General features: G+C 33.3%; 3 protein-coding genes across 6 annotated transcripts; 2 read left to right on the top strand and 1 right to left on the bottom strand.

Annotated features, from left to right (window-relative positions):
* The first annotated feature begins 78347 nt into the window (after positions 1-78347).
* On the top strand, positions 78348-99330 carry LOC143230969 (persulfide dioxygenase ETHE1, mitochondrial-like). 3 transcript variants are annotated; one of them, XM_076465324.1, is made up of 7 exons: positions 78355-78620; positions 86156-86300; positions 86574-86759; positions 91445-91537; positions 91909-91998; positions 93968-94084; positions 98959-99330. In XM_076465324.1, the coding sequence occupies exons 1-7, from the start codon at positions 78468-78470 to the stop codon at positions 99021-99023; spliced, it is 849 nt and encodes a 282-aa protein (XP_076321439.1). In that variant the 5' UTR covers positions 78355-78467; the 3' UTR covers positions 99024-99330. The 3 variants fall into 3 exon arrangements, with proteins under 3 accessions (XP_076321441.1, XP_076321439.1, XP_076321440.1); XM_076465325.1 differs by lacking the exon at positions 78355-78620 and adding an exon at positions 81318-81458; XM_076465326.1 differs by lacking the exon at positions 93968-94084 and having other exon boundaries at positions 78348-78620.
* Positions 95294-98952, top strand: LOC143230972 (uncharacterized). Its single transcript, XM_076465329.1, has 2 exons — positions 95294-98600; positions 98649-98952. The coding sequence occupies exon 1, from the start codon at positions 97095-97097 to the stop codon at positions 97587-97589; it is 495 nt and encodes a 164-aa protein (XP_076321444.1). The 5' UTR covers positions 95294-97094; the 3' UTR covers positions 97590-98600; positions 98649-98952.
* A 1100-nt stretch (positions 99331-100430) lies between the features above and the next one.
* Positions 100431-140049, bottom strand: LOC143230970 (splicing factor U2AF 26 kDa subunit-like). Of its 2 annotated transcripts, XM_076465327.1 has the most exons (9): positions 139894-140049; positions 133249-133336; positions 125200-125266; positions 117983-118071; positions 113931-114002; positions 104870-105003; positions 101325-101348; positions 101080-101175; positions 100431-100759 (listed from the first exon to the last, which is right to left on the bottom strand). In XM_076465327.1, exons 1-9 carry the CDS (start codon positions 139935-139937, stop codon positions 100600-100602), a joined length of 774 nt encoding a protein of 257 aa, XP_076321442.1. In that variant the 5' UTR covers positions 139938-140049; the 3' UTR covers positions 100431-100599. The 2 variants fall into 2 exon arrangements, with proteins under 2 accessions (XP_076321442.1, XP_076321443.1); XM_076465328.1 differs by lacking the exon at positions 101325-101348.
* Between the last annotated feature and the right edge of the window lie 4130 nt (positions 140050-144179).

Here is a 144179-nt window from a genome sequence, read left to right as displayed (position 1 = left end):
AATATCTGGGTGCAAATGATAATTACTATATTAAGCTCAATGTTTTGCTGCAAATGGAGATAAGAAATAATGATATATTTTGGTTACAAATTTCAAAAAATCAAATTATGAAGGAATGAGACAAGAATTATCTGTTTTCAATTGGATTAGTTGTTGGTTGGCTCACAAAGATTTTAAGATATAAAATTGAAGAAAAGCTGAAAAAATTTAAACTGATTGGTATGAGAGGATAATTAAAAGATTGTAAAAAGTAGAGAAAGTTGGTCACAGGAAATCGGGACATCAAAAATGATGTGTAAGAAAAGGTAGGTTGAAAATTTAAAAATTAACAGTAAGAATTTATTTAAATGTATGAAGAGTATACAAGTGTTAATATGGGGGTAGGATTCTTTAGGTACGGTAAAGGAAAGCTTGTATCTGATGGCTATGAAATAGCTGGGTTATTAAATTTTACTTTTTTTTTGGTTTTTACTAACGAAGGTTTAAGCAGTATTCATCAACAATTGCATTAATTCTGAGCTTGCCTGGCATAGCCAGGTGGGTTAAGGCGTTCAAGTCATAATCCAAGGGTCGCACCAAACATGCTCGCCCTTTCAGCCGTGGGGGCGCTATAATGTGACGGTCAATCCCACTATTCGTTGGTAAAAGAGTAGCCCAAGAGTCGGCGATGGGTGGTGATGACTTGCTGCCTTCATTCTAGACTTACACTGGAAAAGCAGGGACGGCTAATGCAGATAGTCCTCGTGTAGCTTTGCGCGAAATTCAAAAAAAAAATTCTGAGCTGGCTAGGAAAGATTTGGGAGGTTTAAAAAATGATAAGGCTCCTTGACCAAATAATATTTCCACAAAGGTTTTAAGGAGGTAAGTTACTTGTTCGTTTATAGTTAAGCACAAAACAACACATAGGGTTTGTGTTTTCTGCCCACCTTGCGTGTCAAAACCCAATTTATAGCGGTGTAGTTCCACAGACATACTGCTGTGCAACTAAAAGAATTGAAGGAGGTAAAAGATTAGATATTTGAGCCACTTACTACTATGTTTAATCAGTCCTTGAATAGTGGACAGGTACCAAAGGATTGGAAGATAGCTAATGTAGCTCCTATTTTTAAGTGAGGTGATAAAAATTATTTCGGTAGTTATAGACCAATTAGTCTTATATCAGTTATGGGAAACATTTTGGAAAAAAAATGTTAAAAGATACTTCGCAAAGTTATCTAGCAAACTTTACAATTTTATTAGATAATCAACATGGCTTCATTAACAAAAAATTTTGCCTTACAAATCTTTTGACTTTCTTTGAATAGGTCACTGCTCGTGCAGATGAATTTAAAAACGTAGATTTGGTGTATCTGGATTTTCTGAAAGCATCTGACAAGGCGCCACATAAAAGGCTTGTAAAACATTCTCTCTCTTTAAATGTAGAGTATAAGTTAGCATATTCGACAGAAGAATAGCTGGATAGAAGAAAGCAGAGGGTTGTTGCAAATGGAGTTCAGTCAAATGAATTAATGTCACAAGTGGGATACTTCAGGGCTCAGTCTTAGAACCTTTGCTCTTTATGATTTATATCAGTAATAGAGGTAGAAGAGTGATCAATAAATTACTTCAATTTGCAGATGATATTAAGGTCTTGAGTGTTGCTAGGTGTAAAGAGAATGTTGCTGAGTTACAAGGAATTTAGATCATTTAGTGAGTTGGGCAATTAAATGGCAAGTGAATTTCAATTAATGCAAGATAATGCATGTGAGTTATCATAATTTGAATTATAATCCGGATGTGAATAACTTTAACTGTGTCATGAAATAAAAGGTGTAATAGTTGATTGGTCTCTTAAGCCATCCAAACAGTACGCTGTTGCTAGAGGTAGGGCAAATAGAACTTTAGATTATACTTACAGAAATACTGAATACAAGTCTAAAACGGTCATAATTTCATTATATAGATCACTGGTTAGGCCACATTTGGAATATTGTGTTGAGTCTTGGGCTTTTTCCCTTAAGAAGGACCTTTAATTATTGGAAAGAGTTCGGTGGAGAGTTACAACATTGGTATCCGGGATGTAAGAGCTGTTGCAACTTTCAAGTTGCTTCTTCTTGAAAAACGAAGAGTTAAGTGGAGAGGAAGGGTCTGTTTGAGGTGTTTAAGATTGTAAAGGGAACTGATAGTGTTCATATATCATATGTTTTATTTTCATACTTCGCAGTAAGAATAGTAAGACCAAACGACACAGATATTACTTTAGGCAGGGTAGAAGTAATCTTCAGCTGAAATTTTCTTACAGGGTAGTTAACCTCTGAAATGAACTACCTATTACCTTCGATGTTGTAGAGACAGTAAATTTAAGTGAGTTTAAGAGTAAGTTTGATAAGCACATGAGTGATAAAGACTGAATTTTAAATTCTTTTTTTTACTAGTTTATTCATTACTGGTTTCAGTTTAGTGTAGAGGATGAAGTAGCCGATATGGACTAATAAGACCCATGTTGTCCCAAAACGTTATGAGTAGCCGATATGGACTAATAAGACCCATGTTGTCCCAAAACGTTATGAGTAGCCGATATGGACTAATAAGACCCATGTTGTCCCAAAACGTTATGAGTAGCCGATATGGACTAATAAGACCCATGTTGTCCCAAAACGTTATGAGTAGCCGATATGGACTAATAAGACCCATGTTGTCCCAAAACGTTATGAGTAGCCGATATGGACTAATAAGACCCATGTTGTCCCAAAACGTTATGAGTAGCCGATATGGACTAATAAGACCCATGTTGTTCCAAAACGTTATGAGTAGCCGATATGGACTAATAAGACCCATGTTGTCCCAAAACGTTATAAGTAGCCGATATGGACTAATAAGACCCATGTTGTCCCAAAACGTTATGAGTAGCCGATATGGACTAATAAGACCCATGTTGTCCCAAAACGTTATGAGTAGCCGATATGGACTAATAAGACCCATGTTGTCCCAAAATGTTATGAGTAGCCGATATGGACTAATAAGACCCATGTTGTCCCAAAATGTTATGTTATATTAATAAACAAGTTAACTCCTTATTCCACTAGAAACTTCTCACATAAAATACTCAAACTTAAATAATGCAAGAATATCTTAGAAACTGTATGATATCATTAATAATAATTCCTGACTTACATAAATCAGAACTAAAAATATGCATCTTGAGTAAAGAGCCTAGCTAATCAAACATATTGTACTAACTATTTCGCATATAATAATTATAATGTATTTTTTTACATTGTTCGTTGTTGACAGAAAGTATATACATAGACTTGATGACAATGTTGTATTCCTGTACTTCCACCTGCGTTATAAAATATACACAGTTGCATGAATCCAGGCATCAGTTAAACTGTGGAACTAAAATAAACGTCTAAATTACCCTAATTGAATGCTTTAGTTCATAATGTGTATAAATGTTAAACAGTGCTAATTTTATAAACACATGTACCAACCCTAATATTTCTTAGATTTTGTAAATTCTGATTACGTCCATGGTTTTACTGGTTAGTTTAGCGCTTTTCTTCCGTTTGTTTATGTAATTTCGTAGGGTAGGAAGTATTGGCAATTTTTATTGTGAATCTTTTAAAACTTTTTTTTGCTTTATATTTCTAACCCTTGATTTAACAGGATTGTAAGCTGTGACTTATGTGTTATGGAAATAAGACAAGTAACTATCGTAACATGTTCTAATAAGTTGCTTACGATTTTTTATATTTATCTGTAGACGTTGTACTGAAAAATGTTCAGGTGAGGTGAACGGGTTTTCCTATTTTAATAAATGAAACTAAGAGGAGAGAAGTGAATGATATTAAATTAAATAAATTTAATTTAAACAATAAAACTAGTCAAACTTACCTAAAATAATTACGATGCTGATTTCAACGACATAGGCAGCTGATAATATATATAACACAATGGTACGACAGTGACATCTGATAACACTCATGTCACACAATGGTAAAACCAATAAAGATAATGTACAATTAGTGGAAACACACTAATGGTACTGAGTAACAGAGTGATAATACATACACCAGTGATGGTAACGGAGTGGAAACACACTAATAGTACTGAGTAACAGAGTGATAAAACATACACCAGTGGTGGTAACAGAGTGGAAACACACTAATGGTACTGAGTAACAGAGTGATAAAACATACACCAGTGATGGTAACAGAGTGGAAACTCACTAATGGTACTGAGTAACAGAGTGATAATACATACACCAGTGATGGTAACAGAGTGGAAACACACTAATGGTACTGAGTAACAGAGTGATAATACATACACCAGTGATGGTAACAGAGTGGAAACACACTAATGGTACTCAGTAACAGAGTGATAATACATACACCAGTGATGATAACAGAGTGGAAACAAACAAATGGTACTGAGCAACAGAGTGATAATACATACACCAGTGATGGTAACAAAGTGAATGAAGAATGGTAAAAAGTAATCGCAATTCCATAACACAGCTTTATAAATCTTTGGTGAAATATTAGTACTATTGTAACGAAAAGTTGCAAAACAATACTGATACAGTGCTGTCTGCGTTACAAACAGTTGATATTTTAGTACTACATAACTTAAAATATAAGTTGGGTCTCAAGGTTTCAGTAATATTTTTATGTTTATTCAAGGAACTGATGCACTGATTCAGTTACTTTATTTTACTAATTTGTTTAAAATATCAACATTATGTTTATAATTTCAGCAATATATATCATGAAGTCAGGTGTGACTTATTATGAATAACATACCCAGAAGGTTTAAAATTCGAGGCCCGTTTCATAAAAATCTTGCTCTCTACTCCGGGGCCATGAGTATGCTATAACTGTGACTGGCTACTCCCATTATTCGATTAACGTAGCCCAAGGATTGGTAACTGTTTCTGATTACTAGATGTTTTACCTTAAGTATTTAAGTACAAAAAATACTTACAGCCCTTGACTAATACCATACAGTGTTCTTCAAATTATTCAAAAAATAGAAAAGTTAAGATTAATAATTTAAATTTTCTTCTTTAAGAAAGTAAACTTCATAAACTAATTCATGTTATACAGAAACAGTACTGAAGGACTCCTGAAGTGTTATAAAAAATTTTCTTTTCACTTTTTCATATAAAATCGTCCACAGAACAAAACCTATACATATTACTGACTACAAGGAAGGGCGGAACGAAACATAGACGATGGATTAAATGTATAGATTATACTATTTAATAACCAGGCCTATTATTATTTTAGGGAGTGTCGATGCTACGTGATCGATGGATTCAATATTCTTTATTTTGGAAGGAAAGATGCCGCCATATCGATGACAAATTACGGACTTTCTCAGGTTAAGGGTGGATTCTTGCTAAGGAACTAATACTGGGAATTAGAATCTCAGTAGTCTGTTTTAGTTAAAATATATAGATGATGTTATAAGTAACATGAAACTTTATCAGTGTTTGACTGTTTTTATGTCCCATTAGAATACACTACAACTCACAAAAGTAAATGATTTTTTTTTTGTGTTCAAGACATATAGTTTTAAAAACGGCCTATTTAGGTTTAATTGTTAAAGGTAGCCCTATTTCATATATTGTTTCGTATAATATAAATGCTTTGTCCAAAACCATATTCATTTTGAGTACATCTGACGTTTAAATACATTTGACATAGTTGCTTATTTTGGAGATAAGAAAGGAACATTTAGTTGTTGTTTTTTCACAAAGAATCAAATGCTTTATGAACAAACTTAAAACAAGGACTAAAATTGTTTGCTTCGATCAAGCAAGACACAGAAAATCATACATTTCACGATATTGTAATTTAATATTCCGTATCATTTATTATAAAGGAACTTGGAATTACATAAAACCAGAATTTTATAACAATAAACATCAGCTATAATATAAAAAAATGTCTGAGAGAAATCAAATCAACATTTCAAGAACATCATAGAAGATGTTATTTGACCATCTCTTTTCTTCTTACTCTTTGATATTAATATATTTTGAAAGTTTAATGTACTAACATAAACGTGAATTTATTTAATGAAACTTAAAAAGAAATTTTATATATCTGTTTTAACTAGTCACGTTTCTAACAATTACACCAAACAAGTTTTTAAACACGAGGACCAACATCAATCACGAGTTTTTACTTTGAGTTCTTTTGTTTCATCTACCATTATTCAGTATAAATAAAACAGAAACTCCCTTATCTGTCTGTCTTAACATAAAACAAATAGACAACTCTCTTATCCATCTTAATGTAAGCTAAGCATACACTCCTTTTATTAATTTTAATATAAACTAAACAGATACTTTCGTTATCCCTCTTAATAAAAATAAAACAGACATTCCAGTTATCCATATTAATATAAGCAAGATAAACGTTAAGATTATCCGTTTTAATATGTACGAAACAGACAATCTAGTTATCCCTAAATATAAACCAAATATTCTCGTTATCTTGATGTACACCAAACATACACTTCCTGTGTCCCTTTTAACATAAACCAAACAAACATTCTTTAATTAATTTAATGTACACCAAACATATACTTTCTGTGTCCCTTTTAACATAAACCAAACAAACATTCTTTAATTAATTTTAATGTACACCAAACATACACTTCCTGTGTCCCTTTTAACATAAACCAAACAAACATTCTTTAATTAATTTTAATGTACACCAAACATATACTTTCTGTGCCCCTCTTAACATAAACCAAACAAATATTCTGTTATTAATTTTAACGTAAACTAAGCATGCACTTCCTGTGTTCCTGTTAATACAAACCAGATGATTTTTTAAGCAGACAGTCTCAATAAGTATATTAATATAAACCATGCAGAAAATCCTTTTTCCAATGACATCTAAGCAACAAACACTTTGTTTTCCTACTTAATATAAAATAAACAAACACTCTCGATACCCATCTTAATATAAATTAATATGTTATCTATCATAATATACAAAAAACAAACGCCCACGATATCCAGATTAAAATAAACCAAACTGGCACTCCAGTTAACCCTATTAATATAATATTCCCGTTATCCATCTTAATATATAATAAAAAGAAACTCCTTTTGTTCGTATTAATTTAACTAAACCCAATCACCCTTTATCAATCTTAACATGTACTGAACAGATACTCTTTTTAGGCCCGACATGGCCAGGTAGCTAGGGCGCTCAACTCGAAATATGAGCGTCACAGGTTAGAATCCCCCATCAAACATCTTCGGCCTTTGAGCTGTGAAAGTTTTATACATAACGATCAACCCTACCATTTGTTACTACAGGAGTTACTACAAGAATTACTACAAGAGTTGCTACAAGAGTTACTACAAGAGTTGCTACAAGAGTTACTACAAGAGTTGCTACAAGAGTTACTACAAGAGTTGCTACAAGAGTTACTACAAGAGTTACTACAAGAGTTGCTACAAGAGTTACTACAAGAGTTACTACAAGAGTTGCTACAAGAGTTACTACAAGAGTTGCTACAAGAGTTACTACAAGAGTTACTACAAGAGTTGCTACAAGAGTTGCCCAAGTTTGTTACTACAAGAGTTACTACAAGAGTTACTACAAGAGTTATTACAAGAGTTGCCCAAGTTTGTTACTACAAGAGTTGCCTTCCCTTTAGTCTTTCACCACTAAATTAGGGACGGCTACCGTAAATAGCTCTCGTGTAGTTTTGCGCGAAATTCATAAGCAAACAAACACTTTTTTCATCCGTGTAAATACAAAACTAACAAACCCTCCTGTTATCTATCGTAATATATAACAAACAAACACTCCCGTTATCTATCGTAATATATAAGAACAAACATTCCCGTTATCTATCGTAATATATAACAAACAAACACTCCCGTTATCTATCGTAATATATACCGAACAAACATTCCCGTTATCTATCGTAATATATAAGAAACAAACATTCCCGTTATCTATCGTAATATATAAGAAACAAACATTTCCGTTATCTATCGTAATATATACCGAACAAACATTCCCGTTATCTATCGTAATATATACCGAACAAACATTCCCGTTATCTATTGTAATATATACCAAACAAACACTCCCGTTATCTAACATATAACAAACACTCCCGCTGATTTCTCAAAGTCCGTTCCCATGGCTGTGGTTTCGCTAGATAGTAGATAGGGACAGTGGGAATCTCGTTAATCCATTCATGCGCGTCACTAATTAGATGACGAGGCATTTGGCTACCTTAAGAGAGTCATAGTTACTCTAATAATATATAATATTATAATTATATATATAATTTGTAATATATAACAAACAAACACTCCCGTTATCTATCGTAATATATACCGAACAAACATTCCCGTTATCTATCGTAATATATAACAAACAAACACTCCCGTTATCTATCGTAATATATAACAAACACTCCCGTTATCTATCGTAATATATAACAAACAAACACTCCCGTTATCTATCGTAATATATACCAAACAAACACTCCTGTTATCAAACAAACACATTCCGTTATCTATCGTAATATATAAAACAAACACTCCGTTAATCGTAATATATACCAAACAAACACTCCCGTTATCTATCGTAATATATAACAAACAAACACTCCCGTTATCTATCGTAATATATAACAAACAAACACTCCCGTTATCTATCGTAATATATAACAAACAAACACTCCCGTCATTCCTTTTAACATAAACGAAACAGTCGCTCAAGTTATTTATCCAGACGTAAACCAAACAGAAACTCTCGATCTCTATATTAATATGTCGCAAACAGACACTCTCACTGACAATATTAATACAAACAACACTCCCATAATCCATCCTAATATAAACCAAACATACATTCCCGTTACCTTTCTTAATATAAACCAGACACTACTATTGGCCATCAGACTATATATCAAACAGACACTCCTGTTGTCCATCTTATTACACATCAAACAGAAAATCAGATCATCCCTCTTAATATAAACCAAAAAAACATTCTCTTTATCCATCTTAATATTATCAAACAAACTTTCTCGTTGTCAATCAGTCTTAACATATAACAAAAACTCCTTTTATCTATATTAATATAAACCAAATAAATTTTCCTGTTACCTACCTTGATACATATCCAACAGACACTCCATTTAACCATATCAATACAAAGCAAAAATTCTCATTTTCAATCTTAATATACGATAAAAAGATACTCCCATTATCCATCTGGATATATACCAAACTGAAATTTTCATTATCCTTCTCAATACAAACTAAACAGAAACTCCCCTTGAAGTGGTTTCCTGTACAGAGAAGGTTCAATTTATTTCTTCTGGGATCTAAACATCCACCCATGTGTTTGCCATGCGTGAAGTCTCGAGAAAGAGAAGAGAGGATCCTGGTGGTTGAGGAGTCCAACCCTAACACTCCACTTTGACCTTGAATTCCTGTAAACGGGTGACCTTAGGGTGGCCCCCAGTGTCTATCCGATGGTCCTCTTGGGCTATAGTGAACTGAGTATCAGTACTGGACGTTATAAACAGGTATTGTGGACACTGTGTCTGACGCTGGTGTTTGGAGATAGTGCTCACAAAACTCTGGCTTTGCTGCAGTGTCTTTGTTTGGCATTACAGTACGACCCTTCGTAGGGCTCCGTGGTGGGTGTAACCAGTAGGCTCTGAATCTTTCTTCTTTTATTAGGGATCCCCCAAGTCCAAATAGAAATAAAATAATAAAAGACAGCCCATTGGTAAACGACCACTTCTTGAAGATTCTGATAAGTAGTCTTCACTTTCTTCCACATCTTCACCCCACTTTTTCATACTACGTCCTTTGTCACATAAATTTTTAGGACAGATGTCTCCCTTTTTATTCATAAGGGACTTGCTGACTCTTCTAAAGGGACTTGCTGGCTCTCTTACAGGGGCTTATTGGCTCTTCTACAGGGGCTTACTGGCTCTCCTAGATGGACTTGCTGGCTCCTAAGTCAGTCAAAAAACTTCGTCCTGGGAACATCTTGGCAAAAATATCTGTCTCAAAATACGGGGATCTCCTCTTGCATTCGAAGATCATTGGGGAGATACCCATTGAGGTTACTCCCCATGCTACTGTGACTATGAAGAACATCCCAGAGTCTGAGATTCTCACTGGCTTCTCCACCCAATGAGTTTCTGCAGTGAAACGTATCTCCAATCGGAAGGAAGGAATTATACTGCCTACCAATGTTTTAATTTTGGCGTTTACATCACCACGTACTCCTGCCACTGTCAAGGAAGATTATCTGAACTGTAAGGTACAACATATATTCCCAGTCCTCTAAGATTTTACCAATGTCAGTGATTTGGTCACTCAAAAACATCACATCGTGGTTCTTTGATATGTGATTATTGCAGTGATAAGGTCATGAGGCCTACGAGTGTAAACTGGACCCTCACTGTGTTAATTCTAGTGGCTCTCATCTCTCTTGCTTCCATTCTTGCACTGGGTGGGTGTAAGAGAAGTGGTTACAATGTTTGAGAAAGTTCACAACATTTCTTATCCCGAGGTTTCAAAGTTATTGTTCCAACCTCCATCTCGGACATATACTGCTGTACTTTGTTTCACTGCTTCAGTGGAAGGGTAAAAAGATTTTTCCGTGTCCCCAACAGAACAGTTTTTACGCTATGTGTAGAGTCTTTTACCCTTGTTGGATAAAGATGTTGACAATTACTCGTCTTTCCCTGTCTCTGTTCCTACCATACCTTCCAGTGGTACAGCGGTATGTCTGCGGACTCACACCGCTAGAAAACGGGTTTCGATACCCATGGTGGGCAGAGCACAGACAGCTCATTTTGTAGCTTTGTCCTCAATCCCCCAAAAAAACAAAATCCTTCCAGTGACAACTTGGGTCCATCTTCTTTGGCCTCAAAATGTCGAACGATTATTCATTATTGCTCTCAGACACTGGAATCCAAATATATTGACAAATACCTGCCCAATCGAACCAGAGCAGAATCGATGAATCTCGATTCGTCTACTGAAGAAAAATACGTGATCGAAAGTAGAATGACTCTTCGCCCAGTTCGTCTCCATCTAAGTAAAAATGGCCACTTTTACTCGAAATCTTACGGTCGCTGGTTCGAATCCCTGTCCCACCAAACATGCTCTGTCAATCCTATTATTAGTTGGTAAAAATGTAGTCCATCAGTTGGGGAGGGTGGCGATGCCTAGCTATCTTTTCTCCAGTCTTACATTGGTAAACTAAGGGACGGCTACCGTAGATAACCCTCCTGTAGTTTTCGAGAAATTCAACACAAACAAACACGTTATCAATCTTAAACGAAACAGACACTCCCCTCACCTTTCTTAATATTAACCAAAGAAACACTTATGTTAAGAATCTTAATATAAAACAAACAGACACTCCAGTTATCTCTATTAATACTAGCTGAACGTAATATCCCACTTGTCATCTTAACGTTGGCATAGACAAACCTGGTATTCATATAAGCATATCGCAAGCGAAAGCTTTTGCCTTCCATATTAATATAAACAAACAGACACTCCCATTCTCTCTCTTACTAAATACTAGACAAACACTCCATTTTCTCCTCTTAATATACTCCAAACACACATTTCTCTTATTCATATCGTTGTCAACCAAAATAACACACTGTTATCCGTCTTAATATTTAACAAATATTAACTAACATTAGCCATCATAAAATAAACCAGATAGACACTCTTAATGTCCCTCCTAATATAAACCAGATAAAAACACTTCCGTTATCCTTCTTAATATAAATCAAACAAATACTCCCCTTTTTCATATTAATATAAACTAAACATACCCTTTTTTATCCATATTAATATAAATTGACCGTATATTCCCTTTACCAAGTAGGCAGTTAGTGATATCATCTTTTAATGTAATTCTTACTTTCGCACTTATATTCAATGGTTCGCTTCAATTGCAAACAGAATGTAAAAATCATATCTCTTCAAACGAAACAATAGAATATTAATTGTTAAATCTAACGCACAATTAATTTGTATGGAATATATAAGATTTCTATTTTCCACGATGCCAAACGTAATAAATTCACTTTTGAAAGAGAAGAAGCAAGACGAAAAGATATAGACGTTCTATTTTCAAAACACATAAAAAAAAGCACTAAGCCTCCTAAGATTGTGGAAAACTACGTTGCTTTTAAAACTGGATCAATTATAACAGTTGGATTGTTGTATTCACAAACAAGTAGAACGTCTCATTTCTGACAAGCGTATTCCAAATTACTTAAGACATGAAAATTAACTGACAAGAATACTAAACCAGAACGATAGGCTGTGGTTTATTTCACGCCTCACTGAGTTTCATGCTACAGTTGTCTTCAGTATTTAATTATGGAATATTTTTGTAAAACGCGTTTAATTTCCTAAATGCGTGCCAGCTCGCAACGTAAGTTTTTTGTGTAACGCTGGAAGCTGTCTGAGGACATAATGATATTAGAAGCAGCGTAAAATGGAATGTATAATGTTGGTTGTGGTATTAATGTACATCTCATCCTTAGGATTTCAACATTCTTGGAAAGAGCTAAGGAAATGAGAGAGTTTAACGTGCAGCTTTCAGCCGTTTCTGTTGAATATTATATGATAATATAACACAAAGAAATTCCTTTCCTGTGAATAGACTCGTGGTATAAATTGACTTTGAGCGAAAGATCGACAAATATTTACGATCATTATATTTTTTCTTTAATTGTTTCAGAAACCTTCAATAAAGATAGTGTTAGAATCTGATTGTTTGTGTAAAGTTTATCGTGCAAAGTTACACAGGGATTATAAGCGAATCTGGAAAAATAACAGCTAGTGAACAACCAATCTTTGGGCCGAGCTTATCGGACCAAACAGTGGAATTTAACTGTTACTATTCCTACGTCATCTACATTTTGTGTGAAGCATATTTATGCAGCAACGGAATGTGAATAATGAACACCCGGATACACTAAGTCTTTCCGGACTCAGTTGTTATAAATGTTTATATACATATCTGCCAGCAAACATGAATCTATTAAAAATATGTACAAATTTCAGTAACACTCGGTGAAGGAATGAATATCTCTCATCACAACTTCTATTGTTATATTTAAACATATGTCAGTGATACCCAGTGTAAGACTGAACATCTTTCACCACAACTTTTACGGTTATGTTTAAATTAAATAAACTTGCAGTTAAGACAGCAGGTTCAACGAGAATTACATATACTGTTAAATCCGTACAAACTAGCTTTGTAGTTAAGATGGCATGGCAAATGGAATTGTTACAGGCATTGCTGTATCTAAAAAAATAATCTTATAGTTGAAAATAATAGGTCACCTCAGTGGCACAGCTGCAAGTCTATATGATGAAAGTCGGGTTTCGTTACCCATTATGGGCACAGCACAGACAACCCACTGTGTAGTTTTTGCTAAATAACAAAATAATAGCAGGTCCAAGAAGGATTAGAAACATTGTTATATTAATGAATAAAATGATCCTATAATACTATTAATAAAAAATAAAAGAATAAAAAAGGAATTTAATAGCCCATCCATCGCCTAATCACCATTTATAAGCCTTCCTCTGTCATCCATAAAAAGCCCTAACATTTTTATTACCCTTAATGTAAAGACATCCTTGATATTAATTGTTAGATTTTCTGCAACAGTTTTATCTTTTTTTTTTTTTCGATTTCCTAATTTCCGTTTGAACAACTCTCTTGATCTTCTATAAACCTCCAAATCCCTGATCATAACATTAGCAATGAGTTTACGGTTGAATATGCTCTTCTTTAATTTATGAGCAAACCTAATTTTTTTACTTGAAGCCACATTTCTTTGTATGGATATACCTCTCTTCAGTATGTAATCACTATGTTTACAACATTTCCACATATGTGCAGGCTCTCTCCCCGCTAGTACAGCGGTATGTGTACGGATTGACAATGGGGTTCGATTCTCTTCGGTGGACTCAGCAGATAGCCCGATGTGGCTTTGCTATAAAAAAGCACACATACACACATGTTCGGGATCTCCATTTAGCATTGATACAAAATTTACATTAGTTATATCTTGACATATATTTTTCTCTAACTTATTTTTTTTTAATTTCGAGTTAATATTGTTATATCTAGAAAAACACCAATCCTAATTAAGCAATAATAATTTTCACCCAGGTATTTCCTAATCTTCACATTTCAACCATTCTTTTATATGAGTTGACAATCAATCTGAAACAATGTTATTCCTACTACCTTCCCTGATCCATTGGGAAACATTTTGTTTATTTATAATTGATTTTAGTGTAAAGCCACTGAAGGTCTACCTGCGCTATAACTTCTTATCAGTTATAGAGTAGAGGAAATTAGCTAGCGAGCACCACCCATCGAAACTGCAACAGGATTTGAGCTCGCAACACTAATTATGTAACCTATAAACCGGTATTTCGAAGAAATTAAACCACTTACACATTTGTGGTACTCAATTCACATCATAAAAGTTGACTAAAAAGAAAGTGAATCACTACAGAGATAGTAACAGTAAAACAGGATGTTTGTACAATTAACTAAAGAGAAAGCGAATCACTATGGAAATTGTAGCAGAAAAAAACGTTTGTACAGTTGACTAAAAAGAAATCTAATCATTACAGTGAGAGTAACAGTACAACATGATGTTTGTACAGCTGACTAAAAAGAAAGCGAATCACTACAGAGATAGTAACAGTAAAACAGGATATTTGAATAGTTGTTTAAAAAGAAAGTAAATCACTATAGAGATAATAACAGTAAAACGGGATGTTTGAATAGTTGTTTAAAAAGAAAGTAAATCACTATAGAGATAGTAACAGTAAAACAGGATGTTTGAATAGTTGTTTAAAAAGAAAGTAAATCACTATAGAGATAGTAACTGTAAAACAGGATGTTTGAATAGTTGTTTAAAGAGAAAATAAATCACTACAGAGATAGTAACAGTAAAACAGGATGTTTGAATAGTTGTTTAAAGAGAAAATAAATCACTACAGAGATAGTAACAGTAAAACAGGATGTTTGAATAGTTGTTTAAAAAGAAAGTAAATCACTATAGAGATAGTAACAGTAAAACAGGATGTTTGAATAGTTGTTTGAAAAGAAAGTAAATCACTATAGAGATAGTAACTGTAAAACAGGATGTTTGAATAGTTGTTTAAAGAGAAAATAAATCACTATAGAGATAGTAACAGTAAAACAGGATGTTTGAATAGTTGTTTAAAAAGAAAGTAAATCACTATAGAGATAGTAACTGTAAAACAGGATGTTTGAATAGTTGTTTAAAAAGAAAGTAAATAGTAACAGTAAAACAGGATGTTTGAATAGTTGTTTAAAAAGAAAGTAAATCACTATAGAGATAGTAACAGTAAAACAGGATGTTTGAATAGTTGTTTAAAAAGAAAGTAAATCACTATAGAGATAGTAACAGTAAAACAGGATGTTTGAATAGTTGTTTGAAAAGAAAGTAAATCACTATAGAGATAGTAACTGTAAAACAGGATGTTTGAATAGTTGTTTAAAGAGAAAATAAATCACTATAGAGATAGTAACAGTAAAACAGGATGTTTGAATAGTTGTTTAAAAAGAAAGTAAATCACTATAGAGATAGTAACAGTAAAACAGGATGTTTGAATAGTTGTTTGAAAAGAAAGTAAATCACTATAGAGATAGTAACTGTAAAACAGGATGTTTGAATAGTTGTTTAAAGAGAAAATAAATCACTATAGAGATAGTAACAGTAAAACAGGATGTTTGAATAGTTGTTTAAAAAGAAAGTAAATCACTATAGAGATAGTAACTGTAAAACAGGATGTTTGAATAGTTGTTTAAAAAGAAAGTAAATCACTATAGAGATAGTAACAGTAAAACAGGATGTTTGAATAGTTGTTTAAAAAGAAAGTAAATCACTATAGAGATAGTAACTGTAAAACAGGATGTTTGAATAGTTGTTTAAAGAGAAAATAAATCACTATAGAGATAGTAACAGTAAAACAGGATGTTTGAATAGTTGTTTAAAAAGAAAGTAAATCACTATAGAGATAGTAACTGTAAAACAGGATGTTTGAATAGTTGTTTAAAAGAAAGTAAATCACTATAGAGATAGTAACAGTAAAACAGGATGTTTGAATAGTTGTTTAAAAAGAAAGTAAATCACTATAGAGATAGTAACTGTAAAACAGGATGTTTGAATAGTTGTTTAAAGAGAAAATAAATCACTACAGAGATAGTAACAGTAAAACAGGATGTTTGAATAGTTGTTTAAAAAGAAAGTAAATCACTATAGAGATAGTAACAGTAAAACAGGATGTTTGAATAGTTGTTTAAAAAGAAAGTAAATCACTATAGAGATAGTAACTGCAAAACAGGATGTTTGAATAGTTGTTTAAAGAGAAAATAAATCACTACAGAGATAGTAACAGTAAAACAGGATGTTTGAATAGTTGTTTAAAAAGAAAGTAAATCACTATAGAGATAGTAACAGTAAAACAGGACGTTTGGACAATGTTAAGTAAAAAGGCAAACAAAAACTAGTAAAATTCAAATTAATTTTCACTTTAAAAGAAAACATTTTGTTTTTTTATTCATTTATCTTAATTCTCCTTAAAATAAAACTAACAATGTGCAAACGGAAAAGAAACTATAGAGTAACGTTATAATAATCACAAATCAATAATCAAAACAATAATCATCCGTTCACAAAAAAACTTTAACATTTATATGCCTGGACACACTCTTTGAGACATTATACTTATGGGTGTAGAAACAAGTTTTACACCTAACAGGAACAGGGAAATTAAAAAAGTTTATTGGATAGCACTGTTAAATACTGTAACACCAATCTCTATCCAGGGGTTGTTGACCTTCGCAAGTTTCTGGAAAGATTTCCAAAACTAAACTAATCATTAAACTTATTTGTTCGTATTATTTTTATTGAAAATTATCTTTGTTTATTTGCTATTTACTTTGTTAAATATTTTTACTATTTCCTACCATCTTTCGCCGTTATTTTATTTTTATTGTTTACTTTGTTTTACAGAAATTTGTTTACTATTCATATAACTACTACCCCACTTAAGTTGTACTGTACACCTCTCTTTGGAACAAACTAAAACTTATACAAAGAACTTGTAAGTTATGATTGTCTATTTCTCACGGCCAACTCGTATTGAGCGTCTAGTTTGCGTGACGTCGAAACCTGTGCCTATATATTTCATCACACTCATTAAACATAACCTTTTATTCTTCTGAAGAAAAACAGTGAACTTTTCGAACGTGCACAAGATTTAGGTTTAGTTTGAAAACACCCACTAAAATAAATTATTTCTTACTTCTTAAAGCAGTTAGTATTTTCTAGAAAGCTCAAACAGTAATCACGTCACATTATAAAATGTTCTTACGTGCCTTGCTTAAGGTACTCTCTCAGTGCGAAAATCATGAATTCCTAATAAGAGGTGAAGTGCACAAAAACAACTGACAAAATTTTCGAACAACTATTTACATTGTATTTTGTCTCCATAATGCACAAATAGAAACTCATTACCTGTCATGATTCACAGAAAACCCACTAGCTGATAAAAGTGATAACATATTTGATTACTCTTGTTTGTTTTTTAAAAAGGTTTGTAAAATGAACATTGATTTGTAGCACACACATTTGTCTGAGTAAATTTCTCTCTTGATTTAAAATAATAAACTAATTGTGTTTTTCTTTTCAACAAATAAGATCTCTGTACTAATACTTTTTAATACAGTCATGGTATCTTCATGATTAAACCATCACGTCCACCAAGGAAAACTCACTACTAAGTTTTATTATTGCTTCAAATATTTACTAAGGATAAAGTATTTCAATACATTAAATTTTGAACGATCACTAAAAGTCAACAAGTGAGGTTTGTGAGGTCTCAGTGTGAACATTTATGTCTTTGTTGTCTCACAGCACCATCTGCTGGACTTAAGGCATTTCTTTAGCATTTTAAACTACTGTATTACCACATTCCTCCTCTCTCATAATCAAAACAAGTCCCTAGGCCTAATCTCAGTGTCTCTGGTCCACACGATATTCAACTTCAATTTGTCTTAAAGTATTCCGTGGTCATATGACGAGTTCAAATATTCAGATATCAAAGACAAAAGGTGAGCCCTGTAAAAAGACGTATTGATACTCTTTAAATAAATACTGAATGGTTTTGTGCTTCATAAGTTACGGAAGTAACTATTCCAAGGTGCTTTCTACCGTATGTATACTCAAACTTAATTAGTAAGTTTATTTAAAAAGGTAAATTTACTAATTGTGCATATCGTCAAATAATACTTTATACACCCTTGTGCAAATTAATTGAAACAAGATGGAAAATTACGATTTTTTTCAATTTTTTGCGTTTTATTTCTGAGAATTCAAAATTACTCACCAGTCAATACATGAAATGACCGCCTTTATTTTTCAGAAGATCATTAATCCGCTTTGGCATCGAGTCCACGAGTTGACTGCAATCTTTACTAATTTTTGGGTCGCGGTACCACACCTCAATTATGACCTCAATTAGCTTATCTTTCGTAGTACAGTACTTTCCTCGAAGTCTTTCTTTACAAATCGCCCAAAAACTTTCAATAGGATTTAAGTCCGAAGAGTTTCCAGGCCAGTCCAGCACCTTTATTCGCGTTGTAGTCATAAAATTCTTCACAAATTTTGATGTGTGGCAAGGAGCCAAATCTTGCTGAAAAATGACAGATCCATCTGGAAATCTCTTTTTCAATTCTGGAACGACTCTTCTCTGCAAAACTTCGATGTACTGTGGTCCTCGCATCATACCTTCTACGATATGTAAGCCCTCCGACGCCATAGTAGCTGAAAATCCCCAAAACATCTTCTTCAAGGGATGTTTCACGAATTGATTGATGTGAGATTCTCGAAGTTTCTCACCTGGAGATCTGCGAACATGCAGTCTTCTTTGACCCTGTACGAAGAAATGAGTCTCGTCACTGAATAACGCCTTCCTCCATTGTTCTTGCGTCCAGTTCTTGTATTTCAGACCCAATTGATACCGTTTCTGCTTCATTGAGTTGGTAAGAAGTTGTTTTTTGACTGGTCTTCTTACCTTCTAACGTAATTTCGAATAACGTATTTATCCCCAAAATTTGGTTATATATCCCAAAAATAGATCGATCTAACTGCAAAACACAGCTAATGACGCCGTCTGTGTAAAAAAATGACTATTAAAGGAAATCAGCGGGTCCAGCGAACCTACACCGGCCGCCATGCTGAAAATATTGTAAAATGACCATTTGTTTCAATTAATTTGCACAAGGGTGTATAATACGTTTTCAACGGACAGTTTCAGTTACAAGAACGATATTTTAAAATTTGCAAGTTATCAAATCGTATGTAATAACAGGAAGTAAAAATAAACTCTCTGTTGATAGTCACTCACTCGTCTAGGCCACAGACTCGTGGTAAACATCACGATCACATGCTTACTGCACGTTGAAGAACAACCTCGTTTTATATTCAGAAAAATTTCGTTCTAAATAATAGATAACGATAAAAGTTAAAGAGGAATTCATAAAAGATTATGAACATTTTTTTTTTATAAAATAAGAAAATTAGAAAAGGTCAAGAACAATAATCGACGAACAAATATATATTGAAAAGTATAAAAAAAAGAATCATCGTCCGACAATCCAAAACTATATCTAATCAGATAGTTAAAATTTGTTAAAACAAATGCATTCTAGCAAAGCTACAGTTCTTATTTAAGTAAGAAAGATATACTTTATTGGAAGTTCTTAGTCCCTGTGGATTAAAACTCGAACTTTAAAACCTAGTGATCATAATGCACAAGTAGCAGATCGACTGAGTGGACAGTAAAAACGCAGAATTGTTTGTTTGTTTTGAATTTCTCGCAAAGCTACACGAGGGCTGTCTGCGCGAGCCGTTCTTAATTTAGTAGTGTAAGGCTAGATGGAAAGCAGCTAGCCATCACCACCCACCGCCAACTTTTGGGCTACTACAACGAAAAATGGGATTGAACGTCACATTATAATGCCACCACGGGTGAAAGAGTAAGCATGTTTGGTGTTACGGGGATTCGAACCCGCGACCCTTGGATTGCGAGTCGAATGCCTCAACCACCTGGCCACGCCAGGCCAAATATAAGGAAGGGAGACGTGGTTGGTCAGTGCTGAGGAGATTCCTCTGTGTGAACATTTGAAGTTAAAAGTTTGCTTTTGCCAGTGTAGGCAGTTTTACAGCTACAAAATGTGCGACTAGAACATCCATGAATGAACTCGAATTGTGTGCTGGGGTAAAAGGGTTTGTTTGTTTGTTTCCTTTTATATTAAGCACAAAGCTATACAATGCGCTATCTGTGCTCGGCCCACCAAGGGTACCGAAACCCGGTTTCTAGCATTGTAAGTCCGAAGACGTACCGCTGTGCCCCTGGGGAGCAGGGAATAAGGGGATTAATATGAGATCCTTCTGATGTTGTAAAAACAAGTCCCAATCAAAATGAAGAATTGTGTTTTGGTAACAATTTAATCGGCTATTCTTCTAGTTATTAATCGCCACTACCTAAGTGGAGAATTAGTAAGTCTTTATAGCTATGTTACTATTGACAAAGTGAAATTTTAGGTTTCGAAATTATAGTTTCCAAAAAAAACAAAAAATCATGCTACCTGACTTCTCAGAATTAAATGCGTATGCGCGTGTGTGTGCTTGTACGTAAGTGTTGGTATAGTGAAATAAACTTAACAACAATGCGATCAAGTTGTATTTCTAAACTTAAGCAGATATAAATTAACATATCAAAAATACATGTGATTTATCAAATAAAAGAAAACATTTCATTAAGTACTTACATAACATGCTCAATAAACAGGTCTGATCAGAAATCAACAGAACAGAAATATAACATAAATAAAGAAAAAGAAATATGGAAAATACTACCAAATATAAATGAAGAGATGAATGATATATAACACAACACTAACAGTAAATAATATTAACATTGTGGAACACAATGAAAACTTTACACAGGATAATGTCAATAACAGGAGTATACAGCGAAAAGGTTACACTAGATGATGTCATCATCATTAGTATAGAGCGAAAAACATACAGTTGATAATGTTAACATCCTTAGTATGTTTCTCACTGTATGCAGTAAGAAACTTACAGTAGATAATGTTAACATCCTCAGTATGCAGTGAGAAACATACAGTTGATAATGTTAACATCCTTAGTATGCAGTGAGAAACTTACAGTTGATAATGTTAACATCCTCAGTATGCAGTGAGAAACATACAGTTGATAATGTTAACATCCTCAGTATGCAGTGAGAAACATACAGTTGATAATGTTAACATCCTCAGTATGCAGTGAGAAACATACAGTTGATAATGTTAACATCCTTAGTATGCAGTGAGAAACTTACAGTTGATAATGTTAACATCCTCAGTATGCAGTGAGAAACATACAGTTGATAATGTTAACATCCTCAGTATGCAGTGAGAAACATACAGTTGATAATGTTAACATCCTCAGTATGCAGTGAGAAACATACAGTTGATAATGTTAACATCCTTAGTATGCAGTGAGAAACTTACAGTTGATAATGTTAACATCCTCAGTATGCAGTGGGAAACATACAGTTGATAATGTTAACATCCTCAGTATGCAGTGAGAAACATACAGTTGATAATGTTAACATCCTCAGTATGCAGTGAGAAACATACAGTTGATAATGTTAACATCCTCAGTATCCAGTGAGAAACATACAGTTGATAATGTTAGCATCCTCAGTATGCAGTGAGAAACATACAGTTGATAATGTTAACATCCGTAGCATACAGAGATAACATTACAGTACATAATGTCAACATCGTTAGCATACAGAGAGAAACTTACAGTACATAATGTCAACATCGTTAGCATACAGAGATAACATTACAGTACATAATGTCAACATCGTTAGCATACAGAGAGAAACTTACAGTACATAATGTCAACATCGTTAGCATACAGAGATAACATTACAGTACATAATGTCAACATCGTTAGCATACAGAGATAACATTACAGTACATAATGTCAACATCTTTACTATACAGAGATAACATTACAGTACATAATGTCAACATCGTTAGCATACAGAGATAACATTACAGTACATAATGTCAACATCGTTAGCATACAGAGATAACATTACAGTACATAATGTCAACATCGTTACTATACAGTGAGAAACTTACAGTACATAATGTCAACATCGTTAGCATACAGAGATAACATTACAGTACATAATGTCAACATCCTTACTATACAGTGAGAAATTTACAGTACATAATGTCAACATCGTTAGCATACAGAGATAACATTACAGTACATAATGTCAACATCCTTACTATACAGTGAGAAACTTACAGTACATAATGTCAACATCGTTAGCATACAGAGATAACATTACAGTACATAATGTCAACATCCTTACTATACAGTGAGAAACTTACAGTACATAATGTCAACATCGTTAGCATACAGAGATAACATTACAGTACATAATGTCAACATCGTTAGCATACAGAGATAACATTACAGTACATAATGTCAACATCGTTAGCATACAGAGATAACATTACAGTACATAATGTCAACATCGTTAGCATACAGAGATAACATTACAGTACATAATGTCAACATCGTTACTATACAGTGAGAAACTTACAGTACATAATGTCAACATCGTTAGCATACAGAGATAACATTACAGTACATAATGTCAACATCGTTACTATACAGTGAGAAACTTACAGTACATAATGTCAACATCGTTAGCATACAGAGATAACATTACAGTACATAATGTCAACATCCTTACTATACAGTGAGAAACTTACAGTACATAATGTCAACATCGTTAGCATACAGAGATAACATTACAGTACATAATGTCAACATCCTTACTATACAGTGAGAAACTTACAGTACATAATGTCAACATCGTTAGCATACAGAGATAACATTACAGTACATAATGTCAACATCCTTACTATACAGTGAGAAACTTACAGTACATAATGTCAACATCGTTAGCATACAGAGATAACATTACAGTACATAATGTCAACATCCTTACTATACAGTGAGAAACTTACAGTACATAATGTCAACATCGTTAGCATACAGAGATAACATTACAGTACATAATGTCAACATCGTTAGCATACAGAGATAACATTACAGTACATAATGTCAACATCGTTAGCATACAGAGATAACATTACAGTACATAATGTCAACATCGTTAGCATACAGAGATAACATTACAGTACATAATGTCAACATCGTTAGCATACAGAGATAACATTACGGTACATAATGTCAACATCCTTACTATACAGTGAGAAACTTACAGTACATAATGTCAACATCCTTACTATACAGTGAGAAACTTACAGTACATAATGTCAACATCCTTACTATACAGTGAGAAACTTACAGTACATAATGTCAACATCCTTACTATACAGTGAGAAACTTACAGTAGATAATGTCAACATCTTAGTATACAGTAAGAAACTTACAGTACATAATGTCAACATCCCTAATATACAATGATAAACCTACTGTAGATAATATCAACATCTTTGGTATACAGTGAGAGACATACAGTAGATAATGTCAACATCTTTTGTATGCAGTGAGAAACTTACAGTAGGTAATGTCAACATCTTTGGTATACAGTGATAAACTTACAGTAGGTAATGTCAACATCTTTCGTATATAGCGAAAACCTCTCAGTAGATAATGTTATGATTTCATCGTCCAAACAAAAATTCTGTACATTTTGCCACTAGACTTGTTTTAGTTATTTTTTCAAAAAACAACAACAAATTAACGGAATAAATCGATTATTAATATTAATTAATTAAAATAAACAAATAATGACAACTACATAACGAGCTGAAAAAATAACTGGTATAAAAACTTTATTCAACAAAAGTAGTTTAGGCTTAAAATATATCAAGGTATAATTTGTGGAAATGTTTGGCTACTTCCATTTGTTAGTTATCAAATCGAAATTAATTATGTCTGATACAATGATTATAGATTTTTAATATTTTCAAGTAAAATACTGTACATGTGATTGGCAATTAAATAATTAAACTTAAGTGTCCAATTTAAATCATAAGTCCATCGAAAAACGAGTGAGTTCAAAGTATTCTGTTATTTGTTTTTATTACACAGTACATGTTTTTGTGTTTTTCTTATAGTAAAACCACACCTGGCTATCTGTTGTGTCGAGTGAGGGAAATCAAACCCCTGATTTTAGTGTTGTAATTCCGAAGATTTACCGCTGTCCTACTATGTTCACGTAACAATGTGCGACAAGGAATATTTTACACAATAATACATTTCCACAGCGATTTCCTATGTGCAATTCGTCTAAGCTGAACACTAGGTAACGCTACCCACAGACTGTTGATTATACTTCAGGGAAGTTTAAGGCAGTCATAAAGAACAGATCAGATATCCTGTTTCGCAATTGCTGGACCTACCTACAGTTGATAATTTCACGCTGGATTTACCCTACGTTACGCCATATGCAGCGGAGAAACTCTAACAGTTTGACATTGTCAATAGCACCTTCGCTGACGTTAGTATATACATCTATATACAGGAAAACTGTACTTAAATCGGACGGTTAAAAAATGAATATTTTATTTATTTTTAAGCACAAGATGACCACTTGAATGGATGAAACTTTTCTTTATAGTACTGGTTTTATAACTCCTGGCAACATTTCACTCTTTAAAGGTGCACAAAAGTATCAGATCCCAATGTTAAAGACAATTGTCCACCTCTATTATGATCCTTAAACCTTCATTTAATTGAGCGTTATCGCTAACATCCTTAGAACACCATCAACCAAAGGTTATTATCCTTTAACCATATTCTTAAACAATCATTTTAATTAAGGTTTAAGACCATTCTTAAGTTCCTTGTATTATTGTTTTAATGAAAGTTAACTGCTTTTGGTTCGAGCTTCAGACCTCCATTTGAACAAGGTTATCAACCTTGAGTTATATCCAAAGACTACAACATGATCTGTGAACTAACATTTTAATAACTGCTGTCATTCTTCAGAGTGACATTTATTAGCCTGTTATTTCAGTGATAATTATAAGGCTTTAGTAAGTTTTTGGACTAACATTTTAATAAAGGCTATCATTCATTAGTGCGATAATTATTAGCCTGTCATTTTAATGAACGTTTTATTTCTTAATAAGATCCTTAAACTGGCTTTCAAAGAATATTAAAGGTTTTCAGTAATGACATTAGATTAACATTTAAGTCTGGATTATCGCCATTTATTAAAATACTTAAACTATCATTTGAAATAAGATTAACAGCTTATAGTAAGATCTATACATTACCATTTTAAAAACTGACTTCCAACGCAATGAAGGTTATCATGTGTGTATAAAGTCCAAACACTGCCATTTTATGTAGAGGTATTACATACAATTTAACATAACACGATATTCTGGGACAATATGTAACCTCTTGGTCCATCTCCGCTCTCCCATTCTCTAAAATAAACCAAACTATTAATAAATTTTTTGTTAAAGAATCTTAAAGCTAGCTCATGTCATTCGTATAGTTGTCAAGCTTTTTGTTAAACTTGCTTAAATTTACTTCCTTTATAAAATCCAAAGACAACTTATTTGTACGGCTAACAAAACTGTCTTAACTGAATATGACTCCTATCTTATTAAAATTTATACTTCTGTCTTCTAATCCAACTATTATGAGTGTTAAGTGCGAAAAAATTTAAGCATCAACACAATCCACTCCTTTACAATATTCAACACCTCAACCAGATCCTCTGTAACTCTTTTGTATTCAATAAGATGTTCATTTTAATAAGATGTCCATTTTAATAAGATGTTAAGTTCGCATGACTTTATGTTGTGAACAACACGTGGGAATTTAGAAACGCTGAACGATTTTATGGTGTAGTAAAACGTTAAAAAATATAAAATCTTAAAATTGGAACGTACTCAGCTTAAACCTACATCATCAAACATGAGATTCAGTTACCAGAAAGAAATATTACTCCCTCTGATCACATATGTCAGATTCAGGTTCTGTTGCCCAAGTGTAGTGTTACGTTCTCTCGTCACAAATATCAGGTTCAGTTTCAGCCGTCAGTTAACACTGTTACGTGCTCTTCACAAATTTTACTTTGAAATCAGTTTATGCAGTGAGTGAAGGACTTTTAAGTTCCGATCCAGCTGCTAACTCGTAGATGAACAATTAAATTAATATATTCAACCGTCACATCGTACACTAGTAAAAAAAAAAATCAAATATTAAATTGCTTTTGTAATACCCTAATTATCACAAATTAAAACCACTGTAAAAAATACAATAGTGTCAATCGCCTCTCAGTTTGTTTTTAAGCACCCAAGGCATATATAAAGATCATTCATGTGCCAAAAAATTTAAACTGTTTCCCTAGTGATTTTCCCTTCACGAATTTCCCGTTCTCACAAAAAACACACTGAAGAAACACGCCTGAAGCGTCTGGCTCGAGTTAAGTACTTAGATGATCCTATCTTTCTTTTAGCTATAACATTTTGTTCGGATACGAAAACTCTAGCCTCACAAAACGCATCTCTATATCTGAAAGTAGTTTTGCCAATCTAAGTAGAAGACTACTTGGTCTATTTTCCTGAATAATACAGAGAGAACGTCAGTAGGATTTCATTGCAAACCACGCTCTGTTCGGAGTTGTTTAATTCATCAAAATAGAATGGAGATTCACTATCTCTAGGGCTCATTCCCTCGGGATGTTAGCCCATCAGGTCACCAGAAGTTAGCAAACATGGATAGTTCTGTAATTCTGGACTAGAAAAAACAATCAGTCATCTACCAGTGTTATCTTTAGTCCAAATTAAACGGAGCTAGAAATTACCTGAGCTCGTGTTTTTATCTTAAGTCTCTAAATCTCTTCACCTGCCCTTACTAGCTGTAAGTCCCTGGATCTCTTCCCTTGTCCGCACTATCTCTAAGTTCCTATATCTCTTCCTTGTCCTTACTGTTTAATTCGTAGCAACGTATAATACGTTGAGTTTCTTCTGTAATTGCGAAAGTTTGTAATTTTAAACAAAAATATCAACTTCTGTTTGAATAATCATTCGTAATTATATTTTAAGGAAATTGTTAATTAGATAAACTGTATTTATCAGTAAAATGTGTCTTTATTTTATTTAGTCACTTTCTGCTAAAGACCCTACAAATCCATCGTGTACCTTATTATTAAACTGTTTTTAAATTTCCATTAAATACGTTAATCCTAAAGTTCATTCTTCTCTGAACAACTAATCATCGAATAGGATTGAGCTAATAGAAAAGATGTCATAGTTAATTAACATAGCTAGTGTCTTTCACTCAACTATTTGTTTTGTTTGTTTTTTGTTTTTCTAATTTCGCGCAAAGCTACGCGAGGGCTGTCTGAGCTAGCCGTCCCTAATTTAGCAGTGTAAGACTAGAAGGAAGGCAGCTAGTCATCACCACCCACTGCTAACTCTTGGGCTACTCTTTTACCAACGAATAGTAGGATTGATCGCAATTATAACGCCCCTATGACCGAAATAGCGAGCACGATTGGTGTGACAGGGATTCGAACCCGCCACTCGCAGATTACGAGTCGAACGCCTTAACCAACGTGGCCATGCCGGGCCTCTCCTTGTTGTCATGCAAAGTCCAACGTCTAGTGTACTAATTTTTTTAAAGTACACAAAGATTTCCTGGTTATCCAATGTAAAACTATTTAAGACTATCCTGACCTGACATCCATTTGTTTGCACAAAGTCAGTTTTCAATATGCACTGATTTTCAATGCTAATCACCTATACATCATACGAAATAGGTAAGTTTTTTTCCAGTAAGAGAAAAATTTTTCTCTGTTTCGTAAGGTCTTTATCCACCTGGTGTTAACATCACTCCTACTTCTCTCTTTATCTCTAGATGTAATTTCCCAACCTTTATTACCATACCAGTAGAACCAGTGTCGGTCAATGTTCTTCAAAACTTCCCATAAATAAGTCTGCTAATTTGTAAACTATTTCTTTATGTAATAAATTCCTTCTTTCATTTGTTACGAATGAGATATTTTCAGTTAACTTTTTTTTCAGGTAATTACTGTTTCATGATGTCTTATTGACCCTTTATTGTTCTTATGTTCTGATTCAGTTCGAAGACTTGTTATTGAGGTATTGTCTGGTTGATAAATTATCAGCTTTTTATTCCTCAGAGTATATAATGTAACAGCCAGGTGCCCTACATCTATAATAGTTCCCTCTTTTTGGTATCCCTTAGTAGGACTTCTTATTCCCTACAAATTTTATAAATATTTATAAACTTTAAATATGTCCTCTCACTTTACACTTGAAACTCTCATTATCTTTTATTACTTTCATTCTGTGTAACCAATCTTTTAATTTATTCTGGACTATCCTAAGCAGAAATTGATGTTTTAATACAACTCGTTCTGACTACCCCAATACTTTCGTATGATGTCTTTAGTTGTTTATCCGTGACTTTAATGGATCCTAGGTCCAACCATCAACTGCAGAGCTTCCTTAAGGCATGAGAAGCTGGCTGAGGTGTAAATATGTCTTCTACGACTTAGTAATCTGTCAACAAATCTGAGTAAGATAGGTGGGCAAACCTTTTTAAATATTTTGCAATTTTGGCTAAGCCCTCTTCTTTCCTTCTTATCCTGTTCCAAAGTTTTCCCCTGAATAAATCCTTCTGGTATGTCATTCCAAACCAGTTCGAATAGCTGTTATCAACATTAGGTGATTGTTACAACTCTCAACTGTAAGGTTACTCAGACGTCAAAGCTGGTCCTTTTATATAAGTAGCAAAAGTAATCGCTTTTTGTTCACTATTTAACCTGTTCACTTTGGAAAGAAGTTCGAAATGGGCCTGATATGTCTCTTTTGGTATTTTTTATCTTATCTGTTAGTTTTATGATTGGCCAGTGTTGTAGTGATCAGCTACATTCTTGAAATTGATTTGTTAATGTCGTGGCTGAAGTGCTCCAGGAAAGTCTTGCAAGCACAAATGGCTTATCAAGAAATATAATCTTATATTTTATAATTTGTAATACATTCTAATTGAGATTGAATTAATTGTAAAGGCGAAGACAAAATGGTGGTTGGTTTACTCCTTTGCATTTACCATTTACCATTTACCATTTCGTTTTCCAAATGGTTTGTTCTGTCGTTGATATTCTGTTGTACTTAAATGATCTTATCATCTCATTTCATAAATGTATTTCTGTAATCCATTTCGGACTTCGTCTGTGTCCTTTTGTACTTCAGTTTTGTCATCACAGCCTTTCTTTACCATTTATGTTTCTCTGTACCGTTTTTTTTCATTATGGCATTTTTGTAATTTTTTAAGTATTGTCTTCAATCAGAGTGACTGAAACATTCTTCTTTTATTCGCCTGTTTTTTAATTATTTGTTGTAAATAAATCCAAGTTATTAATTTTAATTCCTTTTTAACATCCAGCAATCTGTTTTCACTTGTATACTGTTGTAACTTATAGGCCCAAATTAACCAATGATGTTCCAACGCAGATACCTCCAGAATTGAACTAGGACTAATGAAAAATAATCTCATTGACACAATTTCATTGCTAATCGATCGAGTAACTGAATGTGCCAGATAAGCAATACTGATCCAAATATATCACTGAAACTAAATACATCAATGGCACTCTTTTACAGAAAACGAAACAAACACACTGCTAGGTTACCAGTTGATTGACCACTAGTGTTTATATGTAATGCCTCACTTCTTAATGTTTTCAGAACTGACTACATTTTTCACTTCAAATTTAGAACATTAAAGTATTTTAGACGTAATTTTATAATTTTTTCGAACTAACGACATCTTTCCCGAGCTAATATCTAAATTAAACCATTGAAATTACACCTTACAACACTATGATGTAATACAATAGCTTCTACAAGTAGTTTATCAGGTATTGTAGTGACTTCTACAGGTTATATTTAATACAATGTATTGATATCTCTAGGTAGTGAGATAATACAAAAAGTTTCTATAAAAGTCACGAAGATCAGTCCAGATTTGGTGATTGTGTTTAATATAATTTACAACAACCAGAATTTTTTTTAAGCTATCTGACCATTGAACTCTGGTGTTTAAGCTCAGAAAATATTTTTCTCCACTAAAACAGTTCCGTGTAATAACTATCTTCTCTTCTTTACGTCTAAAACAGAGAACTCCAAGCAAACATCTATAAAAATATGGGAAATGTAGGACCAAATGGAAAAAAAAAAAACAACGTTCACTCAACGTTCTTTTCATGGATCAAGATTTTTGTTTCTGTCCTGTTTTCTATCATTAAAGAGTTCGCAGGTTCTGTGAAGAGAAACTTATTTTGCTGACAAGAATCGAGGTATAAACTCTGAACTGAATGCACGCTAAGATGAAATACGTGATGAATGAGTTTTATTTCCAGAAGATAAATGACTAGTGAGAGTTATCTGTTTTCCAAATATTGAAGTGATATTTCAAATTTATGTTGATTGTGTTAAAAGAAAAGATTTGAAATTACACACTTTTGAATATAAAGAAAGATTTTGTTTCCAGTCTAAATAAGAAAAATAATACACATGTTTCAATTGATATCCAAGGCAGAACACTTGTAAACACTTAAACTGGTACTTAACACAAGAAAAGACGCATGTACATAAGTTAGTATCTAAATATAAAAAAGAATAAAACGAAAATAAATTGGTATTTGATAGGGCGTAATATATACACGTTTAAGTTCCTGTCTAATACACACTAATATATTATATATGCATTTAAATTAGTGTCCAATACAATAAAAAAGTATATACACACATTCAAGTTGATGCATAGTAAAGAAAAAAAGATAAAATATACGCATTTAAGTTGGTATCTAATACAAGATAACACACAACGTTTAACTCGGTATCTAATACTAGATAATACACAACATTTAATTCAGCGTCTAATACAAGATAATATACAACGTTTAATTCGGTATATAATACTAGATAATACACAACGTTTAATTCGGCATCTAATACAGGATAATACAAAACGTTTAATTTGGCATCTAATACGGGATAATATTTACACATTTATCTAGATGTAAATTTGTTGTTTCTTGATTATAAAGTTTGTTTGCATATATATAACTATAATCTCTATACTCAACACTTTTAGTCAGACGTTTCAAAAATCAATATACTGTTTTCCAAGAGTTTCTAAGCTCGCTAACACAGATTTCTGAAATGAAAATTTGTCTTTGTACAAGCATGTTGTACAAACATGTATGCGTTTTAATATAAATTTATCAACATAGTATTTATTTTTATTTTGGGCACAAGTTATAAAAGTTTTATCTCTTTCTTTCCTGGAAACCGTTCCAGAGATTTTTATCACAGTATATTAAAATACACTCACTGATGTACAATTGCATAAAAATATTTTGTAAGAGGAGCTATCCAGAATAATCAACATTAACCTTTTTCCTAGAGTTGAGTTTATGTTTTTAATCCATATTTAGCTGGATCAGTATGAAACTCTTGACATTTATTATAGTTTTCTGAATCCTCTTTATTACGTTAGAGCAAGCGCTGATTCAGCAGTAAACATATAATACTAAAAATTCGAGGTTCGATACGTCTGGTAGGTACGACACAAATAGTCCATTGTAGAGCTATCTAATTAAAAACAAAACATCAACAAATATTACGCTTTGAAGAAAAGTTTAGCAAAAATAAATAGCTTTAATTTTTTATAGTTTGGAAAATTATAAAATGTATGTTTTCTTAGTTTAAATATCTATTATTTATCAACACAATAATTTTATGTAAACTTTTTAGTGGACTTCTTTTTTAGAACTAACTACAAATTTTTTTCTAAGTGGCACATCCAGAAACACTAATGTTTGCTATCTGCAGGAAACCATCTTCTATTCAAGTATTTATTACTCAAATTTTTAAGTTACTCTTCATTACTGTATTTCTTGTTTAAATCATGTTACGTAATTTGAATATTTGCTTTTTAAAGCATAGTTTACTTTAGCGATTATTTGTTCTTGTTTTAACGTATCGAATTCATTAATAACAAAGCCTATAATTATTTATTTTATTAACTGTATACATTATTATAATTATATACATTTACTTACTTATTAATTCTACCACATCTATTTCGGTAGCTCTTTGTGCCATAATGAAAGTGTTTTATTTTTGTCTTTAAATCACCAGTTCTGAGCTTTTGAACCATGTTTACTTTACCTGATTGTCTGCAGTTTCTTAACTCAGCTTACATTTTGTTTATGTTTGATTGTGTTGTACATTTTAGTAGCTATGTGTTTCTACTCTGAATGGAGCTGATCTCCAAGCTACAATTAGGAAAAACAGTGCAAGAAACAAGGAGTAAAGTATTTTGGACAACCACTGTCCTTCAACTTCAGAACAAAAGAGCATCACGATGGTTTAATCGAAGAGTTCAATAGGTTTTTTTTTATCATGTACATATTTTGTCATTTATGTTGTTATTTACTTTATCAGTAGTCGTAATGGAAGTCTATAGGACTGATTTGTGTTGTGTTAATAGGTAATATTAATAACTTGAAATGGACCATGGTTCTGTGTTTCTTAACTAGCCTTGCATTAGTTTATTTAAACGTTTATTTTTTGTTAAGTGATTGAATAATGAAGACAATTTTATAAGTGATTTAGAACTCGTGTATTGTTTAACTTCTCCTGTACACTTTTAACAACATTATACAAAAAATGTCGATACTGATTATATATAGACCGACAGTCTCACATGGCGCAAAAAGAAAATTTTACATACTTGTATCAGTAAGCTGAGACGTTCTTAGGGAAATACTGGCACGTTCTTGTTATCTTCATTGCTACTGTAAAATTTACTCAGACTGCCAGTAATCTCACAGTTTCTCTGCACAGAACAACATGCAACGTTTCGAAAAGTACTTCGGATATTTTGAAATAAGTGAAATAAGAAATTATCGTGTTTTCAAGTGTTTCATCAGTTCCTATAAAACTATAAATTCGAACACATGTATTAAAGGTTACTGTAACCTGCTTGAATGTTGTCGCCTAGACTTCGTAACATAATTCAGAGGTTTGGGTAACCAGTAGAGTTAATACTAATGTTCTTCGAGTCTGATTTTGCACCTGTCTTCTTCATGTTTTATGCATTAACTTAGAAAATATGCCCGGGGAATACAAGCGCTTGGATTTAGTCGTTGAGGATGACCCGTACAACAGAGGCGAACAGTGTCGTGTTGAAAACCATGATCTGTAGAAACTAAAGTGAATTTGTTTCTCGAACAACGGAATTAAAGTAAACCAATTGTAGACAGGAGAGGAAATTGTTTCTTTCACGGTGAAAAGCTAAGCCTTGATCTTTCCACATAATTCAATCTAACCTTAGTCAGTGCAAGAAACAATACATACAGATACACACAGTCTTGTCTTCTATTCTTCACAAATTTACGTGTTTGGAGAAATTTCAGAAGAAAAACTAGCTCTTCTGGGATCTTCTCAATTAAAGCAACAGCTAAAAATAAAACAAAGGGACGAACTAGCACCATAACCAGTTTAAACTAGTTCTCAATCGTTTAGTTCTTCCCGGTGGATCAGCGGTGTAAGTTCACGGGCTTAGAATGCTAAAATACTTGGTTCGATTCCTAATGATGGCTAGAGGGCAGATAAAGGAAATGACTGTGATTTTATTTCTGCTTTGAGAAAGATGATTCACAATACACTTTTCTACTTTTGTTTAGTCCTAAAAAGTAGCAAACAACAAACAACTTACTTTTATATAGACTTATGACTCTAAACATCAGGTTTCTATACCCATTTTGGGAGGAGTATAAATAACTCATTGTGTAGTTTTGTATTTATAAAAACCAACCAACCACTTTGCTGTCGTGGAATAGTGGTATAAAGTTGGTTCACGACTTAAACAAGTCGACTCTCAGCCCACTGTTATATGACATAACTAGAATAATAATATTTATCTATTCTACTCACAAATAAACCTATGAACCTCGAGTTTTGTGGAGAGAATATAACTTTAAAAATAATATATTTTTCTCCATTGGTTTATTATCAGTTTACCTTATATTAATTTCATTTAATTTCTATACCCATGGCGGGCAGAGCACAGGTAGCCCGTTGTGTAGTTTTGTGCTTAATTCTAAACAAACAAACAAAAATGTCACATTTATTCCCCTGGCGGCATTCCTTTTGTTATTATTATTTCTAAGACATTATCCAGGTAGTCATGTTCATGTTCTTGTAATTGGTGATCTTTAGTTACGTAACAATAGAAACTTTAGTGAACTTTCGGTTTGTCCACCGAAGAGTAAATCTTCTTATGTTTACACTTTATTTTTGCTGATTTCGGAAATACTTTATCCATATTTAGCCTTTCAGTTGCTTCGAATCCCCCAATGAAATCTGAAGGCAGAATAAGGACTGAAAAATATACTTTGATGACATCAGTCGCGTACGCACGTATCTGCTGCAATAATTGCGTCTTATAAGAAAAATATTTACTGCTTGCATTCGTTAAAATAAGATGGAAATCGGAAATGTCGTGATTAATGACGGTGGGAGAAACAGAGGAGCTCCAAACAGTGTAGTGTTATTTTATCTTTATCGATTTTTTAACGATCAACTTTAACTTTATTCTTATATGACTACATGAAATATTTACTAACTGATACCATCATCTCAAGAAAACATAAATTTCATCAGAAAGTCACTGAATTGTCCCGCTGTTATTGTGTTTACAAAAAATAAGATCAAACCAGTAACTATTCAGCTCGTATGACCACTAAAGATATGATAAACACAGTCTTCAAATAAATATTCAAAATAAATGTTTAAAATATTCTTTTCCTTTGTGATATTGTACAATAACGTTACTGTGAAAACGTTTCTTCTATCCCGAAAATGATATATGTTCAAAGTCCAACTTAAAAATCTTTCAGTCTTCCGCTGAAAACAAAGAGCTAACCCCCCACATCAAACAATATTGTTTCTGTATAGTAATAACCAGACCTGGCGAGAATGGATCGATCTTTCTAGAAGACAATCAGCTCTAGAACCGAGCCACAACTTCAGTAAGTCTCATGGATGAAAAATTGCTACTTTACTGTGTTGATGCTTTCCATGAGGTTTAGTAATATTGTTTCCGAGAACTTTCCATGAGGTTTAGGAATATTGTTTCCGAGAACTCGAACGACCGACCACTTTATTCGATGTGAAACTGTGCGTTAAACGTAAAGAACTGAACTAAATATTATTCAAGATTTTTGGATTCCTTTGAAATTTTGTGTTACACAATAGCCCAATTCAGCATATTCTTTGGAAATTTGGAAGAGGTAACACTCTAGTTATAAAAAGAAATACTTCACTTGCTGTGAGAAACGACATTTTTATTTTACAAACAATTAAATTATGATGATGTAATGTGTTGCTTCGCCAGGAATATTTTGAAGGGTATTAACCCTGGAGAGAGTTTGGGGGCAGTTTTACCGGACACAATGCTTTTATATATATATATATTGTGTGCTTTTTTCCTGATTTCTGTTTGAAAATTTTCCTGTAAGTGGTGGGTAGTGAGGGATTGGCTAGATACGTATATGCGTATTGTGCGTAAAGGGAGCGATACATTTGTAATCTCTAATTTAAATGGGAAAATTGTTTTCCCATGTTTTAAAATTCCAATTTTAAACATAAGCGAGACTTTTTTCTTTTGCAATTTCGCGCAAAACTACACAAGAGCTATCCGAGTTTGCCGTCCCTAGTTCGGCAGTGTAAAATAAAGGGAAGGCAGCTAGCCATCACCACCCACTGGCAGTTTTTAGGCTACTCTTTTACCAACAAATAGTGGGATTTGAGATTTGACCTATCATTATAACGCCACCACTCCTGAAGGCGCGAGCATATTTGGTGTAACATGGTTTCGAACTCGTGACACTCAGATTCCAAATTGCGAGCCCTAACTACTTGCAATGCCAGACCCAGCCGAGACGATAAAACGTAAAATAGTAGAAAGTACTATTTTGTAGTTTGTGGAACAGTGAAAAGTTGAAAAAAAATTACACTACGAATGCTTATACGCGCCTTTTATACATAAGTGTAACTCCTTATTTTAAGCCTCCTACATACAAAATATTGAAACATTATAAACTGGCTGTTCAAAGTGCGTATTTTTCTCTATTGAAAGTTATTTGTTCGCTTATTAAAATTGCGCTAAAGATTAAAAACAACTATGTCTAGCACTCTAAAAATCCTAAATTTTTTAATCACTTGATAAAAGTAATAACATAATAATAATTTTATAATTACTTTTAACTTTAAATACAGAAGTCTTCAAAACTTTCGAAATTGGGCTTTTATAACAGTAAAACAATTATATCGTATTATAGAAATCAACACTTTGTGGAAACTTGTCGTTCCCTGGCTACATGCTATCACTTCTTTCGCTCTGCACAATTTGTTCATTTCTTGGATGAACTGACGTTTCTTGGCTTCTTGCCAAACGTTTTATCCATAACGATCGTATTAGATTTATAAAAACAATTCATGTGGCTTTATAACAGACACAGTTGCATCGCAAAGTGTGTTTCTATAATTATAAGTAGGTACATTTTACTGGCATTCTTTCCCCCTCCAAAAAAAAAGCAAAAGCAGCAGACATTTGTATGTAAAACTATTCACGGGTTACATGACTTTAATATCGATTTCTTTTATCTTAATGTGAAAATCAAGCTTATGACATCACATAGTTTCAGCTCGACAAGACCTGCCAAGCGGCTATGACGTGTTCACTACAGGAATCAAAACTTAAATTTTAAAGTAACAAGTCGTTATCTGTATCGCTGAGTCATGAGAGGATCTTAAATATTTAAGATTTTTGTTGTTCTTTAGATCTCGCATTTCGTCGAAATAAACCAATTAATCATCTTAATTACATCTACAATAAAATAGACCAGCCAAAAAAAAATAACAAATACGATTACACGAACTATTACCAAATTAAATGAAGACAAGTGCCTCGTGAGCATATAAATGGACGAATAATGATAAATTATAGCTGAGCGTATTAAAAAACGACAATATCTGTCACACACAAAATGCGAACAAAACACTGGAACATATACATGGAAATCACGTACAGATATAATGGATATGATCAATGAAAGGTATTATACATTAACACAAAAACTGGGGACTCTTTGTGTTACAAACTAAATCAAACAGTTAAACACAAAAACTGGGGACTCATTGTGTTACAAACTAAATCAAACAGTTAAACACAAAAACTGGGGACTCTTTGTGTTACAAACTAAATCAAACAGTTAAACACAAAACCTGGGAACTCTTTGTGTTACAAACTAAATCAAACAGTTAAACACAAAAACTGGGGACTCTTTGTGTTACAAACTAAATCAAACAGTTAAACACAAAAACTGGAAACTCTTTGTGTTACAAACTAAATCAAACAGTTAAACACAAAAACTGGGGACTCTTTGTGTTACAAACTAAATCAAACAGTTAAACACATAAAAATGGGGACTCATTGTGTTACAAACTAAATCAAACAGTTAAACACAAAAACTGGGGACTAATTGTGTTACAAACTAAATCAACCAGTTAAACACAAAACCTGGGGACTCATTGTGTTACAAACTAAATCAAACAGTTAAACACAAAAACTGGAAACTCTTTGTGTTACAAACTAAATCAAACAGTTAAACACAAAAACTGGGGACTCTTTGTGTTACAAACTAAATCAAACAATTAAACACAAAAATTCGGGACTCTTTGTGTTACAAACTAAATCAAACAATTAAACACAAAAACTGGGGACTCTTTGTGTTACAAACTAAATCAAACAGTAAAACACAAAAACTGGGGACACTTTGTGTTACAAACTAAATGCACAAAACAACCCGAAACACTTCTGGAAACACTACAAAAGATACGCACAAAACCGTAAACAATTCAAAACATTTCAAACGGAAATATGAAACAACAAAAGCGCGTGAACAAATATTTAAAAACCAGAAGTTTTCGAAGAACACCTTCTTAACATTTTTAAAGTCAAAAGTTTCAAAAAACACCAACGTAATATCTTTAACACTAAAATGTTGAATGAACACCTACATAACATCTTGCGGCCCGGCATGGCCAGGTGTGTTAAAGCGTTCGACTCGTAATCCGAGGGCGGTGGGTTCGAATCACCGTTGCACCAAACATGCTCGCTCTTTCAGCCGTGGGGGCGTTATAATGTGACAGTTAATCCCACTAATCGTTGATAAAAGAGTAGCCCAAGAGTTGGCGGTGGGTGGTGATGACTAGCTGCCATCCCTCTAGTCTTACACTGCTAAATTAGGGATGGCTAGAGCAGATAGCCCTCGAGTAGCTTTGCGCGAAATTCTAAAAACAAAACAAACAAACATATCATCTTTAAAATGCAAAATTTTCAAAAAACATTTATGTAACGTTTTTAAAACAAAAACTTTTTAAATAACACCAACATGACATCTTTAAAAATAGAAGTGTCCAAAAACCACATACATAACATCAAAACAAGTAGTTTTCAAAGAACACCTACATTATAGATGATCAACATCAATATCTGATAAATAAATTTGTTGAATAAAACAAAAAATGTTCACACCAACATTTCTAGTAACAATATTAAGCCAAATAACCGAATCAACAACGACAATAATACAAGACGAACACATTACAAACGAAATAAAAATCTCAAAAGCGATAAAACAAACTTAAAAGCTAAAGACAAGCCATTTTACCCCCAAAAAAGCACGAAGCTATTACTTGAACAACTCTCCTACAGAATTTCGTCTCTTGGAAGCAAGCGAATATTCTCATGTTTTTGAAGGAAGGAAAAACAAGAACTAAATCACAGAGTTAAAGACACATCATCCTGACCATTGCGTAGAAAAAAAATTTTTAGACAGAACAGTAGGTAACATGTTGTATATATATATATAAAGCAATTTAAAATTAACAGATATACAAAACGATTTCGAGAACTTTCGACAAACAACTGATCAGATAGTTAGATGAACTAAAACTGTAATAGATAGTTTTAATAAAAAAACAATGTACGGTCGCGTGACTTACTGGATCTAGAAAAGATATTCGATACAATCTGGCACTTAGGCCTAAGTTCCGAATGGTGGAGATGGAACTGCCACGAGGTATTATTATTCGCTGGTTATCAAACTTCCTAGATAGTAGAAATTGTCTTGTAAATGCAAAGAGCTCCTACTCAGAGTATTTTATTCCCGAGGCAGGTGCACCTCAAGAAGGGGTAGTTAGCCCTATAATCTTCATCATTTATGTAAGCGACATGCCACTAACCGGTAAAAAATTCTTTTATATCTCTTAATCCGATCATGATGTAGCAATTTGGAAGAATTCCAATATATTCTCCACAAACTTACAATCCGCATTACGTGAGATTATTGAATAATATCAAAAGAAGAGAATAAAAGTTATTATAAGAAAATCGCAAGAACTAGTACTTATAAAATTAAATAAACCTCTCACGAAAAATGCCGAAATATATCTCCATGGAACCCTTCCTTAGGTCTCACCTGCGACTCAAAATTAACGTGACATAAGCACACAACTGACATTAGAAACAAAATCTGGAGACGAGTGAAATAGGCTAGAGATCTCTTTGGGAAGAATATAGGAGCATCAACCAAAATTATACTGATAATCTGCAAACAGTACATACGGCCGGTAATCGAGTGCTTCAGCACCTTCAGCAAGTTAAGTACATGTTAGCACAGAGTTGCCAATATGTATGATATGTAATACAACAATACAAACTTCTATTCAGCACCTTCAGCAAGTTAAGTACATGTTAGCACAGAGTTGCCAGTATGTATGATATGTAATACAACAATACAAACTTCTATTCAGCACCTTCAGCAAGTTAAGTACATGTTAGCACAGAGTTGCCAATATGTATGATATGTAATACAACAATACAAACTTCTATTCAGCACCTTCAGCAAGTTAAGTACATGTTAGCACAGAGTTGCCAGTATGTATGATATGTAATACAACAATACAAACTTCTATTCAGCACCTTCAGCAAGTTAAGTACATGTTAGCACAGAGTTGCCAATATGTATGATATGTAATACAACAATACAAACTTCTATTCAGCACCTTCAGCAAGTTAAGTACATGTTAGCACAGAGTTGCCAATATGTATGATATGTAATACAACAATACAAACTTCTATTCAGCACCTTCAGCAAGTTAAGTACATGTTAGCACAGAGTTGCCAATATGTATGATATGTAATACAACAATACAAACTTCTATTCAGCACCTTCAGCAAGTTAAGTACATGTTAGCACAGAGTTGCCAAACAATACAAACTTCTATTCAGCACCTATGTATGATATGTAATACAACAATACAAACTTCTATTCAGCACCTTCAGCAAGTTAAGTACATGTTAGCACAGAGTTGCCAGTATGTATGATATGTAATACAACAATACAAACTTCTATTCAGCACCTTCAGCAAGTTAAGTACATGTTAGCACAGAGTTGCCAGTATGTATGATATGTAATACAACAATACAAACTTCTATTCAGCACCTTCAGCAAGTTAAGTACATGTTAGCACAGAGTTGCCAGTATGTATGATATGTAATACAACAATACAAACTTCTATTCAGCACCTTCAGCAAGTTAAGTACATGTTAGCACAGAGTTGCCAGTATGTATGATATGTAATACAACAATACAAACTTCTATTCAGCACCTTCAGCAAGTTAAGTACATGTTAGCACAGAGTTGCCAGTATGTATGATATGTAATACAACAATACAAACTTCTATTCAGCACCTTCAGCAAGTTAAGTACATGTTAGCACAGAGTTGCCAGTATGTATGATATGTAATACAACAATACAAACTTCTATTCAGCACCTTCAGCAAGTTAAGTACATGTTAGCACAGAGTTGCCAGTATGTATGATATGTAATACAACAATACAAACTTCTATTCAGCACCTTCAGCAAGTTAAGTACATGTTAGCACAGAGTTGCCAGTATGTATGATATGTAATACAACAATACAAACTTCTATTCAGCACCTTCAGCAAGTTAAGTACATGTTAGCACAGAGTTGCCAGTATGTATGATATGTAATACAACAATACAAACTTCTATTCAGCACCTTCAGCAAGTTAAGTACATGTTAGCACAGAGTTGCCAGTATGTATGATATGTAATACAACAATACAAACTTCTATTCAGCACCTTCAGCAAGTTAAGTACATGTTAGCACAGAGTTGCCAGTATGTATGATATGTAATACAACAATACAAACTTCTATTCAGCACCTTCAGCAAGTTAAGTACATGTTAGCACAGAGTTGCCAATATGTATGATATGTAATACAACAATACAAACTTCTATTCAGCACCTTCAGCAAGTTAAGTACATGTTAGCACAGAGTTGCCAATATGTATGATATGTAATACAACAATACAAACTTCTATTCAGCACCTTCAGCAAGTTAAGTACATGTTAGCACAGAGTTGCCAGTATGTATGATATGTAATACAACAATACAAACTTCTATTCAGCACCTTCAGCAAGTTAAGTACATGTTAGCACAGAGTTGCCAGTATGTATGATATGTAATACAACAATACAAACTTCTATTCAGCACCTTCAGCAAGTTAAGTACATGTTAGCACAGAGTTGCCAGTATGTATGATATGTAATACAACAATACAAACTTCTATTCAGCACCTTCAGCAAGTTAAGTACATGTTAGCACAGAGTTGCCAGTATGTATGATATGTAATACAACAATACAAACTTCTATTCAGCACCTTCAGCAAGTTAAGTACATGTTAGCACAGAGTTGCCAGTATGTATGATATGTAATACAACAATACAAACTTCTATTCAGCACCTTCAGCAAGTTAAGTACATGTTAGCACAGAGTTGCCAGTATGTATGATATGTAATACAACAATACAAACTTCTATTCAGCACCTTCAGCAAGTTAAGTACATGTTAGCACAGAGTTGCCAGTATGTATGATATGTAATACAACAATACAAACTTCTATTCAGCACCTTCAGCAAGTTAAGTACATGTTAGCACAGAGTTGCCAGTATGTATGATATGTAATACAACAATACAAACTTCTATTCAGCACCTTCAGCAAGTTAAGTACATGTTAGCACAGAGTTGCCAGTATGTATGATATGTAATACAACAATAGAAACTTCTATTCAGCACCTTCAGCAAGTTAAGTACATGTTAGCACAGAGTTGCCAGTATGTATGATATGTAATACAACAATACAAACTTCTATTCAGCACCTTCAGCAAGTTAAGTACATGTTAGCACAGAGTTGCCAGTATGTATGATATGTAATACAACAATACAAACTTCTATTCAGCACCTTCAGCAAGTTAAGTACATGTTAGCACAGAGTTGCCAGTATGTATGATATGTAATACAACAATACAAACTTCTATTCAGCACCTTCAGCAAGTTAAGTACATGTTAGCACAGAGTTGCCAATATGTATGATATGTAATACAACAATAGAAACTTCTATTCAGCACCTTCAGCAAGTTAAGTACATGTTAGCACAGAGTTGCCAGTATGTATGATATGTAATACAACAATACAAACTTCTATTCAGCACCTTCAGCAAGTTAAGTACATGTTAGCACAGAGTTGCCAGTATGTATGATATGTAATACAACAATACAAACTTCTATTCAGCACCTTCAGCAAGTTAAGTACATGTTAGCACAGAGTTGCCAGTATGCATGATATGTAATACAACAATACAAACTTCTATTCAGCACCTTCAGCAAGTTAAGTACATGTTAGCACAGAGTTGCCAGTATGTATGATATGTAATACAACAATACAAACTCTATTCAGCACCTTCAGCAAGTTAAGTACATGTTAGCACAGAGTTGCCAGTATGCATGATATGTAATACAACAATACAAACTTCTATTCAGCATCTTCAGCAAGTTAAGTACATGTTAGCACAGAGTTGCCAGTATGTATGATATGTAATACAACAATACAAACTTCTATTCAGCACCTTCAGCAAGTTAAGTACATGTTAGCACAGAGTTGCCAGTATGTATGATATGTAATACAACAATACAAACTTCTATTCAGCACCTTCAGCAAGTTAAGTACATGTTAGCACAGAGTTGCCAGTATGTATGATATGTAATACAACAATACAAACTTCTATTCAGCACCTTCAGCAAGTTAAGTACATGTTAGCACAGAGTTGCCAGTATGTATGATATGTAATACAACAATACAAACTTCTATTCAGCACCTTCAGCAAGTTAAGTACATGTTAGCACAGAGTTGCCAGTATGTATGATATGTAATACAACAATAGAAACTCCTACTCATCACATTCAACAGGATTAGGTGAATATTAAAATTAAGATTCATTTGATACATTCGTACGATACTAGATTAAAACAAACAAAGACTTGTTATCACTTATTATGTGTTAACCTAAGTTACTTGTATTCAGTGCCTGAAGTTTAATAATGTACTGTTTTTACTCCACATGAAATGACTTAATTATCGGCTGCCCAATTGGAGGTTTGATGAACAAACTGCTACAGTTGGTTTGATAAACATACTGCTACAGTTGCTGAGAAATCTTTATTAGCATACTGGATAAAGTCATTATTTAAAAATTCCCACATACCTTAAATAACATAGTCGATAAACTTACTGATAAAGATGCCCTAATCATTTTATTATTATATTTGATACATTCATTGTTTAAAAACATACCTTTATTAATGTACTCAATTAGCTCATTGGTTTAAGATTCCCGTTTTACCTGTATTAACAGAATCAATAAACTCATTATAAAAACACTGTTATACCTGTATTAACAGAATCAATAAACTCATTACAAAAACACAGTTATACCTGTATTAACAGAATCAATAAACTTTTTGTAAAAAACACTGTTATACCTGTATTAACTAAATCAATAAACTCATTATAAAACAATGTTATAACTGTATTAACTGAATCAATAAACTCTATACAAAACTCTGCTATATCTGTATTAACTGAATAAATAAACTCTATACAAAACTCTGCTATACCTGTATTAACAGAATCAATAAACTCATTATAAAACAATGTTATACCTGTATTAACTGAATCAATAAACTCTCTATAAAAATGGTTTTATACTTCTCTTGACAAAATCAATTAATTCATTATTGAAGATTCTGTTAAACCTGTATTAAGAAAATAGATAAACTCATTATTAGAGATGTTTTTTACTTGCATTAAGATAATTGATTAATTAATTATTAAAAATCACCTTAAATCTCCATTAACAGAATTAATAAACTCATTATTATAGATCACCTTATACCTGTATTAACACAGCGGATATAAAAACTTAGGATTCTCCTCTCCTTCCTCTCACTAGCTTTCTCACCAGTTGTAACTCTGTACTATGATTTTAAATAACGTGAGTTCTATGACTACATAACAGGATTAAATAAATAGAAGTGAGAATAGTAAAAGAGTATGAATGTAACAAACTATGTTTCGATAGTTTAAAATTGTTACGTAATGTGTTACTGATGGTAATAGTAAATAATCGTTTATAACAATTAGGAAAAATTCATTAAATTACTTTGATAAAACTAATTATGTTTGTTTTCTAAATAAAATATTCATAGTAAAACATTTACAGTTTTGAAATATATGAGTAATTATAAATTTTATAACACATTAAACAGAAAAGAAGGATTGTTACTACGATTTGAATGAATCCTATAGATATGAAATTTTTAAATTACCATAATTATCGATATCAAATTAGTCTTTTTATTATTTAGTTTTTCTCTAAGTCTGAAAATGAGTCTACTTATTAATTAAATTATTGGAAAACACAGTTTCAAGTAACCTTTATAATAGAATTATTAACGTATTGTGAATTTCAGACTAGGAAATAAAAAGTGTAGTTATTAATATTTTGATAGTGACATATAGTTGTGAGGAAGGTAATGGGCCTTATAATAAAGATTTTTACTAATATTTCCATAAAAGAGAAGCTGTGAATATTAGAATTAACATTCTTTTTGGGAGTATCTTAGAGTATAACTTTTTGGTGTGCAACACGAATTTTTCTTTTACCTAATGAAATAAGTTATAATTCTGTAATTTGATCTTTAGTGTATATTGAATAAATATGGTTCTTGAATAAAAATGAATTACGTTATGAATCAGTCAGCATACTTATTGTTAAACATTTAATTTATCGGAAGTACTTTATATTTACAAATCTTTGATACCTCAGTCTGCAAGCTGGTGAATGCACATAAAGGTTTACAAGACTCTTCTTGCTGCTCTATTGAACCCGCTTTGTTTGAAACATTTTGAAAAGATGTGTAGCTCAGCTGATGAAGAAATTCCGAGAACCCCTAGAGACTAGTAAAGATAACCATAGAAAAATTGTAACTTCACCTAGAACGTCAATATAGTTCGGTCCAATTCTGCTGTCAGATACTTTTATTTTTGGATTGTTCTAGCAAATAATCAAAACTATTTCTTGTTAATAAAAACTGTTCTTTTTGAACTGATTTTTTTAAAGATTAACAATAATGTCAAATCAATGTGTCACAAAACTCCAGTTGCTTTACAGTTACTCAAGAATTTCATACAAGTAAGTAACCAAACTAAATGTCTTTATTGTTTCACCACTAAACTAACGCTAAAAGAAAAATGAATCATTTAATATTTTTATATTATCAATAATTTGTAACTCGATCAAAATAAAACAAAAAAATCTTTAAAGTGTTTTAATAAAAGCGATTTTAGTTCATCATTTCATATATAATACAACTGAAACAAAAGCTAATCAAAGTATGTAAACCATTGAATTATTAACATGTCAATTATTCCACTATGAAAACTAAAGTTAATCAAAGTATGTAAACCGATGTGTTATTTACATTTCAGTTATTCCACTATGAAAACTAAAGCTAATCAAAGTATGTAAACCATTGTGTTATTAGCATGCCAATTATTCCACAATTCAACCATAATGAAACAAAAATTGTTAACAATTTTTAAAACTGCTTAACAACTAAACACAGAACAATATTACAGTACACAGTACGTAAGATGTAGAAATAGAAATTATTATGCAATATAATAGGCTTGCATTTTTTATAATTGTGATAGTTTAAAATAGAGTATTTTTCAAGAAACTTTTTGATTTGTTTTACATAAAAACTTAAGACAAATATTTTCCTACCATTCAAAGCTTTACATTATAAAATGCATAAATCATACTAAAAAAACTGATTTTTTTTTGGTTTATAAATGAGTTTAGTATACCTCGCTAGTACAGCGGTACGTCTCCGGATTTACAACGCTGAAATCAGAGGTTCGATTCCCCTGGGTGGGCTCAGCAGATAACCCGATGTGGCTTTGCTATAAGAAAACATACTTAGTTTTGTATTTTTCAGGTTTTTTTTTCTTTTAAATAATTCTTGGTATATAAGATAGAATAGAAAGGTTTTATTTGGCAAAGACTTCAGCATAGTATGTTAATAGCTATAAAATATTAACCACTAAAGTTATACATATTAAGTTAATACGTAAAAACGATGTTATTAGTAAACCAATGCTAAACATCATCTACACCAAAGATTATTTAGTTTCGTTTCATAAAGTAAGGGTGTAGTACAAAAGTCTCATCGATATTTAAAAGAACATGAATGTTCAAACTTCCTTTAGACAAGATATTGTGGGATAACATCACAATAAAAATGCAAATAATTTTCCATCTTAATCATGTTTTCCATGAATATTTTTGCTTTCCTGACGTGTTTTGTCTCGTGACTTTCACACGTTCTTCTTTTCTTTTATTTCCTTTTTTTATTTTCTAGCTTTCTAGGTTTTTCTTTCTGCAATATTTAACTAAAGTTAAATTTACGTGGTAAGCCTGCAAGGTTACGATACTAAAATTCGGGTTTCGATACCTGTTATGTGCAGCTTTGTGCTTCACAACAACCATCTACTCTTCTTTCCTCACTAATCTTCACAATCTCGTTATAAAATCTTCACTGTACAAGTTTCATTCTTCTGTCTTCCTATATATTACATAAATCAGGTGACGCTTGACTCGTAATTTGAAGTTCCCGAGTTCGAATTCTCGTCACACCAAACATGCTCGCCCTTTCAGCCGTGGAGGCGTTATAATGTATCGGTCAATCCCACTATTTGTTAGTAAAAGAGTAGCTCAACAGATGGCGGTGGGTGGCGATGACTAGCTGTCTTACACTGCTAAATTAGGAACATCTAGTGCAGATAGACTTTGTGTAGCTTTGCGCGAAATTCAAAAAGAAAACAGACATACATACTATACATTAAACAACCTCCGTCAATCTTTTTACCCTCACAATTACGTTTTATTTTTTCTTAACTTCCTAAAGGATCATTTATCTGTTCTTCTGTTTTATTTTTCATTTCTGAAACCACAAGTGACCTCTTCCTATCAATTAGTCTCACAACTTCTGTCTACGTTAATTCATATCAGCTAATTTCTTACTCTCTGTATAATTTTTTAGAACTATTATCATGTATTAATTCGTCGTTCTCAAAATTTCCGTTCATCTTTGTCAACCAGAACAAAGTTGTTTGTATTTTTACAAACTTGCAAGATGTGAGTTCCACAGATTACTGAAGTGTTCTCACCAATGACCGGAGGTTTAGGGGCTAAATTGCAAAATCGTTCACGATTTGGGAGCATGAAAACTACATCACTTTTACCTGTTATTGGTAAAATTATTCCATATGCTTCCATATTATTGTATATTCGGTACCAACTATGAAAGATAAGAAAAACTTAGCAGAACGTATGTTTACAAGAAATCTTATATAAGCATTTATAACACTTGCAGGATCTACAAAATCGCCAAAAAATATACAACTCTTCAGGAAACTTGATATGACACAATATTTTTGGACATGATTCAAAGCATCCTTATCTTTATTGTCATTTTGTCTTCACTCTTGAGGTATCTTGAGCTACGTTTCAAAAGGAAACTGCCAAACTTAAGTAGAACAACAGGAAACTGTGCCCCGGAGTGCGATTTTCTTGATAGAATTCCGCAGTCCTCTGCTCACGTGACTTTCGGCTTTTCTTCACACCAGGATCTTCTATAGCAATATGTGTGGTAACGTGCCCACTAGAGATGCTGGTACAAAGATATATATTCAAGACATGTTTTCAACTCTCACACATCAAGATTTAGGATAATGAAAGTGCATTTCTTGCTGCTTTTTTCTTCCTTTCTATGTTCATTATTACAGATTGCTTTTAACCAGCAAGATAATAGAAATTAGTAAATACCTCTACTGTACATAAACAGAACTTCAAAAAGTTTATGAGTGTCTGTTTCCTAATTATTTTAAGCTTTTGTCTGATATGCTTGTTTATATTTTCATCTTACGCAAAGCTACACGACGGCTATCTGCGCTAGCTTTCCATAATTTAGCAGTGTAAGACTAGAGGGAAAGCAGCTCGTCTTCGCTACCCACTGCCAACTCTTGGGCTACTCTTTTATTACAGAATAGTGGGATTGACCGTCTCATTATAACCCCCCACGGCTTGGTGTGACGGATAGTCAAACCCACGATTACGAGTCGAGCGTCCAAACCACCTGACCATGGCGGACTTTGTCTGATGTGAGCTAAACGTGCTAGAATTAGAGCAAATGGGTAAATGATTTTTTTCTGACAGATGTGTTATAATTATAGTGAAAGGCCAACTGATATGTATTTTATTCAACAGATCGTAATTTTAAGTCCGTTAAGTGATGTTTATTTTGCCAAAAGTGTTACTACTAGAGCAGATACCTGATATTCGTTTTACCACAAACTTTACAAATACAATTAGTAGACACTCAGCTGATTGATATTTATTTTCTTTAAAACAGTTAAACAGAAGAATACTAAAGTTAAGTTTTATAACCCATGTTGGTCGAACCATCGCGGTATAACGCGTTTTTTTCCCTAGAATTACACATTACATCTCCCAGTGATCAAGAACATATCATAACAATAAAAGATAAATATTTGTTTACGATGGTAAAGTCGAACGATAAGCAAAGTTATGAGAACTTTTTCTCTTCCAAATGTTCTGCTTTGTTTGTTGTTGTTTTCTATTTCCAGTGTTGCTGAAATTTCTTTATCGCATGTTCAAGTTTCTCTTGCTGTTTTCAGGTTAAATTCTCTGTTGTGAAATGTGTTTCGATTTTAAGAGTTTATCTATTTATATTTTACTTAAAATGTCAAGGTATCGTTCATATTTGTTTAATTTATTTGGCTTTTATAGCACGTTTTGCATTTCTGACGTTTACTGTTAAATATTTCTACACCTCTTTTTTTCTGGCTTTAACTTTTTAATTTATCAATTGCAAAAGTGATGTTTGTTTATTTAATCTGAAACACGAACATTCACCTAAACGCAAATATTAAAGCGAAAATATTCTTAACCCAAAGGAAAGAAAAAATCCAGAAATAAGTGAAAGGTAAAATACAATTCAGATGCAAGTTCGTGCATTTAATGAAGAAAATACAGATTATTTATACACCAACGCACATAACAACACAGTTTACAATAAACACCAACACAAATTATTACACTTCTAATTACGACAAAACTCTGAACCCCTTGCAACCGCTCATGACAACATGAGGACAAAATTTTAATAGCACATGTAACAGTGCTGGAAATGGTAAGATAATTACAGCATATATGTTCCAAATCATAACGATATGAACAAGAATAAAGCCCTATTTTATAATGTAAAAAATAATCATAACACAAACACAGAGGTGTTCATATTATTAACAACCTGGATGCTACTACAACATGAAATTATTGACAACCTAGATGCTACTTCAACATGAAATTATTAACAAACTGGATGTTACTACAACATGAAATTATTGACAACCTAGATGCTACTTCAACATGAAATTATTAACAAACTGGATGCTACTACAACATGAAATTAGTGACAAACTGGATGCTACTTCAACACGAAATTATTGACAAACTGGATGCTACTGAAACATATAATTATTGACAACCTGAAAGATACTACAACATGAAATTATTGACAACCTGGAGGATACTACAACATGAAATTATTGACAGTCTGGATGCTACTGCAACATGAAATTATCAACAAACTGGATGCTACTACAACACGAAATTATTAACAAACTGGATGCTACTACAACATGAAATTAGTGACAAACTGGATGCTACTTCAACACGAGATTATTGACAAACTGGATGCTACTGAAACATATAATTATTGACAACCTGAAAGATACTACAACATGAAATTATTGACAACCTGGAGGATACTACAACATGAAATTATTGACAGTCTGGATGCTACTGCAACATGAAATTATCAACAAACTGGATGCTACTACAACATGAAATTATTGACAACCTAGATGCTACTTCAACATGAAATTATTAACAAACTGGATGTTACTACAACATGAAATTATTGACAACCTAGATGCTACTACAACACGAAATTATTAACAAACTGGATGCTACTACAACATGAAATTAGTGACAAACTGGATGCTACTTCAACACGAGATTATTGACAAACTGGATGCTACTGAAACATATAATTATTGACAACCTGAAAGATACTACAACATGAAATTATTGACAACCTGGAGGATACTACAACATGAAATTATTGACAGTCTGGATGCTACTGCAACATGAAATTATCAACAAACTGGATGCTACTACAACATGAAATTATTGACAATCTAGATGCTACTGCAACATGAAATTATTAACAAACTGGATGCTACTACAACACGAAATTATTGACAAACTGGATGCTACTGAAACATAAAATTATTGACAACCTGGAGGATACTACAACATGAAATTATTGACAGTCTGGATGCTAATACAACATGAAATTATCAACAAATTGGATGCTACTACAACATGAAATTATTGACAACCTAGATGCCACTGCAACATGAAATTATTAACAAACTGGATGCTACTACAACACGAAATTATTGACAAACTAGATGCTACTGAAACATGAAATTATTGACAACCTGGAGGATACTACAACATGAAATTATTGACAGTCTGGATGCTACTGCAAAATGAAATTATTGACAATCTGGATGCTACTTCAACATGAAATTATTGACAACCTAGATGCTACTGCAACATGAAATTATTGACAACCTAGATGCTACTGCAACATGAAATTATTAACAAACTGAATGCTATTACAACACAAAATTATTGACAAACTGGATGTTACTGCAACATGAAACTATTGACAACCTGGAAGATGCTACAACATGAAATTATTGACACTCTGGATGCTAGTGCAGCATGAACTGATCAACATGAATGCTACTATAACATCAAATTAATGAGCCACAAATATATGTCCCCACCTACAAAGTGCTGTTCCGTGTAAATATATGAAACACACTGCCTAAAATTACTTCAACTTTGAATAATGGATATTAAGTAGAATTTTTTCATTAATAGGTGTACAATAAAATCAATAATTTTGGAAATTTGGGAAATAAATGCTATTATAGTTATTTTACTTGGTATTTCTTACAATCTGAGAACATAATCATCTGTGGAACATTTTAAGCAGTTACCTCTGAAAACAAGTAATTAGCAAGATATAAGTAATTATACACCATCATGTGTTCCTGAAAATAAGCCCTGAACTGGATGAGCTTCCATGTCTATAAGTGTGGTAGTGAAAGAATAAAAGTTGAAGCAATAACTACTAACGAACGTAAGGAAAAGGTTTACAGTAACTGAAGGAGTCATTTATTTCAAAATCTCATGACGTCCACAGACGATATAAAGTATAAGAACTATACTTCAGCATTATTCGACGCGCTATAGATAACGCGTGTACCACTGAAAATAGATCTGTTTTGAAAAAGGTATGCAAAGCCATTTTCGATACAAAACATTTACAGACTCAGGTCATAAAGATGCGTTTAAATCAAGTGTTTATAATTTATAAGTTAGTTGTGTCCTTGTTTTTAATAGAATTGTATAAAAGAAATATATAAATAAATTTATAACTTTGAAGTACCAAAATTTTCTAGAAAAGAAGACCTGACTTAAGTGTATCACAACCGTCGTAATCAAACCACGGCGTTTCTTAACAGGAGAGAATCCATGAACACAAATATTAGAAGGAAAAGCCGTTCACTTACCCCAGGTATCAATGCGCAAAATGCTCAAGAATAATCTCCATTTTCAAATGACTTTAACAAAGATATAGATAACTTCCAGTCATAACTTTGGTTCGAACTTCGTGTAAAACAAGTAAATGGAGAATAAAATATGCATTTGCGCTATTCCGTACGAATAATATCAGTCAAGTAACTTACAGATTTTTGATCTATCGCACTGAAAACCTTTCACCTCATACATTAAGTGTACTGTTGAAAGTATGCAGGGAGGAGTGATGTGATTCGGACATAACAGCTTTGCGAGAAGCCTTTTGCAATGAAAACTACACTGCAGGTCTATTGTAAAGATACATGGTTGTCATCACCGAATGTGGCCACAAGTACCGTAACGACAAATGCTCACCCCTCTATAATTTGGTTTATTCACTAAAGTACCGAACTAGTTAAACGTCTACACTCTAAGTAAGAAACAGCTCCGTGAAATAATTATTGCCAAAACTTTAAAACCTAGATAACAAATAATCATCCATTTTTGTAGGTTGATCAAAAGTTTGTTTGTTTTTGTTAAGCACAAATTAACAAATGAGTTATTTGTGGTCTACTCATCATAGGTGTCAAAGCCTTATCTTTAACGTTTTAAATCCACGGACTTAACATTGGGCCACCTGGAAGCGAAAATCAGCACCAATAGAATATTTACCACAAAAGCAGTCTTAGTTAAGACAACTAATGGCGATAAGATAAACTTTTATGCTATAAATCATCATCGAGATATCACAGAAAACATATTTTATAACACTTTAAGAGAAAAAGGCCTAAAATTTATAGAATGCACTGAAATTATTTAAAACAGGTTATCAGTAAATATCTCGCAAAAGGTTTATAAAAGTGGTATAAATAACAAATTATTAGAGTATAAATAGAATTTAATTTAACTTAAATAATGTTAAAAAAAGACGAATGTAAGCGAAAGAATGGATAAACATAGTTGAATTCAGCATGAAGAATGGATAAACTAATAAAAATTTACCAACAACTGTCTATAAAAACTAGAGTTCGACATAACGACACCTAGAGGTCATGATACGTATAAACATATTAAAATCTATGACGAAAAACGTATTAAGAGTGTTATGTTTGTTTTGAAATTTCGCACAAAGCTACTCGAAGGCTATCTGTGCTAGCTGTCCCTCAGTTAGCAGTGTAAGACTAGAGGGAAAGCAGCTAGTCATCACCACCCACCGCCAACGCTTGGGCTACTCTTTTACCAACGAATAGTGGTATTGACAGTCACATTATAACGCCCCCACGGCTGAAAGGGCGAGCATTTTTTGGCGCGACCGGGATGCGAACCTGCGAACCTCAGATTACGAGTCGCACGCCTTAACACGCTTAGCCATGCCGGGCCTGAGTGTTATGTACAAAAATTAATAAAGTAGTATGTCGCTCTGGATACATATTGTACATAAAATTACGTTAAAACGCCATGGTTATAACTGGTCCTACAAGGATGAGACTACGGGAAAAAATATTTCACGTACACTGGAGAAAATTTAAACGTAGATTGTCAAAGAAGAGGAAGTTAAATGGGAAATTTAAACGTAGATTGTCAAAGAAGAGGAAGTTAAATGGAAAATTTAAACGTAGATTGTCAAAGAAGAGGAAGTTAAATGGAAAATTTCAACTTTAAAAAATAAAAAAATATATTTTAATAATTCTTTATAAATACATCAGTTTTTCTATTAATACAAATAAAATAGGGGTTTCATCAGAAATGTAAAAATATTTTTAACATCTGCCACACGAGCCACCCTTGCATCTTGATGTGGGTCCAAAACACGTCATTCAAAGTAGGTTTGTATTAATTTGACGAAAAGTAAAAGTTTGCCACTATGTTGGAAGTCTAGGCCGCTCTTACCGTGAGAGCCAATACGGAAAATTCATCTTATAAGTCTAAAGTAACATGATGTAGCAATGAACAGACTTGAAATGTACTAGATGTAGTTGTGAATGTGATAGTTTAAGTGTAGAGGTTAAGCTACTTCATGGGTCTAAGTCGGATGAGGAAAGAACTTATTCGAATAGATATCTCAAATTATTTGGCATACCAGATGAATCAAAGATTTGTCGATTGAATACTGTATTGACAACGGAAATCGTAGTATCGATATTGGTTTGTTTGTTTCTTTTTGTTTCGAATTTTCTCGAGAAGCTACACGAGGGCTATGTGAAATATTTATCTCTAATTTAGCAGTGTAAGACTAGAGGGAAAGCAGATAGTTATCACTTCCCACTGCCAACTATTGGACTGCTCTTTACCAACGAATAGTGAGACTGAAAGAGCGAGCATGTTTGTTGTGACGAGGATTCAAATCCATGCCTCTCAGATTATGAGACTAACGCCTTAACCATACGCCTCAAAGTTACGTTATAACGTGATTTCCCTAACGATTCTCAAATTAATAAAATCATTTCATACAGATTTCATCATGCCATGATTTCATTAGTAGTTAGTTGTTGTTGTTGTTTTGGAACTAATACCCAGCTTCGTTCATAGACATCTATCGAAATAATCCTATATAACCGGTTTCCGGAATGACCACCATAGGCCTACTACTCCAAGATGTTGTGTTGGCACGTGTAATAGGTGTTAATAATTGTCCTAATTAATACTTTGTGTTAATGACCATGAATATTTGTTTTACACCCAAGAAATTCTTACAAGGTGTGTGTTCTTTTCCTTACAACACAGGCGTACAATCAGCCAACATATCATTCAGCATATACACAGAATATCATTATAGGTAAGTTCATCCCACAAGTTGTTCACCGGTTTGTATACTAACTACAATTTTCATTCAGAACTAGACTTAGTAAAAAAGTTCTAAATATTAGTTAAGCATATTGACAGTATCGTTTTATCAAATATTCCAGATTTTCTTGACACTATCAAACTTAACCATCCACCATATTTCACCCTGAAAATAGATGATCTTTTAATACAAAAATACACACTGATTGGAGACTTGGATATTATTATAATTAAAGAAAGGTTCATAATTTGTAATAAAACATAAACTTTTAAAATTTAAAATTACAATTTCTTTTATTTCTAGTAACAAATATTTTCCATACCTTATTATTTCTCCCACCGTGTTTTAAACGCCGATTTTTTTTTAAATTTTTCTCTTCCTTATGAGATTAAGTACTTTACAGAATACTACTACTTTTTCGAAATGCCTCCAGATGGCACAACGATATGTTTGCGATAGAAACCGGGTTTCGATATCCGTGGAAGGTAGAGTACAGATAATCCTAATATATGTAGCTTTGCGCATAATTACAAACAAACACAGGAAACGTTTGTCAAATTGTCACGTCTACAGATTTTAACTTAATGAATATATAATGATTCTAGTTTGGTGGCAAAACGTATTACTTCTATTAGTTACAGTAATTTATCTAAAAATCTTTATACAGTACACAACGCCTTCGTCAGCTTAACTAGATTAATATTTGGTAATACTGTTAGTTGTTGTAATCATAAACGTTGATGTTCATTATATATTATACCTTTCTCCTTGCTCAATAATTTTTTTAATTTATTCTTCAACTAAATTTCACTATGTGTGAGAAAGAAAACGTGTTATCACTGAATAAACTGTAGAAAATCCCTATTCATAGAAAGTTCTATGACTTATCTTTAATTTATTAATTTGTTTAATTTAATTATGGGAATTATATTTGGCGGTTCATTAAACCAGTGGATTTATGTCTATTTTATTATATTAGATATGCTTTCTGTGCTTTCTCATTACATTACGCCTAATCAGTAACATGTGTAATTAAAATTTCATTAAAGTGGTCTATAATTTGTCTTTCATTGTTCAATCACTGTTGTTTGAAAGGGTAATAATTATATCTTCTTACACCGGTGTCATGCTTCTCCAGATATTAAAGATCCGGCATGACCAGGTGGTTAAGACGTTTGGCTCGTAATCAGAAGGTCGTGGGTTCGAATCCCCGTCGCACCAAATATAGTTATCCTATCAGCCATGGGGGTGTTATAATATGACGGTCAAGCCCATTATTCGTTGGTAAAAGAGTAGCTAAAGAATTGGCGGTGGGTGGCGATGACTAGCTGCCTTCCCTCTAGTATTACACTGCTAAATTAGGGAGAGCGAGAGCACATAGCTCTCGTGTATATTCGCGCGAAATTCGAAACGAATCAAAATCAAACCAGGTATTAAGTAATAGAATAAAAGAATAAAACAGCTGTTCTTCATTCTCTTTCTTTGTAACTACAGACTCAATTTTGCTTTCAAGTTAGTTTCACTAACATTTGGCCAGGTGGTTAAGGCACTCGACTCGTAATCTGAGGGTCGCAGGTTCGAATCCCGTCACACCAAACATGATCGCCCTTTCAGCTGTGAGTACGTTATAAAGTAACGGTTAATCCCACTATTCGTTGATAAAAGAGTAACCCAAGAGTTGGCGGTGGGTGGTGATGACTAGCTCCCTTCCTTCAAGTTTTACACTGGTAAATTAGGAACGGCTAGCGCAGATAGCTCTCGTATAGGTTTGCGCGAAATTAAAAACATACCTTTCACTGACATTAATGGAATACAGTAACTTAAGATATCACTATGAATTTCCAATCAGAACAAGCTACCTACGTAGATCAAACCTGTAATGAATATAGTTAATTAACTATAATTTTTGCTACGTTCTTGTTTATAAAGATTAGAATTTGGTTTCATTAATTAATTGTTGTCGCTATTAGCGATATTTTCGGCCGTAAACCCAGTAGTATCTCCTAAGATCTAGCCAACTTATAACATTTTGGATGGTTCTCAATCTAGGTACTAGATCAATAATTCAAAACTATATCTTTACTAAAAGCATAGTAAGATAAAAAATATTTATTATAAAGATTCTAACCAGTGAAAGTAGCATTAAAGGCAGAATATAGTATAACTTAATTACATATTACAAAAGTATCAATTGTTTGTTTGTTTGTTTGTTTGTTTGTTTTTGAAGTCGCGCAATGGTGCACGAGAGCTGTCTGTCCCTAATTTAAAAGTGTAATAGTTTAGAGTGAAGGTAGCTAGTCACTACCATCCACTTCCAAGTCTTGGACTACTCTTTTTACTAATGAATAGTGGTATTGATCGTTACATTATAACGTCCCCACGGATGAAGGGGCGAGTATTTTTGGTATGATGGGGATTCGAATCCGCGATTACGAGTCGAGCACTCTAACCACCTGGCCATGCCGGGCCTAACACCATTTGACTTCAATTATTATCGCTGATTTAAAGGTTATTGAACAATTTAACAACAGTTTGACCGTTTGCAAACACCCGTAAAGTTTTGAAATCATCATAGTGTTTTGTACAACTTTTAACTATAGAATTTTTTCCAAGGATATTATTGAATTTCCTTTGAGAGACCTCAACCAAATGTCTATTTTACTAAAACTATAACATCCCTTTAGTTGGACACATTCTCCCACTTATTCCTGCATATACTATTTACACTTTTCTACTTGCGTAAACTATACATAAGTATTTTTTACTTCTACCGTCATCTGTCACTATCACAACTATTGAATTTCTAAGTTTGTTTTTGTTTTTCTTACCCTATCTCACGTAGATAAGTTTTTTTGAAATCCTCACTGTCACATGTGTGAACGTTTTCGTTCTTTTCACGTTTTTTCCTTGAGATATTTTTTGTTTCTTTATTCATCAAGATAGAATAAAAACGTTTTTTTCAGAAAACTGTGTTTGTTTGTAATCTAAAACTAGACCTTTGCGTATCAGTGTTATAACTGTGGTGGTGTCTCGCCTAATGTATTTATAGACATGAGCCAATGAGTTCGGGTTTTCTTGTTGTGGCTCATTTATTAGTTTGGTTTCATAGATAACTCATAAACATCATAACATCAACATTTCCTTTACTTCGCTTACCAATAGCTTTACAGATTTTACTTCACGAAACACCCCTGCACCCTAGAAAAGTCGAGTTTTTATCGCGCGTTTTATCACTACTAAACCTTCATACTAGGCTTAACTTATAGTTATTGCAGTCTTTAATCTGAAAACTGAAAATTAAAGTTTCTTAAGAGGAAGTTTATAGCTGTGGTATGTATTCCTTTCACATAGCTAAGCAGTTTCAAACTGTTGTTAAAAAAACAGGCAAGTTTGAGGAGTATTTCTGCAGTTAAAGTATTGGACCAGAGAGAGAATGAAATATAACATTCTGATCTTCCCATGTTCCCTACAGCTAGCAAAACAAGCGAAACATAGCATATAGTCGCTACTTATCTTTTTAGGTAGACAGTATTAGTTTTGAAAGTTTGATATTTGAAGACATGCTTTTTGTATTGGTGGACAGAGTGCGGCCTATCTCGATTGAATTCTAGCCAGAAAGTTTAGAATACTAATAATATTTATCTTCTCCACCGTTTCATCACCAAAGCTCCGTCATAAAGGATAACACGATATTGTATGGGAGGTTTCATTGGTGTGAAATACTGCAGCAAAATCAATTCCATATATATATATATATATTTTTTTTTTGTACAGCGATAACCGGTACACTGGTCTTTCTTGTTCAACACCTACCATGAGCGAACCAATAAAGTCTTATACAAAACAGGACGATATCCACACAATGTACGGTGTCTGTTTGTTTGTTTATTAATTTGTTAACAACAGAAATAAGCGTCTTATAAGTAACAGTTTTCCTATATCTGGGTTCAGATCACTTTTTTTTTTCTTCTTCGCTTAGTTGGAGTTCTGTAAACCACTCTATCGGTTATCGTATTTCGTTCTTTAACCCTTAAACAGCGGGAATATTGTAGGTTGCAACATCAGTTGATAATGGCTACCATACAGCGGTAAGTCTACGATTTACAACGCTAAAATCAGTGGTTCGATTCCCCTAGGTAGACTCAACAGATAGCTTAATGTGGCTTTACTACAAAAAAAAACAACACAGCACGCAATTCTTAATGGTTAAATACATCCAACACTTCTACCTCTTACTGTGAGTACAATACGTATCGCTACTGTTCGAAATACTGCTGGTTAACTGCTTCTAATACATATGAGAACTGGCTTCTTAAAGCTTGTAAAAATAAGCGTTCCAAGCACTTTACTTATAGAATGTGTCTTACATATTAATGTAGAACATAACTATAACAAACTTATCAAGAACGTTATTTACAACGTATATGTTATATCTTGTTATATAACACAACTAAGCATACGTGTTTCAAACATCTTACCTTCAAAATGTGTGTTACACCTTGTTATATAACACAACTAAATATACGTGTTCCAAACACCTTACTTTCAGAATATGTGTTACACCTTGTTATATAGCACAACTAAATATACGCGTTCCAAACACTTTACCTTCACAATGCTGTTCACTTTGTAATATAACACAACTAAACTAAGCGTTGCAAACACGTTACCTTCAGAACGTGCACCGCCCATTAGCATACAGAATGCACAAAACGTCTTAATCCACGGGTAATTTGCAGCTTTTCTTAAGACCCGGCATGGGCAGGTGGTTAAGGCACTCGACTTGCTATCCGAGGGTCATGGGGTTCGAATCCCTGTCACACCAAACAAGCTCGCTTTTTCAGTCGTGGGGTCGTTATAATGTTACAGTCAGTCCCACTATTCGTTGGTACAAGAGTAGTCCAAGAGTTGGCGACGAGTAGTGGTGACTAGTTGCCTTCCCTCTAGTCTTACACTGCTCAGTTAGGGAAGACTAGCGCAGATAACCCTCGTGTAGCTCTACGCGAAATTCAAAAACAAACAAACAAAAACAAAACTTTTCTTAACTTCAAATGAGTGACTGTCAAAGCATCAGAAAGTCGAGTTACTCTTGCTGTTAAAACAACAAGGGAAGCATGTGAAGTGTAAGGTTATTTAAAATAAATGTGCCCAACATTTTACTTATAGAACGTTATTACACCAATGAGAAACATAGCTCTGCAGGAACAATACGTTTTGGTGAAGAAAATCACGTTTCACACTATTTACAGTATCTGTCTACCACAGAATTTAACAACATCCAGTATCAACAGAGGTTTGTGTGAAATTGTTCGTTTTTGAACTTCTTTCCTCAGTTCTGGAGCAACACCAACTGATAGTGGCCAATACCTATTTAGAAAGTCGCCCAGGCATTATGGAAGTCTAGGAGTAAATTTAAACAACCAGAATCTGTCATTGGAATTTGTATTTCTGATCCTTATTCACAAGCTAGTGAGTCCTAACGTTCCACACGTGCTCCGCTGGGTTCCTAACAGATCTGTTCTCAAGTTGGATCACCTATGGCTAGAGGCTAACTATAAAAGTAATTAGTTATAATGATAAATTTTATTGGTAAATTGAGCCCATTGTGAATCATGAGACACATTTGAACTCCATTCTCCAGCGATGCGAAGTTGTATTATTCTAATATTCTTTTATTAACTATAAAATTACATTCCACAACTGCTCCCCGCTAGTACAGCCGTAAATCTACGGATTTACAACGCTAAAATCAGTGGTTCGATTCTCCTCGATGGGTTCAACAAATAATCCGATGTGGCTTTCCTATAAGAAAAACTCGCACACATACATTCCACAAATAAACGTTTTTTCCTGGATTTTCTCGTAGACAAGAAATTAATTTTGAGCTTATAAATTACATGGTTCAGTACGTTGTATTAAAACAGTTTTTAATACACAAACTAGCGCATCACGTAACAGCCACAGCATGACATTACTAGAAAGTCATTTCGACATTCTTATATAATAATGTAATGCCACAAAAAATTAATCGTTTTTTTTTTAAGGTTGTGCAGCACCCTTTATCAAAGTGACCCCATAATTAGAACTTGCAAGCTAGAAACTAAGAAAAAATAATTTTCGATATTTTAGTTTTAATTCGTAAAGATATTTTCGTATAACCTTAGTTTTAATGTACCCAATCGGACCTGGCGTCGCGTAGTGATTTCCGTGAAGACTGTCTTGTTTCGAGTTCCTCTGCCTAAAAAACGCGCTCCGCACTTCGTGCAGTGTGAAAACTATAATAATAACATTCAGATCCAAATAATTTAAGTTCAGGTTGTCACTGGTTGCCAGTATCTATCTGCCTTTCTTATAATCTACCAGTTCAACTAAACCTTAACGTTGATTTGAGCGAAATTTTTAAACACTACAACAACAGTTACTGAACCATCTACAAATATCAATCTAGTTTTATTTTCTAACAATATTCTTAAATAAGTTAAAGGTATTCCAGTTAAGCCCTGGTGTAGTTTATCTCAACTTTGAACTACTCATCATTTATTACCACCACCCCTCGTCATGAAGGAACTGACTTTTACTCTTATGATACACCAACACTAAAAGATTTCAAGGGAATTACAGCTCAAACCTTAAACCTACGAATCCACAACTAGCAAATTACAAGCATACCTCACACCTATGGAATTGACTTTCACTCTTACGATATACTCACATTAAAATTTTTCAAGAGAATTACAGCATGAACCTTTAACCTACAGGTTTACAACCAACACACTAACAACTAAACCACGTCGGGCCCAATTTCAAAGCCTCTTTCTAAAGCAACATACCACTGGTTTATACCAGCTTTATTTCATAAAGGTTTCTCCGTACAACATACAGGTTTATTTCATAGAGGCTTCACCATATAATATTCCGGTTTTATTTCATAAAGGGGCCTGGCATGGCCAAGCGCGTAAGGCGTGCGCCTCGTACTCCGAGGATCGCTGGTTCGCGCCCGCGTCGCGCCAAACATGCTCGCTCTCCCAGCCGTGGGGGCGTTATAATGTGACGGTCAATTCCACTATTCGTTGGTAAAATAGTAGCCCAAGAGTTGGCGGTGGGTGGTGATGACTAGGTGCCTTCCCTCTAGTCTTACACTGCTAAAGTAGGGACGGCTCGGTGCAGTGGGCTAACAACCTACTCACTTAAATACTTGTTGAAGAATCCGCAGATGGAATCTAAAGGTGATAACTAACTAACTATTTCATAAAGGGTTCACCGCACAATATACCAGATTTATTTCATGAAGACGTTAGACACAATAAACTACAGAGTGTTCGGAAAGTCACTGTGACTTTCATAATCATATTTTATTGTATTTCAGATTTTGATCCCAATATGGTTTTAACAACTGAAGAACGTGTTTGGCTCGTCGAACACGTAATTCGAGAAGGTGGTAGATACACAGATGTGATGCGACAGCGATTCGCTGAAAAATTCCCAGATACACCTGTTCCACGTCGCAATGCAGTTTGTAACCTTGTTGATAAGTTTCGGGAAACAAGATCAGTGGATGATGCCAAACGCTGTGGAAGGCCAGCAAAGCTATCGGAGGAGAAACTGTTGAATATTTCTGACAGTGTGATGCAAAGTCCATCAAAATCATTACGAAAGTTAGCTCAGCAGCATAATATTGGTCTTGGAACTACTCATAAGGCCGTCAGAAAGAAATTAAAGCTCTTCCCATACAAAATAATGGCGGTACAAGAACTGGAAGCAACTGATAACGAAAAACGAATACTCTATTCCAGATGGTTTAACAGATTTATCGAAGAAAATACAGCTAATGTGTTGGATGTGACCTTTTTCACCGACGAAGCATAGTTCCATCTCTCGGGTTACGTTAATTCACAAAATTCAAGAATGTGGTCATCCGATAATCCTCACAGTTTGCACGAAACACCCCTACATGGTTTCAAGGTTGGTGTGTGGGTTGCGATTTCCAGATGTCGAATTGTTGGCCCTATTTTCTTTATGAACATAATAAACAGCGAGCGCTATTGTTCGGAGATTCTTCACACCTTCATCGGTCAGATAACAAGTGATTAAATCAATTACTCAGGGTTTCAACAGGATGGTGCTGCTGTCCACACATCTCACAGATCTATGCGGTTATTAAAGAAATGTTTTGGATAACGTATTATTTCCAAATACGTGTGGTCCCTACGCTCACCAGATCTTAATCCACTTGATTTTTATCTATGGGGAGCAGCAAAATCTGCAGTGTATCGAGATGGTCCACGCACGCTGGATGACTTGAAAGCAGCGATAACAGCATTCATTCAGTCTATTTCAAGCCAGCAACTGATAACAGTGTTTAGAAACAAAATAAGAAGGATCCAAGCCTGTATTGATGCCAACGAAGGTCACTTTCAATATTGTTTATAATTGTCATTCATATCTACCTCCTGTATTTTATATTGAAACATGTCTGTTAAAAATATATAAGTGCACAGTGACTTTCCGAACACCCTGTAGTTTTATTTTATGAAGACGTTCAATACAATATAAAACTTTATTTCTTAGACATTCCTTTATGACATATATAACATATTACTTTCATTTTATGTTGTACTTATAAATAACAATAATGTGTTATTTTGTGGAGAAGTTTTTTTCTTAAATTAAATATACTCTTCAAAAAAAGAAACGCAAAAGGCAAAATATGAGACAAATTGTTAACAAGTTTATTTTGGGTAGTTCTGTATGACATGTGTGAAACTTTGCACATTCACTGCTGAACATCCAAAGTCTGCAAAGGCGAAGTCCACGCTCACTAGGTGAAGTTTAACGTCTTTCAACGTCAATAACGAGTATGCCCCCCGTGAGCATCAATAACTGCTTGGCATCTCCTGCCCATGGAAGCGATGAGATGACGAATCACATCCTGTGGAATGGTTGTCCATTCAGCCTGCAAAGCTGCTGCAAGCTGAGGTAGAGTCTGCAGTTGAGGTTGTCGCCGTCGCAGACGTCGGTCCAACTCGTCCGAAAGATGTTCGATGGGGTTTAAATCTGGTGATCTGGAGGGCCAGGGAAGAACGTTGATGTTGTGGTGTCTCAAGAAGACAGTGGTGAGTCGGGCTGTGTGAGGACGGGCGTTGTCATGTTGAAAAACGTCGTTGACGTTCACCATGATGGGTTGCACATGGGGCCAAAGAATCTCGTCGACGGTTGCGGTATGATCGGAAATCCTACGCAGCCCTGGTATGATTGAGGCAGTAGACGTCGCAGTGGTGGTCCTATCCCGAAGGTGACGTAACCGGATGTTGCGATCTTGTGCGGGCGTGGTCACACGAGGTTTGCCAGATCGTGGACGGTCACGAGTTGATCCATGTTATTGGTGACGATTCCATAGCCTTGTGATGGTACTTGGTTGGACATTTATAGCTCTGGCAACATCTGATCGAGATTCGCCTGCTTCCAAGCGACCAATGGCGTTGTTGCGTTGTGCTTCAGTCAGTCTTGGGGTAACTGTATTGCGTGTCGGTAGCTTAACACTGAGCTATGGAAACCGAGAACTAGTCACTTTTATAGGGATTTTGCACGTGTTGCACTTGCAGATCATGCAGATCTCTCAAACAACTTTATTGGACACGCATGCGTTTTGGCGAAAAATCCGATGTTTTCCTCCGTTTTCAAAGTGCACAACTTTTATTGTCATTTTGGTCTGACAATCAGTGCCTTAGCACGTGTAACATCACATACGCTGAGCTTGTAACGTTATTACATATATTTCTCTTTAAAATAACAAAAATATCTCTTTTGCGTTTCTTGTTTTGAAGAGTATATGTTCACGCTTCCATATTATGGACCTATTTTAGCTCCATGAAAGTACCATATATTTCATACAGACATTCTGTTTTCATAATCGTCTTTCATAATGCTAATTTAAAAGAACAACGCAGTTTAACTTAAAATCATATAACACTTTATTTTTCCGTAAAAATGACTTTACAAACAGGTTCCACTCAGCAGATATATAGGTAAACTGTATAGTGCTGTCATCTAGTGCTAACTTTTGCACTTAATACGTTTTTAATTGATGATAATAATAACAAAAAAATTAAAATAATACAGTTTTCTTGCACTCAGTATTTTTAGCAAAGTTTAAATTCTCGTTAACACTAATACGTTTGTCTTGACCTGCACTAATTTTATCATTTTATTATCAAATATCTTGAATATCGTATAAACATTATCTTAACTCAATTTAAAGTTTTTTCGTAAAATATAAATACCAATTTTGCCAAAATAACATTGTAATAATACCTTCACAGTCTGTGTAACAACAAGGCCAGAATCTATATACAATACACTCCTAAGCTCTGTTACAACGTAGCTGAAGCCTGTGTAACAACGTGTTGAAAACCTGAGTATCAGAACAGTCACCCGCTAGTACAGCGATAAGTTTACGGATTTGTAACGCTACACTCAGGGGTTCGATTCCCCTCGGAGAGCTCAGCAGATAGTCCGATGTGGCTTTGCTATAAGAAAACACACACACACAGGCTGTATCAATACACTCACAACCTCTGTATCAATATACCCAGAACTTCCGTGTATACATATACTGTTAACAGCATATTCAGAGTTTATTTACCAAATCTCTGTTCCAACATAATCAGAATATCTGTATCAAACCAGTTGGAACCATTTCTTCCTTATGAATAGACTATACAACTGTCATATAAATAACTTGCAGCACAAATAAATATAGAACCATCCTTTCAGACCAATAGTTTACATCAAACTTTTGAATAGCAATCATTTAATGAACTGACAGAAGAAATAAGTAAGGAACCATCATTTCATACCAACTGTTTGAAAGATATCACCTGAAACTCTCAAATACAGAAGTGAATGAAGAAATAACTATACAACCATCTGTTTAGTATGAACAACTATACAACCATCTCTTTAGTATGAATACATAACTACACAACCATTTCTTAGTATGAAAAAATAACTACACCACCATCTTTTTAGTATGAAGAAATAATTATACAACCATCTTTTTAGTATAAAGAAACAACTATACAACCAACTTTTTAGTATGAAGAAATAACTATACAACCATCTGGTTAGTATGAAGAAATAACTATACAACCATCTGGTTAGTATGAAGAAACAACTTTACAGCCATCTGGTTAGTATGGATAAACAACTATAAAATCATCTGTTTAGTATGAAGAAATGACTATGCAACCATCTGGTTAGTGTGAAGAAATAATTATACAATCGTCTTTTTAAACAAATTGTTCACCTGAAAATACCTTAAAATTGTAATACAACTAAGCAATTAGTCAACTTTATACCGACCCTGTTTTTCAAAGCAGTCGTTTAATTTAAAATAACTACAAATATACAGTCATCCTTTCACACCAATCGTTTATATGACTAATAAACTGAAGTAAATGTAGGACTTGACTTTTCAATAAATAGTTTAAAGTAAATACCGTGTAGCTGTCATATAAAACCTTGCAGAAGAAATAAATACAGAATCATCCGTTAAAAAAAAACTTTTAAATGAAAGTAACTTAAAACTTCCGCATGAAAACTGCAATAATAAATGTATACAGAACAATTTTTATAGATCAATTGCTTACATGAAAGGAATTTGAAACTGTAATATAAGGAATTATTGGAAAAAATTAATATGGAACTTACTTTATATATAAAGAATCTCAAGATGTCAGAGACAGAAAAAGAATAAAGAACCATCCTTTCAAACCAATGGTCTAAATTTCTATGGCAAAAAACTAAATTATAAATAATTGGCAAAGGAAGTTGAAAAGAAACGATTCTTGGATATCAATAACTTAGATTAAAAACAATAAACGTATGATTTCAATAAGTAAACTAACAAAGAAGAAACAGATACTATTATATTGAAACCGATCTTGTATTTGAAAATGTCAAATAAAGAACTCGTTTAAGATATGAATATTAAATAATCTTTTCAATTAATTGTTTCCACGAAAATATCTTAAAGTAACCTCTCCTATAAGAAACTGGTAGAAAGAGTAAACATAGAAACATTTTTTCACACCAATTCTTTGCAGCAAAATAATTTACAAACATGTTAGAAATACGTAGAATGATCTTTTGAAAACAATTTCTTACATGAAAAGCACCTAATATTGTCATTAATAAAGAAATGGGAGAAGGAATACATATAGGATCATCCTTTCCTATTGTTTACATGAAAACACTATAAACTTCATATACAGACAACAAGGTAAAGGAAAACTGTAGAATGATTTCATTTCTTTAAATGAATCGTTTATATGATTAAAATCTAAACTTTCATATAAAGAACTAGCAGGATAAAACCATTCTTTAACATCAATGATTTATATGAAAGGAAATTAAAACTATAATTTAAAGAGCTGTTAGAAAAAATAACTATATAAGATTCTTTCTGTTCAAGCTTTTATATGAAGAGACCTTAAAACTGTCATATAATGAACTAACAAAAAATAAACATAGAACCCTTATTTCAAACTAATCTATTTCGTGAAAGAAAAACTAAAACTATCATATAAGAACAAACGAAAGAAAAACCTATGAAACCACCGTTTTCAGCTAATTTTTACATGAAAAAACCCAAATCTGTTATACAAAAAAAAGAAACAAATATAGACGATAAATTCAAACTAGTTTAATACATGAAAAACCTACGACTGTAATATAAAGAAATGGCCTAAAATATATAAAAGTTCTGATTATTTTGATAAAGTTCTGGCAGTGCTGATACAGACGACCTAGCTGTGTTTATGTAGTCTTGACTATTTTGATACCAGCTACGTCAATAAAAAGATTCTGGCAATGTTAGAACAGAAGTTGGGGTTTTAGTAATACAGAAGTTCTGATTTCATTGTTACGGAAATTCTAAATATGTTAACGCAGAAGTTTGGGACATATTAATATAGTGGTTTTCTGTTATACTGATGCAGGGATCATGTTCATGTCTTGGACGATACATTGGATCAAACAGTGTTGATACAGAGACTCTGAACGTCGTGGTGCAGAGGATTTATCAGTGAGGTTACAAAGATTCTGATTCTGTTTATATAGAGGTTCTTACTATGTTGACATAGATATTCTAGCTAATTTCTACAGAAGTTCTCGCTTTGTTGATATATTGGATCTGGCTATGTTGATACAAAGGTTCTGGCTGTGTGTACGGTGGTTATAGTTACATGTATATAGAATTTCTTGGTTTCATTCGATAATACTATAGACTCGGGTTCTTCTCGTGTGAATGATTGATATAAAAGAAGAGTTTTATGCATATTTTTTTACCAATTCTTTATATGACAATTGAATGTTACTTTTATTAAACAAATGGTTCGATAAGGTTATTTTATATCTACTTCTTCTGCCAATTCTTTATATGATAATCTAGAGCATTTTAACTTAAATAAATGGTGTGAAACAAACGTCCTGCATTTATTTCTTCTGTCGATTCTTTGCACGACATTTTACGGAGCTTTTCGTGTAAACAATAAGTTTGAATGATTCTGCTTTAGTTTCTTTTGCCAGTTATTTATCTCAAAGGTATTTCAATAAAAAAAAAACTAAACAACTGGTTCAAAATATTGGTTCTATATCTATTTTTCTTTGTCAACTCTTCAAACCACAGCTTTGGGTTATTTCAAATAAGTGATTGTTAAATGTTTATGCCTTTATTTACACATAACAGCGATTGGTTTGAACTAATGATTCTACACTAAATATTTTACTGTTAATTTAAGGTAAAAATATTGACAGCCTATTGCCAGGCCTAACTTCAGAACTAATTTACAATGTCTTCTTTTAAATTCACAGCAATTTACTGTAAATTTTACTAGAATTTATCAATAAATAACTATCTTAGTTTGTGTTTTTACTATTATTCTACAATAAACTACCTTTCAATTAATAGTTATTCCACATAAAATAATTGTTTTATTGTTTACTCCAGTTACTTTGGGGCAAGTTTCATATATCTTCGTATAAAGGATTGGATTTTGTCCCCCATAGGACACTAGTAACGTTTTTGGATTTACACCTATAAAATGTAGGGTTTGATTCCCCGTGGTGGATACAGCAGTTAGCCTAATTTCAGTGTAAGTTTGATATGGTTGTTCCTTGTTTATTTATTTACTCACATCTTTGTATGAAAGTCTCAGTATTTTCACAAAAACATATGGCTTCAAAGGACTATTCTATACTTATTTCTTCTTCCAATTCTTTACATGATGTTTTGGGGTATTTCAGTGTATACAGTTTATTTTGAAAATTATTCATTATTTTTCTTTTGTTAGTTTGTTTTATAATAGTCTTTAAATGTAAACATCTGCATTGAAGTAATTTGTTAATATTTATATTATAAGGGTCTTTCTATAACAGTTCTAAGTTAATTTTATTTGAAATTTGAGAGGATAATTTCATATAATTGTTTTTCTGTTAGAGGTCTAAAAGATTGGTTTAAAAACATATTTTTTCACAGTTTTGAGTTATCTTCATGAAAATTATTTGTTTAGAACTGTTGTCAGTTTTGTAATGATACCGGTTTAGAATTTTTTTCATTATTTTATGGCTAAACACTCTCAGGACTATGTGTCGATTAAAACGCAACAAGACAAAAAAACAACAAAATCCTAAGGTATTGTACAAGACTTGGCTAAATTCTTTTCCTGAGAACCAGCCTTAATGAAAAGGAAATGCGAATGGTTGAGGTCTAATAGAATATATTGACGTCTGACGCGTTCAAGACCATGTGAAGAGGTCTCTAATATGTTCATTTTTTGCTGATACTCAGAGCCCAGCAGCCAAAGCTCTGGTCAAGACTATTTAAAACTGTTGAAAAGAGGCTGGATGAATTTAGTCAGAATTATCTTTCTGGCAGATAAGACAGTGGGAAACCCATGGTTGAGATACTTTTCAAGACTGAAAGATTTTCTTCAACATTGATGATAATTTACAAAATCAAGTGCCATTTACAACTTTACGAAGTGCCAACCCGCGTAGTTTGAGTAGGTCTGCACCATAAACCAACAACTCAGCTGGGTTTTGGAGTCCCTTTAAGTGGCTTCAGCCCAGAACCGATTACATTGGCAACATCTTTTCCTGGCATCTATCGTGAATTTGAAATAGATAGCGAGATTTCGGCCTGGCATACAACGTTCTGTGAGTAAGGTCAAGTAGAAGATATCCTCTATGTTCAAAAATATGATAAAAGAGGATCTGTACAGATTTCTAAAATGTTTAGAACAGGTGATTGTATGGAATGAATGAATTCAGAAACACATTCGTTGTGCAGTGGCTGGTCCTGAGTCTTGACAATCTGTCATTTTCTTTAATGTCGAGCATTTAAACAAAATGCAGTAGAACAACTGTAAAGCAACTCTGCAAAAGCTTCATCAGTGATACGATCCAATGGAGAAGTGGATGGTCTATCAAGGTGAATCCAAGGCTCAGAAGAAAGTCGGCAACAAGAGACTGACCATTTGCACAGACGTCTGGCGCTGGTAGCATGGAAATACATTCCTGGCAATGGTCTTGGCAGCTAGTTGGGACGTGCTGGTCGACATGTTCTTTGATGGAATTTCCATTGAGTTTGTGTGAGAGTATCTAGAAATGAAAGATATCTTAATTATCATGTAGACAGTGTTCATAATAGAATAATTTGAAATAATCAACTCAATGAGAGAGAAGACTGCATTAGAAACTGTAGAAACAACTCCACTGGCATATGGCATGATCTACATGATCTAGATATCTCCATTGCACTGGGCTAGATCAAAGTGGAGGACTGACAGCCAGCAGCTTTTACTATGCAGAAACGTGATACAGCCGTACTGGTTTCCAGCAATTGAGAAGAACTATAACAAAATTGATTATAGAGTTTTTGTACAATGAAGTGTGATCATAGTAAACTTACCACAATCATGGTTGATTCCTCTACTTGGACATTTTATGGGATAGAAAAAGTACCACATTTGTTTTACTTCTAAACTAATACAGCAAAGACGACAAAGCTATTAGTTCCAACGAAAAGCTCAGCAGATGCCAGCCAAACTATAACATCAACATTTCACTGAGTAGTCAAACAAACAATGATGTTGATATCGACTGTCTGAAGTAACGAACAACAAGCAGTGGTCCATGTGGCAAATCCTATGAAAATCTGGTGGATCCCACATCAGGCTTCGATACCAGCTAAAGCGAGTCTAGTGGACAGTTTAGTTGTCAATCTAGCTCTGTCAAAGATGGATGAAACATGACATGTTCCAATTCCAATCTGTGTATAAGTGGAAAAGTACAATAATTACGAGTGACATAATTATTATGACCAGTAATTACTAATTTCGTTTTATCCAATGGTGATAGGCTAAACTTTTAACGAAATTAGATCTTTGGCTCAATCAAGGAAATGTTGCCCACAGAATGATGGTATTCACCTCTGATTTCAGAGGACAGGCACACTGTAAACCTTTTCTGTCATTTTTACCTCTGCAAAGGGTGAGCTGGTGTTTTTCATCCAGTGCAACACAGCTTGAGCCCAAGAGCAGTAGACAGCACAAGTGTATGTAATGAAGAAACTAATAGTATCTCCATATACACAAGTAGAGTTCTGTGGTTTAATCCAAACAGAGTCTAGTGTCTCAGTGTCATGTAATATAGTGGCAGAAGCCACACGTGAAGTAAAGTGTTCTCTGCCTAAAATAAAAAATTAGCTCAGAAGGAGATGATTCTAACAGAGTATAAAGTCCTACTGTTGCTCAATGTGCAAGTAATTAGTGCTAGCAATAACACTAGGTTGCATCTATCATACCACTGCAAAGAGAATATACAGGCTTACTAAATACCTCTGGTTGTTGGTTGATAATTATGCTAATAGACGGATTGGAAAATTATGACAATTATGCTAATTGGACTGGAAAACAGTAACGTAATAACATATAGACACAGTTGATACACAAATAATAAACTACTGCATCACTTCCTTGGAACATCAAAGACATTGCAAGCACTGAAATACAGTGAATGTTGCAGGAGTCATGTAACCTTTGGAGAATGCATAATCATCACAATAGTGATTTTCAAGAAAGAGAAAAGTACATCATGATTTTATAGGAATTTTAGAGAGAACAATGCAGTAACTTACATTCACACAACAGAAGTATGAGAAAATAGCTTTGCCGTCAACAGATAAATGTCTGGAAGGTTCCAATCGGTTAAATATTTTGATATCCAGGTAAAAACAAGAAGGCCGAAAACTGCTTTGTTGTGAAAAATATTTACATGAATCCGTATTACGACATTAAGTGTCGTAACTAACCAGATTATTTCGATTGGCTGTGACGTAACTTATACTCGAGAGACTGTAAATGAAGAGTTACCTGATGTACATCAACAATGTTTTGGTGTTTAGCCAAACTTTCGAATCTGCTTCTGAGAACCAGATCTTGAAAAATATTTGTTTGTTTTTCCATTGCATATGAAAGGCAAACTTAAAACATAAATCAAAAGGCGGAATGGAGGTGGAGTATCTCAGTCATGACTGAGTCCCTATCAATCCACCTAAGATAACACTCATAAGATCTGATCTTGACATATGATCAAGAAGTGAACAGTTTTCTTGGTTTTGTATCATACTACAGCAACCTTTTTAAAGTTTGAAGCATCAATATCGGCTTTCTTGAATTTAAAAACTTCCATTGAATGGAATTAAAATTCTGATCAGGCATTCCTATCCCTAATAAATTAAAATTCTGATCAGGCATTCCTATCCCTAATGGAATTAAGACTCTGATCAGGCATTCCTATCCCTAATGGAATTAAGATTCTGATCAGGCATTCCTATTCTTAATAGAACTAAGATTCTGATCTGGCATTTCTATCCCTAGTGGAATTAAGATTCTGATCAGGCATTTCTATCCCTAATGGAATTAAGATTCTGATTAGCCATTCTTACCCTTAATGGAATTAAGATTCTGATCAGGCATTCCTATCCTTAATGGAATTAAGATTCTTATCAGGCATTTCTATCCCTAAGTTCTGCAATGCTGGATGCTCAAGTGCTGGCCTATCCCTGCCAAAAATGTAAGTTTCATCAGAACACCAGTTGTAATGGAGACAGTATAGCTGTAGGATGGAATAGATAATGTAACTGCATACACTAGTTGTATGTTCATGGATCACAAATGAACATACTGTGAGATATAGAAAAAGCTGCTTGCAGTGGTTGTCTTTGCAAAACACCATCATCAGCACTCATATAATATAAAATTCACTGTCTGGATGGACTATGCTATATTGAAGTGGTTGTTAAACCTTCAAAATACAATAATATTGCAAGAATGTGATTTTTTCTCATACTTCATTTCAAGGTATGCAATAAAAATATGTGAATGATCTTATTTCATGACGAGACTTTGTCTATTTGTGGAAAGTCCCAGTTCAAGATATTATGTAGAAACTGATACCACGACCATTTCAGCAGTAACAAATGCAAGCCATGAAGAAGAGAACTTCACTGGAAGATCGATGCTGAAGTTACTATTTCAGAGATTGCGGTATAAACAAATAAAGGACCTACATAGTAAACACCACCAAAGATTTTATGAATTGGGCCAAAGCTTATCATTTGTTTTATATGTTAATACAAACCATTTTGGATGTGTTAACCGAAAGCTGGATGGTATGATTTTAATTACGAGAACGAACCCATCGACGAGGAAGCTAAAATTCAAAAACCAACTGTTCAGTTAATTGTATAAAGTGTTTCAGGTGATGAAGGTATTTATTTCGCCTTATCACCTGAATCTGGTGTTTTTGCAGTGTGGGTAATATAAACTAACAAGCAGATGCTTGTAATGTTTGTTAGTATTTACAGAACTAATTAGGATGTGCACTTGTCGTAGTTGATGATGACATGTATAGCAATAGAAAAAGGGTCAACATACTGTTTTCTGCATCTGCTCATATTTAGGTGGAATGGGTCAATCTTTATATTAAGGTGGAATGGGTCAATCTTTATATTAAGGTGGAATGGGTCAATCTTTATATTTAAGGTGGAATGGGTTAATCTTTATATTAAGGTGGAATTGGTCAATCTTTATATTAAGGTGGAATGGGTCAATCTTTATATTAAGGTGGAATTGGTCAATCTTTATATTAAGGTGGAATGGGTCAATCTTTATATTAAGGTGGAATTGGTCAATCTTTGTATTAAGGTGGAATGGGTCAATCGTTATAAGTGTGAGGTATGTTTTCCAACCACAAGTATAAGTTTCTAAGTGTCCTCAGAAGTATGTAGAGTGGCTAACATCAACAAAATCGCGCAAAACCAACCCAGATAGGAAATTATGTAATACATAAACTATAATCTACGTATATTAAATTGTGATATTTCCACCTGATTATTAATATGAAGAATGAACAAGTAGCTAGAAGACTGTTGACCTCTCGCTTTCCAACCCACTGGGCAGCACTAGAAGCATGGTATATGCACTGCTCGACCACCAAAGCTAAGACAGTCATCAATTCACGCAATAATGACCAAAAGGAAGTAATGTTCTTTCCTTATCGAATGCCAAGTGATATTAAGATGTGACGTATGTATTACAGTGTGTAATTATCACTCGATTATCGACAGTTAGGACGATCACGTAGATGACAAACAGTGATTGAAAAATCATTATAACCTTTGATATACAGAGCATACCACCCAGTATTTGTTAGATTTTTCACTCATGTTCATTAACAAATATTAGTATACAGTCAAAGAAAAAAATATCGATTCCTCTGAATGTGTATGAGGGTACAACAATAACAGCACGAATTTTAATCTTGGTAAATGTGTTATATTGTCTCAATCCATTTCTTTGTAGATTGCTTCTGACAATACTTGCTTACTGGTTGACTTTGTTAAGATTATTCTATAGCCGTAAATTTCTTTCTTTTTTTTTAGTTATTTTTTTCATGAATATCAAATTTAAACATAACAACTTTTGATTTATTACTATATCTACAACACATTAAAAAATTAGGCTTAGAAATAGTTATAGCTCTTACTGAAAGCATATCTACTATTTCCTCTCTCTCAACGTTCATTACCGCTTTCTCACATTTGTTATTTCTTTTTTTTCTGATCACCTTGTATTTTATATATCTTGATATATATCTTTTATAGATCAATTTATATGATTTAAATGCCTCGTGAGAAGTCTTGTAGCAACCAAGTTCATTGAATTTACACGTGCGACTAATATTATAAAATTTTTAAACACACAGTGCTGTAATCTATTAGGAACTGACAAGAATTTACTTGCTTCATTACCTCCCTCAACCTCAACTAATTCTCAAAACGAACTCCATAACAGTAAATAAACCTTTAATTGAAAAGTCAAGTTTTAATTTATCTTAATTTTATCACAAGTTATTAAATTAATAAAGCTTGAAATAAAACTGGGCCGAATTTTATGGTTCCTAAATTACACTATTGTCAATATCAAGATAACTTAAATGCTCGGGTCAGAATAGATTCCGGGATTCAAGTACTATTGCTAAGAGATAGCAGCTAAATGGAGAGATTTGTACCTTCTACAACTAGAAGATTGACAAAAATGAAAGGTCATTCATCCACCGAGACGCGAGAAAGATGTCCAGCTTCTGTTTGTACAAGCAAGCCAAAGATGAACAGAACATGTCAGAGCAGACCTCAAAGCCACTAATCAAATCAAAATCGTAATACCAGAAGTTCTACTGGTGAGATTTAAATAAGTGGAGTGAAGCCTTGATGGCTTTCAGGGGTGAATATACATTTTGCATATATATTTAGATTAATAATTTAATTTATAAATTTTTTGTGGGTTTTAGTGGAGAATGGCTTCTCCATGTAAAAGATAGTGGTATATCAGTTGTTTTTTGTTTTGTTTTGTGAAGTGACTTCATACATTTATTTCATTTTGTTTTACGTTAAAATACAGAGTCCTGTCTCTTTTGCACATGTTTACATGTATTCAAGTGTCAAGATTTGCAAGTTTTTTTTTAATTGGTACGTGAATATGCTTCGTAAATATAACGTGACATAATTAGTTTACGCACGCGACCATGAACTGGTTATTTTTTATATTTTTATTATATTCATTAAGGTTATTCTTCATGTATTTTATGTTATTTGTATCAAAGTGGTATGTTTCATTATAAAGGTTAAAGTACGTTGTTTGATTATAAGTATAATATTTACAATGTTTATGAAAGACAAGCTGAGAGTTAAGGAAGTAAACATTAACATACTATGTTGTTATTGTTATTCTTTCTTTTCTAACTCCCAATGACGTCATTAGACGCCAATTGCATACACCCTTTATGGAACGTCTTTTTCACTTATTTAACTAACTAAATTCTTGTAAAATTAAATTCAAAAGCAAAGGTATATAAAAAAATTGAAAATGTGACCTGTGTTAAAAATATTTTGTTCCTTCTCTCGTTGAAAAATGTTAAAACAACTCAACCCTCGAACACCACTCACAGTTTCCAGTTGCCATACAAAAATATCACGGTAGCTCATCTAGTAAATTCTAAGCGATGCAAGTCAAAGGTCTATAAAAAAACAAATATAAATTTTACCCTCTTTCAAGGACATTTTGTTCCCTTTTTCGCGTATACATCCCAAAACAAAATAGCCATTGTACACCATTGGACAATTTCTAATTACCAAACCAAAAACTACGGTAATCAAGCCAGCAAACACTAGGGGATGGATGCTAGGACAACTTACATAATGAATCATCCTTATAGTAAGATTATGTAAGTATCGTTTGAATTTCGCACAAAGCTACTCGCAGGCTATCTGCGGTGTCCCTAATTTAGCAGTGTAAGACAAGAGGGAAGGCAGTTAGTCAACACCACCCACCATTTTTATGTTTTAGTTAAATGGTGTTAATTACTGCACTCTGTGTTTTCATTTATAAATTTACTTTTTTGTATTTTCTTGGTGTTAAACTATCTTTTGCAAGAAGCAGCTTAAAAACATCATGAAAGCAAAATCGTTTCGTTATTAGTGTTTTATTATATTTTTCTTTTCTTCTATTTTACTTCAATTATTAGCCTTGTTCGTTTCTTTGTTTTCATAGAGGTTATATAGAAAGTTCTTGAATATATTTTTGTTTATTTTACTTGTAAGTAGTCTCAGCATAAATAAGTGGTTCAAAAAGTATTGGAGATTGCCTTGTGTTTTCTTGTACTCTATAGTAAGTAGCTGTTAGGGCACTCAACTCACAAGTGAAGGGTCGTAGACTCGATTCCCGTCGCCGAACATGTTGAGGAAGTAAATTAGAGTGTATTTCCACTATTCAAGGGTAAAGAGCAGCTAAAAAGTTATTGAATAGTGGAGCTGACTCGCTGTCGTCTTTCTAATCTATCACTTCAAAATTAGAGACAGCTAGTGCAGATAGCCATCATGTAGCTTTAGACAGAATTCAAAACAAACAAAATATAATGTTTATTCTATTCAAATGGCTATTGCAGTAGCCTATACCACTCTGGTTAATAGAAATAGCACTGGCATATTCTTAGCTGGTCGGCTTAACGGTATTTAAATTCAATATTAATCAATGTTATGAAAGAACAAAGGTCATGATATGAAACTCTCAACTGGACAAAGATACCGATTTTACTTGTTGAAATCACATTATAACGCCCCCACTGCTGAAAGGGCGAGCATGTTTGGTGCGACAGGATTCGAACCCGCGACCCTAAGATTACGAGTCGCACGCTTTAACGCACCTGGCCATGACGTGCCATCAATTATTTTTGAATAACATATTAATTATAGTAATAAATTTTATCTGGCTAGCAGCCAAAAGTTGGAAGCATTCCTAAAAACCCGCTTGGTGTTAGTATAAAAAAATAAGGTTCAGTGTTTCATTGTAGATTATTCGTTGCTCCTTTAGTCGTGTGTAATTAAGGACTTTATCTACGTTTATAATAAAACACCACATATACATTGTCCTTCCCACGAAGTTTCAGGTTACACTTCTATCGCCGTTCTGACTGTAAAAACATGGCAATCGTCACTAGGTTTATTTATCGCTCGTTACAGGCTTTAAAAACTCCAGATTACTGGGTTAAACATTCAACCTCTCGTTGGACAACATCATCATTGAGAGCTCTAACTACTTCTCTGATGACGACAGAAGATTTTTTGTTTCGTCAGGTAGGAAAGAACACTTTTGATAGTCAAGTTCACGACATAAGTTAAGAAAATTTTCACATCATAAATGTTTAAAATTTATTTATTTATTTATTTTATTTTAAAAATCATGTTCGGCGGGAGATTAACAAATAAAATGTGACTGGTTAATTTAAACTTCAAAGGTGTACATTCAGAGAAGGTTTTTAATCAGACAATCACAGCATTAAGCCCAGCTATAACCCAGGTAGTGACAAAATATATTTATTAGTTTTATTAATAGGCTGTATTTTGTTTTTGTGTTATTTGTATGTCCAGTATGGCCAGGTGGGTTAAGACGTTCGACTCGTAATCCGAGGGTTGCGAGTTCGAATCCCCGTCGTACCAAACATGCTCGCCCTTTCAGTCTTTGGGGCTTTATAATGTGAAGGTCAATCCCACTATTCGTTGGTAAAAGAGTAGCCCAACAGTTGGCGGTGAGTGATGATGACTAGCTGCCTTCCCTCTAATCTTACACTGCAAAATTAGGGACAGCTAGCGCAGATAGCCCTCGTGTAGCTTTGCGCGAAATTCATATAAAAAACAAACATTGTTTACAAGACGATCATTCAACAAATTATTTACAATGTATAACAAGCAGTCCGTCCAGCCTTCATAAAATGGCTGATATTGTCATTTAAAAAGAGCGTCACCCACAATATTTTAATTTTATGTATTTAACTGATATGATAGTTAATATTATTTCGGAATCATTTAAAATTTGATTTCGACAAATGTTATGGTAAAGAGAATTACATTTAATTAGGGACGGCTCACGCAGCTAGACCTCGAGTAGCTTTGCGCGAAATTAAAACAGACAAACTTGTTTGGAATTTGTTTTGGAATTTCGCACAAAGCTACTCGAGGGCTATCTGTGCTAGCCGTCCCTAATTTAGCAGTGTAAGACTAGAGGGAAGGCAGCTAGTCATCACCACCCACCGCCAACTCTTGGGCTACTCTTTTGCCAACGAATAGTGGGATTGACCGTCACATTATACGCCCCCACCGCTGGGAGGGCGAGCATGTTTAGCGCGACGGGGATTCGAATCTGCGATTCTCGGATTACGAGTCGCTCGCCTTACGCGCTTGGCCATGCCAGGCCTAAAACTGACAAACAAACATAATTTATTACTTTATCTTTTCAAGTACTAAAAACAATTTTGCGGTTAACATGCTTAAGCCAGAGTGGTCATTGCCATACAGTAGTTTTATGAACATGGACTTCCTACAATAACAATAATATATAGATATTACTTTACTTAAACAAACTTCAATTAAGTGTCGAGCAATTGAAAGAAAGCGGCAACTCTTGTTTAATGTTTTTTGTAATAGCCTGTGGGATTAATACACTATTTAAAGTTCTTTAATTGTTACAATAACTTAGAGATCTGCTTCAGAGTAGAATCAACTCGTGGCGCACTTAATATATATTTCAAACATTTACTTACTTCAGTTCAAACAATTAAAAGATGTTAAACATGATATTTTGTTTATCGTAAAGTTTATACTTCTATTCTGGCTTTTATCAGCTAGCGCGTCTGTATACATGTACCGCTTACCAGGAATTGAACAATAAAACACCAGTCACACTCAGCTAGACCCTCCTCATGTGTCACTTGAATTTCACGCAAAGCTCCAGGAGAGCTGTCTGCGATAGCCGTCTCTAATTTAGCAGTGTTAGACTAGAGGGAAGGCAGTTAGTCATTGCCACCCACCGCCAACTCTTGGGCTTCTCTTTTGCTAACGAATAGTGGGATTGACAGTCACATTATAACGCCTCCACGGCTGAAAGGGCGAACATGTTTGGTGTTACGGGGATTCGAACCTGCCATCCTCGGATTACGAGTCGAACGTCTTAACCACCTGGCCACGCGCGTGTGATTTATCTTTCATATAAAAGTAATGTACCAGACATGTCATTTCGTTGCCTCTTGTGTTTACATGTCATATAAGCATTATAAGATGACATCACAAAGAAAAGAGAGACATCAAAAGGAGCTTTCTTGATATTTTCGAACATAATATTTTTAAAGGAAAGTTTTCCTTGTTTCTGTGTTTAAAAAGTTCATGTACACCAAACGTATTGAAGTTTGTTATATTAGTTTCAGGAAGTATATTAGTTAATCGTCTCTCTGCTGATTTTTTTGTAAAACTCTCTTTCCTAATACCGCGTCGCTCTAGTTCTGTTTCTCCTCTGCTTGACTGTATCGTAAAAATGTAAGAATGGGAAACGTCATACAGTAACATTTTCAACGGTTAATGTTCGTATTTTCTGATCTAAATAACGTAATGTTAAAATATAGTTCTACCTGTTGTATGTAAGATAATTATTAATAAGAACATATTCCTAGTTATCGTAAAAACTTTCCAAAACAGATAAGTAATATTAACTGTTTAACAGAGAATCGTAACGATTTTAAGGGATGTTGTATAATAATAATAAAAATACTTAGTTACGTGATACTTTCGCTGAATCATGCTGGTGTACGTGACTGTCTTATTGCTGAAAACGGCTAGATAACTATCAAATTTCAAGGAAGTTCAAGTACATGTAGTCCTTGACACTAAGTACACATATTTTTCATTTAATATCTTTATAGTTTCTCATGTTTTTCTTCGCAACAGTAACTACATTTTGTAAAAACAAATCCCATAATTAACTCACAGAAACTGACAACTGATGTTGATCGTTTAATATGTACGTCATAACAGACTCTCAAATCAGGTGTCACACCTGAACTCATATACGTGAAAGAATTTTGCTGTGTCATGATGGTAAACGTGGCCATTTTATCCCCGACGGCAGAACAGACCTGTGAAAAGGTAAAATAAAAAGTAGGGATTTTTTATAAAACCGAGTACTGTGTATGAACTGTATTTATTTATAAAACTGATTACTGTATCCAGTGATATCACCTGCATATATTTCAGTGCGATATGTTTTAAGACAGCAACTTCGATTTCATAACCTTTATCTAATCTACAAAGCTACGTGGATTGTGAAGTATCACAGACAAGTAACAAAACATTCGATGTGAAATCAACTGGTTTAGCGCTACGTCAACAGTTTATTCGCATTTAAATCCTTCCCTCTCTCTTTTACTAGCTCAGCAGATATCGGTAGGCTTATGACACTGTAACTCGAGTTTCGATACATGTGGTGGGTACACCACAGATAACCCATTTTGCGCTTTGCAAAACAAAACTTATTTAGAATAGCTTTAAAATTAACTTAAATTAAAAAGTAACAAGTAAAAATATAAATACAAACTAATGTAATAAATCCCTTGTATAACCAAAATTTAGGTAGAATGATGAAAAACGCTAGAAACATTCAACTTCAGATGTAAAGAGTGATGTGGCTAGGTGAGGTTTTTATACAAAGTGATTACAAAGAAAACTGCACAGATGAGCACTTTATGAAAGTCCGGCATGTCCAGGTGATTAAAGCATTCGAACTCGTAATCTAAGAGTCGCGGGTTCGAATCCCCGCCACACCAAACATGTTCGCCCTTTCAGCCATGGGGGTATTATAATGTGACGGTCAAACCCACTATTCGTTGATAAAAGAATAGCCCAAGAGTTGACGGTGGGTGGTGATTACTAGATGCCTTCCCTCTAGTGTTACACTGCTAAATTAGGAACGGCTAGCGCAGATGGCCCTTGTGTAGCTTTGCACAAAATGTTCAAATTCATTCATATCTCACAAACTGTATAGCATAACTTACACATGAAATTGCACATGAGTAACGAGTGTCATGCAGATGTCAATTCCACCATTTGTCAAATGTTACAAACAAAGACACCTAATATTTCCCACGAGTATAAATGTACCTGTTGACCCCAGTACAGTTCATTCGATGAACATAAACCAAGTATGTAGAAAAATTAACTTACGAAATAATTTCACAGATGGATTTTTCCAACGTTGTTGTGTGTAAGTTCCTGAAAACGTTGCAAGAAAAAGATTGCACTTGTAATAAGCCAAGTATAAACAAAGCACCGACATATAATGAAACCCACGTTAGCTATGCTGTAGCAGAATAGGCCATCACAACTGTACTTTTGTGCATCAGTGCACTTTGTGTCACTTGTTGTGTGGATTTGCCTAGTTTAACTGTTCACAAGGCTTTTAATCAAGCCCGGAATGGGCAAGTGATAAGAGCTCCCAACTCGCGAGCTCATGATCACGAGTTCAAATCTCCGTCCATCAAACATGCCGTGGGAGTGCTATAATGTGACAGTCAATCCCACTTTTCGTTGATGAAAGAGTTGGCGGTAGGTGGTAATGACTAGCTACCTAAGTTAGGGACGGCTAGCACTGAACAAACATCTTTGGTCAATTTTGTGAATGTTTCCTTAGAAGCTTTATCTTCATCAAGTTCTCAAAACGATGGATTTAACCATTGATTTTGTATTGCAGTTGTGGAAAAAGCTGAAAGTCGTTGGCCTACTCACATCCAATGTGATTTCCATGTTACAGAAACAAAGTGTAATACACACTATGGTTTTCATACAGGAGTTTTTCACATAGCAGTAACCAGGTAAAACACGTCTTTCTAGACCACTTTCAGGACAGCATAATTTCTCCTCACGTTTTTTATATAAGTTAACCAGACCTGAAATCACGTATATACTCTGATAATCTTTGCACTGTTCCAGACATCAGAGGAGATATACACTGTTGCTGCAAGTCTAGTTCCGTGTAGATGCAATACATTCTAGCTTACGGAGAAGCATGTTTTGAACAGTTATTGCAAACGATCAGACATTAACTCATTGTGGCACATCTAGTGGCAACATGCAAAGTCTGAAGAATTTGCATCAATACGACACCTTTAGCACCCCTGTGTGATTTTACTTTCCTATGCCATGATGTTTGTGAGATATGATGCACTGATCCACTAAACTTTATTAACAATCCTACTATATTGTTTAGTGGTATTCCACCAGCCAATAAAGCATACACGTCCACCGTTTCGACACTGCATCCTCCACTGTACTCTGTCTTGTAGCTGGTCTTCTTGATTTCTTCGAATTATTTTTTTCCTCGCCATCTACCTCACACCATCCTTCCATCTTCTTTCTTGGCCTTTTTCTTGGTCTTTCTTCGTGTCGTTGTCATTTTTTTCACACTTTTTCCTCAACATTTGTTCTTCCATAAATATCACCTGAGTCAAATGCCGCTGCACTGCCAGTCTTCCTCTAGTCATTTTTTGTACCTCATATTTTGCTATGCTCTGTTGCCAACTTATTTCTAAAATAAGTATTGAACACTTACCATTGGAAGGTAGGCCTTATTATGCTCCAAACAAGCTACCTAAGTAGCTTAAATTCACACAGATAATGTAAATAAACTTTTACATTATCAGTTACTGTTCCTGCTGGTTAATCCAGCTTTTACCTCATACAGTACCTCTGGTGTTACTGCAACATTCTGACCTTGATCTTTACGCTGACATCTCTTTGCTTCCTCATTACTTGACTCAAGCTGTTAAGCCTCACTCCTGCTGTCATTTTCTATCTTTCTTGTTACCATCTTTGTCTTCTGTTTCATTTCTAAAGCACACAAAACTGTTAATTTCCTCAGTAATATCATTCCCAACTTCCAGTCTTTCATATATATATATAAACTATTCCTCGTACCCTTTCATTCTTTTTTGTATCTGACAATTTACTTTTAGTCAAAATATTTCAAATCATACTAAGCCTAGTAACAAGACTAGCTACACTGTCTGCATATCACACATACCAGAACAGTGTACAACATACATGGCGACAGGATATACCCTTACATTACAGCAGTCTTCATTTCAAATGAGCCTTTCACCTTCACAGACACTATAGGACCTCAATACATTTTTTTAAGTCACACAATCTTAGTTTGTATTCCATAACTTATTAACAAATCTACTAGCAGCCACTTTAGCATTCTATCCATTCAGAGGCGTGTGTTTGAAGTCAGAAAAACGTATATGCAGATATCTTTATTAATATTAATGTTGAAGTTAAAAAAACTTTGATATCATTAGACTTCCAAATGTGATTTTATAAGTTTCTAGTAGCAGTTCATTGGCTTGGGCAATCATCCAATAGCTCACTGATCGGTGTTGTCGATTGAAAGATTTTATGACACTATGGTGCTGAGGAGTTGTTAGTGTATTGTAAAAGGGAAGTCTGTCGTGATATTTGGTTCGAATTTGTGCAAACTGACTGGTTCTGACTGACTGCCTTACCTCTTGTTGATATTTCTTTGTCGCAAATTGTAAGGGATGGCTCTAACTGAACACTGAGGACCAAAAGTCTAACATCAACTTGCGAGAAATATTTATTGGTAGAATAGTGTGCTAAGTTTTAGTAAAATAAACTAAATTCAAGAACTTCAGCTATATCGCAATGATCCTATGAGTAAAACTCAGACACATCAAACGTTATATCGCAATGATCCTATGCGATCATATACACAAATCTGTTTGTGTACTTGATTTCTTGATGCTATATTGGTCACTGTTCACCGGATCCATGAATTAATTAACTGGCTTTCTTCCCTCAGAAACAAGAACATGTACTTATCCATGATCTATTACAGAAAGTTTATATATAACATTCCAAATTTACCCACATGACTAGTCATTTTCATTTGACATAAATTAGGTTATTGTCTAGAAATATTATCTGGCTTACCGTTGAAGGACACTAGCTGTTCACATTCTTACGCAACAGTCACACCTTCCCACCCATGGGTGGAAATATATTATCTACAGAAGATAAAAAAGGCCATGTCGGACCCATAATAAAAGGAAGATAAACAATGATTTACAAGCATAAGGAATAATTTTATTGATGGTTGAACATGTTAGATTCTACATTATTGTGTGCTTGCCTATTATTGTAGCAGTAAGCTCTTATCAATACAGACTATCTACATAGAATAAAACAAACATTTACCCAGTAAGTAATGTAAGTAGTTGCATACAATGTCACGAAGAAAACCTTGTAACCACTAGAATGCATTGACTCATCAGTTAGATACTCTATTTTTTATCGATATTTTCGGTCGTAATTCTATTAAATCTCAGCATGTTCAACTTTAACAGATTTACAGATTTACAACAATTCAGATAAAACAAATCAATGAGAAACTGGTATAAATTTTAAATAATAGGCACTACGTTATGGTTTAATATATAGTTATTTTTAAAAGGATTTAGCTAAGTAACGTTGCGATTTCCATAAAAATCATACTAGTCTTTACAATAAACAGGAGAATTTTCAAATGTCATGAAGCAAAATATTAAATTTATAAAAGTCAAGTGAAAAATACGTTCATTACCAGTAATAATGTTAACTAAAAATGTGAAAAATGTTTAAATTTAACCACATAAAAATTGTAGGCCAGTAAAAGTAGAAAAGGTGATCGTTCCAGTATTTCATATTATAAGAAACTAAGTTTAACATAATATTCAAATCTCGATCAAGAGAATCAAAGACGTCTATAAAACGTGTTTGTATCTTCTCAGCTGTTCGATCGAACCAGCTGTACATACACCTACCTGTTGGCTGACAAGACCTCCAAAGAGGCTATTTTAATTGACCCAGTCCTGGAACTAGTTGACAGAGACGTCAAATTGGTGGAGGAACTAGGACTTAAACTTGTCTATGCTGGTGAGTCGTTCCAATTAATCTCTCATATTCTGGATTTAAAAACTAGGACTTAAACTCATTTTCCTAATTACAACTTTCTTTTTAATTCCAGTTTAATAAAAATTGCTGTATTTTTAACATTGTATTTTTTAACATTGTATTTTTTAACATTGTATTTTTAACATTGTATTTTTTAACATTGTATTTTTAACATTGTATTTTTAACATTGTATTTTTTAACTTTACTCTTCCAAAACGACTGTTTCTTAACAATATATTTCTTTATTCGAACAGCTAATACTCATGTACACGCTGACCATATTACTGGCACTGGGAAGATAAAACAGAGAATTCCTTTCTGTCAAAGTGTTATCTCCAAGGTAACCAATGCTAAGGCTGACATTCACGTAGAGCATGGTCAAAAGATAAAGATAGGTAGACATGAGTTGGAAGTCAGAAGTACTCCAGGACACACTCATGGTATGGTCTATCAATCAGTCTGTTGAAAACAGAAGTAAATAAATTGTGAGTTATTTCTACTACACATCAAAATGCGTGACCTGCTTGTTAATTTCCTGTTACCGTTCTAAGGTTGTGAATAGGAAATTAATATTGAGTGTATCTCAAAAGTCCGTGCTTGTGGCCATTCTATTGAGTATAATTGATAGGTTTTCTATTTTTTTCAGATAAAATAATATATATAAATATATGGATGACTATACAGATCAAGAGGAAATGGTATGCAAATATCAATATGTGTATGCAAAAAGCTAATAGCATGAAATTTGGCAAATATTAAATAAATGTTAATAGTGAGCTCTGCTTATGAGCACGGACAATGAGACACTCTCTATTTAATACTAATTCGTCGAGCAATGGCTTTCTAAAACTTATTTTTGACTCTCAGAAATCAGTCCAACCTAAAAACACACTTGACCTATAATAGAATTGTTACTATGACTGGTTTGTAGTTTTATTTATGTTTTCGCTGTAGTCCATGTAGTGTTTCACTATAATCCATGTGATGTTTCACTATCGTCCATGTAGTGTTTCACTTTAATAATACTTAACTGAGAGAAAGTCACTGTTTCTTTCATTTTTAAGCACAAAGATAAATAGTGGGCTGTCTGTACTGTGCCCACCACTATTATCTAATCCTGGGTTTTATCATTTAAAGTATTCGATTGAAATACTTTCCACTGAAGGGGCAAAACAAACAGTGTAGATATTCTCTTATTTTTGTATTTATTTGTCTTTCGTTTAGCAAAAAGTTAAAGACCACAAACTATCTGTGCTCTCTTTGCCGCATGGATAAAAACCCATGTTTTAATTTTATAAGCCCCAAGACTTACCCCTTTAGCTACGGCTAGTTGAAGAGTGATTGACATTGTTTCCTAGCCTCGATTTTGCCTTTCTAATTACTGCTTAACTGTTATGCAGTATAATTATAAAACTTGGATATGTTTGCCTATATTAAATATGTATGCATGTTCACATGGATATTTACACTCTCGAACACGCTCACGTTTTACGCATATATGTAATAAATCACGATGCAAGTTTTGTATATGCTCTGGATAATGTATCTTGGTATTCCACAAGCAACGCAAGACGGTTCTGGCATTGATTGGTTGTAAAACACTCCACAACTCTGGTCACACAACTTTTGTAGTGCGGTGGAAAGTTGTCATTTTGTCAAGATTTGATATCACACTTTTTACATCTTATCTCAAAATGACTATTCCTGATGTGAAAATATTACCTGTGTAGCTTCACATCTTCTATTGTCTTAACTAGAAAACTCGACTTCTACTGTTCATTGTGTTTATGGCCGTAAAGATGACACTTATTATTCAGATATGTGACAGTTCTCACAAGCATTAATCCAGATCATGAAATGTAAATTTACTTTTATTAGTCCGATATGTGTGTTTCATTTAGTAGTAGTACAATAACTACCCAACTATTTACCATTAGAAGTTACGTCTCTGTTGTAGTCCTTTACATGTACAGGAATTTCTTGGTCCTAGGTTGTGAAGTTATTGGAACCTAGCCTAACTTTGCATCCATGTGTTTGCATAAAGTCATTTCCTGGTATGCACTCTTTCTCAATGCTAATTACTTAGATAACCTGAAATGTTGAAAGGGTAAGGGGTGACTCCTAACTTACCTCTTCTTGATACTTTATGTCTATTTCCTCTTTTCATCGATTCATGCGCTTTCGTACTTACTGGAAGCAATTACTCATCTTTCTTTAATCAAATAGAATTGAACTTTTGAAGCTGCAGAATCAGTATTAATCAGTGCAAGGTTTCGTATCAATAAATCTATGAACGTGTGGACTGGCTTCTTTAAATAATGAACTTCTTATCTCATTTGAAGCAGATGGGGTATTCCCAGCTACACTTTGTCCCATAAGTCCTGCTAATTCCTGTTTCCTGATTTATAGTTGGCTCGTTATTGTTCCTTTAGTCTTAGTATGTTTGAAGATCCATCCTTAATTTATTGTCTCTAATATGTATTAACAGCCATTGAGTCTTCACATCCTTGCCTATAATGATCAAGTCTTCTTCATCTGCTACAGTTCCTTTTTACTAAAACCTGGGTTGTTATTCCCTACATTCTTTTATCCACAGTTCTTAAAAACATGTCCTTTCAAGTTACACCTTAAATACCAACGTATTATGATTTATTTCTTCCATATTGTGTAACTAGTCTAACTAATCATTTTTGGTCTTTTAGACTATTATCAACTTGATTTAGCGTTTCAATACAATCCAATACGATGGCATTATAATTTTTAAATGACGCCTTTAGTTTTATCAACAATTTTAATGAATTAAATTGTAGAAATTCCTGTAAGGATATAGATGTAATTCACATATCTTTGTCTGTTTTAACATCTAAATTGGTAATGTACTAATTAACAAATCATTCCGCGTGAAACTTTCGACTTAAATAATTGGGCAAATCTTCTGTATGTTTATTCCTTTATTCCTTTGTATTTTCTCTGAAACTACTTTGGATCCTTCCTTCTGCGTATCACTCCTGTTAGATAAAACAGCTACCAGTGCTTGATAGTTGTCATGGCTTTCAGGTGGAAGGTTACGTAATGTTGTTAAAGTTAGTTATCTTAAATGAGTAGTATAGTGAATAGCTTGTTGTTCACTACACAATCTGTTCACTCTGGAAACTATTTCGAACTGGGCCCGTTATACCTCTTATGACACCACTCCATCATATATTTTTTGATGAGTGTTATTGTTAAACTGACCAGTTAAATTCTGGAGCTAGATTTACTAGTAATATAATTGGAAGGTCTTACAGCCACTGTCAGCAAAGTAATAGCAGTTAAAGGTGTAAGCCAAATAAGTTAAATTGTCTGTACGTTTGTTTTTTCTGAATTTTGCGCAAAACTACACGAGGGCTATCTGTGTCAGCCGTCCCTAATTTAAGAGTGTAAGACTAGAGGGAAGGCAACTAGTCATTGCCACCCACCACCAACTGTTGGGTTACTCTTTTACCAACATATAATGGGATTAGCTGTAACATTATAACGCCTCCACGGCTAAAAGGGCAAGCATGTTTGGTATGACTGGGATTAGAACCCAAATAAGTTGAAATTCTTGGGCGAATGCAGGAAGAAGCAAGATTGGTTTAATCTTTGCAAATATCGTGGCCTGGCATGGCCAAGCGCGTAAGGCGTGCGACTCGTAATCCGAGGGTCGCGGATTCGCGCCCGCGTCGCGCTAAACATGCTCGCACTCCCAGCCGTGGGAGTGTATAATGTGACGGTCAATCCCACTATTCGTTGGTAAAAGAGTAGCCCAAGAGTTGACGGTGGGTGGTGATGACTAGCTGCCTTCCCTCTAGTCTTACACTGCTAAATTAGGGACGGCTACCACAGATAGCCCTCGAGTAGCTTTGTGCGAAATTCCAAAACAAGCAAATATCGTTTCTTTTTCTGTCACTGATATTATTTTCTCCCTCATTTACTTCTTTTTATTATAGTCTTTATGTACTTCTTCAGTATTATCGGTGTAATCCTTCTCCACATACCCAACAGCTTCTGCAATCAGATTTGTTTTTGTTCTTAATTTTTCTTTAAATATCTTATCTCTTACTTTTACTTTTCTTTTAAATTCTACCTCAAAGCCTTTGATCTTTTTTTCAATTTCGTTTCATTTTCTATGTCTTAATTGTATATCTCATTCATTTAACTTATTCCTCTCTTTTTGGTCTTCTTTTAATTTTCTTCCTTGCTATATCTTAATTATTTCTTCATTTCTAGAAAGGTTTCGATTTTATTTCTTGATCGGGTTAACATTTAATCAAACTTCTGTTTTTATTTTCATCAAAATAGTTGTGACGTGTTCTGTTGTACGTTTTTGGAGGGAGAGGGTGTTGAAGTGTGAAAGTTATTGATAATTTCAATTCAAGTGAAGAAAAACAAATTAATTTAGTTCAGCCATAACGTTTGCTACAACCACTTTTACATATAGGCCTAACTTAATAAGTAAATGCTTCGATACTAACAGTACCTAGGTCACCAATAAAGTTTCTTGCAAAATGAGTATGCTGACTAATTTACTAAACAACCGAAGAAACCCAACAGCTCTTACTTCTAAGACAAAATGGCTTAACTGGTAAATTAAAAATATTGTTGACGGTATTTATTTAAGATTGCGTGTTACAGTTTTTGATATTATTTAGATTACTTATTAACGACAATAAGTTCCAGATATCTGTGTTTTTGGCGATATTAATTAACCGTAATACGTTCTAAAATATAGGTATTGTGTTTATTAATAGTAACATGTTCCATACAAATACTGATATTGTTTCTGGTATACATCAGCGGTAATGCTTTAGAAAAGTTTTGCGTTTGAGGGTAACGCTCCTTAAGAAGTTATGAAGTAAAAGTTTGAGTGTTTAATTAAAGAAAAACGGTTTATTTTAATGAAGTCTCTTTTATGTCTAGCATTAAAATGTCTTTTCTTCACTCATACGCATTATATAAAATAAATAACATGCTTTTGATAGTGATATTGTTTGTGTTATTCTGAAAAGGTGACATATTCCACTTAGTAATATCGATTTTCCTAACTTTAATGTGATGATTGTTTCCTGTTAGTGATATACTATCGATCAAATCGTTTAATCAGGTTGTCTGACATACGTCTGTCATGAACAGCAAATGGCGTTCACGGGAGATGCTCTATTTGTACGAGGGTGTGGCCGGACAGATTTTCAGCAAGGTAATTTTTCTTTATCTCATTTCGATGTCGTTGGATGATCTTATCATATTATTATCCATAAGCCCCGAAAACAATGGACAACAATATAAATTGATATGTATGTCTATGTTATACCCTGGTTATAAAGGTATTTCTTTTCTGTCTTGTGGCTTTAATCATTCCATTTGTATTCTCAAGACGGTTGATATGAGTATAAGCAAAGATGTTAACCTGAAGATGACATAAGAGGGTCGAGACATTTTTCTGTACTTTATTTTAATTAAAGTGCTAGTACCCATACCAGCCTTCTTCAGAAAACATTTTTACTTCAAGTAGATTTCTCGTTTTCAGGTATTCATTCCTTTGATACATAAGAAGTTATAATTTTACAGGAAGCCCGGAGGTACTGTACGAATCTGTACATTCCCAGATTCTGTCCTTACCAGAAGACTTCATGTTGTATCCAGCACATGATTATAAAGGTAATGGTCAATTTCTTACTTTGTTATGAAGATCAAAATATAGTGAAAACCAGCTTTTACTATATGGAGGCAACACATACATTGATCCATTTATCAGGTATATTTCTCCAGTTAACAAGTCTTTCACCTCTATATTATGTTATGGTCATTTATTTCAAAGCGTCCAAAACTCAATTCCTTTTATTAATGAACATTTTAGCAATATTCCTCACCCTGAACAGTTGATAGATGGGACAAAAGGTAGCTGCATTAATTCCGAACTTAAGAAAAATTTTGGATATTGAAAGAATGATAAATTTCCTGGGCCAGATAGTATTTACCTAAGTGTTTTGATAGAGGTTAAGGATCGGATCTGTGAGTCACTTGCAACCACTTGTCAGAAGATTGGAACTTGGTTGATGTTACTACAATTTTCACAGGAAGTGATAAAAATTGTCCCAGTAATTATAGGCCTATTAGTCTTACATCAGTTATGGGAAAAGTTTTTTTTTTCCAAAGTCTGATAATAGATGCATTGTAAATTCATTTTACCAAGTTAAATTTTTAAATTCCTAACATGGCTTTACTAGGGAAAATTATACCTTACTATTCTTTTGAAATTCTTTACTTATGTAGATGAGGATATGGATATAAATTTAGTGTATCTAAATATAAAGAAAACATTTGAAAAAGTGCCACAAAATGTTCTCTCTCTTTTAGACATGGGGGAAAAAAGTTACCTCATTGGATATAAGAGTAACTAGGATGGAAGAAAGTGGAAAGTTGTTACAAAGGAATTCAGTCAAACTGAATTAATGTCACAAGTAGGGTATCTCAGGGCTCAGTCTTAGTACCAGTTCTCTTTTTTATTCTTTGATTTACACAAATGACATAAAGAAATGGTCAACAGATCATTTAAATTTGCTGATATTAGTTTTAGGTGTTGCTGGTTGTGAGAAGAATGTTACTGCTTTATAACATAATTTAGGTGATTTGGTGGACTGAGCAAATAAATGGCATATAACCATTATAATAAAAGTAAGGTAGTGCACATGGCATATCACAAGCTGAACTATTAGTATAATTTTGATAGGAACAGTATCTACAGAGTTACAAAAATAAAAGATCTTTGTGTTCTGATTGATAAATCCTTTAAGAAATTTAAACAATTTGTTGTCACTCATGGGAAGGCAAATCAGATTTTAAGTTTAAGTCAGAGTAGTAGTAAAGATGTTATAACTTCTTGGCATCAGTCATTTATGAGGTCACATTTGGAGTACTGTTTTTTTGTCTTGTACTCCTTACCTAGAGAGGGTACTGAATTATTGGAAAGGGTTCAGAGGAAGGCTGCTAGGATACCTAACAAGGAGAGGTTAAAATTTTTTTTGACAAAATGAAAGGTGTTTTTGTTTTTTTAATTATTTGGAGAACTGATAACGTTGATGTATCATCTTTTTTCCACATTTATTAATGAGAATGGTAAGACAAGCCACAAACATAAATTCTTTCATGGTAAGACTTGCATTCACTTAAGATAGGTTTATTCTCTTTAAAAAGTGTTTCAAATAGGTTGCTTAAGATGTGGTAGATGCAGTTAATTTAGGGAAGTTAAGGAGAAAGCTTGATAAATATATGAATAATAAGGGTTAGCTTAAGTTTTTAATGTTTTATTTGGTGAGTGGATAGACAGCCTAGATGCACCAAAAGGTTCCCTGTTCTTTAATGTTACGTTATACAATTTTGGTGGTTCTTGATATGTTTTCATAAATGCTGGAATGCTGTGGATTCAATAAGATTTATTTCTGAAAGTCATTGGAAAAACTTTACTATCTTAAGATGTCTTAAGGATTAAAATTTTCCATTGCAGCAGCTCAGTGACATTCCTATTAACATTTCTCATTGCTGCCAATCACTATGTTAATATTGATAATCTAATAATTTCTATTCACCTATACTGTGACTGTTACTGTAAACATGAAATTATCTGTAGGACAAACCGTGACTACAGTCATGGAGGAGAAAAATTTTAATCCAAGACTCACCAAGACAAAGGCCGAGTTTGTGAGCATCATGAATAACTTAAATTTAGATTTGCCCAAACTGATTGGTAAGTTGCTTTAATCTCATGCTAAACTTTGCATTAAGAGAAAGAATCACCCTATGTTTCTGGTTCATTCTCTTAAATGATTCGATGTTGTTTAAATGTGAAAGTACTAATTTTCAATAAAACTATTTTTATTGCTTTCATAAAGTTGAATGCAATTTTGTAAGAATGGTTATAGTTGATATCTGTAGGAGATATGAACAGATAAGTGTTATTTCAGACATATTAAATTGTTGCCTGCATAGTTATGTTGTACTTATCATTTTGTTTCATTACTTGTTTTATTTCCCTTCCGTTTTGCATAAAACATGAACTGAACAATATCTTTTTATCAGTCTTGATTTGTGTTGATCCACCAAAGGTAAATAAATAACTGTTCCTTTTAAAAAAAAAAAAAAAAAGTTGATTTAAACCATAATATTCAAAGGGAATGATTTCTGCTCATAACATACAGGTCTGACAGGCAGAACAGCTTGCTACATTTAAAATGTTAATTTACTTTTCATTGGCTCCTAAACATCTAACTGAAATTCTTCATTCAGAATTTAAAGGCAACATTTGTAAAATGCATGGACATGTTTAATACTAGTATCACCATTTGAACAAAATAGTTTTAAATGATTTACACACCACATTCCCTATGAGTCTGAGACTTTAATAGTTACTAAATCTGATCCATAATTACATGGGTGATGAGCCACACAAAAAAATTTTAAATAAAAACATCTTTAATGTTAGAATTCAGTAACGTCGCTGATTAGCACTGAAATTCTCAAAGTATCCAACAATTAACTAATCTAACTCAATAGTGTTGAAGTTTCTTATGTATCTCACAATTAACTAACCTTACTATATAATGCTAAGGTTACCAATGTACCCTATAATTAACTAATCCCACTAAACAGTGCTGAGGTACTCTATGTGGAGATGCCAACCATAATGATTTGAGCATAATCATTACCATATTGGTGTATACATTACGACTATAAGCTCATACAGAAAAATATGACCACTTGTTGCAACTTCCAAATTATTATATATTATATCGGCCTATAAAATAAAGTGATAAATTTATATGCAAAAACGGCTCGTTTGGGCTGAGAAAACACTTTTACATAGAAAAGCGAACAACGTTTCGACCTTCTTGGTCAACCTGTCAGATTCACGAAGAAGGTCGAAACGCGTTGTTCGCTTCTATGTAAAAGTGTTTTCTCAGCCCAAACGAAATGCTTTTGCATATAAATTTTCTCAACAAGTGGGTTTCTCGTCATCACTGAAAGTGATAAATTGTTCCCCCTGGGCTTGAAATTTGGTGAAAAGAAAATTTCTAGTGAGATGCAAATAAATTTTGATAATAAATAAAAGACATAGTCCAAATGGCTACTTGCGATAATCATGTTTGTGCTTTAAATAATAAAAAATATTTGTATCTCCGTCTACCAATAGTTTGAGTGCGGTTCTTCATACTGGGTACATGGGGGAATCCATAGTTACGTCATCAGTGCTTGTCAGCCAATCGTAGATGGGTATTTCTCGTTTTCTAAGCGGCATAGAAACTCCAATGCAATCATTCACAACATGAAAAAAAAGAGAGGCCTCGTTCATCAGATTGTCTTGTTTCTGGCAAATCTAAAACGACTAAAACTGTGAATCAAAAATTTAGGAAAGAGTATAGTACAAAATATCTGGTCGTTGCATCAAAAGTCCGTGACAGTCGTGTGTTTTGTACAGTTTGTTACATCGATTTTTCTGTGGCGCATGGCGGGACAAATGATTGTTCCAGACATACAAAATTGGCATCTCACTAACAAAAGGCTGAGGTGGAGACAAAAACAACATTTATGACTAAGAATTCAGAATATGAAACCATAAATGCAGAAGTGATGTTCATGCAAGTCGTCATTGCTCATAATTTACCCCTAGCTCTAGCCAATCATGCAGGACATCTATTAAAAAGATGTTCCAAGACTCTGATATAGCAAAAAAATATGGCTGTGCTAGAACCACAACTACAGCCATTGTACAAATGTTGGGTTGTGAAGATGACAAAATGATTTCAAGCATATATACTAACAGTGTTTACAGTTTAGCCACAAATGGATCCACAGAGATGGATGACTCAAAACTATCTAGTTGTTGTACGATATCTTGACCCTTTGCTTGGAAAAATTGTTTGTTCTCTTTTGACAATGGTTAAATGGAAAGAAGCTTCAATGGGAGAGAATATTTTCAAGCTTTTGGACCACAAACTGACAAAGAGGAAAATTCCATGGGAAAAGTGTCTTAGTTTTTCTTCAGACAATGCCTCAGTTATGTCTGGTATAGGTAAAGGTGTGTTGGGACACATCTCAAGATGACAGCCTAGCATTTACTTCATGGGCTGTGTCTGTCACCTCATGAATATTGCTGCCCAGAGAACTGCCTTGCCCAGTTTCTGATATATTGATAGATATCTACCATTTTGTGGACAAAAGTGCTAGCAGAAAACAACATTTCGAAGAGTTTCAAGGATTGTATGACAAAGAAACAAGAAAAATTCTACAACTTGTTAACACAAGATGGCTATTACTTGGGGTGTGCCTCAATGGAATATTGGACATGTGAAAGCCATTGAAGAAGTATTTTTACTGTGAAAAGGAAAAACTAGATTCAAAAGGATCTAAATGTGCAGCTCAGTCAGGCAACAAAACTTTAATAGTCAGGATATCCTCCCAGCCACATAGGGACACAAGACAACAGTCTTCAAAAGCAGACAAAGAATCGTTTGATGTAACTCAATATATGTTTAGGCAGTCTGACCTTGAACTGAAGAAGAGACAATCAATGAAAAAAGAGAAGAAAACGAAAGCTAGCAAGAAAGTAACCAAGAAAAGTTATGCACAGAGCAAGTTAGATAAGTTAACAGTTTTCTTGGACAACAAAATGAACTTATTTTGTCTTTCTTTAGTCTGCAATTCCTCTATTTGAGCAAGCCAATTTGATATTGCAAAGAGAAGACCCTTGCATACACATTATGCATAGAACTCTGATTACACAAGTTAAAAATATACTTGTCAGATACATCAAGCCAGAATATCTTGAAGGCAACATCACTGAACTTGACTACAACAATGAATCCTTACGCAAACCTGATGAGGCAGTTTCTATTGGAAATGCTGCCAAGCAATACATTGTTAAATATGAAAAGGACCTGGGCCTGATCAGCTTCTACACCAATGTCAAGAAATACTATATTGCAGCTACAAGTTACATGATGAAATATTTCCCTCTAAATGATGAACTTCTGATTCACGCAGAGGTTGCTGATCCAAAACAGAAAGTCAGCAAAGATTTCTCTTCTCCACACTACTTCACAGACAGGTATCCTGTCCTTGTCAGTACACATGAGCACGACACTATTGACAAGTTGAAAGGGCAATATTTGAACTATCAAATTGATACTTTCTCAGAAACTGTCCTTCAGTTGAATGTTGACAAGTTTTGGGTTCAGCTGTCTACATACACTTAAGGATGGAAATGGCAACCAGAAGTATGATATTCTGTGTATGGTTATGCTTGGAATTCTTACAATCTTCCATTCTAATGCTGACAGTGAATGGATATTTAGTTTAGTGACTAAAAACAAAAGCAAGTTCAGACCAAACTTGAGCACCTCAGTTTTGAGTAGTATTGTAACACACAAGATGTGTATGCAGTCAAATGGACAATGTTGTTATAATTCCCAACGATCCAGAGACTTACTCATGAAAACAAAGGCTGCAACAGCTGCAAAACTATTACAATAAGTGTCATAAACATGATACAAACTAGTCCTTACACAAAGGCTTTTTTTCCTTACTGTTTGTGCATGTTCAATGTTGTTTTACCAGTATGTTTGTTACTCTGAACAAAATAAGACATAATTTCAAAAGAATTTTTTTTAAATTTATTTATTAAATACACAAAACACAGTCATAAATGAGCAATCTATAGCAGTAATAAGTAATAGTTATAATAATAATATAATAATAATAAACACCTTAGAGACATTGGTCAGGACTAGTAGCCACAAATGATAAAGGGCTCTGTCTAAAGTCATTACACTCAGTCATTTGAAATAGTTGGCATCTCTGCTCTATGTATTCTGCAATAAGCTAATCCTACTATATAATACTGAGACTCCTTATGTATCCTACAATTTAGTAATCCCCCTAAATTGCATTGAGGTTCCATACAATCATGTGAAAAAGTTAGGACACCCTATGAAAGCCTGTGTATTTCTGTAACATTTTTGGATATATAGATATTTAATCTCAATTTTAACAATACTGAGATATAGGAATATAACTAAACAATTAAAACTGAAGAAAAGACTTTGAAAATCTTCTGTAAATGTAATTCTACAAAAATGCATATTCTAACTGAGGAAAAAGTTAGGACACCCCTGTACAAAAATACACAAGCTTTCATAGGGTGTCCTAATTTTTTCACATGACTGTATTTACCCTACAATTCAGTGATCCCACTAAATCGCATTGAGGTTCCATATGTACCCTACAATTCAGTGATCCCACTAAATCGCATTGAGGTTCCATACGTGTCCTACAATTCAATAATCCCACTACCTTTTACAGAAGTGCCCTATGAAAACAAGTAACTTTGCCCACATTTTTGGTCAGTTTTTCACAGTGTGTTATAAAAAGAAAAACAACATGAGCGTATCAGTATGATGCAATGTGCAAAACATAGCAGCAGTGAGTGGCATCAAAATGTTGTGAGGATTCATTATAACACTAGTGATGGTGGCAACAGTACATAAAAAAAAAAATACCACAAGACCAACAATTTTCTAAAACATTACGTTCCTAAACATTAATACCAATTTATTTATTCTCTAGACCAAGCTGTCCCAGCCAATATGGTGTGTGGACTTCATGATACAGATGAACAAAAACGAACATGAAAGAGAGAAAATTGAAATGAAAATCTGTGGTGATGACAAATTCTTTTTCTTAATTGTCAGATGGAACTTTTTACAATACTGAAAATAAGACTGTAATGTTAGGTTTATAGAGCAGTGTACTTTTATCACATGATTTTGTATAATCTGTAATAATCTGACTTAATCTGTAACCTGCACAATGTTGTAATCAAACAAAGATGAACGATTATTATACAAATTTTGTTAATCAAGTATTGTGACTGTGTAGGTTAGAAACAATGTTGTAATGAAACAAAGATGAACGATTATAATAAAAATTTTATTAATCAACAGTCTTGTGACTGTTTCTATAACCTACACAGTGTTGTAATGAAACAAAGATGAATGATTATAATAAAAATTTTATTAATCAACAGTCTTGACTGTTCTATAACCCACACAATGTTGTAATGAAACAAAGATGAATGATTATAAAAAATTTTATTAATCAACAGTCTTGTGACTGTTCTATAACCCACACAATGTTGTAATGAAACAAAGATGAATGATTATAATAAAAATTTTATTAATCAAGTCTTGCGACTGTTTCTATAACATAGACACTGACATTAATTATTTCTAATTTCCTTTGCCAGAAAAATACAAAATAATGCACTGTCTGTGCTATGTTTGACAGAAGGATTGACTCTAACTTTTAGCATTATCAGTTTTAAACTTACCATTGATCTAGCAGAAAATGCTGATTTTAATATCAACAATAATAATTGCTTAAACACTTGAGGAATTATAATAGCTTTCTATAAAACTATAAATGTGTAAACCAAGTAAAGAGATCGGAGTATTTTAGTCTCTAGAATCACAGCAAATGTTCTGATAACAATAGAAAGCATCACAAAAATGTTACTCCCAACAGTTCAAGTGGTATAGTATCAGATAATTGAACATTTTAAAATTAATTGGAAGTTATGATTCAACTTCCTAGAGAATCACCTTGCACGACTTTGTTGAGAAAACACATTTATTTTCTCATTACGCTTACAGAAGTTTCACAAGATAATAAACATAAAAATGAAAGAGGTAATAACACATTAAGCTATTATTACAACAATCTAAATGTTTGTAATAACAGGTCAAATTAATTTCTTTTTAAACAACACAATGCACAATGTTGACCACAAATTTTTACATAAAAAACTGAACACGTGTAAAAATCATGACAAAATTTTGATATCTATAAATAGATTGTTTTTTCAAATTAATTCTTACAATTACAAAAATTCCAGTTGTCCTATTCTTCTGTTGTAAATGCATATGGAAGTGTTTTTTATTTTAAAAAATTAGATTTTTTAATGCCTGATACTGTTAGATTTTGTCCTTATGTCAATTTATTACACAGTTTGTACAAAAACAAATAAACATTATTACAGGTTTCTTTAAGATGTCAAATGCATATTTTATTCACTCAGAAACTTACATTTAAAAGAAGAATTAATTAGAAATCAGAAGTTACTGCTACCATACTTTACAAATGACTGGTCTTGAAAAATTAACACTGAATTTGAGGGGGGGGGGAGTCAAATTCATACATTTTTTTTTTTCAGAACCGCCCTACTCTTTCTTCTCTGTCCTTACGATCTTTTTCACGACTTCGAGACCTCCGATCCCTTCTCTCCCTACTTCGACTTCGGCGCTTGCGCTCTCTACTCCGAGAACGACGATTACGGTCGTAACTCCTAGACCTTGATCTGGAACGGGACCTTAGTATCAAAAGATAGATATGGATTAAAACAACTTGAACTGTTATATCAGGTCTGAAGACACAAATATAAACTAATCACAAAATTAACAAAAAAAAGCAGATTATTCTACTCGTCAAATAAAAAACTGCAAGCAAGCAAACAAATTACTGATAAAACTGATAAATTATTATTTTGATTTAATAAGAGACTACACTTTTAGAATTTAACATATTACAAAAACAAATCACTATATCATACACTGTTTTACTCTTCTTATGTCATTAATCTGACTCTTATTTTATTATATATTTTTAAGTTAATTCTCTAAACAATCTTACAGTCTCTTCCTTCTTCGTCCATACAACTCACGCCGGAGTTCTCTCGAAATGGGTTTCAAATGCATAAAGTTACAGAATCCACTTCTTGTACACTCCCTGAAATAAAAATATCCATAGATCAGTGAAACGTTTATGTTCTCAAGTTTATTATTGTACAACAGGCACAGTAAAATACATTAACAAAAAAAAACTTAATCAAAAAATTACATATATGTAAGAAAATGTCTACAAAATCAGAGACTTACCAATTTTGGGACATGTTGCTCAATCTGAGGATTGAGAAGATACAAGGGAGTTCAGTTTGTTGTAATGTTACCTTCATACATCAAATCATTAAGATGTGGTACTGACAATGTGTTTATTATTTATTAAGAGGTATAAAATAAAAATTTGTATTACTCTCTTTACAAAAGAAAAGGTATCAAAATTAAAAATATTGAAATAATTAGCATCTACCAAGTTTACAGTTCTCACGAATTACTTAAATGTTATTTTTATTACACATATATACAAATAATAAAAATAAGTGAAACTTCTAAAGTACATCAAACAATCTAAAAATAATCTTTGTAAAGTCTTTAACTCAACTTTTAATAATGCAACAATAAAGTTTTAGATATTTCATAAAATTTGAGATACAGAACAGATATAATACCACATACCACTGAAGCATATTATAGAACACACTTTATTCACAAGCAAGCAGCAGTAAGTCACATTTCCAAATGTAAAAGATACCTCTGTTAAAAGCCTTTTCCAATTTAATATATCCATTTAAACACACAATTTCATTTTTATACTAAATTAATATTGTCTAAAAAATATTTTTATAAAATAATACTGATGTTTTTAGTAACACAGCAGAATGCTGTTCATAAGGCTCAATTCTTCATATTTTTCACGTTTAGGTTTTACCACAAAAAAAGCAGTGTTGTTATTAGCTAGGTAACTATAAGACTTACAGTTACAATATCATTAATGACAATTTCCAGTTGTTTTCTTAACACAAACATTCTCTCAAACTCTTTCACTACCACATTCACAAACACAATTCTCCTGGTGCATGGCTTATTTTTAGGTACACAATAACAACGAATATACACATTTAACATTTCATTACTTATCTGAATTTTTGAAACTTGAAACTGATAAACTTAGGAAACTTTGATGGAGAATACAATTTCTTCATGGTGGTACAATATTCCACACATGTGGTTAGTATCACACTTTTCAAGGTTAAAACAAAAGTTATATAGCGTGTCCCACGCACATGCCAATGGCTGTGAAAGAATGTTTAACCTGCTTTTATTGTTTTATATTCGCAGGACGCTAACAGAAAATAACATTATGAACAGAAATAAACAAATATATTTCTATACACTATTCTCACATGTAGCTTACAATATCTCTTTCAAAGTCATAATAATAAGATAACATTGAATGTACAATTGCAATATATCAATGTCAAGTTAATAATTTTACAACACCAATTTTCTCAAAAACGAAAACTGTCCTTGAAAGTAAATGTTAAAAATTCACTTTTTGTAACAATAAATGACTAGTTATAAAACCTTTATTTATAATGTTTCTCAACAATGTAAAAAAGTTTAACTGTTTCAAAATACTGATAATTTAAAACCTTAAGCCAATAGCACTGAAACAAAACTTGTGCTTGGTTTGAAAGGACACAAAAGTGCCTTATAAATTAGAATAACACGTACATTATAAGAACAGAATCACCAGCATTACTTCTACATTAAAGCCTGTATGTTAAAAACAATTTCTAATTCCAAAAACTAGGTAATTCTTCTTAATTTATATATAATCAGCAGTAAGGTCAAAAAATTATACTCTTCTATATAATTTGTTAAATACTCTAACAATCACCATATCAGTAGATGACTCTAAAAACCAAAAACTACTTCTATTAAAACACAAAATTACTTCATGGACCCTAAAATAATGCATACTGCTTCAAAGAAAGCTTTAGCTGTGAACATATTATCACAACTACCTTAGAGGGATTTCCTTTCTTACTTGTATCTCTCTCAAGATATCACTAACACCACCTGTTGGTGCTGGTCTCAATAGAAAAAACAAAAACTTTACCAATACCTCATATCAGTATTGTAAAGGAAGTCTTAACACCCTCACGTCTTTAAGGGGCTACGATAGAATGAAATAAATATTTAGTTTCTTGAAAGAAACCTCTGGAATAAAATGAATGTTCATATCTACCAAAATCTAACACACATAACAACAAATCTTGCAGAGTGATACACACATATAAAAGTTTTTAATTATTTTTATTATAAAAAATTATGTAGAGTAGATAAAGTAACAACACATAATATACTATAGTTTTAACTTTACTTCAGAAAGCTATAAGATAAAGTATCAACACATAGTATACTACAGTTTTAACTTTACTTCAGAAAGCTATAAGATAAAGTAACAACACATAATATACTACAGTTTTAACTTTACTTCAGAAAGCTATAAGATAAAGTAACAACACATAATATACTACAGTTTTAACTTTACTTCAGAAAGCTATAAGATAAAGTAACAACACATAGTATACTACAGTTTTAACTTTACTTCAGAAAGCTATAAGATAAAGTAACAACACATAATATACTACAGTTTTAACTTTACTTCAGAAAGCTATAAGATAAAGTAACAACACATAATATACTACAGTTTTAACTTTACTTCAGAAAGCTATAAGATAAAGTAACAACACATAATTAACTACAGTTTTAACTTTACTTCAGAAAGCTATAAGATAAAGTAACAACACATAATATACTACAGTTTTAACTTTACTTCAGAAAGCTATAAGATAAAGTAACAACACATAATATACTACAGTTTTAACTTTACTTCAGAAAGCTATAAGATAAAGTAACAACACATAATATACTATAGTTTTAACTTTACTTCAGAAAGCTATAAGATAAAGTAACAACACATAATATACTACAGTTTTAACTTTACTTCAGAAAGCTATAAGATAAAGTAGCAACACATAATATACTACAGTTTTAACTTTACTTCAGAAAGCTATAAGATAAAGTAGCAACACATAATATACTACAGTTTTAACTTTACTTCAGAAAGCTATAAGATAAAGTAACAACACATGATATACTACAGTTTTAACTTTACTTCAGAAAGCTATAAGATAAAGTAACAACATATAATATACTAGTTTTAACTTTACTTCAGAAAGCTATAAGATAAAGTAACAACACATAATATACTACAGTTTTAACTTTACTTCAGAAAGCTATAAGAAGCTAAACTCTTGAATGTTGCTGTTTCTGTGCCAACATAATTAAAGAAACCAGGATGGCTTAAACTGTTTAAATAATGGAAGGTTTACTTCCTCTGAAATGTATTCTAGAATCTATTCTATTACTCATATAAAATTATATTAAATTCAGAATCTTTTTAACTACACTCAATTTGAACATTGAGCCCAAAAAACAGTTTAAGTTTTATCTATAACTCTTTGATTTTCACTATATGCATAAATTATTATAATAATTACTTCAAAAATAACAACACAGCTCTTCTGATGGCTTTAAAATTAAATGCAAGAAACTCACCTATTATCTGATACACTCATTTCTAGGAACATCTAAACATTTCTGATATAAATTAAGAAAAGCTTCAATACCAAACAATTACCCTTTTTAATTTCTACTGTATCCCACCTCCCCTCACACACACAAAAATAACTTAAACCACTAATAATCTTGTATAAAGTTACAAATCAAGTTACCCCATTTCATACTGTCGACAACAAGCTTCTCTGAAGTCTGTAACTGGAGAAAGTTCAGCATAGACAGGTCTTCCTGCAAACCATCGGTTGTTTAAGTCTGCTACTGCCTTCTCAGCATCTTCTTCACGTCGAAACTACAAATACATCTGGGTTTAATCAACAAGCCAAAGTCATGTTTAAAGCTATAGGTTAATCCTCAATAAAGTAATGTTTAAAGTTTAATGTACTCATTAATAAAGTGATGTCTAAAGCTTTAGTCTAATCATTAATAAAGTAATCTTTAAATTTTTAGTCTAATTCTTAATAGTGATGTGTAAAGCTTTAAGCTAATCCTTAGTAGTGGTGTTTAAATCTTTAGGCTAATCGTTAATAAAGTGATGTTTAATATGTTTCATACAAATGAAGAGCTACCATTTTTGTAATTTTCAGAAAGTTATATAGTGCAAATATAATGTATATCAATATGCTTAACATACAATAACCTGTATCACAAACAGATTTTAGATTTAACACTCATTATTTAAAAAAACACTGAGTTGTAGCTCACCAACAAAAACTGTATTTTCAGCACATGTGTTTTGGTTAGTATTATTAGATTATCTATGTTCAACACTCAGTGGAAAAAAACTGAAAATTGAAATGGTGCAACTTGTTAGTTACATCCAGTAATAAGTCAGTGGAATTAAATATAATATTCATGGTATTTTTTGTTTACAGTCTTGTAACAACTAAACCAGTTTAATACAATGTGTGCATTAAACAAACAAAGATAAAGGGCACCCAGTAATTCTAGGATTAACAAATGTGGATTTCACTGTCTTCATGATAATTATAACCTAGTAATTACATAGTCTACAGTAAAACCACCTTCCTCAGTAGGTGGTTAACTGCATTCATGAATAGAAAAAACTTGGTTAAATCCACATATATGAAAAGCAAAACAAGTTTGTGTGTCTGCTTGTTCATTATCTAACTACTTCTAGGTTGCTGGGCCAATCTCAACCTCCCCAACACTCCCACTATTCCTGTTACTGAGTGTCCATTATCTTTGATATAAATTGGCATTTACTATATCTATAGGGATATTAAAGATAAACCTGAGGATTTATAACTGTTAGGCATCACAGGATAAAAATATTTATCATTCTTAAAGTTCAATGAGATACAAAATATCTCACTGTTAGGCTTCATTAGATAAAAAGATTTATCATTGTCAAGCTTCATTGGGATACAAGACATCTCAGTGTTAAGCTTTACTGGATAAAACAATTTATCATTACTTAGCTTCATTGGGATATATGATGGTTGTTGTCTGGCATTTTACGGTGCAAAGCAACTAGGCTATCTGCACCAAACAACTGGTTCTGCCAGAGCCACAGACCAAAGACTCATAGTCCAGTTTCAACTGAATGAGATCACAATAGATCTTGAGCAAAGAATGTAAATTTGCTTTACAAAAGGTGGAAAGGAGGACACAAAGGATGTTAAGTGATCTTGTACACTAGTGGCATAGCTGCTTGAATGTGATATGAAAGTTACCTTACGGTCAAATATAAGCCCCAAGAACACAGCCCTAAGGGACTCCAAGTTCCTGTAGGAAAGTGTTGAACTCACATGAACGTAGAATAACTGGTCCATTAAAATATATTTGATAAAAAATGGGCAAATGGCCATGCAACCCATGAGTAGAGGTCTTGCAAAATGCCATACCTGCAAGTAGCATCATAAGCTTTCTTATAGTTAAAAAAATAAAACAGAAACAAGATGTTGTCACTTGAGAAAGGCTTTCCCTTATTGATGTTTCAAGTCAAATCAGGTGGTTCATGGTGGAGCACTGTCATCAAAACCTAAACTGGATTGGTGAGAGGAGGTTGTTTGATTCAATAAACCAAACAAAATAAGCATTAACCATCCTCTCTAAGGATCTGGATGGTAGCTTGAAGGAATTTGGAGATCCTTTCTTGGCTTTAAAAAAAAGGGATAATAATAGCCTAATGGCAAGTATCAGGAAGATCATTCTCCTGCCAGATCCAATTATCAAAAACAATTATCTTGTAAGGAAAGACACATAGGATGGTAAAAATCAGTCAAATCCTTAATGTCATCTATATTCTGAGGAGACCTCAGACAGTCCCACTGTATCAAAGTGGCCATTTTTATTCCTATGGAGAAGAATGGGGAGGGAAGCCTTTCTGTTTTCAAACATGTTTTTCTTCTTTATTGGACAAAGGTCTATCAACCTCCATGGATCCTGCCCCAGGTCAAGTAGGCAGGTCCCCGTCTATGGACAAAGATTCCAGAAATTGAAAGCATGAACAAAATATCATTTTGCATCTCGGGGCCATAGAAGAAGGTGGACCCAAGGAAACGCCCAAAGCCAAAGTAATTAGAGCCAACCAGCCACTGGAAGGAGTGGTGCGGACAGAGATGGAAGTAGACATAGACTCGTCAACTCTTTTAAATATGATGGGCAAAAGATTTTTCAGTTGTTTTGCAAATAACTGTTGGAGGTATGAAGGGATCTGTCTGCACTCCCACTGTAGCAGTGGAACAGAATGGATCACCATATGTCCAAGATGGAGTGGGGAGAATAAATTCCAAGCCTCTTGGTATGAGATATTGTTTAAAGTCTTCAAGCATTGCACCTCTTTCTCCTCCACCTACTTAGAGCAAAAACTAGAGTAAGATAGGTGTGAAACACAACAATTAACACAGTGTGGTTCCAGTTTGCATTTGTAGGCATCATTGTCTTTGCCACCACAACAAGCATATGTCAAAGAACCATGACATTATGTCTTCGAGTGAGCAAATCGCTAACACTGGAAACATCCGAGAGGGTTGGGAATGTATGGTTGTACCTTACAGTTCAGATAACCTGTCTTGACTGTGGCAGGAGGATATGGAGATGTAAATATTAGTAGGTACCATAATTCTATCTTGTGAATCAAGTGGAGATTCAGTGCACTACGAAACACCTTGGCTGGAAAAATCAGCTAGGATCTCTGACTCAGGAATATTCTTCAAGTCCCTATTCACAACACCTCTTCATGAGGAATTCAGGAGAGCATGGGGAGTAACCTCAATGGGTATATTCCCAATTCTTTGTTTCCACCAAGATGTCTCCCAAGTGGTGTTTCCTTACTGACTTGGAGGAGCCAGCAAGTCCCTCTAATCCCTTCTGAATGAAAAAAGGGGACATGTGCCCAAAGATTTCTTAGACAATAAATGCAAAATCAGAAATCAAGGTGTCATATGTGGTCATTTTCCAATAATCTGTTTTTCATTTTTATTTTTTTGTTCATGAATAGGGACATTCATAATAAAATAAGACCATTTCAGTGCCCACTGTCCTCACCCACAACAGAGCCCTATGAGGGGATGCACTGCAATGCCAAATAAGAATACTGCAGCAACACCAGTTTCATGAACACTACACTTAAACACTAACATCAGACACAGTGTTTACAACACAATATTCAAATATCCAACATTGATACTTGGTAGACTCTAGCCCAAGTTGACTAACTAATTGACCCTGGGGGGCCACCTGTCTACAGGAATTCAAGACCAAAGTGATATGTTAGGGCTGGACCACTCAGCCACCACAATCTTCATGGGGAGGAGAGCACACGGCAAACACATGGGTGAATGTTCAGATACCAGAGGAGGTAAACTGAAAGTACAAAACCTTCTCTGGGAGGTCCCTCACCATGCACAGAAATCTACCTCAAGGGGAGGATATAAGATATCTTACTGTTAGACTTCACTGGATAACTTGATTTCTCACTGTTAAGATTCATTGAGATATTTCTCATTGTTAAGGTTCATGGGGATATTTCTTACTGTTAAGATTTAATAGGATACAAAATTTCACAATGTTAACCCCTTAGCTGCAGAATGCGCCATACGATGTAACTGTAAACTGACAAGCAACTGCAGAACACACCATATGGTGCACTTTACTTGCTTCTAAACAAAAGCCCATGGAATGCACCCAATTGATTACTAAATTTTAATTGGTTGATAATTTATTTCCACTGATATAAATGGCTCACTCATTGGTTCAAAGCATGCTGAAATACGTACAATAGCTATAATATTATGTCAGTTGAGTATCAATTGCTGAGTGCATGCATTTTCACTTTTTTTTGGTTTCCAGATTCTTTCATAACTTCACAAAATACTGGAGCATTTATTTTGGGGCTTCTGGAGAAATAAGATTGCAAAGTTAGTTTTTTTACAATTTCTATCTAAAACAGAATGCCTTTAAACAGTCTAATTTCCTCTATAGAAATGGCTTTCCAATCATGAAGCCTACTCTGTTTTGTTATTCCCAACATGCTTTTCCAGTATAAGAAATAAACTTAGTAGCATATTTATTTGTCCCATTACAAATAAGTTGTATGATATCATCATTCATTATGGTTTCAAAAATTCCTAAAACATCAATTGCTACTACATCATCACTAATTTCGGGACCAGCACTTCACATGTCATTTACACTCAAACTACTGTGGGTCACATCATGTTCAGAGGCACTTATTGAATCTAATATTTTGTCCATATCGATATCACTATCTGAATCAGAAAAATGAAAGCTTCATTCATCACTAACATCCACATATTCCAATAATATAAACATTTCACCATCATTTGAATATCTCTTTATCATGGCTGGAATAAATATGCTACTAAGTTTATTACTGATACTAGAAAAAGCATGTTGGGAATAAATATTCAAATATTTTGTGAAGTGATGAATATGAGAAATTTTTGTCAATCCTGATATTTTTGCATTTTTCAGGCAGTAATGACTCAAGCAACAAATTATTCAAAATAGATAAATGCTAAAACTATAAAAAAGACGTTTTTCGAGCTGCCTATGTTCCTTCTTGTGACATCTATATTAATAAAAGCCTTTTACTGAGGAAAGGAAGATGGAATTGGAAGATGTATATTTATCTCAAACAAGCAAGACTTGGTGTAGAATCCTTCTTGTTTTATGAAGCCAAAACAGGCTATGTTTATATACAGCAAAACAGGTCTAAGCCAGAAAACACATAATGTGGAAACCTGTACAAGCCAGAAATATCAAAATTTTGCAGCATTATCTTAAGATTTCCCTTATAAAAGGCCCTCTATATGGTGAAACCTGTGTAATGCAGATGGAAAACTATCTTTAACCTACCTCATCTATCAACAAGTAAGATTAGAACCTGAGTGAGGTTGAAAAAATGTTTTTGATTAAATATTAATTTCTTATTTAATTTTTAATTTGTTTAAATATTGATAAGTTCTTGTTTAATTAATAATTTGTTTAAATATTAATAAATTATCAGACATTTTGTTACAGTAAATATCAGTTAAATATATTCTGTTCTTTTTTCTTTGCAGTTAAATTAGATTCATGATATGTAGAAATATATGCCTTTTAAGTGCAAAATTCTACTCTTTAAATAATTCTCACAAAAAATAAATTCTTATCTTTCCTAATTTTAAAATTTAGGGAAATTTACCATGGGTAATAGGTAAAAGTGAAAATCTGCACTGTTTCAAAAATTTAAGGAAGAATCAACTTCCTGTAGAATAGAAAGTGAATAATAAAGCATGGATGACAAGTGTTATATTTGAGGAATTTTTGAACAAATTAAATAAAAGAATGGAACAAGAAAATAGGAATATTCTTCTCCTAGATAATGCAACTTGTTGCCCAAAAGTTCAACTCTCAAATGTTCATTTAATCTTTTTACTTCCATGTACAACATCAGTTCTACAGCTACTAGATAATGGAATTATACAGTGTATAAAATTGAAATACAGAAAATTGATGCTTCAGCATATTATTGCAAACATGGACTGTAAGGGAGCATCTGAAATGACCAAGAAAATTGACATGTTAGATGCAATTGCATTTTTAAGTCATTCAATCAAATGCGTAAAAGTTGAATGCATAATAAAGTGCTTTCGAAACTGTACATTTATTCTTGATAATGGCAGAGATTGTGGAGAAGTCGTTTGTTATGATGATTCTAGTGAAATCCAAATTCTGATTGAAAAGATTGATGCAGATGATTCCATGAATGCAGATAGTTTTGTGAATGTTGCAAAGAATGTTTTAACAGAAACTGATTTAAAATCTATAATAGAATTGCAAGATGGTAACAATGTGAGAGATTCAGAAGATGAACAAAATGAAAAAAAAATAGTGAGGAAACAGAAATTCCTACTTCATTCCAAGTGTTAAGTTATATTAATGCTATAAAATTGTATGCAAAAATGGAGGGGGAAAATGAACTTCATGAAAAGGTCATAGAATAGGTATTTTCTTTTAACCACATGAGAAAGCCCATTAAAAAAATGAAACAGTTGAAATTGGGCACTTTCTTCAAATAAATCTGATTAAGATTCTGTGTACTTGTGTATATTTTGAATGTCTATTTTTGTTCTTATTCAAATATAGCATAAATAGTATACTAACTTTATTCACAAACAACTTGCTTCCCTTGAGACAAACAAGTATAACATTCCACTCAAAAATTATATATAATTAAGGAAATGCATGTTCACTATATCTAAGCCAGAAAAACTGCTTAAGCTGGAAATTTTACTTGGTCTCATGCAATTCCACCTTAGGTTTTACTGTAATTTATAATATATACAGGCAAGGGAACAGAAATTCCTATACACCTACTTGATGCAGACCCCTGCCATGAAAATAGTCCTATCACGCATAGAAGATTTATTGAATAAAGGCTACTTCTTCAGCATAGATAATCATTATTCCAGCATATCTTTATATAAATAGTTGGCTTCACATAAAATTGATGATCATAGGCACAATTCAAAAAATAAAAGAAGAAAAAAGGAACTTCTAAAGGAAGTGATTTCTTCACAGCCAAAGAAAGATGAAACATCAGTTAGGTATTGAGATAACCTGATGCTTATGAAATGGAAAGATAAAGATATTTTGATCATAGTACTGTTCATGATGCAAGAATGGATACAATAACAGGAAGAGATAATGTACAGAAGCAAAAGCCCAAGTTTTGCATAGACTTCAAAAATAACATGTCAGGAGTGTATACAATGGATCAGTTCTTGTCAGCTACGGATATCACAAAGAGTCACCTGAACAAATATTATAAGAATATATATCTATGAATTTTGAATATTAATGTGCTGAATTCTCATGTGATTTACTAAAAACTTGGTAGCAATCTTGCTCGACTACAATTCAAATTGAAATTGGTTACAGCTTCATTTGCAAAGTATGGTGACAGTACTGACAAATACCATACTGCTGTTAGGCCATCATATATTCCAAACACAAGTCGTCTAACTGGCCATCATTTTTTTGAAGAATCTCCTATGAGAAAGACCAAACCTGAAAGAAGACAATATGTTGTTTGTGCAGGAAAAAAGGAAAAAGCTTTGGTTAACTATTTGTGCAAGCAATGCAAAGTTTATTTTTGCCTTACAATATGTTTCAAAGACTACCACATAAAAACGATCTTTACCTAAAAATCATAAATTACTAATTACTTTTTAAAAATTACATACAATTTTATTTTACATATGCTGAAATATTGCATAATACAAATAAAATATATAAAAATAAAAAATTATAAAATTCTGAGAAAAAATTCTGCACTGAGCTGTCATTTTGAAGCAAAAAAACTCCACATATATTTAGGATATATATTTAAGAACAATGACCATAAACTAAAAGCAAATTTTACACAATATTCAATGATAGAAACATTTATACACCAATATAATTACATTCAATCAATTTGGATTGCCTTTTGTTATTTACAATAGCAAACAAACATACAATATAAAATGGAGGAACTTTAACTTGTCACTTGCTAATTTGCATTTACTAAAACCTGCCTACACATCAAAAAGATGGTACAGTTTAGTCCATGGAATACTGACTTTTAACTATTACAACATATCAATAAGGTTGCATATCATTAAAATTTTCAATGTATCAATACAGTTGTACAACACAGGTTTCTGACTTTTACTACTAAAATTTGGGAGGTGCAACATTAGACTGCACAAACTTGTGTACATGAGCATGCTACACATTTTGTGGCTTTCAAGACAATATAAATATCCTTGGTTGTAATACAAACTGATTAAAAAATTTCAGCAATAACACAATGTTGCAAAACCATGTTGAAATATGAAATGTTTCCATGATATTGTTTCAGCTCAACATATTTTTATGCAAAATAAAGCTGGGAAAGTAACAAGCTTTTAATGTGATGTAACCCTTGTTTAGATACTAAGCATTTTCATGATATTGTTTCAGTGTAATCAGTTATTTTTATACAGATAGAGCTGGGAAAGTAACAAGCTTTTAATGTGATGTAAGCCTTGATGAGATACTGAGTGTTTCCATACTGTTTCATTGTACTCAGTTTTTTTCATACTAAATAAAGCTAACAAGCTTTTAGAACAAACCTTTTCTGGGGCATCAGAATTTAATTGTTTTATTGTAACTAGTTTATCATACAGGTTAAAGCTAGAAATGGAGTGTTTGCTGTTGTTTTATTGTAACTAGTTTATCATACAGGTTAAAGCTAGAAATTGAGTGTTTGCTGTTGTTTTATTGTAACTAGTTTATCATACAGGTTACAGCTAGAAACTGGTTTACTTCACATGTATGTATGCTACACGTAGAAGATCCAAGGTACAATAAGCCCATGTTAGTTTTATTTGTTGAAGGTTTCTCATATCAAACATATCACTATTAGCCCTTCTGTTACTAACATGGATCTACCATGTACTCAGAGATTTTACATTAAATTACATTTTAAACTCATGAGTACACAAAAACATTAACAATACTGATATAAGAGTATGAGAATTTAAGGTCAATGTTATATTCAGGCAGCAAGATACATGCAGTTGTAATGAACAGGAGTTAAGAATAAAGGAAAGTCTATTAAATGATAGATTTAAGCCAGGGTTGACTAAACAGAATACTACATTGCACCTATTATTAAAGTTACAAGTGTTAGACTGTTACAGTTATATCTTAAAACCTTACCTTCACATAAACATTGCCAACAAGATGATCTCCAAGGTTGTCACATACATTCATCTCTTCAATCTCCCCATACTGAAATATATTTATGTCAACAAATTACACATAGTATTACCAAATTACACATAGTATTACCCTAATTACACATAGTATTACCCTAATTACACATAGTATTACCCTAATTATACTTAAATAATAAAAGCTTTCTTTCTTCACATCTATAACTATATACCTTACTAAACCAGCTCTCAAAAACAAATAATCAAAGTGTGATTAAAGACACTCCCTCAATTTCATGACGTGGTACATGTCCAAAAGTTTGGGATGAATTTGCAATGTATTACTGACCCTGAGCACTTGTACATGATCTTTAAAAATTACTCAGGTTAAAAGTAAAGATGCAGGAAAATCAAAATGTCATTTATGTGTACGTTTACACACACAAAAAAAATAAAACTTAAATGGTTTATACTTAAGTATTTTAAAACAAGTTAGCTCTAGGATTAATGAAATACCTCTCTTCACATGTGTCTTTAGATAACTGAAAATTCAGAAGCACACAAAACAATCTGGAGTATACTACAAATAGATAAACAGAAACTGTTCTGAAGAAACCTACTAATGAATACTACCTCCTAGGCAAAATCCAAGTTTCTTTTATTCTGCCTTTCAATTATTTTTTTTGCATTTACTATAAACATAAATGAAAAACAGCCTTATAAAATGTTCTTTACTCAACTACTTAAAGTTAAAAATTTATTATTTTGAAAATTAAAGCAGTTAAAAACCTAAAAACTTGTATTTACATTCAAAGCTCTATACATTTTGCTGCTACAATAACAAAATAAACAACTACATTTACAAAATGCCCCTTCTTTACAAGTAGTTTTTCCTTAGAGCAAATTCACATTGGGCTCTCTGCTGTGTCCACCGAGGGGGATCAAATCCATAATTTTAGCTTTTTAAGTCCTCAGACTTACCACTGTCTTAGTTGGAGACTGCTTTATAGACTAAACAGGTTTAAAATAAAGCACCCAAACTGTTATAAAACATAATCTTATCAACTAAAGCTTGTGAATCCAACACATACTTCTAAAATTGGAAAACAAAATTGTTTTATTAGCATGTATTCTATTATTTTCAGTATCAATGTTGGACTAGAAGTAAATGAGCTTTGTGACATGACAATACAATGTTATTATTGCTATACTATTTTATATATATCAAAGCAAATTTTTTTATTGTTTGTTATAATTATTGACAATGTTCATTGCAAACCCATACAAAAAATAGGAACAATATTACTAATATAACACTAATACAAAACTAGTATACACACACAATAATGTTGTTACACTAACATATGATTAACATACAGACAATATTGATGCTACCATAACACATTTCCAGCAAACCTGGATTGTAATACTAATCTTACATAACACACAGCAAGCAAATACAGACAATAATACTGATATATTACACAACACCTGACAAACAAACTCAGACAATATGTTACACTATCATATGCCAAGCACACATGGATTATAATTATAATGATATGCTAACATATGCTTAGCATATAGATTATAGATGATAATATCTACCTTACACTAACATAGAGCTAGAAAACAAGAAAATAATGATGTTACCCTAGCATATACCTAGCAAACATAGACAATTACACTGATGCTACTACGATACATGACCAGAAAACATGGACAACACTAATACATGGCTTGCAAACACAGACAGTAATACTGATATTACCCTAATGTTAACTCATGGCTAACAAATATAACAATGGTTAAGTTTAAGGATTTTGCAGATTATCCTCTGGACAACCTCTGGGTATTCTAAAATCATCCATCAAAGAACTGGACAATCTAAAATGTACACAAAATACACAATAAAAATACCAGTATATTATAAAAGTTTTTATAGTTGGATTTATACAAACATTATGTTCATCAACTCTTTCAGTGTGAGGCATGTTAGTAACTGGATAACATTATGAAATAAATCTAAGTTATTTTTATTTTACTAGAGTGAAGGCACATTGTAACAGGCATTCACACTTTAATTTTTATGCCCAAAATTAAAACACACAGATGTCAGCAGGAAAAATAAGAAGAAAAAAAAACCCAACAACTCTGGAATCTCACAAAGTGGACTATGAGCACACTGAGACACATTGAATCTTAAATAAGTTCTGAAAATTAGATGATCTCAGAGCAATTCTGAGCATGTACAGGGTACAAAATACAAATATTTTCAGGTGCATTGTATTCTGTGTTTATCTATTCATTCCCCATGAACAACACATAGTTGTATCTACTAAGTTAGTAAATAACCATATTATAACTCACACAAAACTGGCCAAGTTCCAGGGTATGACAGAGAATGTTATAGCTATATCACACAATGCATGTGCAGTAGAATGTTGCATGGAGAGCAGCCAGCTGAGAGAATTGCATTGTAATTATATGCAAGATCATTCGTTTACAAAATATGAGCAAAGAGAACACTGCAAATACAGTGGGCTGACCCCTCTCCCCCAAAAATAGAACAATTCAGATCTCCAGGTAATTTATATTTATTTCTTTACTACTCCTTATGTTAGTGTTAAACTCAATTAGCTCAACAAGAAAAGCTTTGTGTAAATACTGCTTCAAGTTATAAGCATGTATGATCAAAATACAACAACACTAAATTTATAACAAATATTCTTTGTTTGGTTTTGCTATTGTATATTTTATTTATTTTTTTACTTTTCCTTATCCAACTTAATTTCCAAATTTTTACATTATAGTTAATTTTAATAATAATAACAATGTAAGTGAAAAAAAGAAATTTGGTACTTGCATTTGCTTCTTGTATTTTCTTTTGTCAAAGTGTCGAAGTTTTGACAAAAGTTAACCCTATTTTTTGGTGGGATCTTTGTTGGTATATTTGTTTGTTTGTTTGTTGTTTTTTTTCCTTTACATAACCTTAATATCAAGAAGTTTAAGGTAAGTAAATAATTGGGTGAGTAAAATACATTTAAACATGAGTGGTTAGTCATACCAGTCAATTTAAATTTCTTAAATTTATGATGCTTCTCATGATTTTTATCTCTTACTGGTTTTTTTTTGTTTTTTTACTTTCAGCTACCCTTTTATTTCTATAATAAATATGTCTACCTTAAACATTTAAAAATATTCCATATCTGGAACACAAAACAATATATGCAAAGAAGAGAATGCCCTGCAAGAATTATAATTTTATTGACTTTATAATTAAGCTATAACTTCTTTCATTGATCAACATCATTTTGTTGGTGGCCAGTAAAAATCTGGTGCAAAAACAGCTCCAAAAACAGAAAGAGCAAATGTTGCCTCATAATGAATTCTAAAGTTTCCAAAACCTGCTCTTTCTATTGGTTATAAATAATCAAGGAGCAAATGTCAGAGATAACTACTGGCATTTCGTAAAAAGGTGTTTGCAATTAACACACATGGGCATTAATATTTCATGGTAGCAAACATCGACAATACTATTGACCTTACCCTAACTCATGCCCAGCAGACACTGACAGTACTATTAGCATTACTCTAACTCATGCCTAGCAGACATTAACAATACTGCTGACCTTACCCTAACTCATGCCTAGCAGACACTGGTAATTAAAAAAATTTAATAAATTTTTAATGCATATACATGACATAAAAATACTAATGTTACCTTAACACACAGCTAACAAACATACAAAATAATAGTGATGTTATTCTAACACATGGCTATTAACACATCAACACCAATACTTATGTTACCAAACATCCACAGTTTGGTCCTTTGCAGCACTATATTTACTGTTACCAAGAGTAAATGAAAACCAATAAAATTTTTATGAGTGACCTACCTTGTCTTCTAATTCTATAAACATATCCTCAAAATAGTAACACATCAACACTAATACTTATGTTACCTAACATCCATAGTTTGGTCCTTTGCAGCGTTATATTTACTGTTACCAAGAGTGAATGAAAACCAACAAAATTTTATGAGTGACCTACCTTGTCTTCTAATTCTATAAACACATCCTCAAAAAAATTATCAAAATGTTCTTGTATTTCCTCTTCACCCACTGTAGTTGTTGTCAATACTGTAATGGAATTATTATTAGTTGTAACTTAAAATGCACACACAAAAACAATCAGATATAACACAAATTATATTCTGGGACTAGCCCTTGGTGTTGGCTTTAAACTTCTATCTTACTAAATGATTAGTGAATAAAAAAAACCCACAAGTTAAATCATAACACAACTGGCAATAACAACTTAGTATCAAATATTAGGCATTCAGTATTTTTATAAATTCCAGAATAATGCATATTTATAATTATAAGATGCCAATAATATTTACATATCAACAACAGAATAAAAAAGTTGATTTCTACTAAAATCCTGAAACAAAAAAGTGTTAATGTTATTTTGTGCTAACAGCAACAGACACAAGAAATCAAGTATATTTACAACTAAAAAAAAAAAAGTAACACAATACTCTAGACTTACAATTATCAAACCAATGAGAATACAAAACATTTCAACCTATATCTGGTAAACTTGACTTTAACAGGTCACCATTTGCTAACACTGATTGCCTACATGTGATTTCCTGAGAAAGTGGCTGAAATCCATAAACCAGAGGCAGTGTAAACTAAAAGTCCAAATGTCCTTCCTTCTTAATTTTACAGTGTAAAACTCCTCAGATAAATTGCAGAAGGTATTTGGACTAACAGGAGTCAGCACCTCAATTTCTTAACTTTATAGGGTAATAAAGAACAGTTTTAATAGGGTGACCACAGTTAATTTTACACCCCACTTCTCACTACAGTTATGTAACCTGTATAATAAACTTTTAATGGTAAAGCTTTACATGATTAGTTTTATTTATATTCTGTACATTACTGCTATTCCATGATTTTTGTTATTTTTATACCGTCTTATTACTACTGTGATCCTTTTTGAAACTTTTCATTGCTTAGACATTTCATCTTCACTCTGCACAAAGGTGTTAGAACAAAGTCAAAAATTAGATTTCAGATTACTTTCAAAGAACAGTGGAAGACAAATCACAGGTGAAACACCAATATTTTACTAATATACATATTTAGTACAACAGAAACTCAGACTTCAGCAAACAATATTTTGTGTGTCCCCCTTTTTGCTTTAATAACTACAAACAGTCTTTCAGGCATTGTTGTAAGATATTTAATCAAACTGTCCTTCGGAATTTTACTCCAAATGTCTAATACACTTCCACAGTTTCTTTGGAAGTAACTTTTAACCTATCAAATCCCAGATCTGCTCAAATGGATTGTGATTGGGGCTCTATGGGGGACAGTGCATCATTTAAATAGCTGCACTAGCTTCTTTCTTAGCTAAGTAATTTCTGCATGGGTTGAATGAGTGTTTGGGGTCATTATCTTCTTGGTAATAGAATCTTTTACCAATCATACAGAAACCACTAGATATACCATGATATATCAGCATCTGATCTTGCCCTAATCCATTATTCCATCTATTTTGCAAATATCTTGTACTGCCTTATCAGAAAACACTCCAAAACCATCCAACTGCCTCACCTATGCTTCATGGTAGGTGCTATACATTGAGATAAATATCTTTCACCTTTCTTTCCCCAGACATACAATGTATGTTTTGAACCAAATATATAAAACTTAATACCCATTCCAATCATCAACAGTCCAGTTTTTGTACTTTTTTTGCAAATCTCAGTCTGATGGTCTCCTGATATTATGTGGAGATTAAAATAAAGGTTTTGTAACTGCTATAAGACCAAACATTCCATTCTTGTTCAGTCTTCTTGATAGTGCAGATCTGGACATGTTTCCATCATTCGGTACATGGTCATTTATCTCATGCTTGAGATCAGTGGCAGTCTTTCTTCTGCCCCAGAGGTTGTATAAATGAAGATATTTAATATGAATATCTTGGAATTTAGGTGTCTGCCTCTTCCTTTCCTATTTTCAAATTTGCTTGTCTCAGTCTTAGGATCTAAGATGTTCTTGACAATGTTTGGGGAACATTTCTAGTCTGCAACAATTTGTCAGAGTCCAACTAGCATAATGCAAAACTTTTATATAAACTCTGTTCTACTGGTGATTCTCTATGGTTTTTGGGCAATGGTATGACAACAAAACTTTATATATAGTGTTAAACATTGTTTTTATCAAGGTTTATTTGTGAAGTGCTACTAATTTGATTTCTTCTAACACATATCAGTACCATATGTTAGCTTTTTAATATATGTAGTTAAGAAACTGCATGTGGTAAAATGACAGTCATTTCAGACTCTTAATTTGATCAGTAGCTTCATTCAAGCATAACCCTTATAATTTGCCCTTAATACAAATATATGGGAAATCTATAGAATAGTAAATTGAGATATCAAGAGGGATCAGTGAAGTGTTACTGTAATAATGATATTTACATTCTGTATAATTATTTGTTAATTAGTAAATTAACCATGTATGTATAGGATAGTTGAATTAGCTGTGTTAGATGCACCTCATGGTATGTTTAGTATATCATTTTTCTAGACGTCATAATTACATTAATATGTTCTTTGGACTAATCATATTTTATGTATTTACTACACAATTACTTATGACTTACTTTTCATCTTCTTTCATCCTGATGTTTGATTACAGAGTTAAGTAATTGCTGTACTTTATTGCCAGTGTTAAGTTACTTCAGACTTAGAACAATGAAGCCACTTAATGGATTTCCCTGGTTACCAGTCACGGTAAAAAGGGATTAATACAGTAGTCTTTCATATTTGATGTGTATCATCACTGATATTCGAAAGTGCCCATCAAATAAAATAATTTTTGCAAGGACTTGTTAGAGCCCCTGTCAAGTCTGTCATGATGCCTGCTATTTTGTGCTCACTACTGGCCCTCTTTTTTTTTACCAAGAAATAAATACTTTTGAACTCAAGTCCTATTTTTATTTGTCATGGTACTGGCCACACCATCAGCAGCTGTTTATATAGACATATAAACTCACAGGCAAATCTGTATAACCATCTTGATGAGAGTTAAACCCACTTGAAGTAGAAATGTATCTTAGGATGGATGGTATGGGTATTAACACTTTTATGAATAAAGCAGAGAACAACATTTCAACCTTCTTTAGTCTTCTGAAGATGATCTGTGAAGGTCAAAATGTTGTTCTCTGCTTTATTAGTAAAAGTGTTAATACCCATACCACCCATTCTGAGATACATTTTTGCATGACCCTGTTGGTTACTATGACTCTGATACATAAATTTTAATTGGCTTAGACTAACAGTGTTACTTACACAGGAATATGACATTTTCTAACTATATAGTTCCACACAGATATCAAATATTTGTAACCAAGGGATTAAGTCAACATTTAGAGCTTTGATTACAAAACTGGACTAGGAAGAAATTAAATTTTATTGTGACCTAAGATGGATTTTACAAACTACTTTCTAAATGATAAAAAGCCAAAAGGGTGCTGAACTGATCAAAAGTTATTGCAGTTCAGTAACATGCCATGAACATGTTTCAATTTAACCAATGAAACTCTATTTTGTTTATACAAAAATAGTACAATTAAGTCAATACAAATTAACTTTATTGTTTAATTTTGTAAACAAAATAATCAAAACACTTCATGAGTCTGCTAACAGCCTCTGTGTACTGTTTGGTAGGGGATGTTTACAGCCCTCATGCATTTTTCAAATGTCAAATGTGATGGACTGATGAATATGTTGTGTACACTAGTGTCATGGTTTTCATGAGACAAGAAATCACTTGTATGAATTTTTTCTTCTTTTAATGATAGTTCTATCAAAAATAGTGATTGCATACACATTTTGTACCATACACAATATGTTATTTTTCACAGTTATCCTATTATTTGGAATTTGGAGTAACTCAAGTCTCCTTAGGCAGCTTAGCAGAGTTATTACTGGAATTTCAGCTAACTAATGTTTCCAGAGTACCAATATGATAAATAAATACATTCTTATTACTGTGTTTTGTTACATGACTTTCTATTCTTATAGTAAAAACAGTATATTAAATTAATTATATAAAAGGAGGCCCGTAAGTCCCTACCCATCCATATGTTATTATGTTATATTCAATTACGCATGTATTATAAATTTGTTTATTTTTTTTTCAGAGAAATATGGCCGATGTAAGACCATTTAGACTTGAAGAGCATATTGTGACAAGTACATGAATACTTATTATGCAGCAAGAATGAGAGACAGCACACAGATACACTGTATACATAAGATATATGGATGGGTAGGGACTTACGGGCTACCCTGTACAATGCTTTGTTAATCTTAGATTCTCTCTTAGTTGCTTTAACCAGAAGTTACTGAAAATGCCAACGGTGAGCATATTGTGTACTTCTTTAATTGTTTTTATCAGTTGAACTAGCAAGAGATATTTGATGCTTATTGTATGAGAAAGACACTGTGCTAATTTTGAATTTTATTCTTTTAATTTTAAAACTGATTTCATTTAAATGTTATATTTAATTCTTAGTGAAATTTGTGACTCATAAATACCTTTACAGCATTTAGTATATTTCTGGTTTAGTTTTCAAAGTTATACAGAAGGAGAAAGCTGTTTTGAATTCTTAATGCAATACCTATGAGATATCTTAATCATATAGAATTATTTGACAAGCATGTGTCCCCACACATTATGATAACAATTTGCAGGGTTGGAAATATCATTAATATGGGGCTTTACAACTGTTGAAATTAAATAACTGGGATCATACAGCTTAATACTGCATACTGATTCAAACAAATTCATAAGTAACACGTGTGTCAGGCTTTGACGGTCTATGTTCTTTAACACTGGACAACATTTGGAGGAAAAATCAGACAGTTTTTAAGGAATAGATGTAAAGCTTTCAAAACTAAATCTAACAATACAGTGACTTAATTCTAGTCTAACTCAACAAAGCATGTTTCGTTCTGACTAAGTTACCATAAGCGATCTCACAGAATTCATTTGACCAGCCATAACAATATATGACCCAACTCCCTATTATACCTTACAACTATGTATTATATGATATGATGGTCAATTATATAGAGCAGTCTACCCAAGTAACACAAACTACCACTTGTTTTGAACACAGTTAAGTAAGTGGTTACAGTGTTAAAACATGGATACTTGTGATGGAGGGAACAGTTGACTATTGGTCCAATCACAGGTTATATTGTTGAAACATAAATCATTGTAATGGAGGGAAGAGTTGGCTTCTGGACAATTCAGTGGTTGTGTTGTTAAAACATGAGTCACTGTGATGGAAGGAACAGTTGGCTACTTGGCCAATCAATGGATGTGTTGTTAAAACATGAGACACCAAGATGTATAGAATCGTTACGTATTGGGCACAGACTCAGAACCAGCCTCATAACTATTTTGAGCTTGTTAAAAGTTTTCATGCTATATCTTTAAAATTAGTAAGCATATGTTGAAAGATTATCAATAAACATTACAGGGCTTTCAAATACAAAGTATCAGAATTTTTTCTTTCATATACAAAATATCAGATTTTGTTCTTAAGTTTCAAGATTTTTTTAAGTAATGTTTTTCTTTTTTTTTCTTTTTTTGCATGCTAAGTATCCAGTAAGAAAATAATTTTTGATCTTGAGAATCAAAATACTTTTATGCACCAAAATATTTTCAAATTTCATAAGTAAAATCTTTATAACCTCAAGAGAGTTGTCAAAAGTTTTAATTATATTTTATATATTATTTTAAATATTGGTAAATATGACCAATCTCATAACATCATAAAAAATTGGGAAATGAATATACATAATACTTTGTTAATTCTAAAATGACTACAAATTACACTATGTAACATAAATTTTGTTCCTGGATAGCATATGTTATTTCTTAATTGCTTATGTTGTAAAAGTACAGAAAATGGCCATTATTCCTTTCAAACTTTGCTTTTGTAAACTGGATAATGAAATTTAGAAATTAACTCATTTTCTATGTAAAAACAGGCAAATTTGCACATTTTCATTTACATAATGTCTGAATAAAACAACATATGAATCAAGATTTGCATGTATTTCTACTAAAGTTATACAAAAATGAACAAATATGTTTAGAAGTGAATAATTTTTCAAGATTTGCAGCTGTAATGTAAATCACTTTCATGTATCACCCCCCAAATATAGTCTCCCATCATGTTTTCATTATACGCTCGCAGGTCACAAAAGCAATGTTTGAAGAGAAAAATAGGAATTTTCCATTTACTTTAGACATAAGCAGTTTGGAAAATAACACTTTGTGTCCAGGAACAAGAAAAAGTAGAAATTTTGTTACATAGTGTTGTACTATAAAAACACAAATGTCTAGTCATTGATCCTTGCAGACAGGGTTAAAACATGAATCACTGTGATGAAATGGGAAGATTGGCTTATGAAGCCAGTCAGTAGTTAAGTTGTTAAAACATGAGCCACTGTGATGGAAGGAGGCACTGACTATATATAACCACTGACTGGTTCACTAAACACTAATCATAATGAAGGAAACAGTTTGTTACTGAAACAGTCAATGGCTGTGTTATGATGGTAGAAGGAGCTGGCTTTTGATTTTAGTATTGCTTCTGAATCTTATCCCAAGTTGTCAAAATAAGTTTTTTACTCTTAGTTCATAAATAACTTCTAATCAAAATTCAATACAGTTTTAACTATATGCACAGAAAACATATATTATCTTGATATCCACAAAGACTAAATTAGTTTAAACAAAAGTTGTTTATTATAACTACATTATTAAATACACATCTACAATAACCAACTGACTAGGTGTGCACAACTTAAAAATATATTTTGCTATATTTCAAGCTGTGATACTAACTATTTTTGTGAAAGGGAGATTTATCCTAAACACCGGTAGCCATACATATGGAGAGAAAATAGGATTCATTTTGATAAAACAATGCTTATCTGTTTTAAGTAGCAAGAATGAAAATTTCTTCAAATTCACAAAGTTAGTACTAATAATAAATGGAAAATATCTGTTCTAGTAAGCCAACATGTTTTGTCCCTATACAATGTGCAACACATTTTTTAACCTTAAAACAATTCAACTGAAAGTCTAATAACTGTTGGCACAATTGTTTGACTTACAAACAAAAATATCATAATTATCACAATTATTAAATGAAGATTATCAACTTACAGTGTGATCCATCAGCTGACTGAGCTGAATTCTGAGGATTATGGTACAAGTTCTGTATCAAAACAGTCTATTGGATAAAAATGAAAAAAATAATCATAAAAACTTGTAAAACATAATAGTGATTTTTCCAAACAAATAAAATATAAATTCTACTGTAAGATTTATTGGATAAATTATCAGATAAAGCAAGATGAAAAACCACAAAATGTTAAATTCATGAAAGCCATTGGATAGCACCACATCCCTAATGGCTATCATGGTTAAACCTATTCATATTCTTTAACAATCCCATGACATATCTCTTTCACAATTCAGAAGCCTGATTATGCTTAGGCACCCCAAGGAACCTCTGAAAGAAAAATGAGTAAACAAAGTAATACAAAATATGTGGAAAGAAGACTATACAATATACAACTCAGCAGAATGTGTATAAAACAGTTATTTGGTGAAAATATTTCTCAACAGGATGTTAACATTTCCTTACCTGAAAACGTATTTTTGGCAGACACCTCCTTTCACAAAGTAGCATCTGCCTTTGAAATTTTGCAAAGATGTTTCCCACCTAAGACATAACATGAACTGCAATAGCCCTTTTGCAACAGGAGCCCCTTTAATTGTTTTCCACCACAAATAACTGTTACATTCAAAATTTAATTGGACACCTTTAATACCAGTGTATGTGAGTTAATTTAATGTTATAATGTGTGTCCAAGTTTCAATTACTTTATTTCAAACTAAACCTTTAAACTTAAAATTTCAGATTTTTTGACACATGATCAATGAGCTATGAATGAGCTTCAACACTGTATTTTCAATAATACAGTAGCAGTATCACAGAGATACATCTAAATGATGAGATACTTAGATAATCTTTTGACTTTCATTTGAAAGTTGTCTGAACAAAACAGAGTTGAAACAGGTAATATATTTCATGCCCTGGCAGCTGACAAACCCACCTTCAACAGCTTTGTTTGAGCTCTATAGCCTACATGTACATATAACATACACAAACGCATATTAATTAGAAAGGTTCATTTTACACTACAAAGTAATAATGGTTATCACAAAACTTAAATTGAAAAGAAAGCATGTGCCAGTCATGAAGCTGGGCAAGTACTCCTCTGATGTTGGCTTTTTCCACGATAGCTCATAGCAGTTACAGCCGAGAATGGACAATAAAACTTAAATACATACCACATTAGTAGTCTAGAAAAACATAAATAGCATTAGATCCAATTTTTATATCTAGTCTACAACCGTAAGATAAAAACTACAATAATACAAGTTGTAAAGGTCTTTCTGTAGCATACTGTAATTATCATAGCTCATAAGAAGGAGGTACAAGTTAAAAAAAAAAAAAAACATTGTTAGTCACCTTAAGCTGACCTTTCCAGTCTTGATTTTGAGTTATTTGATGATATGGTCTTTTTCAAAAAGTAATATAAGTTTCAAAAGACTTCTAGCAAAATTTTAATTATAACTCACGAGGGTGACTAATGGGTAGCTCAAACAGCAGCATTAGTCACCTGAAGTTGGCCTTTCCAGTCCTGGTTTCAAATTACTTGATGTTACAGCCACTTTCTAATTTCAAATTTAACAAAATGTAGTTTGATTCTTAAAAAGGGAATCACATTAGAAAAGGTCTAATGTAGATATTAAAAAACTTAAATAGCATTAAAAAATTAATAGCATTATCACCAATAACACTGTCTAACATTAGGGATAAATCTTGGGACAAAACATGTTTAAAATGGTGCCGTCGCTGAGAGTCATAACAATGGCAAGAGAGTAAAATGTGGCTTATTGTGACCTGAGTGTTACACAGACAAGATATTGGTTCATTAGTCCCAGATAAAAGAAAATAATGAATTAAAAAACTGTGACCAATACATAGTCCAGTTAAAATAAATTCCTCTTTCTCGACCTTATGGTAGCAAGACAGCCAAAGTCCGATAAAGGGTTTTATTCGGAAAAGCTTGTTTTCACATTGTTTACTCCAAGTCGACTGCCAACTGGTACGGAGCCTAGCCTTGAATGCAGGACCACAGTTCAGGTATGGAACAGGCACAGCAGTGATGCTGCCAGAGCAGATAGATTTAGCTGAAGTGTAGGAGAGCTCATTCCTGTGAATACCAATGTGGCCCAGTATCAAGAAAAACTGGATAAAGTAGATGTCAAAGAGAAATGGGACAGTCGATTTTGAATATCAGCAAGAACAGGGTGTGAACTAATGTGAAGCAATTCCAGGGCCAGTAGAGAACTAAGCAAATCAGTATAAATAGTGCAATATGAGTACTGCTTAGCTTCTATGTGATCCAGAGCAAGAGAAATGGTGTACAGTACATCAGTACATTCAGAAGCTGTAGAGGGGGATTCTGCAAGCACCCACCCAACCACAATAAACTATGACAGAGCCCATACAGTCACCCAATTTCGAACCATCTGTATAAATAGGAATGGAAGGATGGTTCAAAAGATGTTCAGCAAATAACAGACAGTATTTTCAATATAGGTCACATTTGAAAACCGTAAGAAGCTATGGTGGGATGGGCTAACTAGTGGATACAGCAATGTTATCCAAGGACAGACTCAATTCATCCTATAGCGCCTGGATACGAAGGCCAATAGGAGCGATGGCAGGTCCTCTGTTCTGAAAAAGTATGGCCCACCAAGGAAGGAAAACACAACCCCAGGTGAGATGTTTTGGTAAGAAACAAAGTTTTAAAGCATATAGTATAGATAGTTGGAAATGGCAGAGATGCAAAGAAGATTCATGAGTCTACGAATAAGCTTTGAACTGGAGAAGAGCAGAAAGTCCCAGTGCAGAGCCCAAGTCCTTAATGATGAATGGGGTCCTCCAACTTTAAAGCCAAGGTCCTGGCAAAGCCATAGACCAGTGATCCACAGTCAAGTTTTGATCACATAAAAGCATGATATATCTTTAGCATAGAACATCGATCTGCTCCCCAAGTGGTGAAAGAGAGAACGTGGAGGATGTTCAGTGTTCTTGTACATTTGACCAATAGCTGTTTCATGTGTGGTATAAAGGTCAGCTTATGGTCAAAGATAAGCCCCAAGAACTTTGTCTCATGGACCACAGGCAGCACAACTTCACTGATACAGAGTTCAGGATCAGGGTGAATACCTCGTTAATGGCAAATGTGCATGTAAGTGGTTTTAGAGAGAGAAAAGTTAAAGCTGCTTGCTGTGGTCCACTGTAGTAAACTGTTGAGAGCAGTCTCTAGCTGCTGCTCAATATACCTCATGTTCGATGACTGACAAGTGATGTGAAAGTCATTGACATAGAGCCCATTTGCAACAGCAAGAGGGAGTTGTTCAGTGATGGCATTAGTCTTTGTACTGAAAAGTGTGATACTCAAAATACAGCCCTGAGGGACTCCACATTCCTGTAGAAAAGAATGGGAAAGTGTCAAACTCACATGAACTTGGAATCACCTGTCCATTAAAAAATGTTTAATAAAAATGGGCAAATGACCATGTAACCTATATATATGAAGGTCTCACAAAATGCCATACCTCCTTCTCAATGTCAAAGAATATTGATACAAGATGCTGTCTTTTGAGAAAGTCTTCTCTGGTTGATGTTTCAAATCAAATCAGGTGGTCCAACATTAACCATCCTCTCTAAGGTCTTATAGAGACTGCTCATCAAAGCAATTGGATGGTAGTTTGAAGGAATCTTGAGATCCTTCTCAGGCTTAGAAAAAGGCAGGACAATAGCCTGGCACCAGTAAAAACATTCTCCTGCTAAATTCAGTTAAAAACCATTAGAAGAATAGCAAGAGAAACAGAATATAGATGGTGCAGCATTTCATAGTGTACATCATCAGGTCTGACTGATGTACTGCTAGACCAACAAAGTGCCAGTTTGAGTTTCACCAGTCTAAAGGGGCAATTATAGTCAATGAGACAATCAGCTCAAAAGGAAAGAGGTGATGGTTCTGCCCAAATCTTGATGGGTAAGAAGTTGGAGGATGAAGCAGAAGTGCTAGATACCCAGCAAAAGCTTTCACTTAGAGTATCAGTGATGTTCTGGGTATCAGCAACTTCCTGGTCATCAGAGAGAAAAATCAAGAGGGGGACCAAATTATATTGCCCACTGACCTTTCAAATCTTGTCCCACATGACTTTAGAACTGGTGGTAGAAGAGATAGTGGTTATAAACTTAATCCAAGATTCCTTCTGACTTTGACATCATACCTGTTGGAAAGCGATACAGTTCAAGAGTATGGGATACCTACAAAAAGTATTGCAGGCCTGTTCTTGAGCCTTCCGTGCAACATGGCAGGAAGGGTTTAACCACAAATGAGGGTATCATGGAAAATGTGTCAAGATTTTAGAAATACACTAAGCAACTGCTTGTATAATACAGACAGTTACTACTGCCATGCAGTCCTCTACTGATGGATTACAGACAATTGCAGGATCAAGTTCTGGAAGAGTAGTGAAAGAGGGCCAGTTGGCTTGATCCAGCTTCTAACAGGGCATGCTGGTTGGGTTGCATTGACCACAGCCAGTTTCTCTCAAAATTATACGAAATTGATCAATACCTCATAGGTTATTGTCATCCCTCCATGAAAAGTGAGAGAAGAGTGAATGAGAGTAAAGTGAAAGATCAATAGCAGTGAAAGACTGACTAGATGCATGAAAATAAGTAGAAGAATCACTCTTGAAAAGAGAGCATATGCTCTATAGAGCAATCCTTCCCACCAATATTAGTACCTCCCCAGAGGGGATTATGTCCATTAATGTCCCACAGGATTAAAAAGGGAGATGGCAACTGTTCAACGACAGCATTAACGTCTGATGGATCATAGGTCTCTTCAAGGTAGAGAATGAACAAACAGCAACAGTACAACCTAAGGAAACACAGATAGTCATGGCCTCCAAAACAGCATGGAGTGGTAATGACAGGGTGGGCACATGCTGATCAACCAACAGTGCACCCCTCCATGCACTCGTCCATCATACAACCTCTCATTTCTGTAAAAAGAAAACTGCCACAAGGTGACTGTATTGGCAAGTTTCAGAAATGTTTCCTGTAAGGAAAGACATACAGGATGGAAGGAAACAATCAATGCTTTAATATCATCCAGATTAGAATGTAAACCTTGACAGTTCCATTACATCAGAGTAGCCATTTTTATTTATGTGAAGATGAATTGGATGGAGAGCTCTTCTGTTTTTGGCCACGTCTTTTTTCTTTATTTTCTTTATTCAAGGAAGATCTGTTGACCTCCATAGATCCTGCCCTGGGTAGATTGGACAGATCTCTGTTGTTAGAAGAGGATTTCAACAACCAAGGACATGAACGAATGATCATTTTCCATCTTCGGGCAGGAGAAAACATACCAGATGAAATGCCCATACCTTGAACCAAAGGAAGTGGATCTTGAGGTTTGCTGGAATTATTGTTAGGAACAGAGATGGGTGTTAACAATAATTCATCAACTTTTTTAACCATGGAAGTTAAAAGACTTTTCATGTGGTTTGAGAATGATTCTTTTGGAGGAATAGAAAGATCCATCTGCACTCCCACTGTAGTAGTGGAACAGAGTGTAGCAGCATATGTCCTAAATGAAGTAATGGACAGTAACTTTTGAGCCTCATGGTATGTAATGTTTTAAATCATCTTCAAACTTTGCACCTCTTTTTCTTCCAACCACTTAGGGCAAGAACGAAAGTAGAATGTGTGAGAGCTGTTGCAATTAATGCAGTAAGGGTCTGTTTCACACTCATGAGCATTGTGATCCTTGCCACTGCAACGAGCACATGTCAAGGAACCACAACATGATGTTTTCAAGTGACCAAACTGCTGACACTGGAAACATTTGAGAGGGTTTGGAATGTATGGCCATACCTTGTAATTAAGATACCCTGCCTTGGTTGTGGCAGGTGGAAGCGGTGATGTGAATGTTAAAATGAGGATGTTGATCAGCATCATAATTTCATCTTACTGCAGAAACTCCTTGGGTGAAGAAACCAGCGAGAATCTCCAACTCAGGGATGTTCTTCAAATCCCTTTCAACAATAATTTTTCGTGACAAATTCAAAGTAGCATGGAGCATAACCTCAACGGATACATCCCCAATTGCATTTGAATGTAAGAGGAGTTCACTGTGTTTAGATGTGGATGTTTTCACCAATATGTCACCAGATTGAAGCTTCTTTACTGACTTTGGAGAGCCTGGTAGTCCCTTCTGAACAACAGGTGTTACAGATGTTCAAGATTGCTGCTCAGAATCTTCAAGACATGGTCGTTTACCTATGGATTGTTTTTCACTACTTTATTTAAGTTTTTATTTGGGGGATCCATAAGAAATAAAGAATGTTTCGGTGCCCACTGTCCCCACCCACCATGGAGCTCTACAAGGGGACACACACTATAATGACAAACAATGACACTGCAGCAATGCCAGGGTTTCATGAGCACTATACCCAAACACCAGCATCAGATACAATGTCCACAACACCTGCTGAGAACATCCAACACTGGTACTTGGTTGACCCTATCCCAAATAGACTAGCCAAATGACCCTAGGGGGCCACCCATCTATAGGAATTCAAAGCCTTCAGAGGTCACCATGCATGGCAAATATGTCGATGTTTAGATCCCAGAAGAGGTAAACTGAGAGAACAGAACCTTCTTTGGGAGAGGTCCCCTCACTACATACAGGAATACAACTGAAGGGGTAGACAAAAGGAAGAGAATTTGCATGTGAACTGAGAAGTCTTTGTATATAGAAAAAGAATATTGTAAATATTTTATTGACGAAGAGCTTACAAGACTATTTAGTTTCAATAATTAGTATTTAGCTTATTTGGTGATTTAATGTTTAATGATTATTTAGTTTTCATAACAAGTGATAAAAGTTACTTATTTTTAAAAACAATAGTAACAACAAGTTTGTATCAGTGTATGCTATTTATATAGTTTTACTGTTGTACTGGGCTTTTGGAATATTGTTGACATCATCATACTCAAAGCTTGTATGTTTTCTCATCATTTAAATACTGTTGTCACTAAATAAATAGATATTTCTAATTTTTCTGTCCCATGTTATAAATACGTGCATATAAAGAGAGGAAATACAAAAGTTAGTGAAAATGAAGTTAGATTTTGTGATTTTTAGTTTAACCATAATGGACTTTCTCAATCACTCCCTCTTTCACCCATTTCAAAAAAGGCAGAGGCTTGAAAGAAACCATATTTCTGAAAGGTTGGTGTCAAAGACAAAAAATGGTGGATGCCATGATAACAGAATGGTACAGACTAGGTCAGGATACATCAAAAATTACTCCTACACAAAACATTACTAAGCTAAACCATTACATCCTGTTGAGACACATTATTAGGTTAAGCTGTGTGGACTTTGGCAAAAAGGAGACAATTATTTAAAGCTCTGGATACAACTGTTATGACCAATAATGTAACAAATTTTTGTTTATGCATTTTACTTGTTTTGAATATATTAGTTTAAAAGAAGCAGATCATGAGCTGTCCATTTATTGTTGACATTTACCACCATCAAGTCACAGACACCTATTATAAAGAATTCAGCCCTCATAAAACTGACAATAGAAATTAGCCTATAGTGATACAGGCTTCTTTTATGTAAAGTGACTACAAAGAAAGGCTAGGAAATGCTACCATTTTACAATTTCCTTGCATCAACGTACAACAATCAAATTTTATTACAAGTATTTAGCTCTATCTATATTGAAAACTTTAATGTAAATGCATGTACATTACCTTTCATGAAATACATAGAAAACTATTTTTCTGAAAAGAACTTGAAAAGGAAGATACTTTACTTAATCTCACAAACTGGATTATTTTAAATAAGTTGAGATTTTTTAAACATTTTACACTATCATCTTTCATACAATATACTATTCTATAATTGAATAAAATATAACTGTACTCCAAATTTCAGACAACTAAAGCAAACAAACCCACGAGAATGTATTTCAAGTATCACAAAACTTCAAACAAGAAACCAAACAGTAATGCACACAAATATTTACCTGACTGAAGGTTGGCTTGTTGTGAATTCTCGAACAGCGATCTCCATGCCTACATGCTCCAATCTTAAAGTAGAATGAGCAATTTACCCTAGAAAAACACAATTTTTTTCACAAAACATGATGAACAAAAAGTATATAGAGAAAAATAAAAGAATCACTATCAATTCATTTTCATAAATTCTTTTTTAAAATTTCAATATAAAATCTTGCAGCAAACATTCAGTTACAAAAATCAGCATTTCATCACTTCTTCAAATATTGTGAATACTAAGTATGCATGATAAACCAAAACATTGCACTAAAATTCTGAAACTTCATTGTCCTATTATAATAGGACTACTCTTTTAAAGATTTCTAATGCTTCCAGTAATTCAATAGACCATAATTCAAACCCCAGACTCTATAGTTTTTATTTAATTACCTATAAACTACCTTAGGAAAGGACATTTTTTTAAGTTCTAAGTATTAAAAAAAATTAAAATTTTCCTAAATTGAAAATGTATTTCAAATAAACACCTCTGCTGACACTATAGCACAACTCAGGAGTACTGGTCCCTATATCCCACATTGGTGGCTAGGAGAACCAGATCATAATGTTAGATGCAGATATATGTTATTAGATCCCAACCTGTAACATTGGAATAAAGGATTCCAAACCACCAGAATCCAATGAGAAAGATGACAAGCTTTCTCCTCATCGTAAGCAGGAAAGGAGAATTCCACTTACTCCCAGAATCACTTCCAGAATCAGACCACTTTGCATTTGGAATTATGAGGAGATAGCAGACCTCCTTCCCTAACAATCTAGTAAACTGACATTGAGCAAAAAACAAAATGGTGAAGTGTCTCCAACTAAATAGCTTTGTGGCAAATCTTTACCAGTATTACAAGTAGGCTCCCATGTAGGCTGCTTCTGCTCCTATTGACATCTGGAAAAAACATCCAAGGACCTGGTTAGAAGAATCCCCAACTTTGGCCTCTTCTCCAAGAGTGGAAGAAACTCACTTGAACACTCTGGAGGAAAAACCTCTGTCCACCATCCCAATGACTGGGAAAGTTAAAGAAATAATTGGAAGGGTCCACATACCAACCACACAATGTTCTCTAGTGGGTAATTAAATCATGGACTGAAGATACAAAAAAGTGACAAAACTGATGAGATGTGACTCTCAAAAATTTCCTTGTCTTTAAAAAATGTCTGGAAAAGGTAATATGGATCAATGTGTGAAGCCATCTTGTCAAAGTAAGGAGGAAATGTCTCAAGATACTGAAGGATTCCAATAAATAAACAGTTAACTTTTAGTCCTTCAAACTGAGTCGGTTTGAGTCAAAAAACACACACCTAAGGTCTCTGACAGGGCATAACAAACAATATGGATTAGGCTGACCATAAAGGAAAAAACATCTGGCAAATGAATTGGTTAGAAGGCTACCAGGGTACAGCAGTACATAATTGGAGTGATAAAAAGTCAGATGTATATGAAGTGCCAACAACTCTGATGTACAGCACTCACATGCCAACAGTAATAAAAAAAACACACTTTGAGGTAAAAGTAATGCATATGTGATGATAAAGGCTCAAATTGACATTGAGACAAAGTATGTAATATCCAAATCGAGTAATTTAAAAAATTGTTTGGAATGAAAAACTAAACTATTTGAGATGCCTGGATGGTACAGGGGTTTCAAACACCAACCAATGTTTATAAAAATAAAAAGTAGTCAACAAAGCTGCCTTACATAAAACAACAGCAGAAGAAGCCTGAGTACTGTCAAAAAGCCAAGTCAAAAATGGTGGACACTTTCAGGTAAAGATGATTCAATATCCTTGTGAGACACCATCGGTGATAAGCATGCCAATTCTGCTGATAAACTGCTGCTATGGATCTGCAAATATACTGTGACTAATGCAAGGCAACTTTAAACCCCTAGTAAAAATGAAATATTAACCCTTAAACCTTTCTGCCATCAAAGAGGAAGTAGATTCATATATGGCTGGAGAAAACCCAAAAAACTGACAAACTCAACTGACTAACTGAAGAAAAAAAGCAATAGGTGGTTGATCCAAGTTAACCTCATGAGAAACCAATCTATTAAGTGAAGAGACCAGAAGAAAACAATAGTCCAGACTCTCTCCAGGCTGTCATGGATTATCTCCAAAAACTGCCTCAAAACCACATGGAGAGTCAATCTCAAATCCAATGTATATCTCTATGTCTCCCTCTTTGGACAGATCATATCACACACAGTCTTCAATGATGTTTTAGAGACATCAAATATTAGAGGTGGAATAGAGGAGTGCTAATTAGCCTCCACACTGGCCTGTGAATACATGTCCATAAAATAATGCATTGATATTTTTATAAAACAATAATTTAAAAAATCAGTTACAACAAAAGCCACTAGCTAACAGTGAAATAGTTGCCAATTACATGAGTTATGGTATTACATTTGTAGAGTAACCCTCGTCTAAACACTCTGTCAATAAAAAGTTATAACATTATCAGAACGAGGTGCTTAAATGCAGCACCAGGATCCTGTGTGCATTGACATAGTTGGAGAGGATATCATCAAAACCATTTGAGTAGGGTATAAGAGACAGGAAAAAGATAAGCAAACCTGAAACCCTAGAGGTTAAATAATAGCTGTGGTGTTAACAGATAGTATGTTTTGGGAGAAGTTTCCTGAAATTTTTTACTATAGCATTTCTTTTTCTTCTGAAACTTACAACTTTTATTGAAGTCAATATTTAATATTTAACATTATTCGGTTAAAGGTTTTTGATCAAATTAATTTTATATTCTTATACATTCATACCAACTACCTAATTCAATCTAACATTACATTCATAATTTTATACACAGTAACAAATTCTTCACTATTACAAGCTCACACAATCTATTATATTATTATTTAATCACAAGAAATTACTAAATGGGCAAGTTTTTCCAAATTGCATATTCAACACTCTTCAACTGTAAATTTTTATTAACACATTTAAAAATTGAAATTACCAGCTTCAACATCTCCAAGGATAATACTGCATTCATCTGCAGACAACTTTATAACAAAAAGGTTGCAATTTTATACTCTTGTATTATAATTAAAAAACATAAATTATGCAAAGTCATAATTTTTTCTCAAACAAGTTCACTCAATGAATAATTAACTGATACTTAGTGAGTTGTAACAAAATGTGATAAATAGTGGTTGAAAATGTTATATTAAAATGATTTTGGAGTCTCACTATGACAGTAAAAAACCATATTACCATACCCAATCATGTTCTGTTTCACTACCATACACCTTGAAAACAATCTTGCAGTATAGTTTCAATTAATAAAGAATCCAGGTTTTCATTTCAAAAACACACCCATCTTCCTTACTTTAAATAAACCACTTAGTGTACCAGAACAATGATTTCTGAGTGTTCATTTAGTAAGTCAAAATGCAAAAAATCCAGAAGCATTGTGTGCAGTGATTTGATCAGTATGTCTTCATATGGACTAGTATGAATATCTATTTCATCCTCTAGCTACTATAGGTACACAAAAATTAAATGGATATATCATGGAAGTAACTTGTGTCCCTTCTCCAGATGGAGATCTTTCTTGATTATATTGCATACTTTTGCTTGAAACATTTGGACATTGTCAAATCTTTATGTTCATTGATTCCTACTGTTACAAAATGAGGTATATACTACAACTGAGAAACAACTTGTTGCACATCTCTTTTCAAATAACCCTTGTATCCCAAAATAATCCATATTTCTTTATTCCCTAATATCATTAAGTAAAAAGTATATTTCTATTTTGGAAATTCTAAATCCCTAAATTAAGCAAATCTTTATGACCTGAGTGAATGAATATTTTGCATTTGAAAATACTGTTATATATATAACCTTCCTGTAAAGTGATCATTTATCAATTTCATTATACTAATAATGATGTTAATTGTAAAAAAGTAATTTTAATACATGAGGTTCCATTAAATGTAGTGAACAGCAATGACCAAACCCAATCAGTGGTGTCAAAATGCCCCCAAAACCAAGTGAAATATGTACCTGTACTTGATTAATCTTTGCAAAACAACCACTACATTTAAACAATCAAAAACTTCATCACTTATCTGTAGTAGAATTGGTATTTTCATGAATATTTTTAACAAGTCCTCATTCAGTCAATTCCCAAGATTCTAAACAATTGATTTAACCCTTTCAGTGTTATAGTTATTCTCTACTGTGGAATGGATTTTGAACTGTTCTTTTGGATTGTCCAAATTCTTTTGTGATAGAAAAAAGTTTGAAGACTTTATAGGGTTTTTATGAGTTTTCTGAAGTATACAAAGTAAATTATCAAAATACTGATCCATACTTGCAAAGAACCAGATGTTAAATGTTTATCTGGAATATGTCTGCAATTGAAATGATATGAAATTATTAAGAGTACTTCCATTTTTGTCTTACCTGAATATTCTAATGCAAAAAGAACAAAATACAGATACATCATTCTGAATTTCATAAAATGTAATCTTCTATTCCATAATTAAAGGTCAAGTTATCTTCTGCAAGTTACCATAGTAACTGAAGTATGAATACTTTTACAGTGAAAATAACTTCTAGTTTTGCTTCAAAAAAAAAAGTTTGAATGTTTAAAGTTAGATCTCATGACCTAAATTTTAGACTAAAGGGAGTCTTATGTAACATCATATATATATTATGAACTTGCAAATCCATAGCTTATTGCAGTAGGTGTAAATCTGTATCATGTTTCAAAAATTGAATGTGTTAAAAATATCTTATTCTTCTACATTTCTCAACTAATAACTGAGCTAAAAATACAATAAATTAAGCACATTTTATCTACATGGTATTTTATTTGAAGTTCTATAAAAGCACTGTTAATGTTTAACATACAGTTTGGGTCCAGTGTCTTAAATTTGCATTAAAACATTTATATTTGCTATTAAGCATAAACATTGAAGTATAAGTACCTAAAGTGTATAAACAACTGTTAAAACACCCATCATTTTTTTTATTACTAAATTATGCAATATAACACAAAACTTCTGGTAAACCTTTACCCTATGCATTACTGGAAAGTAGTTCTACAATATTTTTATGAATATTTCTTTTGAAATGCATGTTTCCAAAAGAAATAACCCTGGCATCATGTTATACATGTTGGTCATGTAGCAATAAACACACCAAAAACTAAATACTTTGTAATATTTTTAAATGATATTTAAATCTACAGGCCACCCTGTAGAATCAAAATAGGACAGTGTTTTGTTAAAAAATATTTATTAGTCAATTTTATGTTTTTCAGAAACAAAAACAAATCCAAACTTACACTCTTAAGGTTTCCATGTTTTAGTCTGAAAACAATGATCATAAATTTTATCTTGCATCCTACTTATAAAAACTAATGATTATACCATAAATAGCACTCTGAGACATGAAAGTGTATTCAAGAACAAGAAACATTTTGAAAGCCACCTAATTTGGTAACAATAACTGAATGAGTTCTAAAACTTACAGATGTTTAATTAATTGCATTTTATAACTAACCTAATACCAGCAGATTACACAACTTTTACAGTACTCTGGTCAGAGATACCATCACATGGAAACCAACTCTGAGACTAGTATATCTTGATCTATTCTCACACTCATGCAGTAATAAAAAAATAAATAAATCGCATTCTGGTTAAATTATCTGCTTCCTATAACAAACTGTGATCAATTTGACCAGCTATATTCAAGTCAAATTTAACATCACATTCAAGAAATAAAACCATTTTTGCTTCAATGAAAGCCACTGAATACAGCACTTTCTGAGCTCTGTTTTTCAAGTCTTGCTTAGATCCTCAAAACTTAATAAAAGTTAGGAATCCTGCTAAGCTTTAATAACAGTGCAAAACCAAAGTTGTAATACTTTAGTTGGCAGCTAAAGTTAACAATCGTTTCATTTACTAGAAGTATGAAATACTGTTTACAATTAAATTTTAATGTTAATCGCAAATGTATATTAGACCAAGTTCAACTAACTGTGATACTACAAAGTAAGAATTTAAAATCCAGTTACAACTCTGTCTTTAAGGAGTTATTATAAATAAATATTCTACACCAATGATATTAGTTAATATGGTTTTATTTACAAATGAAGCTGTGGCCTAATGGTAATAACTAACACTAACTGAGCGTGACAGTACAACTTAAACAATATAAGTACTGAAGTATACAGGGTGGCCCGTAATATCCTACCCATCCATATATCTTATGTATCCAGTGTATTTGTGTGCTGTCCCTCATTCTCGCTGCATAATATTATGCGACGCCATGTCACAATACGCTCTTTAAGTGTAAATGGGCTTACATCGACCATATTTCTCTGAAAAAAAGAAACAAATTTAATATACATGCGTAATTGAATATAACACTATAATATATGGATGGGCAGAGACTTACGGGTTACCCTGTAGAATCAAAACATTTCAAGTGAGTACAAATTACAATTTCGTTAGAATAGTTATTATATATATTCAAAACTAATATTTGAAAAGACTACAATAACTTTTAGATCACTTTAAAAATTATTCGCAAAAATAACTTTCTCGAGTTTCATATTATAATATACATACTTATCTTTCTCTGTACCAAATATTGATGCCAAATACTCCGCCATTTTGAACTCACGCTATTCCTTTACAAAAAAATATTAATCATTTAGGCCTAAGCTTAAATAATATGTAATAACTGGACACCAGGAGTAAATTAAAAAAATAAACTTATCCTGAAATAATATCAAAATACCTCAATGTTTAGTAAATATTTTTCTATATTAGCTCTTTCTTACTATTTACTTATTCTGTTTTAATAACAATATTTCTGCCTATTAAATTTACATGAGCTTATGTCCAGTATCTTTTCAGTTAATTTCTTCATATTATTAGGATTGCTTTCCAATATTCTGTGTCAGCTGTTGTTGTTTATATTGATAGAATTTTGTTAAAAATAAGGAGAATTGTGATACTTTGCAATTTTTAGTTTGAGAAATATCTCTTCAATTACTCTTTAAATTATAAGAATTGTCTTTATTCACTCTTTATCTAATAACATATACATTCTGCAAACCTCTATCACACCACTTTTTTGTGTCTATGTGGTAGAATTTAATTTGCATTTCTATCATCTTATAATATTACAGCATTTATAATGAATTTATTCCATATTCTGTACATTTACATGTTTCACAAAAAAGAGATGGTAGAAAACGCCATTAATATGATTACGTTCTACTTGTTTTGTTTCCTTCTTATTCTCGAGCGGAATGGGAGGGTTGCTGCGCACAAGGATGTCGACAGCAATGTCCTCCAATGGTCGTTAATGATATAAAATCTTCAAAATCTTTTATTACTTAGTTTCTGCGCTTTAATAGTAGCAATCCAATGTTTAGAAAGTCGATAACATTGATTTGTTCCAGTTATTTTGTTTTCTTTAGTAAGTGACATTTCCTATACATACAAGGATATTTCAACATTAAATGAAACATTCCAGTTAATCAAAGAGTGAAAGTACTCGTTGTTGAGGAAGAGAAAGCGAATCTAGGGCTGAGGGAATATTTAACCCCTGTGTCACAATCTAGACTCAATGCATTAGGGACAACTCTATATTTGTTGAGCAAATTTCCTCATGTATTTGTGGCCCGTTATGTCTAACTTGGCTAAATAATGATATCTCAGTATCATGTAGACACAGGTGATGCAAATATGATAAACCAACTGACAATACAAATTCTGTGAATCACTAGGAAAGTCACAAGCGCTAAAATGCAGTGGATTCTGCAGGAAAACATCGTACAATCTTTGAAGGTAGCTTGATCATTTCCAGTGATAATTTTCAGAGAGAAAGAAGGCAAACCAAGGTTTACATGGACCTCAAACAGGTAAACACTGTATCTCACATCGATAGCTTCCTCTCAACGTGTTAGATGAATGTCTGGATGTTTTTGAATGCTCCTGTTGGTTTAAAACCTTTGATGTGTCATACAGATACTAACATGTCGAGTTGTATATTGAAAACAAAACTAACACTACTTTTAGCACGAGAAATGACATGTAAGAATTCTGCATGATTTATATGGTATGTGTGATGCCTCAACTATATCTGAGAGCCTGATGAATGTTAAACGCAAAGGTCTACTGGGATAAATGTCTGGTCTTTGTCAATGATGTTTTGGTGTTTGGCTGCACTTTCAAGGCACTGCCTGCGAGCCTTAAAATGGTATTCTAGTGTTTGAAAAAGGTAGACTTGCTACCGAAGTCTGTAAAATGTTTACTCGTGCATATGGAGTTATTTGGGCACATTGTTGAAATAAATGTAGTCTTTACAGACCCAATTAAGTAGCCTTGGTGAGAAGTATACAATTTATCTAACACTACGGACGAGTTGATGTCGATTGTTGTTGATAGTAGTATCACTGTCATTATGAAAGTGGAAACGCATTTTGATTGTAGTGTCGATGTGATCAAGCAATGGGATACCTGAAGCTTATTTCAATAGATTCTACAGTGCTAATCCAGTTTTGTAAAGATTGTGAGTTTCCCTGAACACTGGTATCAGAGAGAAAGGAGTCAGAGCAATTTTGTTTCAGTCGCTGGAAAGAGTAGAATATGTGATTACTTATGCTAGTCACACACTCGTGGTTTATAAATGAATGTGTTGTACAATGAAGAAAGAACTGTTCACTATCTTTGTAAAGTACTTTCATCATTATTTTCATCGTAGGGAATTCACCATCTTGGTGGAGCATTGCATTTGAAGTGGTTGATGAGCTTCAAAAATCTAGCAAGAATATGACTATATCATAGCTCATCACTCAGGTCTGTTACATGAAAATGTGTTTAGATAATTTCATCAGAAAGAGAAACCTTGGCTATTTTTTTAATGCTCTGATTCTGAAGACCTTAAGTGAATTAAAGTCATCACTGTATCAGCCACAGATACGACAGATCATAAGGTAGAAGATTCTATTAAGCTAACATTAATGCTTCACAAGCTCTGAGATTAGCAGCAGAATGGTTCTTACCTAATGCAGGGACTCTTTGCAGTTTAGCTAAGATAAGTATGTCCAACAGACTTGGAGAAATGTAATACAAATATGCATAATCCTTAACACTTGTATGGACAACCAGAAAAAGGTGAGGTGTTCTGACAGTGCTGCAGCTATTGGTCCCAAATATTCTCTGACAAGATATACTCAGACTTTTACACAACATCGGGCTGAATGGCATCAACGTAACTCAAAATAGCGCTATCATAAAATAAAAATTATTTTGGCTTTTAATGAGCCAAGTTGTACAGTGTTAATGTTAGAACTGTATGGTGTGAGCCACCACAGGAAGAAACGGACAGAAAATGTGAGTTTCAGCACAATGGGCTGTTTACCAAACTTGCTTATGTTCAGACAGAAAGTGTTACTTCTGTGTTGCTGGCTGTTGCATCTGATACGAAATAGCTCACTAGATTTGTGGTTTAGTTGACCTTGTAGGCTTTAATGGCTCCATAAATGACTTACACAGCGAAAGACTGAACTGATAGACTTAGTAGAACAGCAGCCAACTGCTAGAGACAGAAAACAACAAACTCAGCTACGGCTTGAAGAAAACCCAATTCTGAAGCCACCCATAGTTTTTATTGGTGTCAATAGTGAAACCTCTGAAAACAGACGTGAAGTACAAATAAACCAAGACCTGAGCATATCAGCAACGCCAGATAACATAGGCAGACATGTTTATTCAATCGAGTTTAACATCAAACACTGAAGCCAATTAAGGTCTTTCTCGTGGAAGTGTATCTCAAGTGGTTGCCAAGTCTTGATAAGGAAAGATAACTCAAAATAAGATCGCTGGAACTGTGGTCGCCAAGACAAGCCACTCGACTTTTAAATCAATTTTTCCATTTAAACAATGGAACCACCACTTTAAGAATCATGTTTCGATCATCAGGCACCCGCGAAAAACATATTCTTCCATCGTGAGCGACAGACTTACATAAAAAGGCATTAGAACCCTTCCCAACGGATCAAGGGTGGACCTCCCAGACAAGCCACCAAAGTTAATTACAAACTATCTAATATTGAATCTCAATCCAAAACACCAATTGAAATACCATTGCTAGAAAATCATAAATGAATTGTGAAGGGCATAGGCACTGTTCAACGAAGATCATTTGAGATGAAAAGCAAACTCTCCAATACAGCATAAAAATATGTGCAGCGCATGTGTGACAAGGTTGCCGAGACCAAGTGAGGTCTCAGAAAGACCCAAAATAATTTTATGACACTGGAAGAAGCCAATAACAAAACAAAGCCCTGTAAACTTTGCTGATGTGGTTTAGGTCAATGGGAATGACACCATCTTTTAAATCTGGGAGGACTCAGTAAGGTGCAACTTTGTCATTATTTGTCTTACTATTTTATTTTCATTCCTTATATATCACCATGATAAAATCTTACTCTTTCACGCACGCAAGCATGTATGAAAGAGTAGAGATTTAAAGATGTTTGATGTTCATTATATTAAAGAAATAATTTATTGTTCATGTTTATTAAAGTGATCTAACTTTAACATGTTTTTTCTTTTAAGTATTTTTTATCTTTTTCATTTGTACTAGAATAAAATTTTCCTGACATGATTTTGTTATCTTTGTTTATAAAGGTGTAATGAGTTTAATTTTCTTGTATATGTGAGCATTTTCTTTTTATGTAATTATATTTGTCATGTGAGGAACTATTTAACGGTACTATCCTTTAGCATGAGAGGGAGCAGCATAACTCTGTATGTTGTTATTTTCTTTTCTTATATTTTTCTTTATCTCACTTTGCTTAGTTGTAAGCGTGTACCCAGACTTTTTAAACACTTCATTA

Source organism: Tachypleus tridentatus, chromosome 10 (assembly GCF_004210375.1).
Source record: "Tachypleus tridentatus isolate NWPU-2018 chromosome 10, ASM421037v1, whole genome shotgun sequence".
In the NCBI taxonomy this organism is placed as follows: Eukaryota; Metazoa; Arthropoda; class Merostomata; order Xiphosura; family Limulidae; genus Tachypleus; species Tachypleus tridentatus.
The sequence above is the reverse complement of the archived record's forward strand: the minus strand, read 5'-3'. Positions and strand labels throughout refer to the sequence as shown.

What these genes read in the sequence shown, in the direction of transcription:
- LOC143230969 (XM_076465324.1), top strand. Translation starts at nt 78,468, where the DNA reads ATGGCAATCGTCACTAGGTTTATTTATCGCTCGTTACAGGCTTTAAAA. An exon ending in ACTTAAACTTGTCTATGCTG is followed by an intron (nt 86,301 to 86,573) that starts GTGAGTCGTTCC and finishes TTATTCGAACAG; the next exon opens with CTAATACTCATGTACACGCT. An exon ending in AGATTTGCCCAAACTGATTG is followed by an intron (nt 94,085 to 98,958) that starts GTAAGTTGCTTT and finishes TTTATTCTCTAG; the next exon opens with ACCAAGCTGTCCCAGCCAAT.
- LOC143230970 (XM_076465327.1), bottom strand. Translation starts at nt 139,937, where the DNA reads ATGGCGGAGTATTTGGCATCAATATTTGGTACAGAGAAAGATAA. An exon ending in TGTCGACAGTATGAAATGGG is followed by an intron (nt 101,349 to 104,869) that starts GTAACTTGATTT and finishes CTCAATCCTCAG; the next exon opens with ATTGAGCAACATGTCCCAAA. An exon ending in AGCAACATGTCCCAAAATTG is followed by an intron (nt 101,176 to 101,324) that starts GTAAGTCTCTGA and finishes TTTTTATTTCAG; the next exon opens with GGAGTGTACAAGAAGTGGAT.
- LOC143230972 (XM_076465329.1), top strand. Translation starts at nt 97,095, where the DNA reads ATGCATAGAACTCTGATTACACAAGTTAAAAATATACTTGTCAGATAC.